Source organism: Aulonocara sp. 'chitande type north' Nkhata Bay, linkage group LG4 (assembly GCF_057382095.1).
Source record: "Aulonocara sp. 'chitande type north' Nkhata Bay isolate Kocher_YH1m ecotype deep benthic linkage group LG4, A_spYH_male_GT1.1, whole genome shotgun sequence".
In the NCBI taxonomy this organism is placed as follows: domain Eukaryota; kingdom Metazoa; phylum Chordata; class Actinopteri; order Cichliformes; family Cichlidae; genus Aulonocara; species Aulonocara sp. 'chitande type north' Nkhata Bay.
The window spans coordinates 20267233-20382996 of NC_141347.1; the positions used below are offsets into that span (position 1 = coordinate 20267233).

Below are 115764 nucleotides of genomic sequence, written 5' to 3' on the forward strand. Positions count from 1 at the left end.
GTGAAAAAAACACGGTAATCTGTGTTTCAAAAGAGGTCCTTGAAAAAAGAGGTAAGAAGCGCCAGAGGTAGGTGCATCTGACAGGAAAGAGAAAGGAAAGACCATCAGAGCAGTAGATGAGAGGCTTCCTGTCCTGGAGAGGAAAGGGATGAACGTGCAGACCACCCCAGAGTCAAAGCAGAAAGTCAGCCTGAACGTTTGCTAATGATAACATGTGGATAGTACGACTGAATTTTATTGTTGGGAATTACTCATCTTAACGTCAACTGACTCTGCTTTTTAAAGGGTTTTGTTAGAGGGGACACGTGCTCCTTTCCTTTCATACCAACCTGCAGTACATTCATCAAACACTGAAAAGCAAAACCTTTCCACGGGCGCAACCTCAATTGTTCCCTTTAACTTGCTTTCAAAGCTGCTTCATTTATACAGTTAAATTCAGACATCATTGTTTACCTCCTTAATAATTATCACCAAATATAAAAGAAATACTATTTCTGCAGCACTTTTGAAATCACAAAAACATAGAGCTTTAATAAGACTGAAACATGAGAATAATAACTACACCCACCTGCTGCTTTATTAGTTGTGCTTTCAGCTTGTACCTTTACAACACATGTCATATTCAACAAGCTGCCATACCAGCATGACAGGATCACATAGGTGTTGCAGATTTGTCAGCTGTACATGCATAATAAAAATCACCTGTTCCACCACATCCCAAAAGGGCTTGGAATGCTGATCAACATGATCAGCAATAATACTCAGGTACTTGTGGCATTTAAACAATCTGCAACTGGTACTAAATGGCCCAGAGTGCGCTAATATCCTCTATACTACACCAACAACAACAACCTGAATTATAGGTGCAACATGGGATGGCTCATGTTGGTTGTACCAACATGAAACCCCTTACCTTCGAGGTGTGGCACCTTGTGTGGTCTTCTGCTGCTGTAGCCTATATGCTTCACAGTTGCTCGTCTGCATACAACTAGATTTTTAACTTATTGTTGCCTTCCTATGAGCTCAGAGCAGTTTGCCCATTCTGCTTTGACCTCTGGCATCAATTTGGCCTTTTTGCGCAGTGAAATGCAGCTCATTGGATATTTCCTCTTTTTCAGACTTCTCAGCAAACTCAAGAGATGGTTGTGTAGAAAGTCCCAGGACATCAAACTCAAAGTCACTTAAATCACCTTTCTTCCCCATTCTGATGCTCAGTTTGAAAGGCTTTCTTGACCACATCTGCATTTCTAAATGTACCGATTTGCTGCCATGTGATTGGCTGATTAGATATTTTTGATAAACAACAAATTAATGTGTACATCAAATTAAAGGCAGGTGACTGTAAATCAAATACCACAACTAAAGTGTACAAAAAACAATCTCTATATAAAAGAAAAACCAAATGCAAGTCATTTACTTCTTTTTAAAGCAGATTTGGAGACACTTCTGTGCAGGTCTTTAAAATGTCGGGGAACACAGACTCGTGTATTTTGTTAAACAACTTGAGTCAGTTCAGTTTAGCCATGGCTTATTCATTCATTTAATATTTCTCTCTTACATACACACCTCTCTGCAGAGGTTATTCTGAGCTGCTTCCTTTTTGTGTAGATCCTTCAATTCTCCAGGGGGAAAGATGAATGCAGGCTGACACTGTCTCTCCAGTAAAAGCCAAACGATGCCTAAATGCTTAGTGACATGTCTCGTTTTAGAAATTGGTTGTTGCATCCAAAACTAGTGTCCCGACAAGTTATAATTATCATTGTCAAACTGGCTTATTTTGATAATACAATCTAGCCTTTCAGTCTTTCCTAATTAACTCCTCTAATTTGCCCTTCAGGGTAAAGTATAAAGGGGCTTTTGTTAGAAGGAATATTAAGCACTGCTATTATTAGCATAATGAGAAAGGGAACATGGACCTGTGTTCAGATCCTCTCAAACTATGCGATTTGTAAAGGCTCGAAAAAATATAGGGTTTGACGCCTGAGTGGTTGACAAGCAGTGGAAGAAGGTGATGTTATGAGCTACAGAATTTAATAAATATCACTACACTGTCCACTTCATGGAAGATGTTTATTTTAATAAGTGAAACCAGTAGTAAATTTTAGTGCTTAAACTGGTAGTAGTAGTAGTAAAACAGGTCTGATCTTTGATCATAAAATATTCAAACTTCCCCAAAACTTCAGCTCTGGCTCATATCATATATAAAACTACTTTATTACTAACCCACTGCACCGTGGACAGAGACAATGTTATCCTGTCTTCCTCCCCTCACCCCAACCGGTTGTGAGAGATGGCCACCCCTCCCTGAGCCTGGTTCTGCTGCAGGTATCTTCCTGTTAAAAGGGAGTTTTTCCTTCCTACTTTCACCAAAGTCCTTGCTCATAGGAGGTCACTCTGCTTCCTGACATTGGACCCACATTAAACTCATGGACTGAACATACACACACCAACAACCACCAATAACTGAACACACACACACTTGAGCAAAAACAAACAAATGGCCAACTGTACCCTCATACACACAATAATAACATGGCCTGAACCACCACTCACAACCACTAGCACTTTATATAACCACTGTAGAAATTATCCACATATCTCACTGATCTAAACTGCACTACTGTCAATGCTGTATAGACAATCATTCTATACAATACAATAATTATAGTCCTACAACTGTTTATAACTTGTATAGTTCATATTTCATATTTCTCTATAGTTTCACATTTATATCTTGTACATAGCTTGAACACTCACTACAGCCTGTACATACTTATAGTTATAGCATATTCATAATATACCTTCATACCATGTACATTGTAACAATAATAGACCCATTTTTGTAATATATCTATATATCTAAATTATTGTTAATATATATTTTGTAATATATCTATATTGTTGCTAAAGCACTTTCTGGATGGATGCAAACTGCATTTCATTGCCTTGTACTTGTGACATGTGCAATGACAATAAAGTTGAATTATATTCTATTCTATATGATTGTTGGGTTTTTCTCTGTATGTATTATTGTAGGGTCAACCTTACAATATAAAGCATCTTGAGGCGACTGCTGTTGTGATTTGGCGAGGTATAAATAACACTGAATAGGCCATAACTTGAGTTAAGTTCAAGGTAAAGTTACTTTAACTTAACTCTGTCTTTATGTCAAATGATTTATGAACTTGTTTTTTGTCAGTGATGTGACATGCAAATACAGACAAAAACATGTAATAAATCCTCAGAGTGATGGTGTACTTTTGATTGTATAACATAAAAATGCATCAGTTTTGTCAAAAAAATTATAATTTAACTAAACTATCTTTATCTTTTTAATCACTGATCACTTTCAAACCATGACCCTGCAGTAGAAAAGTTGTTAATAAATTGGATGAGTGGATGAACCCATCTCTGCATAGATATGTTGAAGTATTTTATTAAAAGAAAAGGCCTTTATGAATGACTGATATCTGATGGCCTTAAAAAAAGTGTGCATGGTTATTAGAATAATATTGAAATCCCACTAGGGGAAGCTGTTACTCCACAAACACCCTGAGCCATTAAGCACTGTCTTATAAAAGAAAATAATTGAATCAAATTGTTCCTCTGTTGTGTAATACTTCTCCTTTCAGATATTTTTTGAATATATATATATATTTCAATAACAAACAGCTTCGGCATTTCATTGAATTACACTAAATCTGTTTAAATCAGGAACTGCCTCATTGAAGTGTAAAGTCCAGGAAGTGCCGTAATAACTGCAAATACTGCAGCTTTTCACATTAGCGAGATACTTTAGCCTTGCGGGTGGTTTTAAACTAGCAGGGAACGTGCCAAATTATAAAATGTTTGTTAAAACTCTCATCTTGGCACACATTTGACAAAGGGGTTGCTTGAATCCAGGTAAACCTTGTTAGCTTTTAGCACGATGCTTGTCCCCACATGCTAACACCGTGCACGTTAAGGTCACCACAGCCATCGGCTCCATTTGAAGTCTGTGTAGAAGCAAACAGCCTCATTATTTGCCTTCGTTGTAACAAAAGTAAATGCGCACAGGTGGCCTGGTGATCACTCTTAAATCACTTTTAAGTTGAAGCAGAAAGTAAATAAATGCAGGCTTTTTTTGTTGGATCAAGATTGTCGTGTCTCCTACCACTAGGCACAGGCCAGTTTCTATAATACAATTTAATTAAACTTGCATAAAAGCTTATGACATGACTGCACTGTGATGTAATCAGATCACAAGATCATAAACAAAACTCTTACCCCTGGGTGCTGTATGTCAAGAAGGTCACTCTAAATAGCTAGCTCACTTCAGATTCTGTGAATTTTAGCTGTTTTTAGCTCTGCCAAGGTGATTTTAGAGGGAGTTAAACACATAGATCTGTCAACACATAGACACACAATCCCCACTTTGGACATCATCTGATTAATCTCTCTCTTCTGTCTTCCTCTTTCTTTCACTCATCCCCTCTGTCTCCTCTTTATAACCAGAGGTTCAGTATTGATTTAGCTGGGTCAAGAGCTCCTCCAGTTCCAAGCACATAAGTATCGCTCCATTTACCTAGAAGTAGTTCTCTCATCGATCTCTGCCAGCTTTTTGCCGTCGGCCAGACAAAGTCAGTGACAGACACCGCTCTGATATCATCTCAGTGCCCACAGAGAGAAGGCTTGATATAGAAAGGCAGGGGGCATGACAACCGCTGTAAGCCACAGTGACTCGTATGAGAAAAGAAAGGCAGAGATCAAGAAGAAAGGAAACCGTTATGCTTCACTTCCAACTGCATTTCAACATTTTTATATTTTCTACATGAAGCCGTTATTGGACCGTGAATTTACTCATGAAAGAAAATGCTTTCTCATGTTTCTAATGCAGGCTTATTCATGGATGATCTGATATCCTCGTGTTGGTGTTGTTCCCAGACCATCATGAAAATGTTGTTCCAGGTTCAACATTGCAAGTGACCAATCACATTGTTGTGACGTTATTCTTTTGCGCGCCAAGCCATTCGTGCATTTATGAAATTCCAATGTTGCAAGGACAATATCAATTCTGCTTACCGTTTATTAAAGGGTTACGGTTAGGGTCAGGGTCAGGGTCCGTTGATCGGCGGACAGAGGCGGTTTCACGCAGCTTTAGTACAGTTTTTTGTTTTACGCCGTTTTTTCCCGAAGTCGCAAGAGTATGACGTCACAACATTCTGATTGGTCACTTGCAATGTTGATCCTGGAACAACATTTAGTATGATGATCTGGGAACAACACCAACACGAGGATATCAGATCAACCCTAATTCATAGATCATTCATCGTTTAATGAAGGGAAAAAAGATGCTTTCATGAGTAAATGACATGTATAATACAGAAAAACTAAATTAAATTAAATTAAATGAAAAAGGAAGCACTACGAGAGTGCAAACCACTGCCAAGGCAGCTCACTCTTTGAGCAGTAGTACTGTATTGTGTGTATGTGTGCTCTTTAAACATACACTAAGAAGTTTGTAGTGTAGTGACATATAAGAATAGCATGACAGATGTTGGAAGGTCAGAGGTCAAACGTGACATCATGTCTCCTATAATGTGATATTTAGAATCTCTAGATATCATTCTCTACATGCTTACATGTTGTCAATACAAAATATGGCAGTAAGAAACACAGTTTATAACAGCTCTGTATGACATCATAATAATTTTGACCTTCAAATCTATTGACCTTGAAGGAGAGAGTCAAAGTTTAACATATAGTAAACTGGGTTAATTTGGTTTGTTTCAATACATGACAACAGTTTGCCATAGTTCAAATGATAGTGTGATTATTTGGTTAGCATTAAATTTGGTCTGCATATGATGCGGAAATACGTGTGTGTAATCTTACGTGTTCACCTGTAACAGAAAGAAGAGTTATTACACAGTTTTATAAAGAACAGAAGGAATGCAAAGAGCGTTCCTTCGACAAAAAGACAGAATAAATCTGCATCCCTCAGTAAGAACAATGCAGCTGGATGAAAGATCCAGGTGTTTTCTTCTAGCAGCTAATGCAGTCTCTGAGGAGAAGTTTAGAAATGTCTGGTATGCTGACTTTATTCTAACCTTCACTGCACCAGATTTTGGCTGGAGCCACAGTTTAGACATCTAAACTGTATTTGAGCTCCTCTTTAATAGTCCTGCTGTTAATAGTTACAGACCAGTTTAGCAACTTTTCATTTGTTTAGTTTTCTATAAAGTAAAAAGCATTTGTGAAGCTCTTTAGTTCTGGAAAAACTAAACAAAAACAAAAACGTTGGCTGTATAAAATTTGAACCCATGAGCCTGCATTGGTGAGAGCTTAGTATAAATGAGCCTTATCATTATCCTGGTATCCTAAATGCCCCTACACACCACCTGTCCCTTCAGGGCAAGCCTCTGTGCACACCTGTCCGGCAGTGTTTACTTATAAACAGTTGATCTGGTTTGAACCAGTGAACTGGACCTTTCAAACTGTGAGAAGTCACTGATGTCCCTGTGTGGTGTTTTAGCCTGATACAGACATGACACTAATGACATGAGCGGGGCATTGTGTGAGTGTGCCTCTGCAAGCGCACTCTGCCTGCATATGTGGTGTGTGTGTGTGTGTGTGTGTGTGTGTGTGTGTGTGTGTGTGTGTGTGTGTGTGTGTGTGTGTGTTTGTTTTAACGCTGCACTGACCTGGATGACAACAACATGAAACTAATTGCTTGAAATTAGGCAGCTTTCCCACACAATTATCATCAAATGTCTTCCTCAAAAGTGCACCCTCACCCTCCCTTCCACTTTCCTTCCCTTTTCCTTTTGCTCTAATATCTCAGGTGCCCAAGGCCACCATCAAGGTAATTTATTCCTCTGGCTGGAGCTTGGCACTGCTCCATCTCCCTCCACTATTTTCACAATAATGGTAAAAGTGTCATGTTATCATTAACCTAAAGGGCGGCAATAAAAGTCGCAGTAAAAAATTAAAGGAAAGGAGGGCTGTAATGCATGCTTTTATACCAACAACTGACCTCGTGGGTGGGGCTTCCTCATCCGAAGGCGGGACGAAGTTTCCCCACACATTAACACTCACAGTGAGTCGTGGATACTACAAGACCTTCTCATCATTGCAGGAGAGCATCTCTCCGCACACTGGGTTTTCTTCTCTAGAAGAAGCTTGAGGAAAATCGTGGGGAGGCGAAGATAACAGCAGTCTTGGCGTGGCTGGTTATGGAGACTGGACCACGGAGACTTCGGGAAGATGGCACAAAATGAGAAGTCAAGTGAGATGCTTCCTGTTTAAAAGAAATTGTGAAAGGAGCGTTGGCGTTTCCAAAAGCGCATGAGTGCCTAAGACGCGCTGGGTCGTGGAGAGGCGCACGGGAGCGCACAGGTTGGTGGAAGCAAATGCTTGGACATGAATTACATGTTAACTTAGACTGAGTTTAAAGAATATTCGAAGAGGTATTTTAATAGTTTAACTAATATTTACCAAAAGTGGGCAAAAATACGTTGTCATGCTTAGAAAAATGTTCAAGAAGCCTTAAAGTTTTATTTATGAAAGTAGTAGTTTAGTTGATTTCGTTTATTGAATATGAATATGAACGGTTAAACTGTCTCCCTTAACTGGGGGCTATGGTGGAAAACAAAAATGGCAAGCTTAAAGCAGCCTGAAGGCTCATGGGCTGGACATATTTTGTTTTCTCAACATTATACTGCGGGCTGCGCGTCACTCCTTTGTTTTTCAGCGTGTTTCGGTTAATATTTACGTCACACTATTTATTTGTGCAACAAATTTTCACAGCTTCAGCTGGGAACGCCCGACAACAGGCAGTTATAAGATTATTTAAGTGAGCTACCGAAGGAGCAGTTACTACAAGTGCGCGGATTATTAACTATTAGAATGCTGGCTGCTTTGGTCGTTGCCATCATTACTCTTTGTTGTTTTACATCGTGTGACACGTTTATGGCGCCTGGGGGCAACTTTGAGATGCCAACATGAAACAGAATACCAGTTTGAAGGTTTTGGGGTGTTTTTAACAGCAACAACAACATAAAAAAAAGGTAGAAGCTGTAAATAGGAGAAGAAAGTTGATTGTTTTTGCCACTTTTTACTCTCTTTATGTCTGATGAATTGGTTCAGCTGAAGTTAGTCTGCAGTTTTGCTTTGAGCTTTGCATCTGTACCAGCTTTTGAAAATATCTCTCATTTGAATTACATCGTTTTGGTTTAGTTTAGCGCCTCAAACAAATATACATTAAAAAATCTCACTTAAAGGTTGGGGGGGGGTTAAACCAAAGGGAAGAATCCTCCTAGATCTGTGAAAATGCAATATAGATTATCATGTCCTTTTTCTTTAATATAAAAAGCGAATGTAATCAAATACGTAATGCTTGTGCTGGCCACAAACACATAAAATGATGATCACGGCTGCCTGTTCTGGTGAAGTGGCAACTGTTTTGATTGCAGCAGTGAGCATATGTGAGAAGAAGTGAACTCAAGAGCCTTGGGAGGCATTTTCTTTACTCTCTCTCTCACTCAGAGTATTCACTGGAGAGTTTCTCCTGGTAAATATGAAGAAATCGGTGCTCTCCCCATATGTTGCTGATTCTCTGTGATCCAAAGGGCAGCAAAAATAGAGTTCCTAAAGCAGAAACCTACAGAATAGTAAATCCTCCACAATATAATAAACTATAGCTCTTTTCATATGCACTGCAGCAGCAGAGGTGCACAAACAGAACTTTACTCACTACCGTGTCAGTGTGCACCAGTGTGCAAGTAGCATTAATAATATTCTGGTACATTTATGGCTAGAGAGTGACTGTCATGTATGCAGACTTCTGAACTCTCTATCCAGATAACAACCTCATAGAAAGCACACAGATTGTTAACAGCACTGCAAATGCATTTGCAGCAGTGAAAACATTTACGGGGTGATTTAGGTTTGTGGTATAATAATTGTACAACTCTGTCTTTTTCTCTTTTGTGACTTTTTCTAGCATAACTCCAGTGGACATCAGCTCTACCTCCTGGAAGATGGAGGACTACAGTGGGATATTTGAGAATGTCAGCATCTCTTCCACTTACAACTTTACTGCGGACAGTTTCTCAAACACCACCATGCTGCTACCGTTTAACAAGGTCATTGTCATCATCCACACCATCGTCTTCATCGTGGGTTTTCTGGGTAACACACTGGCCATCTACGTGATGGCCCGCTATGCAAAAATGAACACAGCAACTAACATTTACATCCTGAACTTAGCTGTGGCGGATGAACTCTACATTCTGGGGATTCCCTTCATAGGGACCAACAGCGTGCTTTCCTATTGGCCATTTGGAGAAGCTGTCTGCAAGATCAGCATGACTGCTGATGCTATGAGCCAGTTTGCATCCACCTTTTCCCTGACACTGATGAGCATCGATCGCTTCCTTTTCGTGGTTTATCCTGTTCGCAGTGTTAAATGGCGGAAACCAAGGTTGGCGAAGATAACTAGTTGCATAGTCTGGGTTGTGTCATTCCTGATTGTTCTGCCAGTCATCATCTTCTCAAGTGTACAGGAGGACTTTAAGACCTGCAACATGAGCTGGCCTGAACCACATGATGTGTGGTCTGCTGTCTTCATCCTCTACACCTCTATCCTGAGCTTCTTTGGTCCTCTGATTGTTGTCTGCCTCTGCTACCTCTTCATTGTCATTAAGGTAAAGTGACAAATAAAAGCACCCTGTGACTTAGCTAATATATTTTTTTGTTATTCTGCTGAGATTCTGCTCTCACGCTCTCATTAAAACTTTCTTTTAATTTTCCTTTTCAGGTGAGGTCAGCACGTGAACGTGCAGGCCTGACTAAGCGGCGCAAATCCGAGCGCAAGGTGACACGCATGGTGGTCATCATCGTGCTGGTCTTTGTATTTTGTTGGCTTCCCTTTTACACCACCAACATTGTCAACCTGATTCATATCATCCCTGAGCACAGTATGGACATCTACTTTTCCGTGGTCATCCTCACCTACGTCAACTCCTGTGCCAACCCGTTTCTTTATGCTTTCCTCTCCAAAAACTTCAAAGAGAGCTTCCAGAAAGTGCTCTGCTTTCAGAAAGCAAATGTTGCCAGAGCTGCACAGGTGCTGCAGGGTAGACAGAATGATACCAAGGTAAACCAATATCCTGTTTTCTCATACAGCATTTGTGCAAAGTTTTAATAGGAACAGTAAGACACTAACACTTGAAGGGGTGGTGGCGGTGGCGGGGGGTCACCTAACCCTTTTTATTGATCCAATTAGGTGCAAAGTTTTTGCATAGATTACAGCTGTATTTTAGGTTATTGTCCGCAGCTTACAGGTTGCATTGGCTGGTTAGCACTAGACAGTCCTGGGTGTTAAATCCGTGCATGTTCTCACGGTGCCTACGTGGTTGCTCTCCACATACTCCAGCTTCCTCCCACAGTGCAAAAACATGCATGCAAGGACAATTGGCTTTTATAAATTGGCTGCACGTGTAAATGTGAACATGAATGGTTATCTGTCTTTCTGTATTGGTCCTGCAACCTATCCAGGGTCTACCTCCCATGGCACTTGCAGCCATGAATTGGATTAGCAAAGAAAAATGGGTAGATTTTCTTTTCCTTTTTTTTTCTTTTCTCAACATATATAAAACACTCACAACAGCCCTGAAACAAGCTATTTTTACAGTCTTCATCTGCACATTGTGTACATTTGTGCGTCTCAAGCGGTTCCTTTTAATTGATGTGGCTTTTCTGCCAACTCTGCTTCGAAGGCCAGAATCCAAGAAAGGCCAAGAAACACATGTTTACCATTGACACTCGGGCATTTTTCATGCAGGTACCATTTCATCTGAACTTGTGAGGCATGTTTCTTCAAAGTGGAGATATTGATGTTGTTCTCTTGGTTACCCGTGAACCCTTACCCTCCACTTGTATTTCTAGTCTGGTTAGAGCTAGCTCATAACAAGCGTTATATCTCTATTTCATTGAGTAAGAAGAAGTTGAAGAGGCTTATTTGAGGGTTAGTCTAATGATCAGTTACACTTTAAACAAGCTAAAATTAAGTAGAAATATTATTGAGTAACGCAATCCTTCACTGGAATACAGATTAGTTCTGAAAATATGCCTCTGCATTCCTGCCCAGATATGTGTTGAGATCTTTCAAAATAATGGCATTTCCTAGAAACACTAAACTTCTGAGCACTTTTTTTAGCGCATGTGAATGTGTCAACACAACTAAATGCCTTCCTGTCTCTGAATTGCAAATATCAGCTTGTACTTTTGAATAAGTCTGAAAATTGTAATAATACTTACCCAGATCTATATGTATATGTTTTCCATTGCTGCATTTACTGCATCTCTAATCCAGTATTGTGCCTGCTTTTGTCTCCATAGTCCGTCCAGCTGAAGGATCTCAGGACCGCTCACAGTGAGCCTCTCAATACAAAAAATGTGGTGAATGGCCAATGACTGCTGATCCACTATGTACTGTTTTGATACCACATGGAACCTGGATGCTTTCTCCCTTGTCATTTAATAACCTGCCTTTATTAATGATCATTTCTTCCTGAGTGGAACATTCAAAGGAGTAAAAAGAAGTCATTGCAGCATATTTTTTATGGACTTTGTACTAGACTGACTGTTATACAAGGCATAAGTTTATGTCATGATGACGTAGAAAACGTCATCGGATTACAAAATGCTGAAAATTTTCAATTTGCATTATTAGACCCCATGCTTTCTCACCTCTATTAGCTTGTCATGGTGCTGTTACCTGTTAATTCAGTCAAATGTGCATTTCAGTGAAAGTACTGACTTTACCTTACTGAGCGCATTTGGGACTAAACAACTATCATACTCTTTTCTGTGTTGAAGTAACTGTGATAAAAACAAGAGGGGTCTTTTAGTGCTCAGCTTAAAAGAAAATTAGGTTAATTTTTTTGAAAAGTGAAAGCATTCCTTTAGAAATAAACTGTGTATAACAAAGTAGTTAATCAGTTCTGTGGAAATACCGGTATACATTTTAATGACGTTAGATTGAACGTATATTCATGTATCAGGTATTAGCCTTACATTCACGCCATCTTTGACCCGGGCTCCTATTGTACCGCTTTATCTCAGACACTGTTCGTTCTTTAATTTGTGAATTTACAGTATTCGGTTTGTACTGCTGTTACTAGACTTGTGACTGTCTTGTTGATTGATGTAAAGCTGGCTGAATGGTCATGACTGTTACGGTGGATTTTCATGTGACAGGTTTTTTGGGACATATTAAAGTCAGTCTGACAGACTGGAGTGGACAACACGGGGAAGTAAAGCAGCATTCTCAACCTGGTGGACAAACCTGCTGAGCAGCACTTACCCGTCTTATATTTGTAACATGAGTCAAGCAAAAGCATGTGACCAGTCGTGACTTTGAGCTTGGTTAAAAATCCAGATGGACTTGTGAAAGCCTTACAGGTGAGAATGGAACAAGGGAATTTTTTTGTGTTCAAAGCACTGTGAATTATGAAAAGACGAGTGAATTTGAGTTTGTTATGCATATGAAAGTTAAATGTGTTGTATATGGGTCACCTATACGAAGGAAAAAAATAGTGAAGCTACTTTGACCATTAATAAACGGTGACGTCTGTTACTCTGCATCTCCATGGTCACAGTTGCTCCAAGACAGTAAGAACAGTAACTAACTAAACAAAATTAATTGTATATATATGTAATAAATATATATATATATATTACAAAGTTGCATTATATGTACATTTATTCCACTAACTGTGATTGTATGTTTTTTTAAATAAAAGCAGATGTATGTTTCAGCACGTTCCCATTGAATCTGATAGTAAATGTTAATATTTTTATGCATTATTCCTTCCATTCATAGGAGTAGTAAAAGGGGAGTAGCTGTCTCATTTTTCTTATGAAGGAAAATGGTCAAATAGTAAGTAAACACTGGTATGAGAGCTGTTAGACATATAAAATGCATACATCAAAACAAAGTATCTAATATTTCTAAAGTAGCAACATGTTTGTATATTCTCTAATTTGTAGATATGGAATGGGGCTGACACACAGCAGGATGTATTATAAGTGCACAGTTGTGATATGTGCATTCACTGGGCCTCTTGGCAGCCACACCTGTTCACCTGCTAAATTCCTTAACACAATTATCTAATTAGGCAATCACACTGCAGCAGTTCAGTGGATTTAGACACATAAACATGCAAGATAACCTGCTGAAGTTCAAACAGAGCATCAGAATGAGGAAGAAAGGTGACTTTGAATGTACCGCAGTTGTTGGTACCAGACAGCCACCAACTGAGTATTCCAGAAACTGCTGGGACTTTCCCACATAACCATCTCCAAGCTTAACAGAGAATGGTCAGAGAAAGAGAAAGCGGGCTTGTTGTTGTGAGAGGTAATGGTAACTCAAATAACTCATTGCACCAAAGATATGCAAAACAGCATCAACAGATGGTCCACAGCAGCAGAAGACCATGCTAGGTGCCAGGTCTTTTCAGCTAAGAACAGCAAACTGAGTCTACAGGTTGAAACAGGCTCATCAAAACTGGATAACAGAAGATTTTAAGAACGTTGTCTGGTCTGATGAGTTTCTACTGCGACTTTTGGCATAAACAATAAACATGGTTCCATCCTACCTTGTTTTTACAGTTCAGGCTGGTGGTGGTCGTGGTGTAATAGTAGAGGGGATATTAGCTCACTGAGAAATTTTAAACACCGAAGCCTACATGAGTATTAATGCTGACCACTTCATGACTGCAATGTACCAGTCTTTTGATGGCTGCTTCCAGCAGGATGACACACCGTGTCATAAAGATCAAACCACCTCAAACCAGTGTCTTGAAGTTGACAATAAGCACCTTTGGATGTCATGTCAATATGGACCAAAATCTCCTAAGAATGTTTTCAGCACCTTAAACCTGTTGAAAGTGTATTTTATGTTTAACAGGAAGGAGGATTATACAAATGTTGGGCAGGGTTTTCACATACAAAGACGCAATGACATTAACAACCACATAATATCCCCACATTAACACTGACAGGGTGTCAAAGGTGCTAAAAAACCGTCTCATCATTTCAGGAAAGGATTTTATTCTCTGTCAATCTAAGAAGTGTAAGAAAATCATGCAAAAGCAAAAATAATGTCAGAAAGGTTGATATTCTAAATTCTAATTATTCAGCCATTAATATGAACATTTAAAGTGGTTTTTAAGACTTGGAAAAATGTCAGTCCCAGTGCAACCTGAAGGGAATGGGTGATGGAAGTGTTTGTTTTCTCAACAGCATACTGCGGGCTGCATGTCACTTCTGTGTTTTGGACCATGTTTCAGTGAAGCTTTGCATCAAACCCCAGTTCCAAAAAAAATTAAGACTCTGACTAAAGTGTAAATACAAACAGAGAGGATTGATTTGCATAGAAAATGTATCAGATGTTTAGTTTGAGACATTATCATATTTTGTGGAAATATTAGCTCATTTTGAAAAACACTGGACCTCTAAGAGGTACTAAAAAGAAACAGCTGGAGGTTGTTGGGTTAATTGATAACATGTCAACTTAGGAATATGATGAGGTATAAAAAGCGCTTCTTTGAGAGGCAGAGAAAATGTAAAAATGAACAGTCACCAATCTGAAAAAATGAATTATTATTACTATTATTATTATTATTATTATTATTATTATTATTAATAATAATAATAATAATAATAATAATTCATTTCTAAATTGCGTAATAAATTTCAGAATAATGTCCCTGAACATAAAATTGACAACACTGTCTTCCTCTCCTCACCCCAACCCAACTGGTTGTGGCAGATGGCCCCGCCCCTCCCTGAGCTTGCTCATAGAGGGTCATATGATTGTTATGTTTTTCTCTGTATGTATTATCAGTGTTAGGGAGTAACGGAATACATGTACCGGCATTATGTATTCAAAATACAAAATATGGGTAACTGTATTCTGTTACAGTTACTGTTTAAATAGGTGATAATTAGAATCCAGTTACTTTGTTGAAATAAATGGATTACACAGCGGTCTTTTCCTGCTTCATGTGTTGGGCTATCCCCGCTCTAATTTTGGTAATTCCACGCATTGCTGGAAACCCAAACAAAACAAGCAATAAGAGGCGCTGTCAAGAAATCTGACTGTGCAATGCAAACTCTGTTTGCCAGCAATCAAGCTGCTCTCGGTGTCAAAAGACTCCAACCTAAAGAAACATCTGGATGCCAGTTCTTTAAAAAAAAAAAAGAAAGAAAGAAACTAGCATTGACCTACTGCAACTACCTTGTTTCTTCAATGTACTATTGCTGTGCAATTTATTACTATTACTGAAGACTGCATTACAACCTCCTAGCTGCAAATAATCATTTGCAGTTCTGAAAGCAATACCTTTCAGAATGACACATACAGTGGGGCAAAAAAGTATTTAGTCAGCCACCGATTGTGCAAGTTCCCCCACCTAAAATGATGACAGAGGTCAGTAATTTGCACCAGAGGTACACTTCAACTGTGAGAGACAGAATGTGAAAAAAAAATCCATGAATTCATATGGTAGGATTTGTAAAGAATTTATTCGTAAATCAGGGTGGAAAATAAGTATTTGGTCACCTCAAACAAGGAAAATCTCTGGCTCTCACAGACCTGTAACGTCTTCTGTAAGTAACTTAACGGAATACGTTACAAGCTACATTTTGGGCCGTGTGTTCTGTAACCTGATGTATGATACATTTTAAAAGTAACCTTCCCAACACTGTGTATTATTATTTACAATATAAAGCACTTGAGGTGACTGCTGTTGTGATTTGATGCTGTATAAATACAATTGAGTTGAATTGGATAATATCGTGAAAAGATTCAAGACAAGGTCAAAAATCAGTATAGATTTCTGTGATCTTTGGGCACTCAGACAGCATTTTATTAAAAACAGCCATGATTTCGTTGTGGATTTTTTTTTCAGGATACATATTATAAAATCATGTCTGTTTTTGATGAGGCTTGTACACACTGGATATCCATGCTGGAGTGTGTTATATAACAGGATTACCATGCTAAGCATCTAACTTGTATTATCAAAGTGCATAAAACCCATTAATTTAGGTAAAGTATTATCCACATTTGTATCATAGGTGTGCCCACTAGTGGAATGAGTCATGAGGCTGTGCCACATGTTGCATGAGAGCCTGTTGATGCACACTGTTTGCTCTGGAATTTAACAAGTAAAGCTACTATGTAACTTCTGACAGTTTTATGGAGCGTGGTGGCAGGTTATGACATACAGATAGTCGACATTGGCCCCTCAGACGATGCACATGGTATAACAGTCCAAACAGCCCAAAGTTGTAAAAAAAAAACCTCGTTAGCAAGATTTAGGATCTATGGGGAGAAAAAAAAATCTCTTATGAGTGGTAAGGGAGACGCTTCTACTGTTTAAACTTTTGAACTCACTTTGGCCCTGAAACTGTCAAAAGTACTAAAAGGTGATGAAGAACGATAAAAAGAGGGTACGGGCCCTATAAAAGACAGGTCAGATATACCCCCACCAGCTTTTTCCTGTCTCTGTCTTTGCTTGCTTTGCTATGTGTCGTCTTGTTGTTCGGTGTTTTGCTGTTTATATGACTGTTTAATAAGCTCTGTTTCAAGATTCTACTCTTTTCCAGAGAATCTTTTTAAATGATTTGATTTTAATTGGATCTAAAAGGGTGGATCTCTATATCATTGGCTGGATAAGGTTATCATGTTAGATTCAAAATTTTCGACCCAACAATTCTGTTGTGGAAATCAATGCACAGGCTCAGGAACACGTGCAGAAATCACTGTCCATAAATATTCCTCTTCTCTAAAGAACAAGCCCGCACCTCTCCAGGCCTTTTTCCATCTGCTCTCATTACCAATCACAATGTCATCTTAATCGACAGACTCCTACTTGACCTCATCTGTCAACCTCTTCATCACCACAACAAACAGGAAGGAGCCAATCTGTGATGTAGTCGCACCCCCACCTTGAACAACTCATGCCACCTTTCCAACATCATGCCGTGCCACAGCTCTTAGCACCCTAAGCTTTCTCCAGATCCACACAGACTCGGTGCTGCTCCTTCTAACCTTCTCTATAACTCTCCATCTCAAAGCAAACATCACATCTACAGTGCTCTTTCTCTGCATAAAGCCATGCTGCTTGCTAATTGTAGCCGTTCTCCTCAAACATATCTTGGCAGCTCTTTCCCATAGCATCATGCTCATCACCTTTCCTTCTGTCTTGTCAGCAGCTCTGCACACCACTCTTATTCTTGAAAATCTGTGCCGGTGCAATTCTTCTCCATTCCTCAGGCATTCTCTCTGATTCTCCAGGAATCAAACTATTTGGTTTGACAAGTAGTTTGACGTCCCACTTTCTTCTCTCCTAAACATTTCCATACTTCCCTTGGTATGTTATCTGGACTAACTACCTTTCCACTCTCCATCTTCTTCATAGCTGCCCTCACTTCCTCCTCACTAATGCTCTGCATTTCCTAATTCACTAACTTTCCTACATCTATCTTCCTTTCTCTGACATTTTCTTTATTCATAGGCTCATCAAAGCACTCTTTCCACCTTCTCAACAGCCTCTCTTAACTCATTAGTACATTTCCATCGCTGTGCTTAATCACCCTGACCTGCTGCACATCCTTCATAGCTCATTCTATGCCTACCCAGTCAGTACAAGTCCTTCTGTCCTGCCTTAGTGTCCAGCTTCACAGACAAATGACTACAAGTCTTTTCCTTTCCATTTGCCACCTAGTCTCCCATTACTCCTGTCTACTTTCTTCGTCCCCCTAGACTTTTCTTTGTCAACCTCTCCTGACCTTCTTTGAATACGTTCCCGTCTTCTGTCCAGAGAATACTCCAAATCTAAATATATCTTAAAGATTGGTTAAATTATTTATCTGTTTTGCTTTGTCTGTGACTAGAATATGTGCTCATTTTTAACATTTGGTACTCCGAGTCTGAATTATTTGATTTGGGTATTGCACCTCAAACATGCTTGGACGGAATATTCCTGCAGAAATCTATGTTCCCTCGCTTACTTTGACTTCAAACGAACTTTCCATCTAGTGTTTTTTATAAGCTGAAGTAAAGAATGCAAATGATAAACTCTTCTTAATAAAATGTTTTGATTATTTTGTCATCCTTTTGCATGAAGAACAGTTGTGTTAAAAGACTTAACACTTGTGCTGAATACGGTGAATGCTGCCTGTTCAGTTACACAGGACATGATAAAGTGGTCATTTTTTTATGGCAGCAGGGAAAAGATGTGAACAGCAGTGATCCTGAGCGCATTCAGGATTCTTCATGTGCATTTCCTCTTGTTCAGTGTTCAATATTGCAGAATGAGATGCCAGATGGTTCATCTTTCAACAGGGGTTACTTGCCACTTAGTTGTCTTATTCTCTCTGTTATTCCATTATGGAAATCTAATCCTGTGACAGTAGCAGCACACAAAGCCTGCTCAACTAATGTCATCCTCTTCCAAAGCGCAGCCTCCCATTAAAAGAAATAGCATGTTGGCCACATGCCCAAACAATTCACAGGAGAGTTTCTCCTGGTAAATATGAGGAAATCAGCGCTCTCTACATATGGTAATTCTCTGTGATCCAAAGGGCAGCAAAAATGGAGTTCCTAAAGCAGAAACTTACAGAATAGTAAATCCTCCACAATATAATAAACTATAGCTCTTTTCATATATGCACTGCAGCAGCAGAGGTGCACAAACAGAACTTTACTCTCTATCATGTGCACCAGTGTGCAAGTAGTATTAATAATATTCTGGTACATTTACAGCTAGAGAGCGACTGTCATGTATGCAGACTTCATGTATGCCCTCATAGAAAGCACACAGTGTCATGATCCCGGGTCGTTGACCCAGTGCTTTGAGTTTATTGTTATTATTTTCCAGTTTCTGCTGTTTTGTTTTTGTTCTTAGGGTTTGAGTTGTGTGTTTAGTGTTCTATTATCCCTACCTGTGTCCTTCCTCCGTGTTCTCTTCGTGAAACAGTTTGTGAGTTTCCTGTTTTACTTTGTAGGTCTGTGTCTCGTTATGCCCATTAGTTCCAGCTGTGTCCCCTCCTGTGTGCCATTTCCTAATTACCTGGTGTGTGTATTTATATTGCGTGTCTGCCTGTGCTCCTCGTCGTGTCATCTGTGTTTCTCTGTGAGTCTTCTGTGCTATTCAACATTTACTCTGTATTTTTCCACATCTCTCTCTGCCCAGCATTCTTCATCTGCCACCTCTGTACATCTCCCGCTGTCCTTATGTTTTTCAGGTTTGTTTGTTAGTTTTTCCCAGTTTAGGGTTATGTTCAGTTCTGCCCCCACCTTTGTTATTTTCACTGTAAATAAATCTCCACTCGCATCTCCACTGCCATCTGCATCTTGGGTCCTCCTTCATTCCACCACACGACTGCTGCCCCAGCCGTGACACACAGACTGTTAACAGCACTGCAAATGCATCTGCAGCAGATAAATTCCTGCTGTGAAAACATTTTATGGGATGATTTGCGTTTGTGGTATAGTAATTGTACAACTCTGTCATTTTCTCTTTTGAGACTTTTTCTGGCATGACCTCAGCGGAGGTGAAATCGAGGACTACAGTGGGATATCTGAGAACGTCAGCATCTCTTCCACTTACAGCTTTACTCCTGACAGTTTCTCAAACACCTGCTGTATGCTGCTACCGTTTAGGTCATCATCATCATCCACACCATCGTCTTCATCGTGGGTTTTCTGGGTAACACACTGGCCATCTACGTGATGGCCCGATATGCAAAAATGAACACAGCAACCAACATTTACATCCTGAACTCTACATTCTGGGGATTCTCTTCATAAGGACCAATAGCGTGCTTTCCTATTGGCCATTTCGAGTCGCATCTGCAAGATCAGCATGACTGCTATGAGCCAGTTCACCTCCACCTTTTCCCTGACACTGATGAGCATCGATCACGTCCTATTCATCATTTATCCTCTTCGCAGTGTTAAAACCAAAGTTGGTGAAGATAACAAGTGGCATAGACTGAGTTGTTCAAAAATGATTTTTCCACTGAAATTCTGCCCTCATTAAACTTTCGTGTTAAAATTTTACTTTCAGGTGAGCTCAGCATGTGCACATACAGGCTTGACTAGGCAGATTAGATCTAAGTGTAAGGTGACACTCCTGGTGGTGACTTTTGTGCAGGTGTTTGTACTTTTTTGATTTGTATTTTTTTTTACTTTCAGCATTGTCAACATGATTCATATCATCCCTGAAAAAAGAATAGATATCAACTTTTCCATGGCCATCCTCACCTACAGTGGGACAAAAAATATTTGACAGCCGCCAATCGTGCAAGTTGTCCCACTTAAAAATATGAGAGAGGTTTGCGATTTTCAGCATAGGTTCACTTCAACAGTGAGAGACAGAATGTTAAAAAGAAATCCAGGATATCACATTGAATGATTTTTAAAGAATTTATTTGCATAATGGTGTAGAAAATAAGTATTTGGTCAATAACAAAAGTTGACCTCAGTACTTTGTAATATAACCTTGGTTGGCAGTCAGACATTTCCTGTAGGTCTTCACCAGGTTTGCACACACTGCAGCTGGTATTTTGGCCCATTCTGTCATGCAGATCTGCTCAAGAGCCATGATGTGGGCTGTCGCTGGGCAACAGGGACTTTCAACTCCCTCCACAGATTCTCTATTGGGTTGACGTCCACTCCAAAATCTAGAAATGCTTTTTACGTAGCCACTCCTATGTTGCCTGGGCGGTGTGTTTGGGATCATTCTCATACTGGAAGATCCAGCCACTTTTCACCTTCAGTGCTCTCACTGATGGAAGGAGGATTTTACCAAAAATCTTACAATACATGGCCTCATTCATCCTTTCCTTATTGCAGATCAGTGTTCCTGCCTTTGCAGAAAAGCAGCCCCAAAGCATGTTTCCACCCCTATGCTTCACAGTGGGTATGGTGTTCTTGGGATGCAACTCAGCATTCTTCCCAAACACAGCGAGTGGCATTTATACCAAAGACTTTTATTTTAGTTTTATCTGACCACGTGACATACTCCCAGTCCTCCTCTGAATCATCCAGATGGTCTCTGGTAAACTTTAGATGGGCCTGGACGTGTGGTGTCTTAAGCACGGGAACGTTTCAAGTGCTGCAGGATTTTATGCCATGACGATATAGTGTGTTACTAATAGAAAACTTTGTTACTGTGTTCCCAGCTCTCTTCAGGTCATTGACCAGTCCCACCTGTGTAATTTTGGGCTGTTTCCTCACCGTTCTCAAGATCATTTGTACCCCACGAGGTGACATCTTGCATGGAGCTCCAAGTTGAGGGAGATTGTGAGTTTGTTCCATTTTCTAATAACTGCTCCAACAGTCGATCTCTTCTCACCAAGCTGCTTGCCTGTTGTGGACTGGCTCATCCGAGTCTTGTGCAGGTGTACAATCTTGTCCCTGGTGTCCTTAGACAGCTCTCTGTCTTGGCCATGATGGAGGATAAAGTCTGACTGTTTGAGGTTGTGGACAGGTCTCCTTTATACAGATATCAAGTTCAAACAGAATCCATTAATACAGGTAATGAGTGGAGGATAGTGGGACAACTTGCACAGTCGGTGGCTGCCAAATACTTTTTTGCTCCACTGTATGTCAGCTCCTGTCAAAACCAGGTCTTTATGCTTTCCTCAGTAAAAACTTCAAGGAGAGCTTCCAGAAGATCCTTTCCAAAAGCAAATGTTGCCAGAGCTGCAGGGGTGCTGCAAAGTAAAAAAGAATACTACCAAAGTAAAGCACAATCATGTTTCCTCGCTTAGAAACTGCACACAGATGTGATGTGATCCATGCACATCAACATTCTTATGCCTGTCATAAAATATTCCGTTTGCAGCAATAACAGTCTGGCAGACCTCTGACCTGCCACAAGTAGGATTTGTTTGGCACTACTTCAAGATGTTTCTGCAGCTGCTCGGTCAAAATCAAATGGAAACGCTGTTATAGACTGCTTCTTCTCTAAACACATTAGAGCTACACTTGAGTCATTGTGATGTTATAGAAACACACTGGGTCAAATTCAGTGGAGTTTACAGGGTATGGTGTGGCTTGCAAAATGGATCAAAACTTCAACACCAAGAAATCTCATCACACTTCCTTCGCCATGCTTGGAAGTTACCATCAAGCACTTCATTTGTTCTATCGCTTACCTTTTTTTTTTAACCCAACATCAAACAAAGATTTATCCGCCATAAGAACTTTTATTGTCTCCATTCTCTCCCTTCTTTGCGTTTATTTGCTCATTTTAATCTTTTCCTTTTATTGGTCCAGCTTTTTTCTTGGCAAATGTGTTAAAAAGGCCAGTATCTAAAAAATCACCTCCCATCTCCTTTTCCTAAACACCTTTCCTTGACCTTGATGGAAGACAACAAAGAAAGGTGTGCAGAAGAATTCAAAAGAGAAGCATGGTGCACATAGAATACAAGATATAAAAATATCTATCACTTTGCAGATTTTGCAGACTTTCCCAAAGAAAATTAAGCTTAGAGTCATTTTCCAGTTTCACACAGGAGAAAATTTGGTGTATAGTAACACAGTCGGTGTTTGTGTGTCACAATCAGGTAAAGAATACTAAAATTTTCAAATGTGGGTCAAAAAAGGTATGCCAATCTAAGTATGTATGTCTACTAAAGCCCAAAAGCTGCTACCAGACAGACCAGCAGTTAAAATAACAGTAAAATAACAGAGAATACCAGCAAACATCTGCATACATAACACAAATTATCAGTGGAATTCAGCAGTCATGGTTGCTGAAAATGTGCCCATGTTGACAGGTGTACAGATGGTTCAAAACAAGGACACGTCCAAGCATTTAGTAGTAGTTTAATCTCAGCATACAAATGCTCAGTACGGCATGTGCTTTTGGCAGCACAGTTAAATGTTTTCCAGTCCATGAATTGCAAATATCAGTTTTGTGCTCTCTTTCAGTTTCTGGCATTGTCGATAAACCTTAAAATTATAATCAATACATATTTTACGCAGTTCTCTAGCCCAAAGCCAGTCCTGAGGCCAGAACATTTACAAACCAGGGTTTTGTGTTGCCTTATTAATTAAATTTCTAATCTGTTATTGTGTCTGCTTTTGTTTCCAGCTGAAGGATCTCAGCACCGCTGACAGTGAGCCTTTCAACACAAAACATGGGGTTGAATGGTCAATGATTGCTAAGCTTCCAGCTGTTCTTTGAGGGGTTTTTTATTATTATTATTACAATCGTAGCATTTTGTAGTCAAAAACAATGTGGTAAGAGTGAACATAGACCAAAATATTAAAGATGAAGGTGGCCAGAAGTGAGCCGAAACTCAATAAAAGAGATGTGAAAGATATTCCTCATAGGTTCGAAACTATAAATGACTACGTTTTCATCGTTACACTGTTTACATATCGCCTCTATAAAAGGGATCTGTTACAGCTATCTGTTCAGGTAGTTTCATTTCACGGAAAGAGGAGGTATAAATCCATAAACAAATTTTAATATACCTGGAATCATTAAAATTTCTTAGTAATCATAAGGTTTTAGATATTCTTTAGACGCATGTTGGTGTTTGAACAGCCGCAGTCCCAAACTGATGTAGTCCAAGTCCACGGTGTAAATCTTTCCCAAAAGATGTGTCGTTATGTTAAACAGAAAAAGCTCCCACAGAGTTTGGCAGACCTGGATGACTTGGGTGACCTATTTGCACTCTCAGTTCACTCTTGTTTTTCAAGAGAGGGTGCACAATCTTAGTGAGTGACCTCCCTCCAGACCAGTGTTGGTCAAGTTACTTGAAAAAAGTAATCAGTAACTAATTACTGATTACTTCCCCAAAAAAGTAATTCCGTTACTTTAATGATTACTTATTTTCAAAAGTAATTAATTACTTAGTTACTTAGTTACTTTTTTAAAACATGATTTACAACCTGAATAGGTGATAAAGCGATAGATCTTTCAGCCCAATTCTACTTTTTCTGCATAATCCATCATACAAAATGTAATCAAATGGAAAGGTCTCTTTTTTTTAAACTTGTTTAAAATCTTTTAACTTTATGCATCAAGCAAAAATTTAATTATATGCAACTCTCTCTGAAGAAATTAGTTTAACATTTAAAACTATTTTCTGCACATTCCAGCACATAAAATAAAATATTCTTTTGTGTTTACACTCACTATTTCAAATAGATGCAAGTAAAAAACAGCAGAAAATAAATAAAATCAAAGACTCAGCGGTCCTGTTGCTCTATTTTCACCTGTAAAGCAGGAGTGGGGTAGGCGGAGGTGTGCTCTGGTGCAGGTGTGCCGCAGCGGTCAGTGGAAGAATCCGCGAGTTTCTCTGTGAATTTCCCATTACGTGGTAGCTTGCTTGGAAGTTTAGGGGGTTTCTTCCCACGCACAACGGACACTAATGTTTTTGTCACTTTTTATGGAATCAAAGTCAAAGTAAGGTCAGTACTTCCACGCTTTAAACGCTGCACGCTCATACTCTCTCCTGCACTCGATACAGTGGGGCAAAAAAGTATTTAGTCAGCCACCGATTGTGCAAGTTCCCCCACTTAAAATGATGACAGAGGTCAGTAATTTGCACCAGAGGTACACTTCAACTGTGAGAGACAGAATGTGAAAAAAAAATCCATGAATCCACATGGTAGGATTTGTAAAGAATTTATTCGTAAATCAGGGTGGCAAATAAGTATTTGGTCACCTCAAACAAGGAAAATCTCTGGCTCTCACAGACCTGTAACATCTTCTGTAAGAAGCTTTTCTGTCCCCCACTCGTTACCTGTATGAATGGCACCTGTTTGAACTCATCATCTGTATAAAAGACACCTGTCCACAGCCTCAAACAGTCAGACTCCAAACTCCGCCATGGCCAAGACCAAAGAGCTTTCGAAGGACACCAGGAAAAGTATTGTAGACCTGCACCAGACTGGGAAGATTGAATCTACAATAGGCAAGCAGCTTGGTGTGAAAAAATCAACTGTGGGAGCAATCATCAGAAAATGGAAGACATACAAGACCACTGATAATCTCCCTCGATCTGGGGCTCCACGCAAGATCTCATCCCGTGGGGTCAAAATGATCATGAGAACGGTGAGCAAAGATCCCAGAACCACACGGGGGGACCTGGTGAATGACCTGCAGAGAGCTGGGACCAAAGTAACAAAGGTCACCATCAGTAACACACTACAACGGCAGGGAATCAAATCCCGCAGTGCCAGACGTGTTCCGCTGCTGAAGCCAGTGCATGTCCAGGCCCGTCTGAAGTTTGCCAGAGAGCACATGGATGATACAGCAGAGGATTGGGTGAATCTCATGTGGTCAGATGAAACCAAAGTAGAACTTTTTGGTATAAACTCAACTCGTCGTGTTTGGAGGAAGAAGAATACTGAGTTGCATCCCAAGAACACCATACCTACTGTGAAGCATGGGGGTGGAAACATCATGCTATGGGGCTGTTTTTCTGCCAAGGGGACAGGACGACTGATCCGTGTTAAGGACAGAATGAATGGGGCCATGTATCGTGAGATTTTGAGCCAAAACCTCCTTCCATCAGTGAGAACTTTGAAGATGAAACGAGGCTGGGTCTTCCAACATGACGATGATCCAAAACACACCGCCCGGGCAACAAAGGAGTGGCTCCGTAAGAAGCATTTGAAAGTCCTGGAGTGGCCTAGCCAGTCTCCAGACCTCAACCCCATAGAAAATCTGTGGCGGGAGTTGAAAGTCCGTGTTGCTCGGCGACAGCCCCAAAACATCACTGCTCTCGAGAAGATCTGCATGGAGGAATGGGCCAAAATACCAGCTACTGTGTGTGCAAACCTGGTAAAGACCTATAGTAAACGTTTGACCTCTGTTATTGCCAACAAAGGTTATGTTACAAAGTATTGAGTTGTATTTTTGTTATTGACCAAATACTTATTTTCCACCCTGATTTACGAATAAATTCTTTACAAATCCTACCATGTGGATTCATGGATTTTTTTTTTTTTCACATTCTGTCTCTCACAGTTGAAGTGTACCTCTGGTGCAAATTACTGACCTCTGTCATCATTTTAGGTGGGGGAACTTGCACAATCGGTGGCTGACTAAATACTTTTTTGCCCCACTGTATATGATCCATTGTTGATCTGCACACAGCTGTTGCCACGAACGTCCCACTCGCTTACGTCACTGTCGTGAGACATTCTCACAAAAAATCACGATTTTAGTAACGCAGTAATGCAGCGTTCCTACGGTGAAGTAACGGTAATCTAATTACCGTTTTTGCAATAGTAATCCCTTACTTTACTCGTTACCTGAAGAAAGTAATCGGATTACAGTAACACGTTACAAGTAACGCGTTACTTACTGCCCATCTCTGCTCCCAACTGATCAGGGACCTGAATTACTGAGAATAATTAAAATAAAATAAAGAATAAAATCACTGACGGCCACAAGTGCTGCCCCTAAGCCCCCTAGTAGATGCACATACTGTCGTGCGAAGAAGTGTTTGCCCCCTTTCTGATCTCCTGTCGGAAAGGGGGCACCTGTTCTCAATAAGAAACCTAATAACTAGTTGGGCCATCGTTAGCAGCAAAAACTGCAATCAAGCAGCTAACTCTTTTAGAGCTCTGTGGAGGAATTTTGGTCCACTCATCTTTGTAGAATTGTTGTAATTCAGCCACATTAGAGGGTTTCCAACATGAACCACCTTTTTAAGGCCGTGCCACAGCATCGCGATCAGACTCAAGTCAGGACTCAGGCCACTCCAAACTCTTCATTTAGTTTTTCTTGGACTTGTTGTTGTTTTTTGGATCATTGTTGTATTGCAGAACCCAAGTGCGCTTCAGCTTGAGGTCACTAACGGATCCATTCTCCTTCAGGATGTTTTGGTAGACAGCAGAATTCATGATTTTCCAGGTCCTGAGGCAGCTAAACAGCCTCAGACCATCCCACTGCCACCACCATATTTGCTGTTCCTTTTCTGAAATGCTGTTTTACTTTTACGCCAGATATAACGAGACATACACCTTCCAAAAGTTCAGTTCTTCTCTTGTCAGCCTACAGACTGTTTTACCAAAAGTTATGTTCCTTTTGCTCAGCAGCGGTTTTCGTCTTGGAAATCTGTCACACAGGCCATTTTTCCCCAGTGTCTTTCTTTTGTTAGTGTCATGAACTCTGACCTTAACTGAGGGAAGTGAGGCCTGCAGTTCTTTGGATGTTGTTCTGGGCTCTGTTGTGACCTCCTGGATGAGTCATCACTGCACTCTTGGGGTAATTTTGGTCGGCCTGCCACTCCTGGGAAGGTTCACCACTGTTCCATGTTTTTGTCATTTGTGGATAATGGTTCTCACTGTGGTTCACTGGAGTCCCACAGCTTAAGAAATGGCTTTATAACCTTTTCCATATTGAGAGAGCTCATTTAATTTGTTTCTTATTTGTTCCTCAATTTCCTTGAATCACTGCATGACATCTGGCTTTTGACGATCTTTTAGTCTTCTCCACTTTGTCAGGCAGGTCGTAGTTAAGTAATTTGTTATAGAGAACAGGTGTGGCAGTAATTAGACCTGGGTGTGGCTAGAGAAACTGAACTTACCAACAAAGATGTGATACACCACAGTTCATTTATTTTTTTATTTTTTTATTTTATTTATTTATTTATTTATTTTTTGTGTCCCGTTTGGATCTTTAGCCATCAGAATTGTTGTCTTAAGGCCAAGAAAGATGCCAAGCGGATTTATTTTACCAAGTGGATCATCATGGCCTTGCCATATTGGTCCATTTGATTGACCTTTATTATAATTATGAATTTATTTTATTTTCAGTTGCTACAAACGGGACAGACATGACTGGGGGATAGGACAGGGAGAAAGAATGAAAGAAAGAGAGGGAGAGAAAGAAAACCAAAGGGGAGAAGAGACGGTGAGAAGGGGGGGAAGAAAGAAAGAAAAACAGACAAACAAACAAAACACCTGGGTCACCTGTATGGAGAAAAAAAACAGAAGAGAAAGCAAACAACAAAGAGCAACATAATAAAAAAAACGGCACCATCACAATAAACTAGCTAGCAGTAGCTATCAGTAGATACTAAGTAATAAACGATATTGTGCAGCACGCAAGATAGACAGCGCACAATGTGCTTTGAGGCAGCAGCCAAGAAAGCTGTAGTCCACGTCTGTGAATACCCGTGTGTACACCTGTGTGCATACCTGTGTGGATCAGCGTGCTTGTATTCCAAAGGTTTCTCCATGTAACGATCTGCTAGGGAGTGTGGGGAGCCACAGCCCCGTCCTCCAGGGTATGAAGCAGGTATGGAGGAGATCAAAACTCCAGACATCCAGAGGCCCCCAGAACACAAGAGACCAAGGAAGACCAACAGAGGGGCAGCCGCGCCACTGTCCCAGTAAGAGCTGAGGAGAGAGTCCCAGATGAGGGCTCACTCAGCAGCCGCAGAGCAGAAGCCAGGGGGAGTTGCAGTGACGCGCCGGCAGCCAGCTGTGCCTGAGTGACCGAGCCCCAGGCCGAGAGGCCGGGGGCACCCCACCTCCGAAGTGGCCCGAGCGAGCCCCAGGCTCCAGGCCCCGATAAGCGGCCGCCAAGGAGTGAGCCGGTGTGTACCCGGACGCCCACCCCCACACACAAAGAACCACCAACACACCGACACCTGAGGGAGTCCGCCACTGGCAGGGGAAGTGGTGGTGGGTGGAGATAGGCCTCCAAACCTTGGAGGGCCTGAGATGTCCCCAGAGAGGTGGCGTCTGATACCCAACCTGACATATAGACACAGACATACAGGCACACACAGACACAAACATCCATTCCCACCCTCATGCTCTCATATGCACTTACTCCACACTCAACCAACGTGGAGACAGACATAAAGAGACGCTGTACACACGATCACACTCCCCAAGCGTACGCTACGAACCGGGTCTAGGTACCCTTGCCCCTGGAGGGGGGAACTGCACCCAGACCCAGGTGGTGTTACCCTTTTCCCTGTGGTGGGGAGAGGCAGACCGCCCCGACTCCGCAGCAGCAGGGAGGCCCCACACTCCAGACCGCAGTCGGACGACCAACTCCTCCTAGCCCCCCCGCTCCAGCAGGCCGCAGAGAACGGGGGTGAGAGAAGACTCCAAACCTCCCTCCACCCGCTCATTGTAGTGTTGATGCATGTGTGTTCTAAGGTGCATTTAAAACCCAGGAGGGCATGGAGCTACCTGCCAGAGAGCAGCAGGTAAGTGCATAGTCCCTCCTGCTAGCCCTCAATGTCTACGTGTATTCAAAATTGAATACACCACAGTTCATTTATATTATATATCAGATTTGTTATTGGCATTGATATACACCATTGTATATCAATTTGAAATCCTAGGTGACTTCCTGCTTGAGTTATTGCATTCAAAAGATTTTCAGAAAATTTGACCTCTGACCTTGAGTTAGAGGTCACTGAGATTCAAACACATGTGGGGTTTTAGCAGATATACCTATGATATGGATTTCAAAATCTTACGTCACCTTGTTCTCGGGTTTTCACATTCACAAACTTGGGTGTCCATGCTGCCCGCCCGTCCCCCCACCTGCCCATCCAGCGGATGAGTTGGGTCTTCGTAATGTTATTGCATGGACATGTATGACTGCCTTTGGAACTGGGTCATTAGTGTCATTTGTGTTTATTGATGATGTGACTGCAGACAGAAGTAGTAGGATGAACAGTCGTGTTTACTCGTCTATACTCTGTCACATTCTGCCAAAAGCTGCAAAACTGATCAGACAGGGCTTAACAATGGAAACGGTTAATGGCCCAAAATATACTGCAAAAGAGTTTCTCGGGGCTAATAAATCAGATATTCTTCAGCAGCCAAGTCAGTGACCTGATCTCAACCCAAAAACATTTCAGTAATTATAAATGCAAAAGTGAATGAGGTTGTTATAAAGCCCAACGAGGTACCTCAAGGAGAAAATCAGCATTTTAGTGATGGGCTTTAAATGGACTGGGTAGCTTCAGCCTATCCCAGCTTTCACAGATTGAGAGACGGGGTACACCCGTGGACAGGTTAACAGTTCATCACAGGGATAACATACTCAAATCAGCAGCCAGTCACCAATTAATCTAAAAGCCATGCCTTCAGACTTTTTTCCCCCACACATGCAAAGAGAGATCATGCAAATTTCATGATCTTGCAAACCACTGCACCACAGAACACCTTTGTTATCCATAGTCTGTTTTACATTTAAAATATGAACTCATTATGGCAATGATCTAAGGATTTTAAAGTAACACATCTAATAAAAAAAATTGCTTGACCACTTCATAACCTCCTCTAAGATATACATATGAGTGTCTAACTCTTTTCTGCTCCACAGCCTCCACACTTGACACTTCTTTAAGAAACTTTTTACCTCACTGCTTAGCCCTTATTCTGCTGTGTTTTTACTGACAACTTGCTTTGTGGTAACTTGTGAGGGTGAACACACACAAAAAGTTTTGCAGTCATGCAGCTTTTGTTCTAGCTCCTTCAATGTCATATGCTAAACAGTATTGTTATTAAACAGAAAACAGTGCACAGTACACTAGAAGTGTTTTTTGCTCTCTGCTGATTCTAAGAAAAATCAGCCACGAACGACTAAGCACAAGTAAATGTGATCTTTCATACACACATAACTTCAACTATACTCAGAAACAGACAAATCCCAGAGGTCCTTCCAAACTTTGACAGGAATTACAGGAATGGTTTGTTCCGCTATTATTTTTGCACCGCTAAAAGACACTGCAATACAGCAGAAATCACATGGGGTTCTCACTAAGTGAACACACCTGCAGGTCCACTGGTCGGGTTTTTGTGGGGGTATTTCATTTCGCCCAGTCAGAACCGAGTGAGGTGCACCTTTAATTTCCATTAACAGCACGATTCTGGGGAAGACTCTGGCCTTGCGAGAAAGCACATCCTTCCGTGTAAAGCAAAAAACCCAGGATAGTTTGTTAACCAGCATGACGCATGTCTACTTTCTTTTCATGACATTTAGTGCCTTTTTTACAATGTTGGGTTTTAACAATGCAAAGTATGTGCATAAAAAGCAGTCATGAAATAAAAGCTAAAGATTAACACCGTAACATCTGAACGCACATAGATTAAAAAGAAAAACTCAAAAAGCAGCTTTGTGGAACTCGCAGCTATTGCGGTCATTTAGCAAATTCTGAGAAGCACATGAGACCAGCAAACTGGAAATCCAGTGATAAAGTTGAGGAAACTGTTGCCCCTGAGGCTTAAGGATGATACCTGAGAGTGAAACAGCTCATGGGAACAACACTGAGATTTTCCCACATTTCAAGTTACAGCAGACATTTTTGTCAGGAAAGCGAGCAGACTGTGATACGAGGTTTGTCACTATAACAGTGTGAACAAACCACGGCACTCAGTATAACTTTTTCAATCTAACTTTTGATTCAAAATATGAATTATTAATATATATTTTTTAAAAAGCTGATAGGTAAGCTCGTCTCCCTGCAGCCCTCTTCACGTCACGCACTCAGCACTGTACCAGCGAACAAGCTGCAAGTTAATTATTGTGAAGGTCGTTAAAATTATTGATGGCTGGAGGGCAAAGCTGTAAAGGTACTGCAGGGGCCCTTCCGAGAACCTGTTTGCAATTAACTGACGCAGGACATATCACAGATCAAAATACATGCGCAATTATTGCTCCTAAATATGAACATTTAGCAAGTGCATAAAGTTTTTAACATGTTTGCAGAAGTTATGAACAGAGGTCCAAGTTGCAAGTGTTTTGTTGTTGAAAAGAACCATGCCTCGTGAGACAATATTAGCAACACCATTTTATTTGAGGCCAAAAACAGCCCAAAATACATAAGTAAATAAAAGATGCTGACTTCAAGCAGGTTTATTACATGTAAATTTTCCATGTTTTGTTGCATAAGTACAATGTAGAACATTAAATTTAATAGAATCTGGTTGAATGAAATGAACTTGATTGGTATAATTTCAGTTTATAGCAAGCATGCTTTCTGTAAGGATTAATAATAATATTAAATAAACATTTGATTTATATGAATATGTTTCATTTTACTCTAAATTATTGCTTCATGATTTTGAGTGTTTTTGGCAAACTACAGAAAATCTGCAGCTATGTTAACTCAGGTTTTACTTGGAAAATTTGAGATAAATGCTAACACGGAGCATATTACAAAGTTTTTCCCTGTGCGCTTTAGCAGTGCAACACAAGACATTTATGTTGAGCGATGCTATTTAAATCAAAGCTTACTTCCTTTACTTACCTTAATGCTAACATGTTGATATTTAGCAAGTGTGTTAAATAACAAGTAAAGGTGTTTCAGTTGTGTTTTATCTAACGGTAATTTTTGTGCAATGGAGACAAAAGACAAAACACACAGCTGCTAACCACAAAATTCAACATGCCAATGGCTACCAGCTCGGTCGGCTGTCCAATTACTTTTCACTGTGTATAAAAATGTAATTCCTGAACAGTTAATGCAATAGTTTACTAAACCCTGCACTTTAGTCCCATCTTTGATTTAAGATCCCCTTGTTGGTCTGCAGAGGCAATTTTACAACAACTATGTCATCATGCAAACACTTTTGGATCTGGCTGAAACTTACAATATCTATCATACAAAGATATATAAAGGGAGTGCAAAATCTGAAGTATTTATATATATATATAAATACTGCGCGATCCCCAGTACCCCTAGGGGTCCTAGTAGACACACATATGGTATCCATTTCAAAATCCTACCTCGCCTGCCTGGCGGGGTGACGTCATTAACCTGTCAGCCTTTTAACAGCTTAGGGGTAAAAATAATAATAATAATACAGCATGAAATATGATTTCAGACTTTGATGCATTTAAATGAATGCTTTAACAAAGGCATGCATTTTGGCTGAAAAACACCCAAAATCTCTCACACATCATTTGCAGCACTGTCTGTCAAGTCAATCTTAACCACACCTAAAAGAAATCAGTGTATTGTTTTTGGAATTTGAATTGAAAGTCAGGAAACTTAACATTCTTTCCATGTGATTTGCACACATAGCGGAGAGAGGAGCACAGAGGGGATCAGCAAGAAGAAGAGGAGGAGGAGGAGGAGTGAGCTGCCCTGTGTGGTTAATTAAAGCTGAGAGCTGTGCCCTTCTCCACCCCACAGTGTTTTCTTTTCCTCCCTCTGCCAGGAGGGGGAAGGTAGGATGTCTCTGTCCATTTCAATAATGTATGACAGATGGATCCGAGAAAATAAACTCAAGATGCATGGATGCAGATTATTGAGTGTGCCATAATACACTGAAACCCAGATGTGATTGCTGTCTATCCGCACCTCTCGCCGCCTCAATTTCAAGTTTAAAGTCATATATAAGAGGCCTCCTGAACAAAAGAGCAGTCGGTGGAGTGTCACAGATGACCCAGAGGACTGGGACCGAGATGATGATGACTTTAAGATTAGAAAATGGCATATGTCATACTTATTAATGCAGCATTTCCTGGAGCAGTGCCATTTTCTTCACACCGGTTTATGTCTCAAAAAATCCCATTTGATATTTCAGAGACTCTCTGCAAAACCGACAGCGGAAGGAGCCTCGCAGCAGGAAGGGCTCCAGTGTGTCAGTAGCAATTAAACCAGGTCACACGGGTGTGACGGAGATCCAGATCGCGCCTGTGTTTTCTAAGTTGTTTATATCAATTAGAAAAAGCATGATTTGAGGAGATGAGGGGGTAAAACTTGGGCACTAAATTAGGCACTTGAGACTACTTCGGTTGTGATTGCGTCATCGGAATAAAATACCTGAAGCTTGTCCTGCTGTGGACACTGTGTGTGTGTATGTGTTGCGTGCTTGTTGACTCATGGAGCCATTTAGGTGAGGCAGTGACAGCTGTGACACAGACTAAAAATGGACATTTTCCCCCAAGAATTCTCCCCCCGATGGCACCAGCTGTCTTCTTTAATATAAACAGGCAGCAGAAGACCTCGCTGGTGCTGGTAAAACACATCTTACAGTGTGTGTGTGGATGCTGACAATCCCCAGCTGTTTTTCTTTCTATGCGCAGACATTCACTAAAACCTTCTTTTCTCCTCCGGGAGGTGTCAGTCACTGAATCCAACCCACCCTCACCATCATCTCTCCACCTCACCTCCACCATCCGCCAGTATAAGAAGAAGAAGCGGTGATGTGATGATGACATGGAAACTGGAACAGAAAGAGAGCTAGAGAACGTGCAAAAGTTCATGTAGGAGGAGGGTGATTGTGTTGAGCGCTACATTACAATTTCATATCTCCCCTCTCGGTCCCTGTCAGCAGAAGAATGCAACATGAAACGCAGCTCTTGCAGCACAATCAGGGCCTGACAGGCAGAATAAATCTTCATCATTATGCAAGCTCATGAGCGCATGTGTTTTTTTGTTCTTTGCGGTGAAAGGTTTGAGTTTTAGCCCTTGGGGGGGGGGCTATTTTTATGAAAATCAGCAACACGTTTTGGCCATTAATGCACAACTTTTTAATCACTCCAAATGATTAATCGCTATCAAAATTGTTCCCAGTCATTTTTTTCAGTCCGCTAATCCTTGGAGCTCCACTGCTGATGGTTCATCTAAGGACTATTTTATCCCCCAAAATAAAATTAAAAGTGAGAAATCAGCAGCAGGGTTTGTCACATTTTGAGAGAGATTTATATGTTCCTCGGGAAATGTTAACACCCATCTAAAAATAAAGTGAACCTCGGAGCAGGAACGATAACGACCCACTTTCTGCTGCTGTGTTGTCTCCGCTGAAAATTAAATTCCCTAAAGTGCCCCACCGTGAAAAGGATGATCCTTCCATGGCTGATTGACAGGAAACTAGTGTATTAAATGGAACAGTCATCAAGATTAGACAGTCCATCAGCGGGTAGGCGTACAGCTAAAATAACAGTGAGCCAGCCTGGACTCCAGGCCTGACAAACAGTGATTTCCTCGAGTTCCCAGAGGAGCTGAGAGAGGAAATGATGCTCCGACTCAGTGGAATCATCGCTGTGAAGTGAAGGATGTGCAGATGAGCAACAGCAGTTGTGCCACGGCAATACAAAGAGTAATAAACTGAGATTGACCATCTGTTTTTCATTACTCAAGGCCGCGGGCTCAGACTGGATCCAGCTGGATGAGTATTAGTCCATTAAAGGTGAAAGTTAATCACCTGCGTACTTTCTGATGAGAAAAAAAGTAAATAAACGGGATAAACTCTTTAGTTCTGGAAATCAGTCTAACCTGCTGGTGTTCATGTCAGCATCAGGTTAGAAATCACACTAAAGAAACATTTCCTGCTGAAATAAATACTTGTTATAGGCTAAAATTATTTTTTTTTAAAAGGTTCACAGTGAGTATTTTGTTTGCTCAGTATTTATCACAGACTGCTTTATTTATCCGTGTGATTCGTTTCAGTAACATACCGCCTTTTTTATATTTGTCTGCTTTTGTGTTTTTAAGCCTTTGAAAACATGCATTTATTTTTTAAAGGGTGACCGGAAGTGTAACTATGGTGTTGTTTCTACTTTGACAAGTGCTAAACGATTACTGAAATGTGAGTGTTTAGCGCCCTCGTTTTGTCATAGTATGAACTACAGCACCTGGTTAGTGGGAAGGTCGTTGGTATCAGTAACGGTTATGAGATTTTTATGTCACTGCATTCTGTTTTTATTTACATTTTCCCACCATCCCAACTATTTTGCAACTGGGGTTGTATATATACATTATTTATTAAAATCATTCATCCTAAAAATACAGATCTTCTTCTACTTCAGAATCAGAATACTTTATTGATCCCTAGGGGAAATTATTTAATACTTCTATCAGCTTTCAGTCTTTTTGTCATGCCACCATCTCTAAGGGGCTAGGCGCTGTCTCTGTGAAAGAGCCAAGAGCTTTAATTTCCACTTCCTCCATGCAAAGGTTGGCTACAATACGTGACACTGGGGAGCCCATGGTACAAGCTTTTGCCTGTAGAAGTGCTTGTTGTATTTAAAATATGTGGTGATAAGGCAGAGGTCTAACCATGTGCAAATCTGATGCTGTAGTTGTTTTCTGACTGCCTCAGTTGCATGTATACAAATGAAGAGTGAGACCACATCAAAGGACACGATGGTTTCATGTAGATCCAGGGTAAGTTTCTGGACCTCGTTCATGAAGTCAGTGGAGTTTTTGATATGACAGGGTGTGTTCCCCACACACGTCGCCATTCAATTACAGTATTTACATTTACCAATCACTTTATTAGATACACTTTGTTAGTACTATGTTGTGCCAATTTTCCTTTTGTAGCTGCTTTAATTCTTCATTGCGTAGACTGACACAGTGCAGGAAACATTCTTTAGAGATTTTGATCCATATTCACATGATAGCACTGTAACATTGCTGCAGATGTGTCAGCTGCACATCCATGATGTGAACCTCCTGTTTCACCACATCCCGAGCTTGCTCTATTGGACTGAGACCCAACGACTCTGGTGGCCATGTGAGATCACCTGAGCTTCGTGACATAGCGTAATATTCTGCTGGAATCAGCCAACACAAGATGGGCACACTGTGGTAAAGGGATGGACATGGTTAGCGTCAATATTCAGGTTGGCTGTGGCATTTAAATGATGCTCAGTTAGTGCTAAGGGGCCCAATAGGGCCTACAAGGTAGGATGGATGGATGTTTTCATGTTGCTTATTCCAAATTCTGACACTACCCTCCAGAAATTGACACTCATTGGACCTGGCAAAATTTCATTGTCCAGTATTGTTGAGCTCATGCAAACTGTAGCCCAAGTTTTCTGTTCTTAACTGACGGGAGTGACAGTCAGTGTGGTCTTCTGCTTCTGTAGCCCATCTATATCAAGGTACAAAGTGCTGTCTTCTGCATACCTTTGTTGTAACAAGTGCTATTTTATTTACTTAACTGTTTTACTTGCCTTCTTCAGAGAACTGCTGCTCACTGGATATTTTCTCTGTCTTTTTTTATTTTTTACTTAAATGACCTTTCTTCTTTTCTTGTATCCTTTTTGTTTTGCTTTTGTTCCAGCGTTCACTGGGTTGCTTTATTGTGAAGGTTTCAACAGGAAGTACAGTTGCGCCCTCCAACGCAACATAAATTCAATCAACGGCTGTAATTATGAATGTGTTAAGTTCATTTTTTTAGCAAAGATCTCAAACAGCAATACCATTGGCGTTTTTGATGGTCTGCATCAGGGGTGGCAAACATAAGGCCCGAGGTCAATTGTAGACTTTCAACTGTCTTTTTATAATTTTTATAGCGTTTCCTTCCAATAAAGATCTCCTCCGTGACTATTATACATCTCCACTGTTAAATTAATTAACAAATAAATAAATAGAAATTTATCTGTGTAATAACAAGGGCTGTTTTGTTTTACAGCTACAGGATAGTCTGGCCAATGAGTCACCAGTAATTTGTCTGTAAAGTCCAAAGAGTCGTGCTGACAGATGTATTTGATTTATAACATCAGAATCTCTTTAACATGTAGAAAAACTGAGGCATTCTGTTGAAATTCCACTTTCTTATGTTTTATATTAAGTTAATGAATGTGCAGTTAGAGTCGTTAGACAAGACTCTCAATGTACAATGAGTTTGACATCCCTGGTCTGCATTAATGAGGATACTTAATTAAGGATAGTATAAGGATACTGTATTTGAAACGGCCTACTTACTAAAAGCTTTGGGCTCATCAGTTAGATTTTAGTGGGTATTTTAGTAGCACAGTTATGACATTTATTTGAATAATAATATGTTATGAAACGGCTCCGAAACTTTAGATGAACTGTTGTCTGGACCCATTACAATTAGGCTACCAGTTGGATGTATTGAGAGTGAGAATCCAAATAGCTGGGTGTTTTCATTATTTTTAGGACACCGTTCAAAACCATTTCCTGCCACCCAGGGGCAATGTTGTATCATTTTTAGTCCTCCTTCCCTGCCCAAAACAGTGGGAGCAGGTAAGCGGTCTGGGAAGAGGTGGTGCTATTGCGCACGCGGCTCTAACCCAGAGCAAACTGTACTCAGCGTATGCTCTCCGAACTGTTGTTATGGAGAAATTTCCAGTGAGAGGAGAGGACCCGGCAGTCTATTCGACGTCTGCAGTAACAGTAATGGTGCGCTGTCGGGGGCTCTGAAGTCTGTGCGCGCCCGTCGGGTTTTTGTTGGAGTCTTTGAGCCGTGCGCTTCAGCTTGGATACAAGACACAGGATCTGCTGCTGTTGCTTCGTTACCTGAAGTTTTACACTTTGCTGCTTCTTGCATGCACTATTTTTTTCTTTTTCTTCTTGTTCTGAAGCGCATCTGTGGCTGTTCCACTTTGTGTTTTTGTACTGGGAGAGCGCGCGTGTCAGCCAGATATGTTTTCTCCAAGAAGTTTAGCAGCCCTGCAGTCGCTCTCCTAAACTCCAATATTTCCATTTATTGTTATTATTATTGTTGTTGCTGTTGTTGTTATATTTTACTTGAACACTTCAGAAGCTTTAAACTGACAAAGGGGGAAATGGCCAAAGTGGGGAAACCGCGGCTTTGTGTCATGACAAAAGGGGAGAACGGGTATGGATTTCACTTGCATGGCGAGAAAGGAAAGAGCGGCCAGTTCATCCGCAAAGTGGAGGCTGGCTCCCCCGCAGAAGCGTCAGGGCTGCGTGCCGGTGACAGGCTGGTCGCAGTGAACGGAGTAAACGTGGAGAAGGAGACGCACCATCAGGCAAGTAGATGTGTTTATTATTTAACTTGTGTCTTAGCTGGCTGAGCAGGGGCTACATCAACAGGTGACACTGGCTGATGCAGACATCCTGACACGGTGGCGCATAGCCTCCTCCTCCACTCGGCGTCACAGACCAGAGGTCTGCAGGTTATTGAATTACAAAACATTTTGTTTGGAAACAAGGGGCGTGCTGAGCAAGAACTTTACGCAGGCTGTATTCCTTCCCTTGCAGTTTTTTTTTCCTAGTGAAATTCAACAAATCAGCAAGTCTCTAGTCAGTGGCCTGAGCTTAAATATAAACCGGTCCCTGTAAATAAGATCTTAACAAACTGTGTGCTCCTCTATTTGCAAGGCCTGGCTGGTGGTCAGATAGAGTCAGCAGGCTCAGATAATTATTTTCACAAGTTTGCATGCACACGGGGGAAGATCAGCACCAGCCTCCTCTCTGTGTGCTGTATATTAGGTTTGTTGCAGCTTGAAAGACGAAAACAAACCCTCTGACTATTGTGTTTGAAGTTCAGGGAACAAATCTGCCACCCAGGTGTTTCTAAGGAGCCTCATATTCCTGCTCATATGACAATGATCTATAACAACGACAATGATAATTGTCAGTTTTGAAAACATCGCTTCCCACTATATTCCCACTACAGATGTATGGGAATAAATGGTTAGAAAAACTGATGGATCAGTTGATACAGTTGCTTTGTCAAACAGTAAGAACCAAATAAATACAAAGTTATGTTAAGAAATTCAGTTAAAGGAACACACATACCCCAAAAACCTAGAGCCATCGCCTTTTTCAAAACGTTGCTTATACAGCATTTTTCCTAAAATAAAGATGCAAATCACAGGCCTGCATGTTAAAAGGTGTATACAGCCTAATATAATGGTCAGTAATTATATATTAAACAAGTCCTTGATGGATGGATTGGGACTAATCCTTCATAGGAGTAGCATTTAATTATCTGCTGCCAAACTGTAGAGAATTTAATGTATTCAAACCAAACGTTCGATGTTCCATTCCTCAGGTGGTACAGAGGATTAAGGCCATGGACAACAAGACCAGGTTGCTGGTGGTTGACTCTGAGACCTATGAAAGCCTACGCAGCCTGCGCCTCACAGCAACAGAGGATATGGCCGTCCTTAGAATTGGAAATCCTTCCTCCTCTTCCTCTCCACCTGTGTCTCCTTCTCCAGCACCATCGTCAACACCATCTTCCCCCTCCAAGAAGCGGGAGAACGGCTCTCTGTCTAAGCAGCCCGTCACAGTGAGCGACCAGGTGCAGAAGCCCACTAGGAGGTCACCGTCTAAGGCTGCAAAGAAGGTAAGGACGTGCTGGATCATCACAATGGTCACACTACACGCTTACTAAAGCACTAATATGTGTGTTTCCAGGCTTGTTAAGGAGATATCTGTCTAACAACAAAAGAATTTAAAACTTACAGAAAGAGTGTGTTTTCTTTTTTTCAGTGTGAACCAGCTCCCCAGTAAACCCACAAATAACTGTCAAGCTTCTCGAGCCAGTCATCATAGAAAATTCTTAGAGATTTGTCTGCTTGAACACACCCGAGAGTTAAAAATACGCACTTTGCATTAGAACAGATGGAAGGTAGTGACTGAGTCATCACTTTGAACAGACTCTCCTCAGCATGCTTTCACCCTAGACTTGTTTTCTTGTCGCTTTGCCAGTTTTTGATCAGATACGTAGATAACATTCAGGTTCCACAGTCTGCGTTGTTACGTGTGAATGCAATGAATGCGGGTGAAGCATTCCAGATGTTGTGTTAGAGGTCAAAGAGGATGTGAAAGGTCAGAGGTTAGGAATCTGGCACCAGGCAACGTAGTAACTCTGCAAAAAGAAAATCCACAGAAATCTTGAAAATAAAAAAGTTGCAATACATGAAAAATAATGACCTGCCTATATTTTGAAAGGTTGTAGATCGAGTGTTTTTACAGGACAGTTACAGGATCGCTGTCACAGTTGGTTGCCTAACCTGTAGTAAGCATTCGATACTTTTTATTTTCTCTTTTTTTTTGGATTCACTGCTTATTATTACTCCCCTTTGTCCTGAAAAACAGGAAGCGTTTCCGCCCGCTCTGTCTCTCCTGGAACGCTCTGAGATCTGATCGGATTTGGTTTCAAATGGTCTTTATTGGGGGGAGGCCGAGGCTCAACTTCTATTCTCTGCATTTACACAACATGTGTTTTCACTTAGGCTTGCCTTGCCAATATGTGAGCAGCACTCAGGCAGTCCTTCTACCAGAGCAGTGACAGGCCCAATCAGTTAAATCTTGGATGCGTGTGTTTGCGTGTGTGTGTCTTTTGTCCAGCTCTGGCTTTGACCTGTGGGGAGAAATCCTAGTACTCGGTTCAGGAATTGCTCAGCGGTCTCTCGTTTCTCTTTTCTGTCTTAATGAGTCTAATGAAAGAATTGAAGAAAAGCTCAGCAAGATGAGCCAAAAAAAAGGCATCTGTGGTTCCGAATAAAAAACGAAGGAAACCTGTTGATGTATCAACAGTTCACATTTGCTCAGGCACCGTGACAGATAATCAGCTTCTTTCTATTTTTACTGGCGCAATGAAGAGTTCCTCTGTGGCCTGACTGATTCCTGTGAGCCTCCAAAGAATCGGACTTCTCAAAGGAAGCTGTTCCCTCACACATATGCAGACTATTGGCACAGCCTGCTGATGCAGCACGTCCCCTTGTTTGGTGTTTACAACAATGAAAGTGGAGGGGAAAAACACACAGACCACCGAAGAAACACAGAATAACCGAGACAAGAATAAACTATAAAAATACATAGTAAAATACTCCTCCCAATTCTTTGTTTTTGATTCTTGTAAAAGTTTCTTTTTGCTCATCAAAGCAGGAGAGCCAGACCGCTGAGCTAAGCAAATTTCCTCATAGGTTTCACTTTTTTAAGAGAAGGTAGGAGAGGGAACTAGAGACAGAGCAGATAGAAGGAACCACACCCAGTGCTAACCTTGAGCTTTGGAAGAAGAAGTTTCAGGAAGTGCTCTCTCCTCTTTGCAGTGCAAAGGAGTCACACAATGAGGGAGAAAGATGGGTTGTGCATGTACACAGTGTGTTTCCAGGGTCTAGCCTCCTGCTGGGGATGTTTTTTTTTAATTGGATACCTGACCCCCAAGCTGTTTTATGTTACTGTTGTTTTTAATTTGCACTTTCAGTTCACTTTGTGCAGATTATGTTTGTATATTCAGTGAAAATCACAAATTTCAAGCTATAGCCGGTTTTGCACACGTACATTGTTCATTTTCGAGCTATTACCTGGTGAAGCTGGGTACGTACCAGATTTCAGGAATAATACCATGCTAGCTTCCCAATGAAAATTCAGTGTAATGTCCAAATGAGCACATGTAAGAAAAGAGTGCCCTGGCTCCTGAACCCATGCGCTGCCCCTCACCAACAAACACACCTTCTAGTTTTCAGAACTCTGCCACAGACAGTTTCCTCCTGCTGTACGATGGGAGAAAGGGCAGATGAGGCGACGTCAGAGCTGCATTGTGACCTAAAATAGATAGACTTACCTCTGAATCCACGAAAAAAACACCTTTAAAATAACATATTAACATAAAAGGACTTGAGAAAGATCCTATGTTTTCTTCAATACGAAAATTATCCAAAAAGAACAGGAATTCACTTCATGCCTGTTCAATGGTGCCAGTTTTCCTAAACGTAGACAAGTATGGCTCAAAATGGGTTTCAAAGTTGGAACCTACTGCTAACTAACTCAGTGAGAGCACTGTACTTTTTATTTACAGCAACAAAAATCACAAAATTATTATTATTGTTAGGGGATGGGAGGGGAGGTGTAGGAGGTCCCAGTGTGTCAGCTGCAAAGGGAAAATCTGGGCCATGATCAGTTCAGTTTCAAACTATGTCCGTCAAATGCCAAACTTTTATTACAGCTTGTGTTTTTTTTAATATCCCCTTGTCTGCTGAACGAATAGAAGCTTCGACAGCCACAGATCATGCAGGTCTAATAGCCTAAAATCGCTACATGCGTAAGAAACATGACATAAACTTTTTTCTGCAACTGTAATTACTTTCACATTTCCCCAATAAATATCCCCATGAGAGGGATTTGTGTGTTTGTGGATGTGTTCCCCAGGTTACATGACACTGTCTGTATTTTCCCTCTGTTTTATGGCCGCTCATCCCCCAGGTTGCTTTTTTCCTTTGCATTCCTCTCATGTTTACTTCTCTCTTGATTTGTGGTACAGCAGAAGGAGTCGAGAGGGCGACGGCTGAGCGATGGATGGACTGGCTGTGTGTGTGCATGCATTCTAAATCAATATCCTATATATATATATATATATATATATATATATATATATGACCGAAAACAAAAAAAAATGAAGAAGCAGACAATTTTTTTGCGTTCATCAAATCTCTCCTAACATAAGTAGATCATGACACCTTTGCCTGGTAACAGCTGTTTTGTTGCCCTTTTCAGCATTAGAGAGAAGTGTCACTATCACTGAGCACCGTTCTCAGCTTTCAGCTACTTTTGCCCACTTAAAGTGAGTAACTGAATTACAGAACCACATTAAAGGCATTTTGTTTTTCTACCTCTTTGATTGAAGATCAGAAGAAAGTAGCTTATTTTTGGTCTCTGAAACAATATTCGTTTCCATCTCTCCTAAAATCTTTGGCCTGTTGGCACAATAGCAGCCACTAGACTGTGTAGAAAGCCTCTAGCAGAAACAGTGATCCTACTGCCTGTGCCTGCTCCTGGGAGAGCAGAAGAAAGGCTTCAAGGACAGCAGCATCAGCAGTTTAGGTTAAGCTGCGTCGTCTTACCTCAGCACACACCTGAGGTGTCTGTGCTCCGTCCACGAGCTCCTCTTTCCCTCCTTTGCAGACACACACATGCGGTGAGGTGTGTTATGTGTGTGTCATTAACACTAAACCTTAAAGATGAAGCATTGGGTTTCACTTTCTCTCCAGAACCTGTTTTGAAACAAGCACACACACAGACATGCATGCTCACGTACACATTTACCTAGAACAGCCAGTGAAGGATATCACTTCCCAGTTCATTAGTTACACCTTGCTAGTACTGGGTTGGACTTTTGCCTTCAGTGCTGCCTTTAATTCTTCATGGCACAGATTCAACAAGGTGCTGGAAACCTTCCTCTGAGATTTTGGTCCATATTCAGATGAGAGCGTCACACAGTTGCTGCAGAGTTGTACATCGGCTGTACATCCATGACAGGAATCTCTAGCTCCATCATATCAAAGGTGCTCTATTGGACTGAGATCTGGTGACAGTGAAATCATTGTCGTGTTCAAGAAACCAGGTTTAGATGGTCTGAGCTTTGTAACATAGTGCATTTTGGAAGCAGCTAACAGAAGATGACTACACTGTGATCATAAAGAGTTGGTCATGTTATTCATCCCTAAATGCACTGAAATGTGGTTGACTGTTTAGATAATTACATTATTAAAAAGCAGCTAGATAAATGTATCTAATAAAGTGGCCAGGGACTGTATGGTTGCAGCAGCACCCTGCTACAAAGAAAAGTGACAGCAGACAAGACTTGAATGAGGAGCTGTGGTTGGAGGTGGGTTGCAAAAGAGCTTGCAGAGAAAGCAGCATGTATACATAGAGTAGAGCTAGCTGGTGTTTGTTGGCACTGAGATTAGGAATTAACCCGTGGTGTACTGGGATTGCATACTAAGTTGTTTGTTTGTTTTTTAAGTGTAATATAGAAAGTTTGGGGGGAGAGGACTGCTTGCATTACCTCATCTGTGGAAACTGCTGCATTTCAGAGTGGATATTGTTTCTGTTGTTCACCTTTCCCTGGCTGGAATTTTCCTCTTTTGTTCATGGTGAAGCCTCCGACACACATAAATATATTGCAGCCTTTTGTTGGTCTTTCCAGTCCCGCTGGACTCTGGGGTGGTTTGACACCAGGCTTGTTAGGAAACACAGAGAAAGTCATTGCTATGGTGACGGTCACAGTGACACCACTTAGCGTGCAGGAAACATACACACGGCTAAATTTGGCACAAAAAGTCTATATGTGGAAAACAAAGAAAAGGAGGAGAGAAGTTTTACAGCTTTCCCGGTACATGATGCAACATCTGAGCTGTAATTTTAATAGTTCTGTTTCCAGGTGATTTGATACTTAACAACATGTCCCATTCAGATACTGATCAGTATGAAACAGTGCAACAGCAGATGACTGATCCTGCTTCTAGCCCACTGAGAAGCTTGTTTTTAAATAAAAATGTAAAAGATTTGCAGACGTCTTGTAGAGATCACCTGTTCCCTGTGGAGATGCATCTGTCAAAACAGTTACAGAGAGGAGGGGCGTGGTATGTGAGGGTATTCTGCATCTGATCGTGAAACATTTGCATGATCAAGTTTGGCATATTAACGATTTGATGATGATGATGATGATGATGATGATGATGATGGTGCAAGGACAAACATGCACATGTGCATATTTGTTCAACAGGCAGTTGCATCGCCCTAAATTCTGACTTCCATCAAACCATTATGACCATTGTAAAGACTCTATATTATAGTGAGAAAACCACAACAACAACTTAGACTAAAAATCCTCTTAAACGAACTTAAACAGACCCATGTATCCAGGCTTGGGACCGGTCGCTAGAAATACACTAAACCGTTTTAGAAAATGCAGATTGTTGTAGTCGTTTGAGTGAAAACCATTTTGTGAGATAATTATGGACAGACATCACGATGTTTAAAAGTCAGGGCTTGAGGTCAGAGGGGTGAGGAGTGTAAAAGAAATCTGCCATCAGTGTTCTCTGTATGGATAAAACAGACGAAAACAGTAGAGGTGCTTTTAGCAGTAATGTACATCTCTGTGTATTTAACCTTAAACAGATCCGCAAAGGCAAGAAAAACATCTGCTTTTCCTCTGTCTCTCTGCAGATGTTGTAAACCGTCACGACAAGGCAGGCTTGTCTCTTTCCTTGTTTGACATGTTGTATTTTAAATGCCCCTTTTGCTTCTTGGTCTCTGCCTCCTAAAAATGATTATTTCTGGCCATTAGTTTAACAACAGAAAATGAGACCACGGCTCAGCTCTGACTCAGTGGGAGTCACATGTCCTGTTCTCTGGTTCAGCCTCTCATTTTGCCCGGGATAATAGGAAAAAGATGTTTCCTGTCAGCTCCAATGTAACAGCACAGAGCACAGGATTTGTCTGGGGGTCCTGCAGTCGCCACTTCAGCCCGTGTCATAACCTGCAGGATTGCCCTCCTCTAAGGTGTACTGTGAGGGGCAAACAGATGAGAAGTTGTTGCTCTGACAAGGCGAGCCATTTGGGGGTGTCTGTTACTGCAAAGGGCTGCACAGAGGCAGCAGTTTGTGTGAGGTACTCTGCAGAGTTTTCTTTTATGGCGTTTTTTTGTTTAATCTCCCTTAAACTGACGTCTTCTAAACAGATGTTTCATGCTTATGAAGAGTTTGAAACTAATTTACTTTTTACTGTAAGTTGGCGAGAGTGAGTGACTCTTACCAACATCTGGAGCTAGTGTACAAGACCCTCCACCCCCTGCTTTGAATACCAATGTTGTTACATCAAGGGTCCTGATTCTGTGTGTGTGAGAGAGAGAGTAAACTTAATTCCTGGAGTGGGATCACGTAGGATGTGGAAGGGTCACTAGTGGGGAACGATGGTATGTGTAGGCTATGTATTTTGGGGAATTGCAACACAGAAATTGAAGGTGGGTAATGCCAGAGAGACATGAACAACTGAGAGTACTGTGTTAAATGTGTGTGGGTGGGTATGTGAGAGTGAGCACAGCTGTGTGCTTCTTGTATTATCTCTCCCTATGCAGAGCTGATAATGTATTCAAATTGTTTCCCAGTTAAACCAGTGGATGTTGACCTGAACACTTCGCCAGATGGACAGTTTAAGCGATGTAGAGTTACCTAAAATGAATTAGATACAAAAATGTCTGGTTATGCATTTTATATAGTAGATGCTCTTTTCTGAATTTGTCACCTAGAAAACCTTAAAAGGTGTTTTGACACTGCTCTTTATTGTTAAGAACGCTTTGAATCAAAAGAAGATCGCAGTTATGTACATTTGGCAGTAAGACTGCTCTGGGCACTCCCTGCTTCTGCATACACAAAAGTAGAAAGCATATGCATGTGGTTCTCTGGTACAGAACAGCGCGGCCATAGCGGACAGCAGACTTGACACTGATTAACTTAAAGCAGGAAAAGCCTGGAAACGGCGACCTGGACTGGAGATGGGTTGCATAGTGGCTTGCAGCAACTGTAGAGAGGCTGAAGTAACTTAAATTTATATGGGGTTTTCCAGTTGGATACATAAATAATGTTCAGCTGAGGCTGACTAGAACTGAGATCAGCTGTATAAACTAATCCAGCAGGACATGCAGGTTGAATTTTACGGACTTTTCTCTTTTTTGGCATTTTATGTCTAAATCTGATGTTATTGGTGCAGTGCTGGTGTAGTGAAGTCCTACTATTTTGAGCACCATATTGCTAAACAAAGAGTAGTATTTCATAACATCTAGATTACTGAAATAGACTTTTTACTTGTCCATTTACTTGTTAGGTCCCCCTGTGACCTTTTAATACCATATGCACATACCAGTACCTTTAGATCCTTGGGCAGAGGGATTTTGTCTGGCTAAAAACTAAAGGGGGCAGAGCTTTTGGTCTCTGGCCTTCATGGCTCATAAAGTTAGTAATATATATCTTATGTGTTTTTTTTTTCTTTTTTTCATTGGTTTCAGTTTATTTTAGAACAATATTGAAACCACTTCATGGCCTGATTTCAGCACTATATTAAGGTCACTGATGGTGAGCTCTTGATGCGGTATGTGGCTAACTGAACTTCAGATCCTGCAGCAAATCTCTGCTTGTTGTCCCTTTTCTACAAGCTTAAATCTGTCCAACATCTGTTTTTCCTATTCAGCAACTTCCTTGAAGTCTCCACTAAAACAAAATATTGTTTATATAAAGTATCTGCATTAACTGATTCCCATGTGTTTTTTAATATATTGTGCCTTTTCTCTGTGGAGCACTTTGTAGCTCTTTTTAATGACTTAACAAATTACCAAAGCCATACGTGGATGGATTATGAAAGAACTGAACTCTTGCTATCTAAAAATCATATCTGTGGCAATTAAGATGCTTGACCCAAATCCTCAGCTTTATTTATAGATTGTACTACTTTTGTGTAGCCCTTACTGGCCTGAATGTTAAAAACAGACCTGTGATCCGATGCCATCTTTGAATCATCGGGGACTAGCATCCAAAAGCTTTTCCTGAAACCATTAACTCTGATATTTAATTTGCGATTTTGAGTTCTCTCACAGATAAATCTTTTCTGTTTGGGTAATGAACACTCTGTTCTGCTTCTCTGTCTCAGTTTTCTTAATGTCATCTTTTAAATGTCAGTTGTTGGATGTTGGAATGTACAGTAGGTCGGCCGCAGCCAGGGTGAGGATCGAACAGTGCACTGCCCACGCAAAGTGCTGGCAAAAAATATGAGAGAAAGAGACAGAAACATTGTAACATACAGAGAACTCAAAAAGCAAGCAGCAAGAAATTATTCTGTTGAGTGAGAAGTCCTTGAAAGTAGTAAAGAGAGCTTTTTGTTTGATGCAGACTTGCTGTCACATCTCTGCTGCTTCCCTGAAACACTCCTCTTTATATCTGCTACACTCACAGCTGCAGGCCAGCATCTATTCCCATACATCGATCCTCACAGAGGTCACACACACACACTTTGAAAAACACATCTGACGTCCCACTGGCCTTGCTCTGTTTTACTCAGCTTACACATCTCAGACCTGTTTAATTGAAGCCATCTTTTGCTCTGTCTGTGGGAGTCAAGTAATGGGAGAGAGGTTTTGCTTCCTTATGGATCAACTGGGAATTCTAAGGATGCTTGAGTAGTGACAAACAAGAGGAGGAGGCTTGACCTCACCTGCATGTGAGGTGAGGTCAAGCCTATGTTAATATCAGAATATCACAGGAGAAATTGAGATTCATCAGACCAAGCAATGTTTTTTCCAATCGTCTATTGTCCCCTTTTGGTGAGCCCATGTGAACTGTATCCTCTGTTTCCTGTTCTTAGCTGACAGGAGTGGCATCCGGTGTGGTCTTCTGCTACTCTACCCCATCTGCTTCAATTTGTTGTGTGTTCTCTGTAAACCCTAGAGATGGTTGTGGAGAAAAATCCCAGTAGGTCAGCAGTTTCTGAAACACCCAGATTAGCCCGTGCCATACCAACAACCACGCCATGTTCAAAGTCTGTGTTGAGGCATCCAGCACGGATCATGCTTGTATCTCCATGATATGACTGTTGTAATACATGCACATATATAGGTCAGTAACTTGTAGAACTTCTTTCTATTTTTGGATGACTGATAATTATCCAAAACCTGGTCGAATGTCTTGTTTTGTTTAAAAATAAAATACACATAAAATGTTCAATTAAATCACGAATTCAATTTCAAAGAATTTTTGTTACTTTTTTGCTTGAAAATGACTTAAACTGATAAACGTTCTATTTTGTAATCAATAGATAAACTACTTGTTTAAGCTCTGCTCATTCAAACGGTTTCTTGGACACTGTGAAAAACACACGCAAAACCACAACCGTCACCTCTGAGAGTTGAGGGATATCTGCCACGCACTGATAACAGGGGTGTGGACGCACTCATCCAAACGTTACATCACTCACGGCCGTCCCATCACACAGCAAAAACACAAAATGGAGAGAATTTTTTACATGAATTTGAAGGTGGGAAAACAACCAGAGGGTAGAGAAAATAACTGCCCCAACCTTTAAAACATCGCTGCCTCTTTCTAACACATACATCATCACATTACCACCAAATGCGTCAACATTGGCCCATAATTTGAAATGGCATTTAAATGTATGTAGAAGCAAGCTTTTTGTTTTTCTGCCAGTTTCTTCATGCTGGATGTGATACTTGAGCAGAAAGCTGGCATAAGTTATCATGGCATGGAGGGTGAAATGCAAAGCAAACAGGAGATTAAGGAAGAATGAGGTGAAGAAAGATAGTGAGAGATAGCGAAACTCTGTAAGGGGGGCTTAAACCACCTGTTGTGCTTTCTGGCTTTGCATAGTTTCACTAACCTCATGCATGACTGTGAAAATGAAACAACGACAGATCACTGTTAGGATTCAGGACGCTGAAATCACTGAGGCAAAGAGTCTGCTCTCTGGAAAATCCTTTTGGACAGTCAGTGTGTTTGATGTTTTTCCTTCTGTAGTGAAATCGGGCAGTGAGAATCCCATCAGCTACATACAGCGGCTCTCATGGATGATTTGCTCCGAAGGTCACATTTGTTTCCAATGAAATCACAACATCAGGAAACACAGCCGGCCCATCACATACAGTGCTGTGCAAAAGTCTTGAGCCACCACTCAGTTTGTTATCATTTCCTCAGGAAATGGGAAAAAGGTGCAGTGATTTATTGAAACATGTGCAAACGTACTTGGAAATACAACATTTAGGGCAAAAATGGAGTCTGTACAATTCTAACAAGCTTGAAAGTCAATATATGGTGTGAATACCTTTATTCAGCACAGTCTTTGTGCATTTTAGATTTGGATTCATGGCTCCATCAGACCTGTTGCCACTAATTTTCAGTCCAGCTCTTGTGTAATTTGACATACTTCAGCTTTCTCTCCCTGTTTCCCTTCCTTAAAAATGGTTTCTTGAGAGCCAACCTTCCACTGAGACAGTTTCTGATGAGGCTTTAGTGAACAGCAGATGGATCAGCTGACGGCTGAGATTTTTTCCTATTTTTAAAGAACATGACTTCCAGATACTGTTCATCTGCTGTAGGTAGCTCTGTAAACATTCCACTTGTTCTTTTCCCCAGTTTCTTTAAGCACACACTGCATGCCGTGCGGAGATATGCAGCAAATAAAATGCTATTTTATGCCCGTCAAAAGAGAAATTTACATCAATTTGATCTGATTTAGATCAGCATTACAAAAGAATAATATGCAACAGTCTGATATAATATATAATATAATAATGTTATTATTTCAGTAGCTTTCTAAAACTCTGTAAGGTTGTCAGAGAACTGTATTTCTTGTCAAATGTTTTGGTAGTTTGCCTTTTTTCCAGCCTGCAATGACATTTCAGAGGGTTGTTTAATTGCCTCTGCATCAAAGCTATTTCTGTGCTTATTAAGAAGAGTCAAGCTGAGTGCCTTCATATCCATCATGCTCTCGTCTGGGCTTGGTGACAGCAAAGGCCCCCAGCTACAAAATTACTGCACAATATGTTAGCACTCACAGGAGTTTTGCACCTAATTACAGCTTCAGTCTGACAGTTGAACTGCAGGCATCTTCAGCAGGTGTTAAATGACAACAGATATCAGCATCCATGCTTGCTTAATCACCTATTTAAGTCAGCATGACAAAAAAAATCACAGGAAGCTCATATGTAAGTGTTTTTTTCTGCATTGCGGTGTAATTCCAGGCTAATAAATGCTTTTCTATTCATCTGTTGTACTCATAGCTTGAATTCTAGGGAGTGAATACATTTTTTATGGAAAAAGTAATAAATCACTGCAGTACATATTTAAAGATCGTTAAATGAAAGCACTACTGTAACCTCTCAAGCCCTACAGATACTTAGAAGGAGCTGTTACCAGTGGAAACCAGACACAATCACAGAGTCTCAGTCAGATGGAAGTCGTGTGTGGGTGCATGCGAGTTCATGAATTTCAAATGGTCATTTAGAGCCTGAATTCATTTGTGCTAATGACTTACATTTGACATGAAATTCTGACTGTGCAGCCATGTGACAGCAGGCATGTGGAGTCATCAGCTGTGGCTTTTTAAAATTATAACTCGTGATTTTGTTTAGCATGTATGCTGTTGTTGTCCCTGAAATGAAGTTCTGTTTTTTAAATAGTTGTTGCTTTCTTGCTGAGGAGCTCGAGACCACTCTCATGCTAGTAAATGTGGAACCAGCAGCCAGCCAGCATAGCTTAGCATTGTTAGAACAGCAATAGCTTTAGCATCGCTCTGGGTTCTCGGCTAGCTTAGAGTTAGCATGTTATCTAAATTAGCATGCTGTCTGTGCAGGTGAATGCAAAGAGCTGAAGTTGTTTTAGCGGCATAATGCAGTTGTTTATGTTCTGGATGCAGTTTCCACTTTAGCATCACGCTGTCATCCTTTTGTGCAATAAAAATAAAAGTTATGTCCATATCCACTCTGCAGACCGGCCACTATCGTCCTCCTGCAACACGGGAGCTGAAATCAACTGAATATGTAGTGCAAGTGCAAGCAGAACTAATAGGTGAAATCAATAGTAAAACAGACTGACAATTTCAAGGAACTGGACTGCTGGGAACCAGTTCTCTACTGGAACTTCAAGGTTCTTGGTTCCCATCTCTACTTGCCTACCATCACCACTAATTATCATGTTAACTTTTCTTTGTCTTTCTTGGCCAGCAGACAAACAACGAGGGGAAACTATTAATTTCTCAAAGCCAAGAAATGACGCAGAGCATAACCTCCAGAGAAATAGCAAACAAAGTTTTTTCCTGATTATTGGACACGGTGACAATAAATAATATAAAGTGTGTCCTTTTCCTAGCTTTAATTTGGTGGTATGCAGACTTACTGGCTTTCCTCATATCTGCTGTTCTGATAAGAGAGTGTTATTAATCTTCCCACTGTATTCTCAGGATGGTTTAAACAATTAGTGTTAAAAAATATGAACCTTTAACAGTTAGTATTCATCTCCCCAAAATCCCTCCAAAGAGTCCAAGCAGTCACCGATGATGAAGCCTGTGGAAAACTTCATCTATGACTGATGCAGTTTTTCCAGGTTACAATTTTCCAGTCTAATCACGCTGCTCGGGAGTCAGGAGTTATGTTCTCAGGAAACACTTAAAGAGCAGGTGCTGCACGTATTACTCACCTACACACACACACACACACACACACACATGCAGTGAAGCTGAGCAAAGGATTTTGTAAACAGATCTAAGCAGCTCTGTCCTGGTAAAGCAGCACTGGACACACAAACCAAACACTTCCGCTGCTGTTACACAATAACAACACCAAAATCAGCAGGAAAACCCATCAGCTATTTAAATCTCTGGCCAGTCTTCACTCTTTCTCTTTTCTCTCTGTCTCTAGCGCTGCCTTTCTCCCTGCCCTCGATGTCCTGTGCATCATCTCTTTGACCAGTGCTCTCTTCTGTTGCTTATTTTTCTAACCCACTTTCCTCCAGTTTCATTTTTACAAGCCACAAACCCTGCCTCTGCTTCCCTTCAGTTGGCCTTCAATTCTCTTTTCTCTCATTCCCCTCCTCACTCCTGTCTTTCTCACCCACTGTAAACTGGCCTGAGTTGCTCTTTCCCTCTCTGCTTGAGCAACACTTGAAGCAGCTGCACGTAGGGCACACACACACATATATATACACACACACGCAATTTGAAGGCAGAGTCGTTGTGGTCTGCAAGTCGGAGACACAGCAATTTTCTTAATTTGGTAAAGTCCCATTAAACTATCCTCAGATGGGTTTCTGAAGATTTCAAGTCTTTCCTTTACACTCTCAGATGTGAAGCCGTGTTTTCACATTATATATATATATATATATATATATATATATATATATATATATATTATTAGGGGTGCAACGATATTTGTATCGATATTGAACCGTTCGATACAGTGCTTTCGGTTCGGTACGCATATGTATCGAACAATACAACATTTGTAATTTATTTTATCAATTTTCCTTCTGACGATGCTGTCTGTGTTGAGCGCTCAGTGAATCTGTGTTCGACTACTCCGCCTAGGCTGCACTGTCGAGCGCAGATCCACTGAGCGCTCAACACAGACAGCATAGTCAGAAGGAAGAGCGCAGGGCAAGCTAGCGAGACAGAAGTTAAGCTCTCCTTGCAACATGGACCTCCCCCACCCTCATTCAGACCTGGCGTTTGGAATTATTTTGGTTTTCATGTGACGTATGACCCTGAAGGTAAGCGAGTCATGGACTAAAGTAAAACAGTATGTTGGATGTGCCACGCAATGCTCAATTACATGGGTGTGAACTAGTGTGTTAGCGCAGTTAGCTCGTTAACGTGTTGGCCGTCTAGCCCCATGCACGGAGCGATCGGCGGTAGCTCATTAACGGAGATTTGCCGTGTTGTGGCGTTAAGGTCATTTCAACGAGATTAACCTGAAAGCACTAGTGGGAACACAACGAATATGACTGCACATTTACGCCGACATCATCCTAGTGCAAAGACAAAAACAACAAGCATGCTACTAACTTTAGCCGAGTCATTTAGACAGCTGTTAGCACATGATTCTCCTTATGCTGCTGAGAATATAGCCCAGAAGAAGCGGATAGTATAGCTTTTATTTTGGAAAGAGCCATTTCTCTGTAATAAACTCTCTTTTCCAAAGATGAGTGATTCCTCAATCAGATACAGGGCTTGCAATATCGCTAGCCCGACGTCCCGGAGCTAGCGATTTTTTTCAGTCGGGCTACCAAAATCTATCTCTGCCCTGCCCGTCGGGCTATTGTAGGAAAAATATATGTCAATGCTTTTGCATTCTTTCAGAAATGTAGCTGGGTAATTATGTCATTGGCATCGGTGAGCCACTGTCAATATGTGACATATTGAAGTCGCGTTTGAATTTGCGCTTGTTTTTTTGCTTTCACTTTGCAATCGTGCGAACTGTGTATAGAGAGCGACAGCACTGATCTGTGAGTGATGATAATTTGTGCACCAATTCCTCTGACATCGTCTTATTAATCGTTAGCTTACTATGCAAACATGACAAGTGAAATCTCCCGCAGCAAGCTTAAACATGTGAGAGGTTGATCGCGCAGAGAATCGCTGAGCTTATGTGAGTGCTTGTGTAAAAGCATTTCAGTTCTGCTGAGCCAAATAAGACAGGTCGGGGTGAAGAAGTGACAGCCAAAGAAAAGCTTACCACAAAACGGAGAAGTTATGACAAATCAGACTATAAGGCAAAAAGAAAGTGCAGCTTTATATATATATATATATATATTCAGGCATAGGCCTGAACCCCCTCAGTGAGATCATTAACAAGGCTGGCTACGGATACCGACTACGGAACGGAGCAGTTGTCAGCCACCTCCTGTACATGGATGACATCAAGCTGTATGCCAAGAGTGAACGAGACATCGATTCACTGATCCACACTACCAGGCTTTACAGCAATGACATTGGAATGTCGTTCGGACTGGAGAAGTGTAGTCGGATGGTAACAAAGAGAGGGAAGGGCGATCGTGGCTCAAGAGTTGGGAGTTCGCCTTGTAATCGGAAGGTTGCCGGTTCGAGCCCCGGCTTGGACAGTCTCGGTCGTTGTGTCCTTGGGCAAGACACTTCACCCGTTGCCTACTGGTGGTGGTCAGAGGGCCCGGTGGCGCCAGTGTCCGGCAGCCTCGCCTCTGTCAGTGCGCCCCAGGGTGGCTGTGGCTACAATGTAGCTTGCCATCACCAGTGTGTGAATGTGTGGATGACTGGATATGTAAAGCGCTTTGGGGTCCTTAGGGACTAGTAAAGCGCTATATAAATACAGGCCATTTACAGGCCATTTACTATGCCGGCCACTTGGTTATGGCGTTCCATGTATGCCTTGCCTGCTAGCATCTTGCACCCTGCTGTTATGTGCTGGATTGTCTCTGGGGCATCTTTACACAGCCTGCACCTGGGGTCTTGCCTGGTGTGATAGACCCCAGCCTCTATGGATCTTGTGCTCAGAGCTTGTTCTTGTGCTGCCATGATTAGTGCCTCTGTGCTGTCTTTCAGTCCAGCTTTGTCCAGCCACTGGTAGGATTTCTGGATATCAGCCACCTCCTCTATCTGCCGGTGGTACATACCGTGCAGGGGCCTGTCCTTCCATGACAGGCACACATATATATTCGATTCTATACCTGTGTGTCCACAATAGTTAGTCTTGTATCTAGTCCTGTGAGGTTACTTAACATGTTACTGAGGCGCCCTGATTGAAGGAATTGCCTCCACTAGTTCCTCTTCCTATGTCCCTGTTTGTCAACCATGGCATCAGTCCCATGTGTTTGCATGTAATGTCGTGGAACATTATTTTAAGTTAGATTTGGGTCAACTCTGGCTTCAGTGTCCACTCGAGGGGATTTCACTCAGCGATGATGTCATTTATTTATTAACCCATGTAACTAAGTGTGTAAATCATGATTCGGTTTAATGAAGAAGACCTCAGCAACACATGTATTGTCAACAAGACTGTAACACGTGGTATAAAACAGGCAGGTTTTGGTGTCGGCCACAAAGGTCAGAGTGAAAGCCAAGCCTGAGCTAAATGGCTGTCCACTAACCTCTTTCCCGCTAACGCAATTCATTAAAGAAAACTTTATCTGCCCCAGCAGGGCCTCTTTTTCTCACCGCAGGCATATTATGCCATGTCACGGTACAACAATGCAATTAATTACTTCTGCAGTTAAACAGAACAGGGTTATCAGGAACTCTGGGGCTTTTCCTACTTGTCAATTAAATATGTCTGCAGGCCTATTAAAACAAGGACAGGATCAAGATGAACAATAAATAGTTAAATGCTCAGTGGCACACAAAGATCATTGTGGCTATTATCGAGTAAAGTGAACAAACAAAGGCAGGCATTTCTTTCCACGGCTCCAACGGGTGTCAAATTCATTGCATGACTGATGTCTCCAAAACACCCCTGATAAAAATCTTTCCATGCTAAAAAAAAAAAAAAAAAGTGAGGATCCTCCCCAGATGACGAAGGACAAGCATGCATGGAAACAAGAGCAGCAGCTCCTTTCTTGTGCTGTGCACATTGCTGCTTATACTAGAGTATTTTTTGATGTAATCTCATAGATACTTGTGTATGAAAACATGCAAACTTTTTCTTTTTTTTAAGTGGTCAGCTGCTACATGATTACAGCAGAGGTGCTTTCTTGTGTTTTGAACACTTATGGTATTTTCTGCATTGCATGCCCAGCTGGAAAACAGACTGTCGACTCCAGTGAAAATGTTTCCAAGCTGAGGAGTAACAACAACAAACTGGGATACAGTTTTTTAGGTCATGAAAGAACTCTGGTCGGGTTATGGAAAGTCATAAAATAAATTACACCAAGGCCACGGAAAAGAAAAAATAAGCTGCACATTTAGTTTAGTTCCAGATTGTATTTTTTGTCGGAATGTCAATTTTTTCCATAAACTTGTTCTAAAGTTAAGTTTTATTTGAACCATTACTGACATTTGATAGATGCACAAGTGCAGTCATTAAAAAATTAAACGTTTTCACGGGATTCTGTGCAGTTCTGTAAAACCTTGTAGAACCACTTTCAGCAGCCGTAACTTGAAGTCATTGTTTTGTGTATTACTTTTATCATTCTCTCACATCATTGTGGAGGAATTTTGGCCCACTCTTTAATTCAGTGTTGCTTCAGTTCACTGAGGTTTGCAGGTATTGTTTATTCACAGTTCTCTTTAGATCCTGCAACCGAATATCAGTCAGGTTGAGGTCTGATCTTTGACTAGGCCATGCAACACCTTGATTCTTTTCTTTTTCAGCCATTCTGCTGTAGATCTGCTGCTGTACTTGGGATCATTGTCCTGGTGCATGTCCAAAGATTGGCCCAGTTTTAGTTGGCTGATTTCACTCTACAGTGCTTTGGCACACAGAGGAGTTCATGGTTTAATCAGTGACTCAAAGGTTCCCAGGTTGTCTGGCTGCAAAACAAGCCCAAATCATCACACCTCCACCACCAGGTTGACAGTTGGCATTAGGTGTTTGTGCTGATATGCTGTGTTTGGTTTTCACCAAACATGGCGGTGTGCATTACAGCCAAACATCTCCACTTTGGTATGCTCTGTCTAAACGACATTGTTTCAGAGTTGTGGTTTGTTCAGATGCAGCTTTGCAAAGCTAAGCCATGCTGCCATGTTTTTTTTAAGCAAGAAGAAGCATTTGCCTGCCAGCCTTCCCAAACAAGTTGTACTTGTTCAGTCTTTTTCTATCTTTTTGAACTGTCATAAACTTTAACATGTAGCATACTAGTCGAGGTCAGTAGAGTCTTAGGCTACGTTCACACTGCAGGCGAAAGCGCATCAAATCCGACTTTTTTGACCCTATGTGACCCATATCCGATCATGGTATGACAGTGTGAACGGCACAAATCCGATATTTTCAAATCCGATCTGGGTCACTTTCGTATGTGGTACCGATACATATCTGATGTTGTAGAAAGCGACTGCTGTTTGAATGTTCATGTTGCATTAAATCAGTCTTTTACGTCACTGACACAAGACAGACGCCAGAGAAGACATCACGAATGCTTCCTGGCCATCCCGTGAAACTGTTGGGAAGACAACGTTGGAGAAATTTGAACATTTTATTTGTACTGTAAAATCTGCAGATTCTGACAGAAATCTGCAACTATCCTTTGAAGCACCGCTCCTCTCTAAAAGAAGCAATAAGGATCATAATTAGGCCATATGTAAATAACTTTATAACTTAAAGCAAAATTGGGAAACGTAAATTCCGGAACAAGCCTTAGATACAGCTTCTTTTTTTGCAGTTTCCTTCAGCATTGCACAGTTTCACCTTGGGGTGAATTTGTTGGGATGTCCACGCCTAAGAAGATTGTGCCATCATATTAACACACCCCTGAATCTTCCAGACCTGCAAACTGCAAAGCCTGTGCTTTAAAAGAGGTGCTCGCATTTGCTGATGATCAGTTAATCAAGTTCATTTGATTAGCAGCATCTGGCAGTGCAGTTAGTTTCTAACAGGTTTGCACAGATTCATGTGGAAATTTTCTTTTCCAAATGCAATTGTAATGTCTTTGGTCAGTAGACACCCTATTTATCAACAATAGTGGGTGTGCTTGTTTTACAAACATGATAAGCTGAATATCGTTATTATTTAATTTCATGACACTTGTCATATTTTAGAGCTTCCCACATCTGTTTTAGAAATACAAATTCAGCATGAAAGACTGCATTCTTTTGTCTCACGGTTCAAAGGGCTGACTGACTCATAAAGAGGCTATTAAGTTTACAATAATCTCTACGGAAGCCACTTGATGCACACACACAGGGGATCTAAAGTTTCTTTGTAGGAAATCTAGGGCAGGTATAGCAGTGCACACACGTAGGCATGACCCAAACACACACCCTGGCTGTGAAAGGGTTAACAACCGGTCATGATCCATCCATCGCAGCAGGCCGCTGCTCAATTATTCAACAAGCTGCGATCTAGTTTCATCACCTGCCAATGCCACTTTCAGTAGTCACTGCAAGGAGGAAAATATGGAGAAGCATCTGTGCACATAAACCAGTTAAACATGTAAACTGGTGTGTCTTCTTTCTTAGTCTGCCAAACTTCAAACTGCTCCCATTAAAGTGCACACTGTTTTGGAGATCAGTGATAACGTTTTGCGATATAACCTGTGTTGTGAAGACCAATATAAGTGATAATGGTTTAACCTTAAAATCGTAGCATTGTTCAGGCTGGCCATAAAGTCAAGCTCATGCACAATCCAGACAGATTAGTTGCTTTCATTGCAAGCCCACATGAGCTGATAGTTCATCTGATATCCTTCCGTGCATCCCTCTGGCAAATCGCATATCTTGCGTGATATTTAAGCTGCTTTAAGCTGCACAGTTACTTGTGAACCTGCAAGCTGTTTTGCAACCCACCTCCACCCCAGCTTCACCTTTCCGGCTGTATCAGTGACAGTGTCTGTTATCACTGATGCATCCTCTGTTCTGTGTTGGGTCTTGCAGCTGTTCTCACCATCTACAGCTTTCCACATATACATATGAAATGGTGAGAAGACCCCAGAACACAGCTTAGTGCTGCCTTTTTTTGGCTAATTTTGTCTTGACTTCAGTCATTTTCTGGGGAGAAAAAAAATATCTACTTTCAGGTAGAGAAATAGAGCTTTATTTGTGAAGACTGCTAACATAGGGGCCTCAATCTAACCCAAGGTTTTAAAAAAACAAATCCTCCTTATGTAAAAATTACAATTAACTGCAAGGAGCTGAGGCCAGGCAGGCAGCAAGAATCCAGGAAGTTACAGTTACTCAGCGTTTCTCTCTGATTTCTCAGACCTTCCACTGATTTAGTGCTCTGACGTTGGACTCGTCTCTGCACTTGTCCTGCTAGACCTCAGTGCTGTGTTCAGTACTGTCGACCGCAATAGTTTATTACAGAGATTAATGTCATAAGAATTAAAGCAACTGCACTGCAATGGTTTGAATCATGTCTATCTAACGAGCTCTAATTTGTTCATGTAAATGAGGAGTCCTTACACACACAGGTTAATTATGGAGTTCCACAAGGTTCTGTGCTAGGACCAGTTCACTCTACATTATTATGCTTCCCCCAGGCAGTATCATCAGTATCAGGCAATGCATACATTTTTATTGCTATGCAAATGATACACAACTATGTCTGTCAAGGAAGCCAGAAGACACACACCAAATAGTTAAACTGCAGGCGTCTCAAAGACACAAAGTGGCAGTTTTCTAGCCTGAGGAAACATGGGCTGGAAGTCATGGGAGAGCCATGAATCAAACTCAGCCCTGCCAAGTCATGGACAACCATCGTATGTTACATAACTTGCACATGCATTAAGTATAACCTGCAATAAAATGACCAGATTTTAGGTTAAAGTGTTTTTAATTAGACTTGACAAGTGTTTTTGTATATGCAGTTTATATGTCACTATCCATTTTGAGCTACTAAGACGGCTCCCAAGTGACACAATTTGTCTCGAAGGACAAACTGAGCTACCGATGGCTAATGAATCTGTTCACCAGTAAATAAATCTATTGTACAAAATATGGAACTAACTGGGCAAAAGCTGCTAATGGAAAAAATATGCATAAGAAAATAAAGTGAACCAGCTCTGGCATGTCATCTCATACATTAAACAAAAGAAAGTTCAGCCCTCAAACTTTTAGTGCAATCAAAATAATCCCAATTACAGAGTTAAAGAAATGACTTGGGTATTCACCCACACATGCATCTACTGAGACCAGCAAAATGTCATTGTGGCTGGAAACTAATGCAATCCTTTGGAGGGCACTCGTCCCTTTGACAGCAAATCGTCTCAGGAAGTCACAGTCAGGATGCTCGGGTCAGTATGCGTTTGCATGTCATGTTTAATGTACAGCAGTAAGAGTGGAATATTCCATATTCCTTATAGAAAAGCAGCCTGGTCATTTTCCATGAACTTGTAGTTACATGGTCTCTCTGCTTTTTTCCAGCATTTCCTATCGCTTCTCCTCCTCTGTTTTGAAAAACAAAATGTCCAATGCTGATAACTTTCCTGATGACAAGCTAGTTTGCTGACAAAAATAAGAACATTACATCTCATTTTTCTCTCTCTCATCAAAATATTTTCTCCAAAAACCATCAAGTTTTCAGCACCCACAGTTCAAACAAACACAGTGGCTACATTTCATTTGTTTGCCTGCGATTTTGGCAAGGTTGTGTGGTAACTTAAAGCCCTCCGAGCCTTTTGGCTGTCACCCTTCGAATCTTTCAAATCAGCGCCTCCGTCCTTTACAATTTCCTCTTGCCCAAATTAATCTTCCTCGATGTGGAGCGGAGTACACACACATACACGTGAGTGAGGCGTGCAGCTAACCTGTGCTCTTAGTTTTATGCAGAAGAAACCCACAGCGCCAAAATAAAGTGTCCTGAATGCACACTATGCTGAGGACACGGAGTTCAAGAGATGGCACAGACCCCAGGGGGTGATTAGTGGGGTGCAGACAGGCACTGGGAGGCGGTTGGAGGTTAGATTGGCAGGCGCTTACGTCTCCCCCGACCTAATAACTCCCAGCTGTGCTCCTCTCAGTGTTTATGTTAGAGGAGTTCCACTGCAGACCTCGCCATCGTGTCTTACTGGAAACTTCTGTCATCATGATTTCTCTTAGCACTCTGTGTTTATGTGTTAGCTCTGCATATTCTTAAGTTGCCTGTCTCTCTTTTTTCTTGAACTTTATTTCCCAGCCCTCTCACTGCATCTAATTTTCTATCCCTCCCACACATGCACGCTCACTCATTCACTTCTCTCTCAGCCTTCCTCCTCTCCTCCGTTCTGTCATTTTCTTGTTAATTCCCTTTGCCTACATCCCAGGATAGTAATGCATTCGATATTGCAAATATTTTTTCTCTCCCTTGGACAGTCCGCCCCAGCTGCCCAACCCAGGCACTTCCTCTCCAGCCAGGAAACAGAGGACTGTGAATTATTCCATTGTTTGTCAGTTCTTACTCCCTTCTCTTCTCTCTCTCCCTCCATCTAATGGCAAGCTGCCCAGATCACTGCTGCCCTAAAGAATTCTGCGCCTGAACTGAAATTATATGTTGCCATCTTTGTTATTTTTGAGGTCTTTCTTGGTGAGAACTGCTGTGGAGATTCATGTTCTCGGGAGCCGTTTGCGTTAATGTCCAGGAAGTTGAATGGAAATGAGTGACGAGTTAGAAAATAGGGAAAAAAAAGAAAAGAAGAAGCTGTCATCAACCATCATCTCCTGTTAACACACCATACTACCTTTGTCTCTTTTCTCTCTCACCCTGCCCACATGCTCCATATGTATTTATAGCCGGCGCAAGCTGGACCGTGATCTTAGTTTTTGCATATGCAGCGAAAGCAAAAGGCTTCTCAAGTTGCGTAATGTGGCTGGAGCTACATCATGTGAACACAGCGTGTGTACATTATGTGGACTCCAGCTCAGCCTGTCTGTTATCTCAACGCTAATATCAGCAGGGGTTATGGAGCTGGCCATCCCTCTCGCAGCACATTTCTCTCCTGGGTGTGTAGGAGGGTAAATCAGCATGATCACACTGTAGAACTCAAGGCACAATTATACAGGTTCTATAAATGTCTTCACCCAGGCTATTAGTCAGAGATATGCTGCAAATGGACATTTTCAGTCCAGATTGAAATCTTATAATAAAATCAGACATCCTATTAAATGAGTGAATGGTGGTACATGAAAAGGAGGTTATTGTTATCCAACAAAAAAATCAGCCGGAACTATTCAAAACGTAACGCGGTGAGTATGATTAAATTACCACTGAATTTAAGCATCACTTTTTATGTATAAAATATTCACACAGTGGAGAGGGAAGTTGGTGGAGCGTGTTTAGTTACCGGCTTCTGAAAATCATCACATGGTCTGCAGAAAGGAGCGTGTTACTTTGATGGATTACATCTTTTTTTACATTTACATATGAACCACTGTACATATATCCCTACATAAATACCACTGCTGTGATGTAACTTCTCTGCAGACCAAACATCAGCTGCGATTGATCTCATCTCTCTCTCTGATGCTCACATGTTTTATTGTTCACACTTTTTATTGTTTTCTGACATCATGAACTGATAGCTGTTGGCAATTTATATTTTTTCACTTTTATTTCTATTCCTATGGTATATACACTCACCAGCCATTTTTTCAGGTACACCTGTTCAACTGTGTGTTAACACAAATGCATAATAATTAGCCAATCACATGGCAGCAATTCAGTGGCCTGCTAAAGTTAAGAATGGGGAAGAAAGGTAATTTGCAGTAAGTAACTTGCTGATAACTGGGATTTTACCACACAAAACAGACCATTTACAGACAATGGTTGCATCAGGGAGCCCTGGGAAAAAATGCCGTGTTGATGTCAGAGGTCAGAGGATTATGGCCAGACTGCTTCAAGGCAACAGAAACAACCACGCTTTGCAGAAGAGCATCTTTGAATGAATAGCAGGTCAAATCTGTAAAACTAAGTACAGCAGCAGAAGTCCACACCAGAAGCTAAGAACAGGAAAGTTCACACAGACTCACCAAAACTGGACAATAGAGGATTGAAAAAATGTTACCTGGTCTGATAAGTTTCAATTTCCTTTGTGACACTCTGACAGTAGGGCCAGTTTGGCCTGAATAACATGAAAACATGGATTTATTCTCACGCTGGTGATGGTGGTGTAATAGCGTTGTGGATATTTTCTTGGCCCACTTTGGGACCCCTTAGTACCAACTGTCCATTTGTTAAACACCACAGCCTATATGAGCATTATAGCTGACCGTGTCCATCCATTTATGACCACAGTGTACACATCTTTTGACGGCTGCTTCCAGCAGGATAACACTCCATGTAACAAAGCTCGAATCACCTCAAATTGGTTCGATAGTTGCTTCACAGAAAGAAAGCCATAGCTGATGTTGTATTTCCTGCATGAAGAAAGCTGCGTTACGATACAGCAGACCGTTGCTGGTTGTAACCACTGTCTGATCCTTTAGCTGTGTCATTGAAGTTTGAAAGTTAACAAACTAGTTTGCCAGCTTATTACCAACTGCTGCCTCCGTGACTGTAGCTGTGATTATGACTCTAACTGTAGCTATGGATGTGGTTTGGCTGTTAGGAATATGGCTGTGAGTCATTAGCTTAAAATGTGTGTGTGTGGCTGACTATGTCAAGTGAATTGTGCTGGTTGAGTACAGTATTAAGTTCCTACAGTTGTTGCTAACACATCTGTAATAGAAGGGCCACAAAGAATGGCGTACAGTTACAAATATTCAGAATCAGAATCAGAAAGGGGTTTATTGCCAAATGTTGAGCAGGTTTACAACATTAGGAAATTGCTGCGGTGCTTCAGTGCAAACATAGTGTCATAAATAGCACTTAAATAGACATGAAAAAATAAAAGTAGGGATAAGAATTCATGCACACTATTTGATTGTACCAGCACTACTGCAATAGCCATGTCCTCAGGCAACACAACTTGTCAAAGCATGGCCTTTTAAAATGAGTGATGTGTCAAGTGTCAAGTCACCAGTTCTTTTTCTAGTCTCTGTTGAGGGTTTCCCTTAACTGACAGTGTAGATTAATTGTATTGTGTGTTATGCAAAGCAGGCGAACAAACATCTTTTTCCCATTCACTTGCAGGAGGCCCAGGCTGAAGCTCAAACCCAGCCCGAGTCCCAGTCGAGGCCCCAGGTCAACCCATCCGAGCTCGCTCCACGTCTCTGCCACCTGGTGCGGTCAGAGATGGGCTACGGCTTCAACCTTCACAGTGATCGGTCGCGGCCCGGACAGTACATCCGCTCCCTGGACCCCGGGTCACCTGCAGACCGTGCCGGGCTCCAGCCTCAAGACAGACTCATAGAGGTGTGGAGTCTTTGTATCTGTAATATTACTCAGAAATGTAAAGTGCAACATATTACTTGTAACTGTTCTTGAAAGCAATGCAGTAATGTTACTTAATTACTCACTATATGAAGTAATCTGTTACATTACTCTATAAATGACCTGAAATGCAATGTTGTATAGTTAGTAGTTACCAGTTCCACAGACCACGCAAGTAACTATTCTAAACAAGATGCACACACAGTCTTTCTTTCAGTTTTGAATGCATGACCATAAAAACCAGAAACACAAAGCAAATCTTTTCTTTGTGTTGGTGGTTTTGCCGCCCCTCCCTTTAGACTTCAAAGCGATCGTCATGGTGATTCTACTGTAGATGTACAGGTAGAAATGGAGGCTGCAGCTCCGACTGACGCCCGTTGAAGTTCAGGGCCTGGTTTGCTGGTTTGGAGTTGCCATACGTTCAGCTTTAACATCACTCTGGGTTCTATCTGTGTTAGTAGCATCATCCAGTTTGTCTGTCCTGGACTCACTTTGCATTTCAACATCTTGTCCTTTCGTGCAATAAAAATAAAGTTAATCTTCATTCCTCAAAAGCTGTAGACCTCTCCACCATTTACCTCCTCCAAGCCCAACATGCAGATGACTGAAGAACCAAGTAACACAAGAAAAACACACAAGTATTATTGTAATGTAATTACTTAATTTACTACAACAACGTGTTACTGAAAAGTGTAATGTGATTACAGTAATTTGTGACTTGGGAACGCACTACACACGGCACTGAATATTATATACAATTCAGTGCAATCCAGAAAAATCACATTGTCCAGTAAATTTTTCCTCTTTAAAGGTAGGAAAGTCCAGTTTTTACAGGTGTATGTGTTTGTGATGTAAAATTAAGTTATTCAGACATGAACAGTATGATGACAACATCCCTGACCATGTGAGATTTTGAAATTGGTTAACTGGATATAGCCTAAGTTGAAGGTTGTGCACAGTCCCCAAACAGATACTTTTAGGACATTGATAGACTTGCATGCTGAATGAGTGAAGTTAGTAAAGTTTAGCAGGTCAAAGAAGTGTCCTTAAGCAATCTAAGGTGCAAAATTTCCAGAACAACATATTAAGTAATTATTGTGTGAGAGGTTTTTTGGCGTGGGCACAGCAGACCAGAAAAACAAGTGAGGATATTTTAAAGCACGTAGACGCGCACTGATGAGTTGATTACTGGTGATGCATACTGCATTCCCGTCACGGAAGATTATAAGAACCCCAAAAGGCCTCTTTCGTAAGAAAATCATACCAAAACACTTCGCATGACTTTCTTCGTAGCTGTTCCCTCATCACTAGAAGCTGATGGGTGACTTTACATTATGTTTGCATTTGAAAAAATCCATTTGATTTAGAGTATTTGTACACAAGACATTCGCTACCTTATTGGAAACATTCAAAATTCAGCAATAAACCATTTTAAATGGTATAAAATGGAGATTTTTCATTAGTTGTTATTTTTAAACAAAGGCTTCAGGATTTGAGAGCAGTCTCACACATGTGATCAAATACAGATGTGACCCTGGCTGTAATTAAAACGGCGGGCGTTACACGTTTGTGTTTCTAAGGATAACAGGACCTGCAGCCTGAACTCGAGCTTTACTGTGTCAAACTGGTGAGGCAGAGCAGGGTGGTCTCAGGGGAGAGGAGGATCTGCTATAAATCACTTTGAGCTGAGACACGAAACAATACGGAGCGTATACGTGCTCCCTCAATAACATGTAGAAAGAGACTGAGTGAGGTGGATAGCAAAGAAAGAATGCAGCAGAAAATGAAGATGCATGTGCAAAAAAGAAAAACAACATAATTATTTCAGATTTCCACCGGAGTGAGGAAACTGGTTAGAAAGTTCACGGATGTTTGGTGAACTTTCCCCTAGATTAACCAAAATCCACGCTACTGAAACATCATCATCATTATAAGTCGTTCTTCATCGGAGTGTACACACTCACACAGCATTCACCCTCGATTCTCATGACCTTTGACCTCTCCGGCTCTATATCAGGGTTGAGACTAGAGTGCAGCACATTACATCAAACAGGACTCCAACAGGCTCTGATAGAAAAGTTAAACGAAGCTAAAATCTAGCGAAACATACTGATGCTTTTGTAGCTCCTGGTTTCAGTTGATAGCTCGCAGATATACTTCCTCCTAAGTAAATAAGGTGGTGTATTACGATGGGTAGAAGAGTTAGATGAAGAGAGCCCCATCAGCCAGTTAGCAGTTATGACACATATTTAATTTGAATGTACTGGCAATCCTAAGCATAAAAATCACAATATGCCATTAGAGCAGATTCGGTGGTGCAGTTTTTTAGCACTGTCGCCTCATAGTAAGAAAGTTCTTGGTCAGCTGGGACCTTTGTTTATGGAGTTTGTATGTTCTTCCAGTGCCTGCGTGGGTTTCCTCCAAATGCTCTGACTTCCTCCCACAACCCAAAGACATCCATGTTGGGTTCATTAGTGATTCTAAATTGGGTGTAGGCGTCAGCGTGAATGGGGGGGTCTGCTATTCTGCGTTAACCTTACCACAGACTGACAACCCATGTCTCTCTCAATCGAGCCCTTCCACAACCTTAGTTGGAGTTTAAGGAAATGCATGGATATTCCGGAATGCTTAAAGTGAGTTTTGCCCTTTTTCTCCAGTCTTTATGCAAACCTAAACGAGCAGAGCAGAGTTGCTGTTCACCAAAGTTAGCAAGAGGCGAGTTTGTGCTGGCAACGTGCTTATCATTAGAAAATAAAGTGCGCTGATGCTTCACTGGAAAATTAGATGGCTGGAGAGAGAGTGTGGGAACATCCTGTAGCAGGTCAACGAAGGCACTGACTGTCCTCCACCTCCCTTCTCCATGGAGACAGAAACCGAGGGACACTCACAGACATGAACATTCATATACAGATGAAGTTGAATGGTACTCAACCTTACTAATTTAAAGCTCTTGAGTGAAATTATGAATACGTATGCATATGCAGAGTAAAGAGCAGGGTTAATTGGCATAGAAATAACACGCCCAGTATTGTGTGCTTATTTAGAGCAGAGAAAAGGTTATTTTTAATTTCCTGTCAAATTCAGTGTATGAGTTGTTTGTGGATCAGCAAATCTGAGTCTTTGTGAAGTTAGTTGGCTGCTGTGTGAGTTAGTGTGGGAGAGCACCCTGATAATTACAGCCGTCTCTGACCATGCGTCAAGATGCGCTTGTGTTATCTGTCAGCAGCTTGTTAGAGACCATGACAGATCTCTCTTTCTCCATCTCCCGGCGTCTTTTTCTCTCACTACGCCCCATTACACAGGACGCGTGTTAAGACTATGATGAGAGCTCAGCTTTCTGCCCATGTCTGGCAGAAGCCCTGACACCAGTGAACGCCTCATCAGTCTCTGTGCCAACTGCCTCACTCAGTTTTTTGCTGCATATAGATCGGTGCAGCCTCATGGACCTCCTAGTTTGCCTATAGTTACTCATTTAAAATGGAAACGCAGCTATGTGTGCCTTCTTGACTCCCACACCATGTGCAAGTTTGATGTGAAGATCACTGGTGGAATCTTACGCTCTAATTCCTGGTAGAAGATTTCTATTGGTGTAACATCACTACAAACTTGTGTCCATGGAACCTGTTAAATTCCCTGATGAAGGCATTGGAGTTTTCTATGTTGAAAATAAAAGTAAAGGTATTTTAAATGTGATTCAAGTTGCTGTAAGGAACGCTTACACTACTATCCTAACAGAGCACTTTGCACTTTGCTCCTAGTCAGATCCTTCAGCTTTCAGGCCCTTTCCTGTAGAAGCAGCTCCCAGTTTGGTTTCAGAAGGCAGACCAGTAAGGCTTAAAAACTTCCTTTTAGATCAAACTTAGTTTCAGTTATGTTCCACTAAGGCTTAGACTTCACTCTTCGTATGTTTCTTCTCTTTCCCCTTATCCTCCCTCTCTGAGTCTGGAACTGCTGGAGGTTTCTTCCTGTTCAAAGGGAGTTTTTTCTTTCCACTGTCACCAAGTGCTTCTTCAAAGGAGGTCGTCTGATTGTGGAGGTTTTCTTTTCGTTCTAATATTGTAGATGTAAAACACCTTGAGGCAAGTGTTTTTCTATGGTTTGCAGCTATATAAACAAAACTGAGTTGAACGGAACAATTGAAATGATTGTTTAGCTGGTAAACTTTAAAAATTGTTGTTCTATGTAAATTACATTAACATCTGTTACAAGCATGACTTAATCTGAGGCAAAATACTTGCAAACATTCATCTAAATCACATTTCATGCTTTGTTTGTTTGTCCGGCATCCCCTCCTGGGACTCTGCGTGGACAGAAGTGTTAAAAGTCACTCACAGTATCACATGCGTCATATTCTCAGATGTGTGGATGCATTTAAAATTGTTTGTTTCGATCAGTCCAAGGTTAGACCCACATGTGCAAATAGCATGAAAAACGTGAACTGCAGGTGGCAGGACCTCAGAAACGCACAGTCAGAGTATCAAGAGGTCCCACAAGGGTTTGTCCCATGAGAAATAAGCTTCTGCACGTTTCTACAGCCTGTATTAATGAGCTCAGTGGGCAAAGAACAGAGTGTATTGTCTTGTGTGGGATGGACTGTTAATGAAGTCTGTGAAACATGACACAACACCTGTTGTTTGGCCAAATACAAAGATGTTTGTTCTCTCGGATTCAAACTGTCTGTCTGTCCCTCTGGCTGACATAAGTCCTGCATTTGTGATTTTTTGATGTAGAGAGGTTCACATTTTTCCATCTGTTGATCCTGCTCTCTCTACATTTCATTTCCATCTACTCTCTTTGCCCTTCCCTTCATTTTCTGTTTCCTGGTCTGTCATATTGTACCTTTTTGTCTACAGTTTTATTTTTTAAAGCTCAAATTTTCCATCCTCCTCTATCATAAGCAGTGAAATTTTACACAAATTTCCCTTCAGTACACTGACACCTGAAACTTGCACTATAGCCAGAGCCAAGGAGAGCCATCAATAATTGATTGTGTACCGACACTAACTCGGCATGCCGCAACTGCTGCCTTTTGAGAAGCCACGGTCTACTCAAAGTTTTCAAAACACAGCATCTAGATAAGATGAGGCAACAACAGACTGTTGTGTTATGCAAGTGAAGTGTAGAAAGCAAGGGCGACGTCACACAAGAGTAGATGTGGATGTGTGCTTTCCACACTGTTACGTCACGCTGCATCCATGGCCACACGTACGTACAGATGTAAAGAAAAAAGCTTTGCTTAATCGCTGTTGCAGAAATTCAAGAGGTAGTAGAATTGTTGCATTTTTCAGGCCCCCTGAAAAATAAACTCTGTGCAATTAGTTTGTGGCTGCATGGCTCCCCCTGCTGTTTGAATGAGGTAGCACAGACTTCTATACTGTACTGTCCCTTAAAAACTGACATTTCAGCAGAAGTCAAAATACCCTAAATGTCATTCCTTTAGGCTAAAATTTTATGACTATTCCTAAAGTGACCCAAAATGACCCTGGGTCGAATCAAGGAAAATCATGTTTTGAGGGAGTCTTGAATCATCAAACTATACATGCCATGTCTGTGTGTATTTTTTTTTATGGGACAGTGATGACAAAGTTGAATAAGGACCTCAACACTGTAATGAGGGCTGTCCGTGTTCCCATCCCATTTGCCCAGATTGCCCAAAAGACACTTCATGGGAGTGTAGATAACTTCATGTTGCTGGTTATAGTTACAGTTACTCGTGTAGCTGGGACTGTGACTGAGCATTAGCTGTTTACAAAACAGGTCTTCATAATAGCATGAATAGTAACTTACTCAAGGGTCAGAAGGTTAGCAGGTGTTCAGTCCAAAATAGAGAGTACTATTCACTGTATAGCTAACTATTAAGAAATTCAGTTTAAAGCTGTCATAAGCCTGGATGGAAAAGTTAAAAAGAATAACATGTAAAAGCATGATTCTTTTAAACAAAAGCAACCTTTCTTTTGTGTGTGTGTGTGTGTTTTCCAGGTTAATGGCGTTAACATCGAGGGCATGCGGCATGCAGAGGTGGTGGCCTTCATCAAGAAAGGGGGAGATGAAACCTGGCTGTTGGTGGTGGATCCAGAAACAGACGAGCACTTCAAGAGGAGGGGATTGATCCCCACAGTCAGCCATGTAAAAGGTGGGATTGTGCTACATCAGGCTATTTGATGGGCTTGAATTTCCAAGAAGCCCTGTTGAGGAAGCACATGGCAGATATTTTATTGCATTATTTTGGTGAACATTTTTTCAAAAAAGATGTTTATAGTTTTTATAAACTAGATAGAGCTTTCTTCTTTGTTAGAAGACAGTCACAAAGATAGCCTGTTTAAACAAAAAAGCTTTAACTACTTATTAAAAGACTCTACGGAGTCAACTTGTAGTAATAGATTGTTCCACGGTTTTGGTGCCACAGGCTGAAAGGCTTTGTCATCCCCTCTCATCTATTTAGTCATGTACAGGGAAAACTAACAAATTCAGAGCCTGTGAATGAAGACATCAAGCAGCAGTGCAATTTGTAGGTAGATGACATAAATAATCTGGAGCCTGGCCATTTAGTGCTCTGTTTGTAAATATAAGAATTTTAAAATCTCTTGGGAGCCAATGTAAAGAGGATAAAATGGGAGTAATGTGAGCTTACTAGAACCTTTTAACAGGATGGCCACAGTATTTTATATCGCTTGGAGAGGTGAAAGAGATGATTTGTCCAAGAATGTAAACATGGCATTACAGTAATCTAAACACAATGGCACAGATGGATGAATATTTTTCTCCCGTTCACCTGAGGAGACCATATGTTGCAATTTAGAAATGTTCTTTAAATGAAAAAGGCAATAAAGATAAAGATTTTTCATCCAAGTTAAAGCCCAGGGAAGAATTGTTGAGCCTGGCATATTTTATGATCTTGGTCTTGGTCTTGGTGATATTTAAAACAAAGCAATTGGTAGAGAGCTAATGACTAATCTGTGTTAAACAGTGGACTAGGGGAACCTCACCTGTCCAGCTGGTGAGGTTTTAAAGGGATATAAAGCTGAATGTCATCGATGTAAAAACATTTGATAAGAAAAATCAATAAAAGATTGAAGGATGCCAGCTAAAGTATTTAGGATTTAGAAAGAAAAATACTAATTACCCCATGACTAAACCTTGTGGAGTCCCACAGTTTAGGGAGGCAATGTTAGAGGTGCACTTGCCAACCCTAACAGAGAAAGACCTATCAGATAAGTAAGAGGAAACCCAATCTAACGCAGAGCCAGCGATACCAGCTAAAACCTTAAGCCTATAAAGTAAAATGTTACAGTTAATGGTATTAAAAACTGCACTGAAGTAAAATCCATAAGACGCCATAAAAAGATCATTATACACCTTTAAAAGAGTGGTGGCAGTGGAGCGCTGCTTTTTACAGCCAGACTAATTTGGCTTTAATTTGTTCAGGTCATCTGCTTAGCACTGACTAAAAAGTCTAGCATACACAAACAAATAATTTGGGGTATCTTCCTATGTAAAGTTATTTTTTTTTGAACAATTATTATCAAATAATGACAAAAGTAAAGACAAGCACTATGTCAAATAAGCCGTGGGCTTGGAAAACACTTCCTTCATATGTGAATGTTTTCGCAGACTATGACGGTCCATCCATATCCAATGGCTCCCCCAGTCCTCAGATCAATGGCAGCTCTACCACTCAGTCCATCCGGTCCACGCATTCTGACCTCAGCAGCCAGGGCAACAGCACGCAGGTAGATGTGAGCATTCGTGCACAGTGACATGTTTGGGCTTTGTATTTCCACATAAAAGCCTCTACCCTAATCCTTTGTTTGCATCTGTCTGTCTCATCATTTCTAGCTGGCAGATGATGAAGGTGGCCAGCTGTCTGACCCCTTTGCCGAGATGGGCCTGAGTCTCAGTGCTACGGCGGCAGAAGAAAAGAGGAAGGTCCGTGGTAAAGAAAAGAGGAAGGCCCCGCAGATGGACTGGACGAAGAAGCATGAGCTCTTCAGCAATTTCTGAGACATTCTGCTCTAAGGACACGACAAAGGACAGAGATTTATGCAGATCCCTGAATGGGAGACTTATCCTCTTGATATACAGATTCTCTTCTTCTTAGACAAAGAACCAAAATAACCCTTCAAACAGAAGATATTTTCATCCTGGGATTTAATGTGACAGAACTGTTCGAAGGATTTTACTTCTTAAGTGACTTAATAGTTCCTTTTCGTTCAAGTCCAGCATAAAGGAAGTGCTATATGACTTTGTGACTGCAAAAAATATGCTCAGAAGGGAACTTTGTCCTTACATGTACTGCTGTCCTTGGGGAAAGTGCAGTCAAATATTCACAAATTTGCCTTTGTCTTTACTTGATTATCCCATTCTCCCTACTCCTAGAGACTCTTTTTGACAGCTATTTTTATATTTAAAAAGTATAAGCGACTATGATTAAACAGTATCCCATTATCGTGGACTGCGTTTGAGAGATTTTTGAGGACACTGTGACATGAATGATTGTGGATAATGTGGGGATTTTGTCCCACAGAAGTCATAAGAAGCCCAAAGTTTGACAGAAGATCACTGTGAAAGAGTTGAGACCCTCCACCTTCAGCCCATTGATCCCATGTTTGATTGTAACCACTGATAAAGAAAATGATAGTTGAGCATAGTGTATCCTACGTGTATTCGTACCTTTACTTTGAGTCGATTACTTTGATTTACGAATCCCCTACTTGTTATTTAACCATTAGTCGTAATAAGTGTATCACCACTAACCTCTATTTACAAAGTGCTCCAGTGCACACATGCATAACAAAGGGAGGCACCACTATTATTAATTGTGTTATTGAAGGAAATAATAGGCATGAAAAGTGAGGGAGTTTCTCAGGGGAAATAGTGTGAGGGATGAGTTTTGTTGTTGTTATTGAAGGCTCGATGTGTACAGCAGGGGGCGAACTTACACCATGAATAGATACCCCCTTTTGACACTAAACGGAATAGATGTTTATCCAGACTTCATTCATCATCTTAAAATGTCCCAGAAACATTAAATAATTCAAATGAAGTGGAGAAAATAAACTTTAGATAATTTGAAGATGTATTTGTATTAGACAGCATTATTCAGATTTAATGTGAAGTGGCCTACACTTTATGAGCTAGTTATGTTTTGTTGGACTTTGATTCAAAGGTAAGTTGTTAAATATGAAGGTATGAAGCTCAGCATCATTTTATAAGTAGCTTTGGAAGGGAAATGTAATTGCTGGCCACGTGCTAATAATCAGTCAGTATTAACTATAGTATTGTCTTGTAAATGTGAAGTTTATCAAGTTGATTTGTGCTCAAGGAAGGTCAATATTTTGTGACAGTGCTGGGAGAAACCCCTGAGCCACCTTTCATTTTTTTCTACATTTTGCTAGGAAAATAGGAAATGTATGCAGTGATTTAACAAAACATGCAAATATACTTGTAAATACAGTATGTAAGGCAAAAATTCTGATGAGATTGTAAGTCAGTATTTTGTATGACCACCTTTATTTTTCAACATAGCCTGAATTCTTTTAATCCGGTCTTTAAGTCTGACGTCACTGGGCTCAAACTTCGCTGCAGGTCCCAAAGTCAAATGATCACTATGGCATCACTGAGAGTTGAAAAACTGTCTAAAGTCTTTCATCTGTAATAAAATGATCAGCGTTCTGCTCTACCAGGTGTAACATTGAGTTTATCATCCAGGCATCCATGAAAACGGAATTTATGAAATTTAACGGAGTAGAAATTAGCAGGAAGTTAGCTCGCTAGCTTCCATCTAAATACAATATAGCATGTCCTGACTGCGGGACTTTGGAAACAAATTCAAACGTACGGCTCTGTTATCACTTCCAACATAAATGAAGACAGAAAACTAAACAGCAGTGACGTTTGTAGGGTTACTGAAGTTTGGCTAGCTGGTATATAATGATGTGCTACGTGACCGCTAGCGACACAGCTATGTGAGCACACACTAACGTTTGTCCACTCGATAAAAGTTAACGTGAGTGTTCTCGGTGGTCAGGAACAAATGTAATCACATGGCAGGATGCTGTAAACGGACCAAACTTCAGCCAGGAGAACAACTGAGATAATCCATCCACAATACAAAGTTAGTCATTCATATACTGCTGCATAGGCTGGGCTGTAGTTACATCGTAAGGTTTTAAAAACTGAGCTTAGATAAATAATTAGCGGTAATAAAAGCCGAGGGATCCCAACAGTGATCACTGACTGTTTTAGGAGCTTTTTGAGATTAAATAGAAGAAAATACAAAACATTAAACATGTTAACAACACAAAAGCCATATTAAACGCAGACTACTTTAGGCCCGGAAGTAGGATTCGTGACGTCATCACTTAACGACTGGATAGCTTTCTTGTCATTTCTTTCTTCTTTTCTTTTTTTTCTCGATAGGTTGAAAGTAACAAAGTGTCTAAAGATATCATTTTAAACTGGTTCTTTGCTAAGTTGTCTGTCATGTCTACATACAAGATTGGTTTATCCCTTGAGTTAGATGCCTTTTTTAAGCTTGAATGAGTCATAGGTCAGTTTTAAGTGCTTAACAAAAAAAAGAAGGTACAAAGACTGGACTGAAAATGATTGAAAAAGCAGCCAATTTCAAAAGAAGAGAGAAAAATTACAAGAAAATTGGGTCTATGAAAACAAAATGTGAAAAAATGAAGGGTGGCTCAAGTCTGTTGCGCAACTCTGTACATTTTCCTGCTTCCGGCCAGATATAAAGCAACTGTGTCCGGAAGGAACAAATTCACCTAGAAAGCCCACTAATTAACTTGTGTGGTCTATTTTAATGATATGTTTTCTTTTTAATGAGCTTTTGAGACAAACTGGACAAAAGATGAGAGCCAAAACGCTTTTGTTTTTATCTCTTTAACTGCACATCACTAGGCTAGCTGTTAATGTATTTGTGCTAAGCTAAGTTAGCCAGCTACTCCCTATAGCTTTCTATTTTACTTACAAACAACAGAATGGCATCTATCCTCTCACAATACAAAAACTAAAAGTATGCGTATTTACCATAACATTGAACTATTTAATGTTCAGCTTTTCAATATAAGAGGATCCATGCAAGTACACTCGTAGAGATTGCATATGAAGCTAAATATCTGTATGTATGTATTCTGTAAGTGACAGCCCTGCTTGACCACTGCAAGAAGACAGTAGTTGGAGTCATGGTATCTCTCACCTACAGCTTGAGCAGTTTGTGTGGTGTATTGTAGGTTGTAGGGAGTGTCAGAGAAGCACACATTGAGGTCAGAGATGCTCTGGAGGATCTAGTGGAAGAGACTGTGGGAGCCATGGAGCTTACCGAGGATTATTACACATACAGGGACAGCTGTCATACACATGCTCACACACGTTGGGTGCACAATGTGTGTGGAGAGGAGTTATACATGCCATAATCCAACCAATATTGATATAATGTATGACAGCAAGTGGATTTCTGTTCTCATTCACGACCACAGTCTTTCCACACAGTGTCGTGATTCATCTTCAGTGTCTGTCTGTGTGTGCTGTAGGGCTCGCTCTGTATGTTCTGACAATCAGCAAAGCAGTCTCTTGTTATTGCGTCTCATGTTTGTACAGTAAAAGAATACGGTATATGTGGCAGGTTGCATTTTTTTTTCAATAAAGTGTGACAATGGTGTTTCCATCACTCTCTCTAAGATGGATTTGAGCTTTGTTTTGACCTACGTTGTATCACTGAAACATTTCTTCTCTCTATTGGTGTTTTTTTTTTATAGTCACAGTATCTCTCATTTGCTCCTCATTCCTCTCTTTCCCCCTGAACCCACTCGACCCTCTGTGGCCCAGGATTATGTGGGCATACAGTTTCAGTTTCAGCGTGTTGTCAGAATTCTCCTCCACCCAGCTGCTTTGAGCTCTTTGGGCTGACAAAGGTGAAACCGAGGTCAAAAGTGCACTTGCGTGCACATGTGAGCGTGCATGGCGAATTTGAGGCTTTTGTGTGCACCGCTATCGTCTGCCTTGAAGAGAACGACCTTTGGCTGTAATTTTTTTCGCTCTTTCTTCACTCATTCCCCACAAAGTCTTCTTCTATGACTATTTCGCCACGTAAGCAAAGCACAGGTTCATGATAAGCTACTTTTTGTATTAGTGAGAAATAGCCTTTTTTAGGGTATTGCAACAGTTCAGAACCTGGAGGTCTGGACCCCCAAAATAAATCTGGAGGGACACGAGAATATTAATTGTATATGAAATAACAAAACTAATATAAATCACATTTGGCTTTTCTCTCATCTTGGCTTTATATGTAAAAAGTTTGGTAATACATGCAACACTCAAACTTCAACATAAACAGTCACAGCCACTGCATTAGGTACACCTTGGTAGTACGGAGTTGGATCCCCTTTTGCCTTCAGAAGTCTCTTAATTCTTCTTAGCATAGATTCAACAAGATGCTGGAAACATTTCTCAGAGATTTTGGTTCATAATAACATGGTAGCGTCACAAAGTAGCAGCAGATTTCCCAGCTACTAATCTACTAATGTAGATCCGACCATTCCACCACATCCCAGCGACGCTCAATTGAGATCTGGTGACTGTGGAGACCATTTGAGTGCAGTGAACTCATTATCGTGTTCATGAAACCAATTAGAGACTTGAGCTTTATAACACGGAGCATTAGCTCACAGGAAGGAGCCACCAGAGGATGGTAAACTGTGGTCCTAAAGGGATGGACATGGCAGCATGGCATTTAAAAGATGATCGATTGGTACTGAGACACTCAAAGTTTAGTAAGAAAATATCCCCCACACAATTATATCACCAGCAGCAGACTGAACCACTTTACAAGGCAGGATGGATTCATGCTTTGATGCTGTTTATGCCAAATTCTATAATCAAAGCAGAATTTGAGGCTCATCTGACCATCCAACATTTTTACAGACTTTCCAGACTTTCCTGTTCTTGGCCAACAAAAACAGCCCCTAGTTTGATCTTCTGCTGCTTTAGCCCATCTGTTGTGTGTTCAAAGATGCTCTTCTGCGTACATCAGTTGTGATGAGTGGCTATTTGAGTTACTGTTGCTTTCCTATCAGCTTGATATGAACAATGACATAAGCAAGGCATTTTCATCCAGGGAACTGGATATTTTCTCTTTTTTATTTAGACCATTTAAACCCTAGAGATGCTTGTGTTGGGGAATCCCAGTAGATCGGCAGTTTCTGATCTACTTAGAAAGCCTGTCTGGCACCAATATTCAAAGTTACTTAAATCACCTATCTTCTTAATTCTGAAGCTCAATTTTAACCTCAGCAGTTCCTCCTGACTATGTATACACATATAAATGCATTGAGTTGCTGCCATATAATTAGATATTTACATTAACAAGCAGTTGAACAGTAATAAAGCGTCCAGTCACTGTATATTATTGTGGGTGTATGTAAATTCCCTTTATAATGAAAAAGAAAAAATAAATAAAGGGTAGTCCACTAGGGGGCACAACCAGGATTTAGGAATCCAGGAAGTAGGCCAAACCTTACTTGCTTCAGTCTGCTAGTACATCCAGTGCCCTACCTGATCTTTGTGAAAAGGCAGTGCTACACGTGGGCACATTATCAAACTCCCTGGAGGTTATGGCAAGGCCGAGCAGTGACGCCAGCACATCAAAGGACAGGCGCCGTTCAAAGCACTCTGCAATTTCAGAACAGTAAAAAAAAAGAAAGGAAAAAGAAGCAGGAGAACAGAAGCAGAGAATAGAGCCACAGGTGGGCACTTTCTGTTTAGCCGATGCAAGCATTTTTACCTACTACTGATGATAGATGATTGCCTGTCTTGCACCCTAGTTTTCTGTTCTCCTGCACTGTAATACCTCAGTGTAAACAGTTATTTTCACCTATTTGCAGCCTGTTCTTTTCCAGCCTTAGTTTATATTCTGTTCAGTGTGTGTGTGTGTGTGTGTGTGTGTGTGTGTGTGTGTGTGTGTGTGTGTGTGTCCTTTGATCCTGTTTGCATGCACCTTAGTGCCACCATCATCCCACCCAACTATGCCAACCATTTCACAGTGCCAGGGCTGCCCGGGATGCCTGCAAGGAGAGAGAGAAACCAGAGACTGACAGGGAGGTGCACAGAGAGAGAGAGAGATGGAAGGGAGGGGTGGAGGGTGCGTTCCCATGGCAACTGTGTTTTTGTTAGCGCTCGTGAGTCAGACAAGCAGTGAGTCACAGTCAGGAGGAAACACACACACACACACAGTCACATTCATACGCTCCCACTCACTCAGAGAGAAGCCAAATAAGGACAGCTACATGCACAGAGAAGGAGACTGAGAAGGCAAAAAAAAAGAAAAGAAAAGAAAAAAGAGAGGGGAACGAGACGAATAAATTGCTCAAATCCAGAAATAATCAAGAGAAAGAAAATTAAAAAAATGATAAAAAGCTACAAGCGGGTCCAGGTAAATGAAGAAAATACGAGGAGAACGAGGATAGAAGAGTGCACAAAAGTGGAGAGAAGCAAAAAAATAAATAACTAAAAGCCAAAGGGCATGAGCTGCAGGCACATAACCTCTCCCCAGAGCACCCTTCACATGGGCGGAGGCAGCGGAAACACACATACAGACACACCCAGTTTGTGCACACCTTGGCTTAACTTGCTAAACCACCCATTTATTGTCTCACGGCTACACACCGAGGAAGGCCACCTGGTTATGCACAACAAACTTTGCATAATCTGCAGGTCAATGTACACTTTTATTATTTTTTCCTAACAAACTGAAAAAAGCGACACGTTTAGCAAAGCTTTTGACTTCAGATCTCGTCGTGTAATGAAAATGAGTGATTAAACCCGTGTTTCATCATCTTCTGTCCTCTGCGACCAGTCGACGTTCCCACGGCCTGTTGCGATTTTTTATAGCCGTATGGTCCTTTGGGTGGTAAACGTGACTAAAAATTATTTACACAAAGAAGGTGTTTGTGTAGGCAGTAGCAGAGCGTGGCTCACCCCCGTATAAAATGTGTGTTTTGACTACTATTGACCCCTGCTGAGTAACAGAAAGTAGACCGCACACAAACGCACACAGATCTCTTTTTTTTTTCTTCTTTCTGCACTGATGTGTGCGCGTGTTTATAAGCTGTCATAAACGTTCACACACTGGAAGACCTAGTTGCTTCACAAAGCTGACTACCATCTTCCACTCACGGGCTTTTTTTGTCCTCTCAGTTCAGTTCCCCGACTTTTAATGGTGTGATATACTACTGGAGCTTTTGTGTAAATAGTGAATGAATGACTGCATTTAGTAGTATTTAAAAGGAACATGTGTGATCATTTAAACTCTTTAAAACAAACCGGGTGAAGGGAGGGAAAAAAATGCAACTTTTCCCTTCTTTCTCTCTGCTCTAGTCTTTGACTGAAGTTCAGCTCGAAGCACTCTATCAGAGCTCGTGTTGATAACCTGTCATGTCAGCTTTATAACAGCAGAGATAAGGCACTAGATATTTCAACTGTCCTCCAACTGCCATGGGTTTGTTCATTTTTTCACAATGTACACAATATTGTCAAAAGTATTCACTCATCTGCCTTCACACGCATATGAGCTTGAGTGACATCCCATTCTTAATTCATAGGGCTTAATATGATTTCAGCCCTCTGGAGCTATAACAGCTTCAACTCTTCTGGGAAAGCTTTCAACAATTTAAGGAGTGTGTTTATGGGAATTTTTCACCATTCTTTCAGAAGCATATTTGTGAGTTCAGACACTGATGCTGGCTCATCGACTCGGCTCTACTTCAACCCAATGGTGTTCTTTTGGGTTGAGGTCAGGACTCCGTGCAGGCCAGTCAAGTTCTTCTACACCAGACTCACACCAATACACAAAGCTTTGTGTATTGGTGCGCAGTCATGTTGGAAGAAGAAGGGGCCATCCCCAAACTGTTCCCACAAAGTTGTGAGCATGAAATTGTCCAAAATGTCTTGGTATGCTGGAGCATTAAAGGTTCTTTTCACTGGAACTAAGGGGCTGAGCCCAACTCCTGAAAAATATCTCCACACCATAATCCTCCCTCAACGAAGCTTTACACTTTGCACAATGCACTCAGACAGCCACGGAAGTGACTGGAACACCTGACTTCAATGATTTTAATGTGGGGGAATATTTTGGGAAATATAGTGTGAGTACAAGAAGGTCAAAAAACAGCAAAGCCTAAACTATATTCTCACGTATGTTTAAAATTAATTTCCTGTGCTTCTATTGCAGGTGAGCAGCAGGTGGAGAACGTAAAATGTAAGTGCTGTACTTGTAGAAAGGGTGGGGGTCAGAGGTCACTGCTGAGTGGGCAGGGTATCTGGGAGCTAACGAGGGAGGGTAAAATGTGTTGTGGAGCTGTGAAAGGGCGCAGGAGAATGTGCACGCCTGTTAACGCACAAGTGATTAATGAGACGGAGGAAGCCAGTCGGCCCGTGTGTGTCACTCCAGATGATGTCAACGGTTGAGCAGAGGAACAGAAACAACCCCGTTGCTACAGACAGGCTTCCTCTCTCCTGCGCTGAAAAATTATGCGTTACACATACAGTACGCCACATTTCATCAGTTCCTCATACAGAGAAGGAACAGCACATCCATGAGGAAGGTTCACAGGTTTACTTTATTCTCTATAATTATTCCTGCCTTGAAGCAGTTTCGGCTTCCTCCTTTTTGCAGCCACAGTGGGCTTTCGTTATTTCTGTCTTGATTTTCTCAATCAAGTCTCTGTGGCGGCTTGTCCTGTTAACGGTTGATTAAAGTTCTGGTAGTCACACTCAAAGTAAGAGTCGCAGAAATTCCCCTGTGAGTTTTTGGGGCCCTGGTTTCTCTTCTGAGGCTGCTCAAAGGTCACCTCTTGGTTTCACAGGTTATCAGTCTATGTTTTTGTCAGCTAATATTGACACGATCGAGCTGACTTAATCAAACAAGAAATCATGAAATCATATAAAATGACTCATAGGATGTTATAACCCGATTATAGCATTTCGTTCTCACTCTGCTGACTTATTTGTGGTTCCTTAGTATTTTAAAGTAGTATGGGAGGAAGAGCCTTCAGTTTTCAGGGCCTTGTTCTGTGGAACCAGCGCCTAGTTTGGAGCCAGAAACCCTCTCTGCTTTTAAGATTGGGCTTAAAACTTTCCTTTTTGAATAAGCATATAGTTACAGCTGGATCGTGTGACACTGAATCCTCCCTTAGTTACGGTGCAATAGTCCTGGCTGCTGGGGGCTTCCCATGATTCAGTGTTTCTTCACTACTCACCTCTTTTAACTCTGTCTGTTTATGGACCACTCTGCATTTAATCATTAGTTATTATTAATCTCTGGCTCTCTTCCACAGCATGTCTTATGCCTTATCTCCCTCCCACTGTTCCCAAGTGCTTGCTCATAGGGTGGGTTTTTTTAAGTTTGGGTTTTTCTCTGTATTATTGTAGGGCCTTTAAAACGCCTTCAGGTGATCTGTTGGGATTTGGTGCAATATAAATTAAGCTGAATTGAATCGTTTTAGGACACGTCTAATACAGCAGTTTCAGTTTGTTTGGGATTTTTATTAATTTCTTCCTCTTTCTATGCTTTATGGTGTTTTAATCATAAATGAAACCAAAGCTATGATTGTGGCTGTGGCCAGCACTAATATTGTTTTCCATCTTCATGGCCCCACCGACAAATAGGTCATTCAACCATATCTGCATTTAATCTTTCCTTCTCCCTTCAACTTGTTTTGCTCTGTCGCTCACTCCCATGCTATGAGCTCACTTCAATAAAATTCACCTCTGTTTCTTCTTCTCTGTTTATGTGTCCTGAGAATTCAACTGTCGACTGAGTTTTGACACCAGAAGCTGAACCCAGAGGGGTTGGCTGGGTGCATGGATGGATGGATGTCTATCAGAAAGGGGGCCACACAGAAAAGTATGGGGAAGTAGAAAGAACAGGAGAAAGGGGCAAAAAGAAATCACAGCACACAAGAAAGTTAGGTAAGTTAATGAACTGGTGTTGAGTAAAGAGACGACAATGAGCAAGAGGGACAGCAGCAGTCGAAGGAGGGGGGGAGGGAGAGGGCCAAAAGAAAGGCAAGCACAGAAGGCAGGGGGTTGTAAAGGTGGTCTTGGCAGCGTATTTTTAGCACACTGAGTGGAAGAGGGCGGTATCTTCTCAAGGGGTTTTTCCAGAGGAGTATATTTAGAGGCAGGGTGTGTAAAAAGACAGAGGGAGAACAGGAGGGATGTGCACTGTACACTAAGGCCTGCCTGATGTAAGAGTCTGCAATAAGACCACACACATTCCCTTTGTACTCTCTGTGCCACTGCCCTTCTCATATCTGCCTCTTCACCGTATACGAAACACTTTACAGTACGCAAGCAGGCCACCGCCTCTGTAAGTCGCTTTCAGGCGTTCACTTATGTTTTTCACTCTTGAACCCGCACGTCCTGGAGTCCCCTCACAAGCTCCAAAACACACAGTAAACACACGCATTCTTGACCCAGTTTTTTAAAGCACGGGAGTAAGTTTCTCGACCTGCCTGCCTGTAGTCGGGCAGGTCGAGATATTTAAAACAGCCCAACAGCTTTTCAGCACATCAACTAACACCAAGGCATACCAGACACCGCAAATCAGACAGCAATTTTCCAAATACTGAGGTAGCTAATGTGGTATAAAGTTGAAGGGAGAGCGGGAGACAGCTGAAAAAGCAATGCTAATAATAATGAGAGAAATGAGAGAGACGGGAGAGAAAGAGAAGTGTGGTCTCTGTGTATAGCTCTGCTAAGGATAATAGCATGCATGCTGGCTGAGGCAGACAGAGGGAGAGAGAGGAGGGGAGGAGAGGAGAGCGAGCGCAGAGCCGCAGTGACGCCATTGTGGTTCCACAGCACTTCCTGTCTACCGCCACAGTGTTTGTGTGTCCTGTCTCCAGGGCAACTACCAATACATAAATACCAGAGAGGTAGTAGGGAGAGAGAGAGACAGAGAAAGAGAGAGCATAGGAAAGAGAAAATCAGGACAGACCAGTCAAAGTCAAGTGGATACATTCGGAGCCTCTTAACTGACTGTTTTGAGCTCAGCTTAGATGTGCTGGTGTGTTCATGGACTTTATGACCGAGTACTGGACCAGTTTCCAGCGAATTGGTCCAGCATGGATGAGGTGTAGAAAAGCTATGACCTCAAATGTCCCAGGACTGGATCAGGGTTGGATGGGGGAAAAAAAAAAAAGAGGCCAGGAATGGGAGGAAAATGCATGATGGCGCTAATTCAGGGTGGAGATGATGATGATGATGATGATGAGAGCAAAAAAAAGAGTTGACAGGTTGATTAAGGAGGCCACCTATCAGCTGACAGGTTGCTGGTTCTCTAGCAACTACGCCAATACTGCTGCAGATCCAAGCAATATATCTATTTATACGCATTTCACAGTGTACCAGACTGTTTTATTGACGTGAAAGGAAAAATGTTAAAAACAGTCTTTGAAGTGCATGCTCCCTTAACCTCTGCAAGGGGAAAGCGCTCCGCTGTGTACTCCTCTTCGACTCCAAAAATCACATACTCCTTGTTTAACTCAGATACAGATGTTTGTGCACTTACATGCAGTACCGCAGATGTAAAAATCCAGCATGGAGCTGCAAAACAACTATCATTTTTATTACCTGCATAAGCCAGAAGTAGCCAATCAACAGCCAGCTGTGTTGTTGTTGTACTGACACATGCACACAGTAAAGGTAATAATTGCTTTAACTGTAAAGTGGGAGGCACATCTACTCATTATTGTAGTGAAAGGTACAGGTGGGTGTACCTACAGACACCAGTTTTACACACTCAGCTTTGTGAAAGTTATTCATACACCGCGGGGTTCATGCTAGCCGTATTTGCAATGGGAATATAGCAACATAGCAAATGTAAGCATCAAGACAAGTGATTTGGTACAGCTTTGGAAGGTAAAGAAACCTTTTTTTTCAATGAGTAGGTTTAGTCTTACTTCACAGTACCCGCTTCTCCTTCTCCTTCTTCTGCTTGTTAACTTAATTGCTAATGGTAGCACACTACCATGCTCTCAAGTGATAATTTGCAGATGTTTGGCACGTCTAATATTTGTGTTTATGCTGTTTGAGAGCATGTTAGCAGGGTAAAATCTGAGCTCCATGAGAGAGAGAGAGAGCTTGCCGTCATTGCTCTTCTAGCAAGCAATGTTGGCACTGTTTTAAAGAAAGCTGCTGTGGAAAACTGTGCCAGCAGCTAGCTCGCATTACCAGTCAGCTTTATCGCCACAACTTTTCTTCAAGCTGGGCAGAGTTAGAGAAGAAGAAGAGGTAGACTGAGGATTGAAGGACATACAGGAGAAAGGACAAAGCTATGATTACTAATCACGTAACAGAAAACACTTGAGGCAATTAGGTTTTACAGATGCGCTCATTTTTATTGGAGTAAAATTTTCTTGAAAATCTTAATGCAACGTTGCAGTGTTATTTGTTCTGCAGTAACAAAAACAAGGGTAGAGCGACTGATTTAAAAGGCCTGGGGGGCTTTGGCACCAATAAGGCAGGCTGAATGACATTTAGGCTTGGGTACGCTAATCATTAAAATCAGTCATCAGATTGCAATGTTTGTTGCAACAAGCAATATCTGGAAGAGGCTAATCACTATGGTAAAGTATATCAATATGATCTTCTTATAATCTCTGTTCAGAGGGCAGAAAGTCGTTTGCCTTATACTTGATGACAGCATTGTTTAGGCAGATTTAAAAAGGACTCAACAAAAGTATTATTTCATGTAGTGAAGGGAGGATGGATTGTTTCAAATCCTTGGGCTGGCTCTTGACATGCAAAGGCAATAAAGTCAAGGTCGTGATGCCCTTGGGGAAAGCATTTGCAGGGCCCAGTTTCCAAGAACAGAAGAATAGTTTTAAAACTTAAACAAATCTGTGAATGCGTATCTCTTTCTGCAGAACCTGCTGCCGTTCACAGGAATGTGCCCTTAGCCAATGTGTCTGGTTAAATAAGGGTAACGCTGATACCTCTCAGATCAGCTGGCACGGCAAGCGGCTTTTTCTCCCAAGTCTCCTGAATATCTGTCTCTCTCCAAAACCATTTTCCGCTGCCTGTTGCATAATTGGATCTAACTCACCATGACAACCAAATGGATGTTGATTTTTTTTCTTTTTCCCAGACCCCGCGGCCCAGATTAGAGTCGCTTCCTGTCGTCTGACTCACCGGTGAAGATGATCGCTCAGCTGAACGTCCGCTGTGACCCATCAACACAAGTACACACTGTTCATCCGCAATAAAAAAAAAAGTGATTTTTATAGAGGCTTACTGAATGCGCCAAAAAATATGAAAAACACACAAGCCGTCCAAGAACACACACAGAAATACATGTTTTGAGTCCCATGTTACATGTTACATGTCCCATGTTGAGTCCCCTGAGCTGGGACACCAAAGCAAACCAAAGTGTGGAGAATATTTTTCAATGAACTACTATTCAGTGACTACTATAACTAAAAATGACACAGCTCAACCATGACTCCACAGAAGTGCCCACAACCCTCACAGGATTTCTCCAGGCCACAGTGAAGTTAGGTTTTTTTTTTTGCAACATGTAATCTCCAACTGTACAAAAAACAGAAATGGGAATTCACACCACCTCGGCCACAGTTATCTTTCGAAAATGGACTGATATATGTTGAAATATAGACATATGCAAACATGTACAAATGTTGGATTCCATTTCCCAGAACCATAAAGTACAGAGTATGGCCTTGGAGTGGAGAAGACGCATCGTTTTCCAAATACCACAATCCTCACCGTCAGCAGGAAAAGCTCGAGAACGTTACGCACCAGAGTGTTCTCATTAATGTGTGCAAAAGCTTTGAGAGAGCATCGGTTTCATATCTTTCCTCTGTTCTGTTCATATTTTAGATAGACTGAAAGAAGTGCTACCAGCCTGAACTTAAGAGTGGCACATCTCTGTTTCAATTCTGTGTTATCTCAGTCATTACAGTATTTGGTTTGCGTGTGGCAGCGCTCATTGCCGTGCCTGTGAAGCAAAGCAAAAGAGGAGTGTGCACGGCACGCATAGTGGTTTAGACCACAAAATAAAGATGAAACTCATCGCTTAAAAGAGCACGTTAACAATATTCATCTCTCAGTTCACCACCTCAGAGAGGTCGTTTTTTTGGGGTTTTTTGCTTGCTTGACGCAAGCAGGTCATCATTTTATAAGAAGAGTAGGAAAGGAGAAGAAAAAGATAGAGCTCCATCATCATCATCAACACAAGTTTACACATACCCGTATGTAATCTTTGATAGCTATCAATCAAAAGTTAAGGCCCTCATTAAAACCTTTTGGCTCTTGTGCAAAGCTGTAAATCCCCTTACGAAGACAACATAGAAACTGAGGTCCGCAAACAAAACATTATCCCATCCGAAGAGAAACGATGTGTCGCAGGCGGTCACGTGTCTTACTGGCACAGTCATTTCGCTAAGCTTGAGTGTATGCGTTGCCTAGAGACGCGTATGTGTGTGTGGAATGTGTGACGTCTGATCTCGCACAGGGGCGTGGCTCTCTGTACAGGACTTTGCTACTCTCACGCACACACACCCAAAGGCTTCAGGGGAAGTTGTAAAGCTTCTAATAGCCCCTCTCAGAAGCTCATGTTACTGCCCCAGTGTTGCCTGGAGGGTTGGTTGGGTGGGGTGGGGGTCCTACGCTTGACAGGTGGAGATGAAAATCAAACGCTTCCAAAGACCCGAAAGTTACAAAGACAATGATTTTAAACAGATTGTAAGCCAGCATGAGTGATTTAAGTCGTTTTTCAATGCTTTATTGATTATCTGACGTGGCGTAATTGATCCAAAGATCTCTCTCAGTTTGATCTTTATGTACCAAATGGAGCGTGTAGGGGAGGGAAAAATATCAGCCATGTTTTGCCATTTGCTAAGATTGCTGTGATCCTCCATAAAATCTGTTTAGTGCCTCAGGGTTAATAGTTTTATGACCTCAACAGACACTTTTTCAGCTTTGACGTCTCTGATCTGAAATCCACAACATGCACGGCTTTGATCTGACTTTTAAACACTCAGTTTAAAGACTTTTTAACAAGTGTGTCTAACCTCATTAATGTCACGTTTAACTTTCTTTTATTTCTTTATATTTAATTTCTTTTTTTCGGTTAATATGGTTAATATCTGCTTATATGGGGATGAGTATAGACATGCACTCTTTTTTCCTAAATTGACATAAATGGGCAAAAGTAGCAAACTCGTCTCAGTGTACATTTAGCTTCTTCCTGTCTGCTACTGACACAAACAGCCCTTGCTCATTTATTAGCAGCTGTGCAGCCAATTATCTCCCTGCCCCCTTTCCTGTGTTCTACCAGCAGCTTCGGCCATGCACAGGGGAGGAGAGGTAGGGAGGCAAAGGGGGGAGGAGAGGAGAGAGAGAGAGAGAAGGGGAGTGTTCCTCTCCTCTGACATCGTCATAAAGGAATCCCCTCTGCTAGGCTGAGCCCGCCTACTTGCTTACTCTCACCCCGTCTGGCTCCCAGACACACTCGCGTTCACACACACTCCTGTCTGCACGGCCAAAGCAGGAACGGACTGACAAGGAAAAAAGGACAAAGAGTGGGAGACGCGGAGACATTGCGAGAGAGACGGGAGATGGGATGGGGACTGTGAAGGTCAACTTTTAGAGTGTGACATTGAAGAGCGTGAAGAACAAGAGGGAGAGGAAAAGGAGTAAAAACTGTTGTCTCAGGTAGGTACAGCAGTGGGTTTGCCTCTTCTCAGGACATGATTATTACTTTTATGACTTTATGATCCATGAACACTGTGTACCTTCCTCTGACTTTTTTTTTTTTTTTTTAAACCTCTGGTCTTCCACAGAGGGGCAATTCAGCAGTTCCTGCAACCTGTTGATCAGGACGGGACGTTCACACAGAGTCGGAGTAAAAGTCTGCCTGCTGTTCAAATGTACTGTGTTGTTGGCACTGGAATATTGCCCCGTTATGAGGTCTGCCACTGTGGACCGGCTCCATTACAAAGGTCAGATGAATACAGTGCCATTGAATGGGATGGTTTCATTCCTCGCTGCCTAACTCGCTTGTTAATTTAAAGGTTATGTACCACCCCCCCGTTTGAGTGATTTCAGGCATAATTGTTTCGCCTCCACCTGTTTCCATACAGCTTTCTGCTTATACAGTATGTTTGTCATCTGTCTGCCCATGTGTGTCATCTGCCTGTCGTCATGTCTGTCAGTCTGTGTGCCTCTCCTTGGGGTGTTGCTGGCAGTACGGAGCGCTAAGTGAGGTCATAAAAAGCCTGAGAGGCGTAATGGCAGTGTTGAAGCAAGGCCGGAGCCGCTCAAACATTCCTCTCATTGTTCAGGGGCCCCGTAAGTCTGCGAGCTCCCAAACCTCCATGAAAGGAAGGGAATCCAGTGGCTACTGTAGCTAACCCACTTTGAGCTGCATTTCAGGGCTGGCTCTCTGTCTTCCTGTTTGCCGTCCTGTCTGGTGTGTGTGTGTGTGTGTGTGTGTGTCGGGGGTGTTGGTATAGACCAAACTGAGTAGCGGAAGGCAAAAATGGAACTGAAGGAGGTAAAAGTGAGGTTGACCTAAAGAAGAAGGATAAGATAAAGTGGTATTAATTTAGCCCCGACAGTGGCGTCTATCACTTTGCTCCGTATGCGTCTGGCTGTGACTTCAGATAACCTCCATGCCAAATGACATGGGAAAGAGAAGGCACGGGTCAAATGTGTTGTTATTTTGCCTTCTGCTTTGAGAAGGTGGAAAAATGGGGTGATGGATGGATGGTGAGAAAGGATGGGAGGAGCAGAAGAATGTGGGGATCTAACCCTCAAGCCTTGGCTTTGGTGGGGTGGTTTGAGTGGGTGGGTGTGCCCGGCAGCAATCTGTAGGAATGGGCCCAGGCTCAGGAAACCGTGGCGTAGTGGAATAAAAGTGTGTGTGTGTGTGTGTGTGTGTGCAGCTTCAGCATCCACTTGTGCATGTGTGGTTCAGTGGCAGCAGGGCAGCTGTACTCTAAGTACAGGGCTGGTGGTGGTGGTAAGGGTGTTTGGCAATGAATCAGGCTGAGGATAGGATTACACGCACTGGGCTACAGGGAGTGGACCACGGGCTTGGGCTGGGCTCTTCACTGCTGAGGCTAGCTTTACAGCCCAAAGAGACTTTGAGCTTTTCCCTTTAAAAAAAAAAAAGAGTTGGAAATACTTATTTTTTACTTCTCAGACTAATGTCCCACATGTGGCGCGTTCCATTGATTCCAGGCCAGCCAATGAACGGTCGCCTTTAATTTGGGAAAACTGCAACATAGAAGGCCCATAGTAGAGGCCTGGGCTCTTGTTTGAATGTCACTAAATGTCACAGCCTCAGCAATGATTACACCCTCGCACGTAACATGAAACAAATACAATCACATGCGCACACATACCCAGACAGACCCTGTCTGGTAGAAAGCAAGTTAAGGTGTGGTGCTGCGTTGTGTTTTAGTTGGCGGGCTTTGCCGTTTCGACTGCAGTTTTGTTGATCCTGTGGTTGATTTTCTGGCGGATTAAAAATGCAGCCTTGAATCTGGATAATTTTTTTTCTTTTGATGTGTCAGCTGCTCGCTCCTCATCATTTAACCGTTTTTAGGCTTTTCCACCTTTTCTTCCCAGGAGTGAGTTTAATAGGCGCAACAGAGAAGATAGCAATTATGGAAAGCAGACGTGGCAAATTTACACCGTAAGAAGGGAATTAACATGTTACTGTAACAATTGTGACTTCATGTCTTGAACTTATAGCATTTACAGAGAAAGATGAAGCTGTGGCTGGAAACAGCTTCATCTGGCCCCTGTGAAAATCAGTGGAAACATAAATGACTTGTGCTCGGCTTTGAGAAACAATTCTTAATGACATGCACGAGCCTGGGAATCGTACTGCTCACTGTTTGTTCTGTTAAGCGGTCCACAGCCTGGAGGTGCGAATGATGTCAGCTTGGTATTTTTACTATTCACAGTTTATGAGAAAGAGTGAAAACCAGCTTACGCGAACCACACGTTTGCCACTGACATCACTGTGTTTGCTCAGTGATAGTGAACATATTGCGTGTGTGTGTGGAGAGTTTGGTAGATTGCGCTTGGCCTGCGGAGCGTGTGTGCATTTCTGTGCAATGTGCACACAAGGACACGGGCAGAGAGAAGATATGTGTTGAAACAACAAGGGTTTGAGATCCAGCTGTCCCAGCAGAGGCTTTTCCACTTAACTGTGTGCCCTTGTGTAAACGGCAATGTCAATTCTGAACTCGAGCCGACGATCTGAGAAAACAGCCAGTGGCCACGTCTGCACTTGGGCCGCCATACGTCGTGTGCATGAACAATAAACACACATACACACCACGAAACCATCAAAGAACCCACACATGAGGCCATAATCCACGAAGACATGCTCTCTAAAAACACTTTAATTTCACTAGAGTACATCTGCTGGCAGGCGTCACTCGGTGATGCTCATTTTCCAACCCTACGCCTCCGTCGAGGTGCAACAAGTTGCCACGGTTGCGAGCTACCAGTAAGATGCAGCCTATATGCCACATACTTGTTATTTCTAATGATAATAAACATCCAGTATGAGAAGCCAGTAGCAGGAGGGCCGCCTGTATCCTCCCCCCAAAAAAAACAAAAAAACAAGGCGAATGTGAGATCCTCGCAGAGAGTGTTTGAGGTGAGGTGTTGGACAGCGTGCGTCAACCAGAATGCCGTCATTACAGGGGAAGGAATGAGCTCATGGACATTAACGGGCTGCGGGTTCGAGTGGGGGGGGGGAGCGAGAAACCGATGGAAACGATGAAAAGGCAGAGAAAATAACACACCAGGATGAAAAGAGATGGCGGTATAAAGGGTTTAAGGTTAAAGGCGGGTAGGAGGTAAAGGGAGCAGTTGTCGTGTCTTTGATGGATGCCAAGACCTTAATTTACCTTCTTTCTTGACAGCATCTTGTTGTGACCGTGTGGAGACCGGCCTAGGCTTTAAAAAGCGCAACTCGTAAAACAGAAAGGAAATTAAGAAGACGTACAACTGGGATCTAAAACGGGCCGCACTGGGTACATTTTTATGTTGACATTTTGGTTTTCTGTTAACCGAGCGATTAAAAAAACTGTCCCGAAGGCAATGTAAATGTACACTTTAGTTTACTGTAGAGTCAAAAAAGTTGATTTTGAAAGTTAGCGAGAACAGACAATGCTATTCTGTTTTCTTCCCAGTAGCACCCAAACACTGAACCTCACTTTGGCCTGGTGAAAACTGGAAAGCTTCCACATGAGATGCTGCTTTTAGCTCAAAACGATGCTCACAACTGGGCTGGAAAAAGTTTGCGTTCTATTTATGGAAGCTCTGTCTAAACACTAGATTTGTGAAACAGAGGTGCCCGCTTTAGTGATAACATTTCCCGGCCACTGCCCCAAAGCGACAACAGACAGCCAGCTAAAGCTTATTTAGAGTCTGGAGTTCCCACTGACTCATACCTTGTACACAGCAAAATATTCAAGCTGCTGAAAATAAGAGCAACTCAAAGGAGGGCGGCAAAATGAGCGGATCAGCCGGGATCTGGAGACTGGAGACAAGTGAAATTCAACCAAAAGGACTTCACAGCATTATGTTGTGCTCCGGGGCGGGATGGCTGTGTGTGCTTCTCTTCTTCTCCTTTTTTTTTCTTTTAAGGAATACGCAGGATCAGACTTTATGTTTTCACAATGTATAAAAGCAAAGGTTCTCTATGCAACATGAAAATCCCTAACAATTTCTTAAGAGATTTTGCTGTAACTTAGCAGCAGAGGAAACATGCTCCAGTGCTCTTTTTCTCATTTTGTTTTGTCTTTGGTTTTCCCCTGTTCACAAGGGGCACAGATAAAGGGTGCAGGGTAAGCGTCTGTTAAAGGCAGTGCCATTCGAGTGGCCACTTCCTTCTAACCTAATTCTCCATTCTGTCATTGAAAAGCTATTTTTATAAGAGGCCACGGGAAGTCTGGGAGTTGACAAGGACCACGTACAGTGCACACAGGGTTGAGAAAATGCAGTGACTGACCTGCGAATGACAAACATGTGACAGAGCCAGACTGCTCTCTATGTGTATTGGGGGGGTTAAAGAAGAAGGGAGCTGCTGCTTAAAAAGGTGACAGTGATGCTCGAGTCTTATTGTGGTATTTATTACTGCGCATGCTTTGAAGTCTTCTTTCCACCACAGACCGTCCAGCTCTATCTGTTGGCCAGGGGAATTCCTGGCAGAGTGATTTTTTTTAAACTAGAGGACTGAATCACATTGCCAGGGATTTCCAATGGCTGACACGAAGAAAGCAGCCTCTTCGTCGCACGCGCACCAATTTGCCAACTCATACACAGTCACTCATTTGCATACACACATAGAAACGTCTCCTTTCTGTGTCACAAACAGATGCCCGTCGAAGCCTGGCTGTGCGGCAGCAGGACTTAACCCACATGTGAACAGTGAGTGTCTGCCATGTTCACAGTGGTTAAGTTCTGCCGCCACAGGGCTGCAGCCTGCAGGGGACAAGGGAGAGGAGTAAAGGTCAGGGAGGGGCCGCACTGCATCAAAAACACCACTCTCCACATCAACACCAGGCTTCACATGAGCATGATCTCGTCCCATGACTATATCCTCCCAACAAAAATCTGCTTTTTTATATAAAATGTGGATCTAGCCGCCTGTTCGATGATTTACTTAAGAACCTGTGACCTTCTTTGGCACTTGAACCCAACAACAACTCAAGCGGTTTATAGAAACTTGAGCAGCAAACTCAGTGAGTCTATTTTTCCTTAAAGGAAGCTTTTCAGGAAGTCTGCCACACAAACCCGGCACCCATCAAAGGAAGTGTCAAAAAAGCCAATTTCACCTAAATGACAGCAAATGCTGTGCCATACTGCAAATTTTGGTATCGATCCGATACCAAAATACAGAGCCAGAATTATCAATGCTGCTACTTTTAACTGATAAATGCAGCTTATGTAGGGGAGTGTGTCATGACTTATGAGATGAATTACCACAATAATTACTCAGTACAACAAATCAGCGTTTCATGTGGCTGTCTCTAAAGCACTCTGGATCAGCTTCTGTCCTTTAAATGTGCTACGTACTGAACATAAGGATAGAAGAGTATCGGTCCAATTGTGCTAGTATCCATCTGATACCAACACCAGTATTGGTATCGATACTATCAATATTTGAATCGATCCACTGCCCGCTACTAGAAAGCATCACGTTGCCGGTAACGAGGCAAATACGTCCTACTCCTCAACAGCCAGATTGATCCTTTGACTTTATTTTTACGAGCTTTCCTGATCGTTGCTAAATTGACAACATGTGTCGGAGGCTGTGTGTGTGCACGCGCGTGCGGGAGTACTCCATGGATGACTCAGTAGTGTTACGAGTCGGCACTGTGATGTGGCTGAGTGGGATGCATGGGAACAGGTATCGCACTCCATTATGAGCGAGTGCCTGGCAAAAACAGCTAATCTGGTGAATTAGCCAAAATTGTTCGGTCTCAGTGTGTCAGAGCCTGATAAATGTCAGGCGTCTCATTAGTGTCGAAGGCTGCTCCCGTTCCTGTTGGGCGGGCAATATGTCATCTTGTGTTGTCGGGTGTATTGCTGGCTGCCAGGCTCTCTCTGGTGTGTGTGTGTGTGTGTGTGTGTGTGTGTGTGTGTGTTTAGTTTCACTTCTACCTGTTGATTTCTGCATGAGCATCAGTGTCTGTTTGGCTCGTTGTTGTGTGTCTGTGTTTATGTGTGTGTGACCACCTCTGTCCCCTCCTCCTCACCCCCCCGCTGGGTCGGTCTCCTGTGCCTGCTGTGCTGATAATCAGTGTGTGACGTCGGCTGGCTCAGTTCAGCAGGAACAGGGGACTGTTCTCATTTCCACACTCTTTCTCTCTCACACACACACAAACACACACACACACTTTAATGTCAGTTTAATAACAACATTAACACCAGCGTGTTTACTTTAGTTATGCAGCTCTTTTTCATGACATACACAGACATTTAAAAGCATATAACCATAAAAGCTTATAATGTATTATAAATGTTAGAAATTTTTTAAACTGTATTTTTAGGGTTTCTTTCTTTGTTTTTTGTACCGTGATCTATGAAAATGAAAAAATATATCAATTAATTAAGTCTGTTTAAGTATATTTGAATCTTTTTTGGAAAAATAAAACTTGTTTTGGAAAAAAAAGAAGACCTGTGCATTTGTGTTCTGTGACTCATTCCTTCACCTATCAAATAAACCTCTTTAACCTTTGCGTCTCTCACTTGCTCTCCATCACTTTCTTTGTCTTTCTTATCTACGCTGAGGTCGCAAGCAGGAAATCAGATATGCGGCAAATGGCCACCAATCAGCAGGTAAAAGTTACACCGCGCCTGCTTACGTTCGCCTGTGAAACCAGAGAGCGAATGAAATCACTCGGCTCTGGTTTTTTGTGTGGCGGTGAACTTAATTTGTAGGCTATGTTTCTATTGTGTACAGAAATTCATATTGCTTAAATCCAAAGAGCTTTCTGTGCCATTACGCAACAATAAGCTTTTACTTCCTACGGATTTCGCACAGTCTGTCACGCTTACCACACAACTGAAAGATTTGTGTCTGTGTGTGTCTGTGTGTGTGTGTGTGGGGGGGGGGGCAAAATCAAGAAATTGACAGGCAGCAGTTTCAACTTTCAAAATAAAGAAAAAGTGCAAAATTCATCACTATTCTAACTCAAAACTACACTCATAATTCATCAATCCGTGTCCACATTATAAAGAAAACAAGCACTAATGTGGAGAAGGGGGGGGGGGGAAATGGACATTTCTACACAAAAACCATAAAAAATATATATATATATATAAACAATGGTTATGAGAAGAGGACAAAGGAAAGTCTTACACTGTTTTCCATTTTTTCATTTGTGCTTTAGTTAGGATGTACTTTTTGTTTCCACAGCGACCTGAAAGTGAAAAAAGTACAGTGAGAGCTATGAGTGTAAAGGTTTCATATCTCTCTTTTTTTTTAACTGTTTAATCATCACCCTTACCTCATTCATGGACATGTCAGAATTCATTCATTTAGCTAAATGCAGTTACACCTCGGTAATTTTAACAAGAGCCTGTAAGAGATATAAAAACCCTCATGCATCTTCTCCATGCAGAGTCCAGGTTTATTTCGGTGCTGTTAGGCATTTATTTGTTGTTGCTCTTTCACACCGTTTTGACCACATCCTCAGCCCATAGACATTTTATAAAAATACTTGAAAAAACACCCACCGAAAGCCTACACAAAAATACAGCAGGAAGTGTGACAAACATGACTGTATTGCAGGGTTAAGTTTTTTTTGTACATTTTTAACTTGAGCTAGCTTTCAACCTTTCCTGAGCTTTGCCTTAAACAAGGTATAAAAAGTGGTCTTACTATAAATGAGCAAAAGGGTGCTTTTAATAAAGTACTAAAGTATTGCTAGAGTATTTTTATTAAATAGAAATCAGTTCACTTCTATATCAGTTTCTCTCAATTTGTACCCCTTTAATTACTCTTCCACATTGTTAAATTTATTATTGCTCTCCTATCAAATTTCTTTACAAATTATACTTTTTTTTAAATAACAAAAGAGACACTTAACAAATGTGCATGAAAATGTTAACCAGCTATTAATATTAACTTTATTTATATGGCACTTTTCAAAACACGGCGTTACTATGGGTTATTTTTCCACGCAGACATGAAAGATGTTTCACGGCGGCAGCTTTAGAGAACATCAATACTATTAAACACAATTTGTAATCATTTAGAGCAGGCATGACAAACTCACTACTTTGATCTTAAGCGTGTCGGATCAGTCAAACTCCTATTTTCTGTCAGTGTAAAGAAACTAAACTACACAACTGTGAGATGAGGAAAAGATGTGCAATTTCAATAACACGTCTCGGTTTTTGTACATAATAGAAAGATGCTGCTGTTGAAAACAAAAGAAACCTGTGAGCGTGGATCTTTCTGTAAGAAATAAATGTGTAGAGTTACTGAAAATGGCATTGCTCAGACTATCCTGTGATTATAAAGTACACATTTTTATTTATGTATTTTTTGTTTACCACGAACCCATTCTAAAAACAAACAAACAAATAACTGGAAAACTGGAACTTTTCTATCATTTAATTGTTTAGCTGTTTAGCTTTAATTATGTTTGTGTAACATGAATAACCCAAGGTTAGGTATTTATCAGTTGAGGAGCTGTAAAAAAAAAAAAAGAAAGAAAGAAAGAAAAGAAAAGAAAATACAGTTAAAGGACCAAAAGGACCAAAATTCATGTCCTCCCTTACATTTTCCAAAATGGTCATTTGGGCCACAATGGAGTCTTTGCTGGGCCATTTCTGGCCCCCAGGCCTTATGTTTGAGTGCAGTAAATAAGAGCTTAGAAACTACTAAATGGAACAGTGCACGACTCCCATACATACATACATACATACATATATATATATATATATATATATATATATATATATATATATATATATATATATATATATATATATACATATGCAGTATAGTGCACTATTAGTATTTGGATGTAAAGGAACTGACTACTAGAAAGCTCAAACCAAAGCCCGTCCTGATACCTGGGTTGATAATGCGGTTTTTCTTGCTACAACAAATCTGATGAAGAACGATGACGGTGCAGCAACAGACACATGACATCCGGATGTTTGTCCTTGTCCAAGCGGTTGCCAGAGCAACGCAGACACATGGCCGTCATCAAACTCAGCCAGCTGCGTCACTGGAGGAGACGGCGGTTCAACTGACGACTTCCTGTTTCTGAGAAAGCAAGCGAGGTGTGTGCAGTGCCCCCCCCCCCCCCCTCCTCCCCCTCCGTCTCCACCACTTCCACCTTCACCTCTGTCCGTCCATTTATCACAGCTCCACCCCCCTTTCCATACATTTATTGCCCTCCCTATCGCAATGTTTATCTTTCCGTCGCTATCAGCCGCCCCTTTCTCGCTCCCTCAGCACGCCCACGCAGCTGCACTCCTTCACCTGCCGATACCTCTCCGGGTGGACCAATAGGCTGCCGAGATGGTGTTCCCGTGGCAACAACAAACAGGTAAACATGGGTGGAGCGAGGACGCCGCGGCTTTGCAACAACGTGCAGAATACTCCCTCGTATGTAGGCCACAGTTTTTTCTGTTCGGGGATTTAAAGTAACTGAGGGAATCTTTCTAGAAAGTTAACCGAACTATAGGCCTGTTATACATAAACATTATATTAATATATACATATATTATTTGCTCTGCTAAAGCTACCTTACTGCTAGCTTAAACTTTCAGTAGGCTAGTTTAATGATTAATTGGTAGTGAAATCAGATTTTAGTCCATTTAATTTGGTAAAGTGGTAAAGTGAATTATTTATATTTTGTTTTGTTTTTTAAATAAATGATCCAATGATATGTTTTTCCATGTATAAAGTGTCTTGTGTATATCATATTTTTCCCATTCAGTCACACGTAAGAAAAAAAAAAACATTAACAAGGTGAAAACACACTCTGCGTCATGCGTTATTCAACTCCCTGAATCCAGAAGGATATCTTTGTATTTTACATCTACTTGTGAAGACACGATGATAATCTTCCTCTCTCCTTTCAAAAATTCCTGCATACAGATCCGGATAGACATCAAAAGGTAATTACTTCTAATCTGGGCCGAGCCCAAACTCCATAACTCTTTGAGTAATCCTGCAAGCATACATCCTTGGCGGAGGTTAAAAGACAGCGAGGGAAAAGTGTTATATTCCAAAGAGGGGATGGTTTTTGGACCTTTTGCAGGTTGGATTCGGTCTGAGAAGCAAAGCTCGGGGCAAATTAATGTGGAAAAAGTCTGCAAAGCAGCTAGTTGAGCTAACTGAAGGTGACTCAGACAGACATTTTTATCAGCACTTCCCTTCTCTTATCTGGAAATATGGTGACCGGACACTTGAAAAAAAAAAAGGGGGGGAGGACACAGTTTAAAGAGACCCAAAACGGTGAAAATAAAGAAACAAAGCAATGGGAATTGGCTCTTGCATACACTTGGACACGACTTTACTCAGAAACCAATGTAAATATGTAAATGGCTGCATATTACTTTTCTTTTCCCCTTTCACTCCTCACTGATCCACCCCACCCTGCAGCTGTGCAGCAGGTCAGTGCTCCCTCTCCCTCTCTCTCTCTCCCTCCCAGTCTGGCTCTTTGGTTCTCACCATAAAAAAGCTGCCAATCTGGCTGGAAGAAGACATAATTGCCATTATGACTGCTGCGGCCCTGCACATCACACAGTATGCTGATTGTTCCTCAGAGCAGGAGGAGAAAGGGGGAGGAAAACACTGTCTGCTCTGTGCAGACGCCACACAATATTATCATAGCGTGACTACAGCTCATCCACACACACAGATACACACAGACAGGGTCTCTACTCACTTTTTTCTTTTTTCAGCCCACTCAGACTCTGTAATCTTTCAGCTAAGCGCAGAGCAAACACGGGTTTCTATAGGGATAAAAATCCATACACCGCTGCCTTTAAAGAAAAAAAAGAAAGAAATTGTAACTGTCAAGCCCTGGGTAAACACACACTTACACACACAGTGCCACCACCAATAGGAAAAGATAGAAGGCCTGAATGGAAAAGCAGCTTGTACCAGAACAGGAACACCCAGTTAATGTGTGTGCGTGTGTTTCTGAGAGCATATGGAGCTGAGGTTTTTGGGAAAGCTGACCTTACCCCGTGTCCAAGTCCACTTCTTCAGCTCCAAAAATTAAAAGGTCACAAACACATTAAAAGTACTGACACTTTAACAACTCCATAATATAAATAAATAATTTTAAAATAGCTTCAGCGAACATGTTACACACATCCTGGTGTAAAAGCAGCTCTGTGCAGAGGATGTGAGAGCACTGATTAGCTGCAGGAAATATCCATTCCCACAGTAGTAAACTGATGTATTTAGAAGGGAAACGTCTTTATCCTTGATACTTGATTACGCGGCTTATTCGGCTGACGGCACAAAGAAAAGGGGCCAGGGAGTCCCACCTCCAACGGGTGGAAGAAAACTGTGCTGCATCTGCATGCGCGTGAGAAAACAACCCCACGTGCACGTGCCGCTTGAGGGATTTGAAGGTAGGATCTCGCAAGCCGCATCAAAGCCATTAGACTCGCTCAACAGACTTTATTCAAGCATTTGCTGCTCGCTGAGCAAGTCGAGCCAGATTTCAATTTTCTTTGTTTTTTGTTTTTTTTCCTCTCCTTGAAACCTTAAATTCTGCCCGAAGCAACAGAGCGCAGAATTTGTTTTATTTGCTCAGTTTGGAAACAGTTTGATGAAGGATTTTTGAATCTCATAACTACAAAAAAAGGGGGGAGGGTCATAAAGTTGAAGGTTTATTTGATTAAAAGCACTGCTCTAGTCTCACACAACCCACCACAACTATTAAGGAATATTACAGCAGGCCAGGGGCCAATCATATTTATCAGGAAAATAAATTGTTAAGCATTTAAAGGTCTATAAGGTCATAAAAGGCCACTGACACCAGGCCTATAACTGCATATTTTACTGCATTCAAACAGCTGTTCTTCAGGTGTGAATAGTTACATTTTAGAGTCTGTGCATCAAACAGAGCTAAAAACCTTTTAAATTATTAATATTAAGTAAATTAGAAAATAGTCTGCGGGCCAGCTGGCACACTATGGCATGCCCGATTTGGCCCCGCAGGCTATAAATGGAGTATTGCTGCCATAAAGACAGCTTTAATGACACCGTTAATGTTCGCTTCCCTCACTTTAATGGAGGTTTTAATTATGCATTTTAGCCCCGAGGTCACAGAGGTTTCGGATATCAGAATATCTTCTATTCATAGGTATGCAAATGTAAGTTTGAATTGTTTCAAGTCAATCTTGTAAACACGAGGAAAGTAATTCAGATCTGTGCCTTTACAGAGATGTAAATGTGAAAGTTTAACAATCAGAGCTTCTTTATTCATTTATTGCTTGAGTACCTAATAAAGTGACCTCTAATCAATGCTTAATAGCCACCTCTGTGTTCCTGGATGAAATGCTCCTGAGCCACTTCAAACTCTTTCTGCAAACTTTTTATGCAACAAGGATCGAGTCATGTGAAATTTAGTGTCATATGACAGGTCCTCCGCAGCCTTTTCTCACAGGACTACTGCACAAAGTCTCTGTAAAAGTGCAATAAACCTATTTTAAAACAGAGACAGAACTGATGATTTCATGGTTTATTAAGACATACAGGGACATCTTTCATCCTGTAACCATGACGAGAAAGTAAAGGTTTGCTTAATATAATAGAAAATAAGAATTATCGACCGGTGTATGTGTGACGCCACAACTAAAATGAAATAAATTAAAACTATACACACACACACACACACACACACACACACACACACACACACACACACACACACACACACTAAAACCAGTTACATTATAGACATAATCGTCTCTTTGGTGCATGCATTAGCATGATATCTATGACATTTCAGCTTTCTGAACAGTAAGAAATAGAAATGCTGTACTTGTTCAAACAAGTAAATACTGGAAAGCATTAAAACAGGAAAGCATCACCACCGTTTCCCATTCAATAAGTCGTTCAGTTACAGCACTGTATGTATGACAGTACACGGTCTTGAAGCTGACCCAGGATCAGGCTGAAGTGTTCAATTTGACAAACAAAAGGCGTAAACCAGAGGAGCAAAGACAGTCGTTTTTAAACAGAGCAGCCAATTAATCCGTTTTCTTGCCGGCGGCCAGCTTGTCGACGTGTTGAGCGAAGGTCTCGGCCACAATCAGAGGGAAGACCAGAGAGGCATCGGCGTACACCTGAGAACCAAGAACAGAGCCGCTGATCACTTTTCTATTATGATAAAAATCATATTTTTTAAACAATGATGCTGTATTATTGTTTTTCACTAAAGTGAAACCAGACAGTTTTCCTAGTTATGCTTTTCAGTGCCTTGGATGCACTCTGAGTACAAACACTGTACAGACGCTGCCACCTTGAGGCCAAAATGAGGAACACATCTCCTAGTTGCACCACCATTGACACCATTTTCCCCCGTTCTGTTTGACTTGTTCTCGTTCCTTCGTTGTGTGCGAAGAATCTGTTGCTCTGCTTTGTTACCTCGCTGCCATTTCTGGTCCAGTATGAAAATATATCTAAACACTTTGAATGCCCCTAAAACACATTTCACTGGAAAAGAAGGAACTCTCCAAACATGGAACAATGAAAGCAATAAAAACGCAAGTCGCTCAGATCAAACAGAGAAATTCTTTGTTATTAAAAACTCACTGGCCACTTCAATTTGCACATCTATTCATACACTGCTGAACTACTGGGATTTACATACAAGAGAGTGATCTCAAACTGGTTTTCGGAACAGGACAATGAGTTCGCTGTACTCAAATCACCAGACCACAGTCACCAGATCTCAAACCAGCGGAACGGCTTTGGGATGTGGTGAAACAGCAAAGTCTCGTCAGAAAGCCGACAAATCTGCAGAAATGTGTGATGCTATCCTGTCAATATGGATCAAAATCTGTGAGGATAGTTTCCAGCACCTTGGAGAATTAACACAGTTTTGAAGGTAAAAGGGGTCCAAACCAGCAGAACCAAGGCTTATCTAATAAAGTGCCCGTGACTCTATATTAAGCATGACAAAAAAAAAGAATTAAAAATTAAAATGCTGGTGGCTCCCAGTACCTCCCCCCAGCCTCTTAATAGCACCTATGGTGTAAATGTAAAAGTTCAAGGTGATTTTCAGAAAAGACGAGCTCTGACCTTGAGGTTCAGGTCACTGAGATCCAAACTTACTGCACTTACAGTATGAATTTGAAAATCCCGTGTTCACAAACCCCCTGATAATACCCCATCAACCTTTGACAGCTACAGGTAAAAACCCAGTAATTTAATATACTAGCTTAGCTTCTCAGACATTACTCAGTAGTCATGAAAACAGAAATGTTTGGATCAGTCTGGCCCGCAGTTATACGATCTCAACCCTGCTAACCAACCAACTCTAACCCAGTGGTTCCCAAACTTTTTTTGCTAGGCCCCCCTTTGTTTTACAAGAAAAACGTATGCTTCACCATATTTTCTAGTCTTTGGCTTAGAATGAAGTTGGTTTGGAAACATATTCAGCGATGCTTCATCTCCTGCTTTGCGTTTCTGTAGGCGCCCGCTTTGTCCCCCCCCTTTCATACCGCGCCCCCCCTGCCATGGGCCCCACACTTTGGGAAGGTCTGCCCTAACCCAACCAACCAACCAACATCTCCGTGATGCCTGAATGATCCCATAAGTGCATGGAGCTGATGTGTCCAGTACAGCAAGCGTATGGGTGTTATGTACCGCACTCTTAAAAGTCTTCAAAGGCGTTTTCAGTTCTTAAAACACCTCTGAAACTGACACCCTTAGACTTGTGTGCTTAAAAAAAAAAAAAAACCCCACCAAAAAAAATCCCCCAAAGACATCTCAAAATCTGATGTGAATAAAGACCATCTGACGTAAAAACAGGAGGTAAAGTTGACATTTATCATCACCTTAACAGGTTTGGCATCTGTTCTGATCTTGCCCCAAGATACAGCCTCGTCCGGTCTGGCCCCGGAGTCGGAGCCATCAAACTCCTGCCCCGTGTTCACATACACCACGTAGTCCGCTCCATTTCTCTGGCAGGAAAGAGAGAGTGTCAAAACAGGATTCTGATTAGGTTTGTGAGGAAGTTTGCTTTACTCGTTTAAACTTGTTAATATTTCTCGAAATAAGAACAATTTCTTATGAAATTGTCACAGCAACTTACAGGTAGAAAATCACAGTGAATCTGAAGTAACTGCAGGCTGTAACTGTTAAAGCAGCTACAGTGGAAATACTCAGACAGCCCACGTTCCTCAGATTTGTACTCAAGTAGAACCTCTTAGGTATAACCTAATTTATCAAACTTTTTCAGAAGTGAGAAAAGTTCAAGCTAAAGAAAAGAAAAAAAAAAAAAAAAAAAAAAAAAAAAGTTCAAGCCAAAGATAAAAGAATTTAGTTACCATAAGATTTGCATTGGATATATGATGTTTGACCAGCCCCCCTCCCAGGATGATCATCCCAGTCCTCTTGGCGAAAACTGCCTGGCTGTTCAACCTGCGAATATCTGAAAATAAAGCGCGCATTAGCAACACGAAACGACTAAAAACCTGCGTTTTAGTCAGCAACATCGGCGCCGCTACAAACCTTCTACGATGTCCAGAATCAAGCCGGGGTTCTTATACGAGTGGAAGTAGATCATGTCGCCCAGAGAGCCGTCTGTCAGAGCGGGGCTGAACACCGGGATGTTATTCTGAAACGCAACACAACAGCACATTTAGCCACCAAACAGCACAGACAGTTCAAAGTAAGCAAAGCAAGTGAGAATACGAGGTGCATAACCACCTTGTATGCCCAGTAGTAGACAGACTCTGTATTATTTATCTCCTTTCCAAGTCGGTGGATCATTTTGGAGGGAGTCCAGCGGGTGCCCTGGAATCGCAGAAACTTCTTATTATTCCTAATTCTTTATAAAGTTGTATATTACATATTAAACCTAAAAGTGCATAAGACTAACAACTATTGTTGCAGTAGGCTTTGGGGTGCAGGGAGCGACTCACCTCTGTGTTCTGCTCCAGCAACATCTGGTCCAGGATGGGCATCAGCCAGTCTTCAAATTTACAGTAGTTATCGTTGGGCACCACCAGATTACCAATTCTACAGCCAGTGAAGACAGAGGGAGACGGACAAGGACAAAATCAATACATCAGCAGGTTTGTCTATGTGAACCAAGGTCACAGATCAGCACCTGCCTGTCAAATCCTTGCACCAACACAACATGTGCCATTTGTGATGAAAGCATAGAGAATAAGAAACTTGTCCACGACTATGAGGTCAAACACTGTGTCCTTGGGTAAGAAACTGTACCCCGAGTTGCCTTCAGTGCATCCATTGGGGTGATCAGAGTGTGAGTGTGTGATTGGTAGATATTAGTGCTTAGGCATCGATAAAAGGACTGTATGTATGTATGTATGTATGTATGTATGTATGTACGTACGTACGTACGTACGTACAGTGGGGCAAAAAAGTATTTAGTCAGCCACCGATTGTGCAAGTTCCCCCACTTAAAATGATGACAGAGGTCAGTAATTTGCACCAGAGGTACACTTCAACTGTGAGAGACAGAATGTGAAAAAAAAAATCCATGAATCCACATGGTAGGATTTGTAAAGAATTTATTCGTAAATCAGGGTGGAAAATAAGTATTTGGTCAATAACAAAAATACAACTCAATACTTTGTAACATAACCTTTGTTGGCAATAACAGAGGTCAAACGTTTACTATAGGTCTTTACCAGGTTTGCACACACAGTAGCTGGTATTTTGGCCCATTCCTCCATGCAGATCTTCTCGAGAGCAGTGATGTTTTGGGGCTGTCGCCGAGCAACACGGACTTTCAACTCCCGCCACAGATTTTCTATGGGGTTGAGGTCTGGAGACTGGCTAGGCCACTCCAGGACTTTCAAATGCTTCTTACGGAGCCACTCCTTTGTTGCCCGGGCGGTGTGTTTTGGATCATTGTCATGTTGGAAGACCCAGCCTCGTTTCATCTTCAAAGTTCTCACTGATGGAAGGAGGTTATGGCTCAAAATCTCACGATACATGGCCCCATTCATTCTGTCCTTAACACGGATCAGTCGTCCTGTCCCCTTGGCAGAAAAACAGCCCCATAGCATGATGTTTCCACCCCCATGCTTCACAGTAGGTATGGTGTTCTTGGGATGCGACTCAGTATTCTTCTTCCTCCAAACACGACGAGTTGAGTTTATACCAAAAAGTTCTACTTTGGTTTCATCTGACCACATGACATTCTCCCAATCCTCTGCTGTATCATCCATGTGCTCTCTGGCAAACTTCAGATGGGCCTGGACATGCACTGGCTTCAGCAGCGGAACACGTCTGGCACTGCGGGATTTGATTCCCTGCCGTTGTAGTGTGTTACTGATGGTGACCTTTGTTACTTTGGTCCCAGCTCTCTGCAGGTCATTCACCAGGTCCCCCCGTGTGGTTCTGGGATCTTTGCTCACCGTTCTCATGATCATTTTGACCCCACGGGATGAGATCTTGCGTGGAGCCCCAGATCGAGGGAGATTATCAGTGGTCTTGTATGTCTTCCATTTTCTGATGATTGCTCCCACAGTTGATTTTTTCACACCAAGCTGCTTGCCTATTGTAGATTCACTCTTCCCAGTCTGGTGCAGGTCTACAATACTTTTCCTGGTGTCCTTCGAGAGCTCTTTGGTCTTGGCCATGGCGGAGTTTGGAGTCTGACTGTTTGAGGCTGTGGACAGGTGTCTTTTATACAGATGATGGGTTCAAACAGGTGCCATTCATACAGGTAACGAGTGGGGGACAGAAAAGCGTCTTACAGAAGACGTTACAGGTCTGTGGGAGCCAGAGATTTTCCTTGTTTGAGGTGACCAAATACTTATTTTCCACCCTGATTTACGGATAAATTCTTTACAAATCCTACCATGTGAATTCATGGATTTTTTTTTTCACATTCTGTCTCTCACAGTTGACGTGTACCTCTGGTGCAAATTACTGACCTCTGTCATCATTTTAAGTGGGGGAACTTGCACAATCGGTGGCTGACTAAATACTTTTTTGCCCCACTGTATGTATGTATGTATGTATGTATGTATGTATGTGGCTTGTGGAAAGGTGGGCTTATATAATGCGTTATATAAGCACCAGTCCAATCCATTTGGTTTACTGGCACTGCTTCCTCTCTGTGCAGTGGCATTGATTCTAAGGCGAATAAGCATGTTTTCTTTAAAGTGGACCTATTATTGCTTTGCCTTATATGCTGTTCATCTACACTGTTTAAAAAAAGTTTCAAAAGGGGAAGTCAAACAGAAGAAAGCCAGGGGGATGAGCTAAAACAGAAGCTGAAGGGTGGCCACGACAAACAGTTTTATATTTTACTATTAATATTTTTATTTTACATGTTAGCTTACAGATAAACCACAGCAGCGCTAACAAACCTGTTGATGCCTCTCAGGCGGAGCTCCTTGCCAGGGAGGCTGAAGTCTCCCAGGTAGGTGTGAGCCAGGCACTTGATCAAATCCTCCTCCACGCCTCCTGCTGTGGTTACAATAACATCCACCTGACGCAGAGGAACAGATTCTGAGAAACCGGGTGACTGATTTAGAGCTTATGTGGATCGTTACATAAGACGTGTCATTTTGTACCATTTTGTGCTGCGCCAAATAGCGGATGCTTTCTCTGACTCCGGAGCTGATGAGGTTGGAGGTGTACCCCAGGAAGATGGTGCAGCCTGACTTTGGGGTTTCCGACTCATTTCCTTCCCCTTCCTCCACTGGTTCAAGACGCTTCTCGATCTGTGGTGGTCAAAATCATTGCTGAGCAACAGATAAACAGATATTGCAAACATACAACGTGGATCACTGTGGCAACAACCACACCTTACAAGTGAGGCCAAACACAACAACATCGAGCAGCTAGCTCCAAAACCACCGCTGGCTCCAAAACCACCGCTGGCTCAATGTCAACTTCATCAAAGTCAACAAATTTGTAATTTTACACTCCATCTCCAAGTTTTGAGGTAAACAGAACGCAGGAGAAAAGTCAGGTTGGATTGTGGGTGTGACACATGTGCCCAGTCTGGAGTGACTGATAAGTTTTTTGAATGAGGAGGGCGAGTAAAAGTCTCTCAGTATCAGTGGACCAAGACTCCAGGAAGTTAAAAGCTTTTAGGGTTCTTTGTTTTGTTTTTTTAAAATAGTGACATATTCATATCAATATGATCCCTATGATTCCCATCAATAGGACTCCTCTTGTACTGCAGTGGAAGAAGAAATGCCAAAAGATGCACATAGCATAACCTGGGCAAGCAAAACCAAAACTACTATAAGACAGGAGAACGTGTGGGTCCAGACACCTTGTAGTCGTTTACTGAAAGTTAATAACCCCCCCAAAGGCTGTCCTCTCACCATGGTGTTGATCTCCTGGATAGCCAGGGCTAAGCTGCTGGCCTGGAAGCCCGTGGTGAGGTAGGACTTCAGCACCGCATGGAGATCGACTCCCTGGTTGAAGTCGTAACCTCTGATTTTCGGCATGTCCTCGGGGAGATCGCAGCTAGGCTTCAGGACAGCCTCCATGGCAACTGAGGGGGCCTGGTCTGCCATCTTTTCTGCAAAAGACAATCACCAAACAGAGGCTCTTTGAGATTTCCATAGAGGTGGGCCTTCTTGGAGGTTTTCAGCATATTTTAGGTAAAAAAAATAAATAAATATAACACACACTTGCAGATCCAGCTTATTCAGGATGATATTCATTTGAATGTGCAAATGTTGGGAAGAACATTTTCCTGAAACATTTGGTTACTGGAGTGTTTGCATGTAAAGAAACTAAAGTTAGTGGATTCCTAGTAAAAATTTGAGTAACTGAATTCCTGGAAAGGCTAGCAGCATGTTTCTAAGGTGGATGTCCATCCTGCAGATTCCTTTAAAGTGCACCTCCTGAAGTTTTCCTGATTTTCTATTCATCATTCATTACAGTGCTAAAAACCTCATAGTAAGGTCAACATATGTAAAAGTAATCCGTGTGAACCAGAAGTGGAGACTATAGACTGCTTTGTTTCTGCTATTTCTTTTTGGGCCTCTGAATGATGCCAGTGAGGGAGGATGTCTTAATCAGAATACTTTATTAATCCCGAAGGAAATTAGGGTTACAGCAGGCAGCACGCTAGTGGCGCATGCGCACTTACAAAGGAACCTTCTGACCAACTTTACACAAACATCACATTGGGGAGACATGTCAGAAAGGTAGGCTGATAGGAAAAAAAACAATGAAAAATACATAACATGAGGTAAGAGGAGGAGAAAAAAAAAAAAAAAAAACTCCACTCAGACTGAGCTCCTAGTGGGAGAACAGTTTGATAACAGAAAAAACACCTCAGCACAAAAAGCACATGACTATCAATACACCATAGAAACACAAGACAAGCAACAGGGGCGGGTAAAGGGTAAGAGAGAGCCGGTGTAGACAGTGCATCCGGTCCTGCAGCATGTCTGTGCTGGTCCAGTCGGCTGCCATCTTCCCCGGTAGGGCACAAGCATCGAAGGCGTTTGGAAAGGGAGGGGGGATCAGTGTGTACATATCAGTGTGTGTGTGTGTGTGCGCGTCCAGAGTTCAGCTGAGACAGTGTCCTTCGCCCTGCCAGGCTAAGTAAACAGTCTTCCAGCCAACCCAGGTGGCCTTGCATGGGGGGGGGGGGGGGGCAGTCTAAACACAGTCGTTATCAGGGTGTTTTGTTCAGCTCCAGCCTTGAGACCGCAGCTGGCGCCAAGAGGGTCTCCGCATGAATTGATGGTGTTTTTTACTTTAGTGCGAACAACTCATATGAATTTCAAAGCTGTTCTAACAGTCCAACACTGGTCTCTCAATCTCCCGTTGGAGAGCCGTGAGCTTTCTATGATGTTATCCAAACTTACGTTCCGTGATGTTGTCATTGTTTTTGCTCAAAGAGCAGGTTCTGAGAACTCACCACTGCAGTGCACTTCCCAAGATTAATTAATTTGGTCAGCTCTGGCTCTGTGAACAACAGCTCCTCCCATCTGCTATTGAAACCTTCTGTTTCCGAGGGCAGCCAATCAGGAGAAAGCAGGTTTTTAGGGAAGCATTGCAGGCCAGGTACAAGATAAAAATTATTATTTTAACTGTTATTTACATAAAGATACTCTAGTAAAGCCCATAAGTAAAAACATGGAGCTGGAAATGAGCAGATAGCGGGTCTGTTGTATATTCTCGTCTCTGGTGGCTCAAAATCTCTTTAATTTCATACCGTAGTTGAAGTGGAGGAAAATTACTTTAATACGTTTTTGAGGCGTGCAACAAAAAAAACAACTATGTATATTTATTACCACAGCACTGTACTGCAGTTACATTGCTATAGATCTGCTGCACAGAGACATACGGCACAGTTTACTCAACTATGCTGTAACTTTACTTGTTAAGACTTCACATAAACATATTGCAAGCTTATAAAATCAACTATCTGATTTTATGAGTACCAACACTGTCGTGAGAGGTGACTGGGCATTGATTTATCAGGATATTCTAATACTTTGTTTGAGGATTACATATCTGGTGACTTTTCGTTACAACACATGCTAATGTGAGAGTAAGCAGATGAATATTTTAAATGTAAATGCGACTTCTGGCCATCACATGGGTTTTGATCAGCTTTAAACAAAAAATAACATCGATTTCACAGGCACAAAATATCGAAACTTTAAAAACCCTATGGTTTAGATGTAAAATTCCACTTATTTTTGGAATAAATGTCTTTGTACAGGGACTAGCCTTTATTAAAAGAGCATATGGCGTTTAGCAGGTGCTACAACATCAATGAAAACATACAAAATCCATGTGATAGACGTTAGCTAGAAGCTAACTCTGAGTCAAACTAGCTTGAATCGCGACTTAACATCTAAAAGAGAAATGAAGACATACCTGTTCTTGAAGAGGCGTCAGGTGATGAAGAAGGCTGAGCAATAAACGGCTGTCACTACGCGCAAAAAAACAAATATTGAAGATTTGTATTCCCCTAAACGTCGCATGGATCACCTGTGAGAAACGAGCTACTTCTACGGAAAGTGAAAAGGGACAAATGTGATCCAGGTTGCCCTTTTCTTCTTCTTCTTCAGTCAAGTTTAACGGCAGCTTGCATCCAAAACTGTTGCATTACTGCCAGGTTGCCCTTTTTTTTTAGCTACTCTACCTTTGTGGTGTTCACGGTGTTTTTCTTTCACATCTTCCGCAGATAGACAAATAATAAAATTTTAGATTTTTTTCCACCCCTTCTTAGATCTCTACAGAATTCCGTGAACTTTCCCATTGTTTTGAGTGTCGATCAGTCCAGTGAGAGCTAATCGCAAATCCTTTGTATGCTACACCCACCAGTTGCAGTCAATCATGATCACTAATGAGAAATTAACAGGCCTTGACTATTTCAAGTCATAAGACATTATAGAACCCTCAGCGCTACTTATTAAAAGATTTAAATGAGTGTATGTACATATTGGGCCTGTATGTATACTGTTGACACTGTGTGGATTAGAGAAAATCCTAAATATAATATAACATAAAATCTTCTGTCAAAGTACAGACGCATAATCTTGTTTTAAGGGCAGACCACATCTCTAAAGCACAGCCTCCAGCAGTGCCTGTGAAGAGATGTGATGTTTGTGACATTTCCACCACTGTGTTGTCTGACCTTTTCTATCACAGTCTTTGAACTGGCCCCAACAGGGAATTAAAAAACAACAAACAGAGGAGGATACAGGTCAAAAGGGAAAGCCAGGAGCATCTCTGAGCAGATGCTCCTGTATAACCTGAGCTGTTTAGATCAGGTAAGTGACTGGTGTAACTCATTTTTCTGCTGCTAACTTTGGTGTCATAGGAGTATGTTTTTGTTGTTTTTCTGTGTTTTTGCTCTCAAGACAATGTCAGGAAAGATGTGCAGCAGCAGCAGCAGTGTTATTCAGGCACAAAAACTGGTGGATCAACTTCGGGTAGAGGCAAGCATGGAGAGATTCAAGGTGGGTAAGAATCTAAATCATCTGTTAATTTGCTTTATAGAGGTGGGCAGATTGATATAAAAATTAATTGTATTGATACCAATGCTGGTATCGGTATTGGATTGAGACTAAGCATGATATGGTCGATATTTGTTTCCATCCTCTACGTTCAGTATGTAGATCACTAAATTGTATAAAATTTTGTGTGTGTGTGTGTGGGGGGGGGGGGGGGGGGTGTAAAAAACCTATAATTTAAACATGCGCTATGAATGATGTCTTAATCTTTTTGTGTTTATTGTCACATCAGTTTTATTTAAAGCCTGCGGCACATTTAAACAACAGAAGCAGATCCAGAGTGCTTTAGACACATACACATTTACATCCCAGGTCTCCCAGAAACAGTTACAAAATAAATAGAAATCTGAAATGGTCATTTCAGTGGTCATTAAGATGTGTTCAGAATTTGAAAATGTATGATTCATCTGGTTGAATTTATGACACACTGGCCTCCCGACATAAGCTGCTGACATAAGTTAAAGGTATCAGTATCTGTATTTAGCTGGTATTGGATCAATATTAATTTTTAGTATCACACAGGACTGTCATTTTATACTTTAATTGCTAAATTGCCAAAGTACTGAATATATATGTATTTTTTATAAAAACTTCCCATGCTCACTGTCCAACAGTTTTTCATACTTGTGTCTAAAATCCAGTCAACTCTCTGCCCCTGCAGATCTCTCTGACAGCAGCAGATTTAGTCCAGTACTGTCAGGAGCACAGGCGCAGTGACCCCCTGCTTACCGGCATAGCTGCTTCATCCAATCCCTTCAAAGATAAGAAGACCTGTTTGATTCTTTGACAGCTCCCAGACGGCGCTGTGAGGAAAACCTCTGTCCGAGAACGCAACCACGAACATGTACTGTGTAAAAGATACTACATGTTCTCATCTGGAAAATTATGAAAGAATCCACGCACTTGATTTTTAGAACTTTTAATGCTGTCTTCTGTGGAAACAGTCTCTCAGCATGTTTGTAAATGGATTTTTGGTCAATAGTAAAAACACACACAGCATATGGACACAAATAACACTTTCCTGACTGTATTCAATTAAATAGCTATAGAAATACAATCAGTTTGTCACAGAGCAATAATTAGTTTACTGTACATGAAATGTTTAAGTAATTATTCTTGTATAATGCCAGTTTACATATGAGATTCAATAAAGGTATTATAATTACAAACATTTACATGTCTGTGGTTTCAGTGCTGTTTGAACACTTAAAGTGTCCTTAAGAGTGATTCAGTGAGTTTTGGCACAAAATGAACATTTTTGGGGTAAACAATGAAAATAAACATTTGCTTTTCCTTCCATAGAAAAATCTTTTCAGTGGATCAAACAAGATAGAAATAAAAAAAATAAAAATATAATGTGAGGGTTTGTGACAAGACTAAAATACCTGAAATATCCTCCACCACATATTTACAACTAAATTAAACAACTGAAAGCAGTCATTTCAAAATAGTTCACTTAAAAATTAAAAATAACCTGATTGGTCATCATCTGTCGTCATTTCTTCCCTTCTGTGTTTGTCTGTTTACTCAGCACTTACATGACTGTTGATGTAGCCAGCCTTCCAGGCAACGGCAGCTTCTTTATTTACCTTTGTTGATTTGTATAGAGACACAGAACAACACAACAAAGACCAGGGTTCCTGTTTTCATTGTTACCATGTAGTTGCTTCCACTTCATTTTCGAGGCCTCCACACTTGCACCCTGACGTCACCGGACGCTATAGCGAGGACTCCGGCCTCCACGCTCAGCTGAAAGTTTTCACACAGTGCAGTGAGAGAAACAAGAGGGAGAGAGAAGACACATGAACGATGAAAAGAAGCCCACATTAATAAAGTTAAAATATCATCACTGATGCCCAGAAAGAGAGAACTGTCAGTACTTTTGCGATCACTAACATTGAATTCCTCCAAAACAGTTCAAAATGTGTCATCCTTGATCAGAGTATGACCTCCCTAAAGGAAACTATAGCAACCCCTTCAGCTACTGCAAAACTGACAGATCCTAACCAAAACCAGAAAGAGAGCAAATATAAAACCAGTTTTAAAGTCTCTGCATTGGCTTCCTGACAAGTTTTATACGGTGTGTGTTTGCTGGGTTGATTTTTTTTTTTTGCACATGTTGTTGTTCTGTAAACCATTCTGAGCTACGAAGTTGTATAAAAAAGTTGCTATATAAACAAAGTGTTGACTGACTGCACAGCACTCACCCCATGGACTCCAGTTTGATAGTGCAGGGTGTTTAACGTCCTCGGAGGCGCGCATGGTATATGAACCTGTAGCGCAGGCGGAAAAATTACAATTCAAGACTTTCAAGACATTCAGTAGCAAAGTTCCAGCAGCTTAAGGTAACGAAGAATTCTCTCACCTTGACGGTGCAATCAGATGAACAGGTGTAGAGGCTACCGGGGGATCTGTGGATGCCGGTGATCAGAGCTGTGTGCCCCACATCAAACTGAGAGACAGGTTTTAAGGTCCCCGCCTGCATGGAAAAGGAGTGGAGCATGCCGCCGTTGTCTCCTGCCCATACCTCACAGCCACTGTAGCTCATGGACAGCAGGTAGGAGCTCAGCTGTAAAGTGGTGGGGTGGGTGGAGTTAGTGGCTTGGTGTAAAGATGGATATGAGTATGTTTACAAAAACACAAGCTCTTCAAGAAATCTACCCGAAGTCTCTTCAAGCCTTTGCCCGCTCTGCGGTCATAGACAGCCACAGTGCAGTCTTTGCTCCCTGAGATGATGTATTTGTCATCTGCACAGAGGCACATTACGGCGTTACTGTGCATACGGATGCTTTTCACCAGTGGTGCAGCAGCTGTGGACAAAAACAGACAGAACCCACCTCAGCAAGTCATTTGTCTATATAACTGCTTTGTATTTACTAAACTCTTGACTCTCATGTGCACTTTCTACACAGCAAAACAAGCTTCATATAAATCCCTCTCACCTCTGGTGTCATACATGCTGACCCGCTTGTCAAATGTACCAGCCAGCAACATGTCGGGCTGACAGGACAAGCAGAGAACAGCAGCCCCGGTCCTGATGAGGGCCCTATCTGCACCTCCTGCCTGCAGGTCCCACAGCCTCACAGTGCTGTCAAAGCCCCCTGAGGCAAGCAGAGGTCCTTGAGATGCCAGGCACCAGACCCAGCCTCGATGGCTGCTAAAATCACCCTGCCGTCCCATCGTTTGCAGCAGTGATCCCAGCTCCAGATCCCAGAGCTTTACGTTCCAGTCTCTGGAAGCTGTGGCACAGACCTTCCCCTCTCCCCCAAGAAGGAGGACCGAGTTTACATGGGCAATGTGGCCTGTAGGCAGGGTAATGCATTCCAGCGCTGGTGGTGGGCTTGGACTTCTTGCCTCTACATGTTGCCCATTACCCAGATTCCTGTGGTCTGGCAAGTCTTCTTGGTGATTAAGAACTGCGTCTCGGCCCTCGTTGGCAATAAAAACCCTTCTGTGGTCCATTTCTTCTTCCATTAGTGCTGCAGCATCACCCTCTAGTCTGTCTTCAAGCTCTTCTCTCAATCTCGCTACTTGGTCCCCACCTAAGACGTGCTGCATTTCACCCTCTTCACCTTCCACTGCCACCTCCATTGCCTCATCCGCACCATAAGCAACCTCCTGCACTGCCACTGCCACTCCGACCTGACCCTCTCCACCATCATCCTGGCCTCCCACACCAGGCTCCCCATCCTGAGGCATCGCTTGCTCCCTTCTCTCCTCATCCTCCTGGTTTTGTCTGGCTACATGCTCAACTTCACCTGACCAGCAGGTTATGAGCTGTTCCATCTGCAGGCAGGCACCAGGCCAGTCAAAGTCCTCCCTTGGCCCCACTGGAAAAGCAGCTCTCAATCCCACCAACCTCTGTGCTCGGAGCTGCCAGGAGGTTCTGTCCTGCCCCACGTTACTCAGCGCGTGGCAGACCTGAAACATGAAGGGGAAGGCATTGAAGGACATTTAAACATCTGTATGAGACAAATGTGGCCATGTGCCAAACATCTGTATTTTCCTGA

At 41.6% G+C, this 115764-nt stretch overlaps 5 protein-coding genes across 8 annotated transcripts in view; 3 read left to right on the forward strand and 2 right to left on the reverse strand.

Moving 5' to 3' along the window:
- The first annotated feature begins 7107 nt into the window (after positions 1 to 7107).
- On the forward strand, positions 7108 to 12748 carry LOC147332438 (somatostatin receptor type 5-like). The gene is made up of 4 exons (XM_086288972.1): positions 7108 to 7377; positions 8984 to 9686; positions 9800 to 10138; positions 11383 to 12748. Exons 2-4 carry the CDS (start codon positions 9021 to 9023, stop codon positions 11455 to 11457), a joined length of 1080 nt encoding a protein of 359 aa, XP_086145098.1. The 5' UTR covers positions 7108 to 7377; positions 8984 to 9020; the 3' UTR covers positions 11458 to 12748.
- Positions 12749 to 37980: 25232 nt separating this feature from the next.
- On the forward strand, positions 37981 to 76673 carry LOC147332439 (Na(+)/H(+) exchange regulatory cofactor NHE-RF2). Of its 2 annotated transcripts, none has more exons than XM_086288973.1 (6): positions 37981 to 38765; positions 39794 to 40090; positions 64754 to 64975; positions 70973 to 71126; positions 72605 to 72729; positions 72830 to 76673. In XM_086288973.1, exons 1-6 carry the CDS (start codon positions 38319 to 38321, stop codon positions 72992 to 72994), a joined length of 1410 nt encoding a protein of 469 aa, XP_086145099.1. In that variant the 5' UTR covers positions 37981 to 38318; the 3' UTR covers positions 72995 to 76673. The 2 variants fall into 2 exon arrangements, with proteins under 2 accessions (XP_086145099.1, XP_086145101.1); XM_086288975.1 differs by having other exon boundaries at positions 37984 to 38765; positions 72605 to 72723.
- Positions 76674 to 97598: 20925 nt separating this feature from the next.
- Positions 97599 to 112912, forward strand: LOC147332440 (guanine nucleotide-binding protein G(I)/G(S)/G(O) subunit gamma-7-like). 3 transcript variants are annotated; one of them, XM_086288980.1, is made up of 3 exons: positions 97599 to 98121; positions 111602 to 111700; positions 112416 to 112912. In XM_086288980.1, exons 2-3 carry the CDS (start codon positions 111605 to 111607, stop codon positions 112539 to 112541), a joined length of 222 nt encoding a protein of 73 aa, XP_086145106.1. In that variant the 5' UTR covers positions 97599 to 98121; positions 111602 to 111604; the 3' UTR covers positions 112542 to 112912. The 3 variants fall into 3 exon arrangements, with proteins under 3 accessions (XP_086145106.1, XP_086145105.1, XP_086145104.1); XM_086288979.1 differs by lacking the exon at positions 97599 to 98121 and adding an exon at positions 111016 to 111511; XM_086288978.1 differs by lacking the exon at positions 97599 to 98121 and having other exon boundaries at positions 111016 to 111700.
- On the reverse strand, positions 100528 to 111005 carry dhps (deoxyhypusine synthase). Its single transcript, XM_086288977.1, has 10 exons — positions 110613 to 111005; positions 108089 to 108288; positions 107327 to 107476; positions 107120 to 107241; positions 104693 to 104789; positions 104478 to 104564; positions 104280 to 104385; positions 104096 to 104199; positions 103604 to 103729; positions 100528 to 101887 (listed from the first exon to the last, which is right to left on the reverse strand). The coding sequence occupies exons 2-10, from the start codon at positions 108281 to 108283 to the stop codon at positions 101792 to 101794; spliced, it is 1083 nt and encodes a 360-aa protein (XP_086145103.1). The 5' UTR covers positions 108284 to 108288; positions 110613 to 111005; the 3' UTR covers positions 100528 to 101791.
- Positions 112658 to 115764, reverse strand: part of fbxw9 (F-box and WD repeat domain containing 9) — a 4200-nt gene continuing 1093 nt past the window's right edge. Inside the window, exons 3-7 of the mRNA XM_086288976.1 lie at positions 114697 to 115675; positions 114416 to 114564; positions 114120 to 114323; positions 113962 to 114027; positions 112658 to 113503 (exon numbers count right to left, since the gene is read on the reverse strand). Of these exons, the coding sequence (XP_086145102.1) occupies positions 113429 to 113503; positions 113962 to 114027; positions 114120 to 114323; positions 114416 to 114564; positions 114697 to 115675 (1473 nt within the window). The 3' untranslated portion in view covers positions 112658 to 113428. The remainder of the gene's footprint in view (positions 113504 to 113961; positions 114028 to 114119; positions 114324 to 114415; positions 114565 to 114696; positions 115676 to 115764) is intronic.

Excerpts from the sequence above, each read along its gene's own strand:
- LOC147332438 (XM_086288972.1), top strand. The coding sequence starts at position 9,021 with ATGGAGGACTACAGTGGGATATTTGAGAATGTCAGCATCTCTTCCACT. Across the intron at positions 9,687-9,799 it reads ACCTCTTCATTGTCATTAAG|GTGAGGTCAGCACGTGAACG; the intron begins GTAAAGTGACAA and ends TTTCCTTTTCAG. Across the intron at positions 10,139-11,382 it reads GTAGACAGAATGATACCAAG|TCCGTCCAGCTGAAGGATCT; the intron begins GTAAACCAATAT and ends TTGTCTCCATAG.
- LOC147332439 (XM_086288973.1), top strand. The coding sequence starts at position 38,319 with ATGCACTATTTTTTTCTTTTTCTTCTTGTTCTGAAGCGCATCTGTGGC. Across the intron at positions 40,091-64,753 it reads CGTCTAAGGCTGCAAAGAAG|GAGGCCCAGGCTGAAGCTCA; the intron begins GTAAGGACGTGC and ends ATTCACTTGCAG. Across the intron at positions 64,976-70,972 it reads CTCAAGACAGACTCATAGAG|GTTAATGGCGTTAACATCGA; the intron begins GTGTGGAGTCTT and ends TGTGTTTTCCAG.
- dhps (XM_086288977.1), bottom strand. The coding sequence starts at position 108,283 with ATGGCAGACCAGGCCCCCTCAGTTGCCATGGAGGCTGTCCTGAAGCCT. Across the intron at positions 107,477-108,088 it reads TCCAGGAGATCAACACCATG|ATCGAGAAGCGTCTTGAACC; the intron begins GTGAGAGGACAG and ends TGACCACCACAG. Across the intron at positions 103,730-104,095 it reads TATCCAATGCAAATCTTATG|AGAAATGGAGCGGACTACGT; the intron begins GTAACTAAATTC and ends CTTTCCTGCCAG.
- LOC147332440 (XM_086288978.1), top strand. The coding sequence starts at position 111,566 with ATGTTTTTGTTGTTTTTCTGTGTTTTTGCTCTCAAGACAATGTCAGGA. Across the intron at positions 111,701-112,415 it reads CAAGCATGGAGAGATTCAAG|ATCTCTCTGACAGCAGCAGA; the intron begins GTGGGTAAGAAT and ends CTGCCCCTGCAG.